The 144,179-nt window shown below is 48.1% G+C and overlaps 1 protein-coding gene and 1 long non-coding RNA gene across 2 annotated transcripts; both read left to right on the top strand.

Moving 5' to 3' along the window:
- Positions 1–38,685: 38,685 nt before the first annotated feature.
- On the top strand, positions 38,686–103,093 carry LOC119965671. Its single transcript, XM_038796436.1, has 5 exons — positions 38,686–38,855; positions 58,070–58,186; positions 59,868–59,928; positions 99,840–102,020; positions 102,971–103,093. Exons 1-5 carry the CDS (start codon positions 38,686–38,688, stop codon positions 103,091–103,093), a joined length of 2,652 nt encoding a protein of 883 aa, XP_038652364.1.
- A 2,714-nt stretch (positions 103,094–105,807) lies between these two features.
- LOC119965630 lies at positions 105,808–131,180 on the top strand. The gene is made up of 3 exons (XR_005460576.1): positions 105,808–106,367; positions 107,787–107,858; positions 130,972–131,180. It is a non-coding gene; the product is annotated as an uncharacterized LOC119965630 (long non-coding RNA).
- Positions 131,181–144,179: the final 12,999 nt, after the last annotated feature.

The raw sequence follows: 144,179 nt of genomic DNA, 5'->3' as shown, positions 1-144,179 counted from the left end.
AAGAAGCCCCTGCGCATGCGCAGTAACACGCCGGCGGTTCTGCGCATGCGCCAACCCGCGGCGAAACTTCGGGAGCGGTTGGCACGGTGCCTAGCCCCCGGAAGTGCGGAAGATTCCGCAACTTCCGGGTGGCCCGATGCCAGAGCGGTTTGCCCCCGGGGAGCCGCTCTTGGTGCCGGCTCCGGGCTGTCCTGCCAGTTGCGGAAGAATCCCGGCCAGGTATCTTTCTAAGAATTACTGGTTAATTCAATTGTGTTGTGACTCCAGGTCAAGAGGGCTGGAATTGATCACGCACTAGCACAGGGTGTCGTAACACCTTGCGATTTGTAATGTTGGTCACTTCACCTGAAATATATGGGTCGGGATTCTCTGGTCTCCGACATTGAAATTGAGTTTGGCGATCTGCTGGAGAAACCTGTGTGCAGTGAAATCAGTTTACTCAATGAGTACGCTGCACGCCATATCGAGGCACGCAGTATCGACGGCCTCAGGATGTTATCTGAGGCACACCCCCTCAGATGCTCCGCCCCCGACCGGCCGAGTTCCCGACGGCGTTGGGTGCGTGCACTATTTTTTGTCGCGATCTCGGCGTGGGGGCTGTGGACTCAGTCTACAGTCGGGGGAGAGCCGATCCACGGGCAGGGGGTGCCTTGGCAGGGGTTGAGGGCACTGTTGGGGGGTGGTCCGAGGGTCGCGAGCCTGGCCAAAGGGGGGGGACACTATTTGGCAGGCCGAGTCTGCTGACGGACGGCGCCATGCTGCACGGTGCAGCCGCTGCAGGCTGCCGCCCTCCACATGCGCGGCCATGGACCCAGCAATTCTCCAGCCATATCGGCAGCTAGAGCCGGGTGCTCCACACTGCCTGCATGCTAGCCCCACACCAAACAGAGGATTGTTGGCCATTTTGCACCAATTATTTGGTCGTAATGTGTCACCATTTCCACGCTGGCATCAGGACATAGCCTGAAAATCAGAGAATCCAGCCCATGTTTTGCTGATATGGCAGACTTCTTATCTGGTCAAGATATCCTGCATTTAAATGGGGTGCATAAACAGGAGCTCTTGAATACTATTAAATTACTTTTATACCAAAAATGTTGAAGAAGGTAAAAGAAGACTGGCAGCAAGCAGAGAACATAAATATATTTATAATGAAACTAGATAGTTGGTTGAAAATGAAGAGGTTGTGAATAAAGAAATTATTTCGTGGAGGAAGTTGCCAGCAGTCTTTGTAGATGAAATGGTCTTTTTCTGTGGCAAAATATTCTGATTTGATGAAAGAGTGTTGTGAAAAAACTTGAATAATAACAGGTATATATTTACATCTGCTCTTTCTGATCAGCCATTGGTAGTTAAGCTCATAATCCAATGACTATCAGTCTTTTTGAGCATCTACATCAGTTAAACAAAGTAGAGAAAAGTATAAATCTCCAGAACATTTCAGAAATGTAATTGATTCTTATATCCCTCAGAAGAAATGCAAGAAATACTTCAGTTTTGTACCTTTGGTCATTAAAAATAGATTTAAAAAGTCTTAAACTATTGGAGGCGACTCCAGCTGCATTGAAAGGAATTATTTCAACAATTCTAAATTTACATGAAGCCGCCACACACTTCTTGCTGATGATGTTATGTGGCCTCAGTAGCTTTATCTAGAGGATGATGAAAGAATGATTTTCTAACTGAACATTTGGCTTTGTTATAGTCCTCTTCCCTTAAGGTCTGCCCGTGATTTATTTAAACCTGAGCCACATGCAATTTCAAAGATATGTTAAAATTTGTGGCTTGCTGAAAGATGCCATTTGAACAAATGTATTTTAAACAGCGTGCCCCAAGGAATCTAACAGTATTCTCCCTCATATTTATGTGCTTCCAGATACTGAGTCAAAATAATGCTTTTCCTGTCTTGATTAAGATCTTTGACAGATGGGCCAGATTATCCTCTCTGCAAACACAAACTACAGACAGCCCAAGCTGAATTTGGCACAAACTGAATCTATCATCTTTGCTTAAATGACAATGTATTCTTTCCAGGGATATAAAAATATTGTCAGAGGTGTTAAAGGAGATTCACACGATTCAAAAGTGCTTGTCAAAGACTGTTGCAGGGTTATAATGATCAATAAAGGTGTGGGTTCCTAAGTGAGATCCAGGACTATGAAACTAGTCATTGCTTCAAAGATGGATGATTTTTTTTAAGCCTTGAGAGACATAGTGCCATTTAGTTTGTAATCTATGAGGGAATGAGATGCTGAAGCTGCCATTTTAAAAAAATATCAAGCACATGCATTCTCTCTCTCTCTCTTGAGAGTTCATAACTGAAAAGCCAACACATTCCACCAGTGCTTAAAATGAAATTTATCTGCATCAGCAGATAAAACCTTAAGCTGTCTTTGATATAAGGTATCCTCTTTAAGGATGCAACACAGGGATCAGACACGATTATGGGCTTTAATTTTAATCAATAAAGCTTGGCACTGATATTCCCAGCGATGGCCCTCATTGCCAGCAACTTGACTAAAGTGTATTTATGCATCCCTCCCAAAGACAAAAGCAGCAAATTCTGATTGAAAAATCCTTGCATTGTCTGCCAGCTGGTGATCAGGCTACTGCCTTCTCGGGTGCACAGATACAGCTATAAAAAGCCAAAGCAGAATACACACTGTATTTTGGTGATGTATCATGGTATGAGTGACTGGTGAGGTTTCAATAAAGGTTAACAAGGTAATATAACAATAATATTTTCAATTTAATTTCTGGATATCAATGATGTTTCCATTTTTCTTGCTTAAAAATTTGGTACACATTTAAATGACTTAAAGATCATCTCTCCAAAAATAACTGTTTGAAATGCTTCATTATACTCTTGACATTTTTTACTAACATTTGAATAGTTGATGAACAATTTATTGGAAGCAAAATGCAGCTTCATAATGCCAATATCCTGGGGTGTGCATGCTCGTGTTGGAAGTATATAGAATAGACAGATTGTGTTGGCATTCAGCTTCTAGCTTGATTTGACCCTAGATCTGCCATTTTGTCACTCATCCCTCGTGTTATTACATTACCTTAATTACATACAGCTGAACATGCATTCAACAACATGAAGAACTCCCACCAGTGCTATTTAAAGGAATCATCAACAACATGCCATATACTTTCTACTGGCTCTGTGATGTGCCATCAATTGCACGAGAGACGAGTTGCTATACAAAAGTTAGGCTTTAATAAACTAGAACTTAGCCCTGTGGTTGTCTACAATAAAATGGACGACCGCCGGGCGTTTGACTATTTATACCTCGGCAAGGAGGCGTGGTTAACTCAGCCTCTCGACCAATCGGTTGAGAGGCACATGACCGACCAGGGCCAATGGTAAGCCGGTGTTCTGCCCCAATGGCAGACAGCTATGCAAATCATATCATCACATTCACCCCTTGCGGAGAAAGAAGCCGGGCAGGGGGGGTGGGGGGGGGGGAGAACTGGTGATATGAGTAGCAGTCGGGAGGACAAAAATTTTCTCTCCTTTCTTTTATCAAATTTGGGGGCTTCCCACTGGCCCAGACAGTAAACAATATTACACAAAGTCCCAACAAAGTCCATGGAGCTGTTGAAATTTAGATCGATTCGATCAGTCTTATCGTGGCCCGTGAGGTTCTGGCAGACCGCCACAGTGGAGGAGGTGACGTCAGGTCGGCCGATGGTGGTGGTTCCGCTGACGTCCTGGAGTCCGGGAGCGATGGTCCTTGAATAGTCTCCGTCACCCGAGCTGGCTGTGGAGATGCCATGGATGGGGAAGGGGGAACCTGAGTGGGGCGCTGGGGGAAAAAAACAGGGGGGGGGGGGTTCTGTGGTGGAGGGGGGGGGGGGGGGAGGCCGCACGCCGGCGGGTGCCAGGTCCCGGAGGGAGACCGTGTCCTGCCGACCGTCGGGGTACTCCACATACGCATACTGCGGGTTAGCGTGGAGTAACTGGACTTGTTCCACCAACGGGTCAGACTTGTGCACCCGCACATGCTTCCGGAGCAAGATGGGTCCGGGGGTGACCAGCCACGTTGGGAGAGGGGATCCGGAGGACGACTTCCTGGGGAAGACAAGAAGACGTTCATGAGGTGTCTGATTTGTTGCGGTACAGAGGAGTGAGCGGATAGAATGTAGGGCATCGGGGATAACCTCTTGCCATCGGGAAATAGGGAGATCTCTGGACCGGAGGGCCAGTAGTATGGTCTTCCAGATGGTACCATTCTCCCGCTCGACCTGTCTGTTACCCCGGGGGTTATAGCTGGTCGTCCTGCTAGAGGCGATGCCCCTATTGAGCAGGAATTGACGCAGCTCGTTGTTCATAAAGGAGGACCCCCGATCGCTGTGTATGTATGTGGGGTAGCCGAACAGGGAGACGATGGAGAGGAGGGCCTTAATGATGGTTGATGTGGTCATGTCGGGGCAGGGAATGGCGAAGGAGAAGCGGGAGAATTCGTCAATAACCGCCAGGAAGTAGATGTTGCGGTTGTTAGAGGGAAGGGGCCCCTTGAAGTCAATGCTGAGACGTTCGAAGGGGCGGGATGCTTTGATCAGGTGTGCGCGCTCGGGGCGGTAGAAGTGCGGTTTGCACTCGGCGCAGATGTGGCAGTCACGGGTTACTGTCCTGACTTCCGCGATGGAGAAAGGCAGGTTGCGGGCCTTTATGAAATGGTAGAGGCGGGTCACCCCTGGATGGCAGAGGTCCGCGTGGAGGGAGCGGAGGCGGTCTATCTGCATGCTGGCGCAGGTACCGCGGGACAGGGCATCAGAAGGCTCATTGAGCTTCCCAGGACGATTCAAGATCTCATAGTTGTACGTGGACAACTTGATCCGCCACCGTAAGATCTTGTCATTCTTGATCTTGCCCCTCTGTGCATTATCAAACATGAAGGCTACTGACCGTTGGTCTGTGAGGAGGGTAAACTTCCTGCCGGCCAAATAGTGCATCCAATGTCGCACAGCTTCGACTATGGCCTGGGCTTCCTTTTCCACAGAGGGGTGGCGGAGTTCGGAAGTCTGGAGGGTTCTGGAGAAGAAGGCCACGGGTCTGCCCGTTTGGTTCAGGGTGGCCGCCAGAGCTACTTCTGATGCGTCGCTCTCGACCTGGAAGGGGAGGGACTCGTCGATGGTGCGCATCGTGGCCTTTGCGATGTCCGCTTTGATGCGGCTAAAGGCCTGGCAGGCCTCTGTCGATGGCGGGAAGGTCATGGTTTGAATGAGGGGACAGGCCTTGTCAGCGTAGTTGGGAACCCATTGGGCGTAGTAAGCGAAGAAACCCAGGCAGCGTTTGAGGGATTTGAGGGTATTGAGGAAAAGGAGTTCCATTAAGGGGCGCATGCGTTTGGGGTCGGGGCCTATCAATCCGTTACGCACTACGTAGCCGAGGATGGCTGGACGGTCGGTGCTAAACACGCACTTATCCTTATTGTATGTGAGGTTAAGGAGTTTTGCGGTTTGGAGGAATTGCTGGAGGTTGGCGTCATGGTCCTGCTGATCGTGGCCGCAGATGGTGACATTATTAAGTTACGGGAAGGTAGCCCGTAATCCGTACTTGTCGGCCATTCGATCCATCTCCCGTTGGAAGACCGAGACCCCATTTGTGACACCAAATGGAACCCTAAGGAAGTGGTAGAGGCGCCCATCTGCCTCAAACGCGGTGTATTTGCGGTCACTCGCGCGGAGGGGAAGCTGGTGGTAAGCGGACTTAAGGTCCACAGTGGAGAAGACCTTGTATTTTGCGATATCGTTTACCATGGCGGAAATACGGGGGAGAGGATACGCGTCCAGTTGTGTAAACCGGTTGATGGTCTGGCTATAGTCGATGACCATCCGGTTTTTCTCCCCAGTCCAGACCACCAGCACTTGGGCTCTCCAGGGTCTGTTGCTGGCCTCGATGACCCCTTCCGTCAGCAGCCTCTGGACCTCGGACATGATGAAGGACTGGTCCTGGGCGCTGTACCGTCTGCTCCGGGTCGCGACGGGATTGCAATCGGGGGTGAGATTAGCAAACAAGGAGGGGGGGTCCACTTTGAGGGACGCGAGGCTGCAGACAGTGAGGTGGGGCATAGGGCCGCCGAATTGGAAGGTCAAGCTCTGCAGGTTGCATTGGAAGTCCAGTCCTAGGAGTGCCGGTGCGCAAAGGTCAGGGAGGACAAGGAGATTATAATTTTAAAAATCCTTCCCTTGGACCGTGAGGTCTGCGATGCAGCACCCGGTGATGTGGACGGAGTGCGAACATGAGGCTAACCCGATTTTGTGTTTTACAGGATGGACAGGGAGCGCGCAGCGTCTTACCGTGGCAGGGTGAACGAAGCTTTCCGTGCTCCCGGAGTCCAGCAGGCAGCCCGTCTCGTGGCCGTTGAGGTAGATGAGCGTCGTCGTTTTGGCGAGCGTGCGTGGACGTGACTGGTCGAGCTGAATGGCCGCGAGCTGTGGAGAAAATCCGGATTCGTCGTCGTCGTCCGAGTAGATGCTGGAAGGACCTTGCGTGCCAGTCCCAGAAGGCGGTGGCCAGGATCCGCACATGGAGTCGGGATCCCAAGATGGCGGCGCACAGGACCTTCACGTGGAGTCGGGGCCCCAAGATGGCGGCGCCCAGGACCTGCACGTGGAGTCGGTGCCCCAAGATGGCGGCGCCCAGGACCCGCACGTGGAGTCGGCGCCCCAAGATGGCGGCGCCCAGGACCTGCATGTGGGGACGGTGCCCCAAGATGGCGGCGCCTGTGGGGCCCTTGTGGTTGCTGGGGGCGGGGCTAGCGGTGCCGGCGGGCCGGCTGCAGCGAGGTGCGCAGGCCAGGCGTGGGGGCGGCGAGCTGGGAGGAGCGCGGTGCGCTGCAGGGGCCCTGGAGGAGAGAGAGAGAGGTGAGCAGGCCAGGCACGGGGGCCCGGGGGCGGGGGGGGGAGAGTTGCACGGCTTCTAGGAGGGGACCGGGAGGGCCCGGAGGAGCGAGAGAGGCGCGCAGGTCGGGCGCCGGGGCCCGGGGGCGGCGGGGGGGGGGGGAAAAGAGTTGCTCGGCTTCTAGGAGGGAACCGGGAGGGCCCGGAGAAGCGAGGGAGGCGCACAGGTCGGGCGCCGGGGCCGAGGGGGGGGGGGGGGGGGGTGGGGGGGGGGGAGTGTTGCGCGGCGGTTAGGAGGGGACCGGGAGGGTCTGGAGAAGCGAGAGAAGCGCGCAGGTCAGGCGCCGGGGCCCGGGGGGGGAGAGAGAGGCCCGGCGACCAGGAGGGGACCGGGAGGAGAGAGAGAGGTGCGCAGGCCGCGCGCGGGGGCCCGGGGGCTGGGTGGAGAGAGTTGCGCGGCGACCAGGAGGGGGGCCCGGGGGCTGGGTGGAGAGAGTTGCGCGGCGACCAGGAGGGGGGCCCGGGGGCTGGGTGGAGAGAGTTGCGCGGCGACCAGGAGGGGGGCCCGGGGGCTGGGTGGAGAGAGTTGCGCGGCGACCAGGAGGGGGCTGGGAGGCCCCGGAGGAGAGAGAGAGGCGCGCAGGCCGGGCGCAGGAGCCCGGGGGCGGGGGGAGAGTGTTGCGCGGCGGCTAGAGGAACTGCAGCGACCGTTTTGGCCTGGCTGACAGTGGAGAAGTGACCCTTCTTCCGCAGCTCTTACAGAGGGCAGAGCGGGCTGGGCAGCGCGGGCGAGGGTGTTTCGCGAACCCGCAAAAGTAGCAGCGGGGCCCCGCGGACATGGCGGGGCGTACCGCGGCACAGGCCTGAGGGAGGTCGGGAGCGGCGGATGGCGGTTGTGAAGCATGCCAGGAGGCCCGGCTGGGGACATAGGCACAGGCGTTTTGATCGGCGACCTCCAGGGAGATGGAGAGAGTCCGTGCCTCAGTTAAGCTGAGGTCGTCTCTCTCCAGCATCTGCTGGCGGATAGCGGGGGACTGCATCCCAGCCACGTAAGCGTCTCTGATCAGTAGTTCCATGTGCTCCGTAGCTGAGACTGCATAGTATAGCGAGGGCCTGGTAATATTGGTTTAGTGACTCACCGGGGAGCTGTTGTCTGGTGGCCAGCAGATGTCATGCGAATACCCTGTTGACTGGTTTAATGAATTGTCCATTCAGCTTTAGTATGGCTGCATCGTAATCATTTTCCCCCTCGATTATCACGTAGGCGTCAATACGCTGGAGTGGAGGACGTGCAGCATCTGTGCCATGGTGGGGGGGCTGGTTGCAGATTCCAGGTATCCTTCGAGGCATGTCAGCCAATGTTGAAAAAGTTCTGCAGAGTTCTGAGTTTGCGGGCTTATGCGGAGGCATTCGGGCTTGATCCGGAACTCCATCTTCAAAAATCTAGTTTATTAAATTGATGTGCCATCAATTGCACGAGAGACGAGTTGCTATACAAAAGTTAGGCTTTAATAAACTAGAACTTAGCCCTGCGGTTGTCTACAATAAAATGGACGACCGCCGGGCGTTTGACTATTTATACCTCGGCAAGGAGGCATGGTTAACTCAGCCTCTCGACCAATCGGTCGAGAGGCACATGACCGACTAGGGCCAATGGTAAGCCGGTGTTCTGTCCCAATGGCAGACAGCTATGCAAATCATATCATCACACTCTGTTTAAGTTTGTGGAATTTCTGGATATTTGAAGCAGCTGCTTACAGTTGAAGTCTGCAGGGAGTAATAGAGATGGGAAAGCATTGTTTGTGACTGAAATGGATTTCAGAACACAACATGATCCCAGTGACAGGGTCTTACAATAATATTTGGACTAAAGCATGAGAAGAACGTAGTGCAGAGACAGCAAAGAAGACAACCTGCTTGCAGAAGCTGAAGAGAATGAGAGAAGGGCTCTAAGCAGGCGTCATAACCAACTGGAGCATTCCAGAAGCACTTCTCTTAATTCCACCTAAGCCTGGCACTGCATGTTCAATGTCTGTGCTCACAGAATTCTACCATCTCTTGGAACTAGACCTACAACCACAGAACAGAGAGAGTTGTTGTGAAGGTGACTGTGGCCCTCAATTTCACAGAATCACAGATTTGTTATTGCGCAGAAGGGAACCATTTGACCCATTGTGGCTGCACTAGCTCTCCAAAGGAGCATCAGGACTTTACCCTGCCAAGATTTCTTCAGAACTGAAACTTTTCAGAATGGAACAGGTGACATATCTACCATTTCTTTGTGCCCCATTGCTGAATCAGAGAGGTGACGGAGTCTCTGTAAGCCAGAAGAAAGGACTTCATTATTTTCTCTCTGAACAGAGAGAATGAAGCAAGTGGAGCACACATGTGCCTTTGCCAGAATAGTGCGCAATATAATAGGCTGCAAATGTGGCTTTACGGATGCTTTATCTTAATGGCGACGTACTACAAACCATTCACTCAATATTGTGTTTGTGTGATCATACTTAGCTAATGCCTGCTTTCATGGCAGCAGACATGAAGTGCTCATCTTGTGTCACACTGGGGTTCCTTCAGTCTTTCAGCCACCACACCAATCTAGAGTATGGCTGCTAAACCTGGCTAGTGACTTGTTTCCACAACCAAGAATGTGTGGCTAGCATGCATATACTGAGTCACACTGCCAAGAGAAACATCATCAAACAAACAATTGGAGTGCAGAAGCAATGGTTCTGCTGCATCAAGAGCCCTGGAGAAACCCTCCAGTAATTGCCAGAGTGTGTATTCAAAGTTATGGTGACATGTTTCATCCTCCATAACTTGTTCTTTACCACCAAAATTCAGTCAGGGCCTCACAAAAAGGAGGAGCTGGAGGAAGGTTACAGACAGCTAATACATTGACATTCAAAATGGGTTGTCCATGAGCCCATCATCGGAATCTGATTCTGAACAATAAAAACCCAGACCTCCATTGTTCAACAATTCCACTCCACCTGTTACATAGAATTTACAGTGCAGAAGGAGGCCATTCGGCCCATCGAGTCTGCACCGGCTCCTGGAACGAGCACCCTACCCAAGGTTAACACCTCCACCCTATCCCCATAACCCAGTAACCCCACCCAACACTAAGGGCAATTTTGGACACTAAGGGCAATTTATCGTGGACAATCCACCCAACCTGCACATCTTTGGACTGTGGGAGGAAACCGGAGTACCCGGAGGAAACCCACGCACACACGGGGAGGATGTGCAGACTCCACACAGACAGTGACCCAAGCCGGAATCGAACCTGGGACCCTGGAGCTGTGATGCGTTTGTGCTATCCACAATGCTCTTTGTACAATGTGTGCAGGAGGGTTTTCTGACACAATATGTTGACAGGCCAACAAGAGGTGAGGCCACTTTGGATTTGGTTTTGGGTAATGAACCAGGCCAGGTGTTAGATCTGGAGGTAGGTGAACACTTTGGAGACAGTGACCACAATTCGGTGACCTTTACGTTAGTGATGGAAAGGGATAAGTATACCCCGCAGGGCAAGAGTTATAGCTGGGGGAAGGGCAATTATGATGCCATTAGACATGACTTAGGATGTGTTGGTTGGAGAAGTAGGCTGCAAGGGTTGGGCACACTGGATATGTGGAGCTTGTTCAAGGAACAGCTATTGCATGTTCTTGATAGGTACGTACCAGTCAGGCAGGGAGGAAGGGGTCGAGCGAGGGAACCGTGGTTTACCAAAGAAGTGGAATCTCTTGTTAAGAGGAAGAAGGAGGCCTATGTGAAGATGAGGCGTGAAGTTTCAGTTGGGGCGCTTGATAGTTACAAGGAAGCGAGGAAGGATCTAAAGAGAGAGCTGAGACGAGCAAGGAGGGGACATGAGAAGTCTTTGGCAGGTAGGATCAAGGAAAACCCAAAAGCTTTCTATAGGTATGTCAGGAATAAAAGAATGACTAAGGTAAGAGTAGGGCCAGTCAAGGACAGTGGTGGGAAGTTGTGTGTGGAGGCTGAGGAGATAAGCGAGATACTAAATGAATACTTTTCGTCAGTATTCACTCAAGAAAAAGATAATATTGTGGAGGAGAATGCTGAGACCCAGGCTATTAGAATAGATGGCATTGAGGTGCGTAGGGAAGAAGTGTTGGCAATTCTGGACAAGGTGAAAATAGATAAGTCCCCGGGGCCGGATGGGATTTATCCTAGGATTCTCTGGGAAGCCAGGGAAGAGATTGCTGAGCCTTTGGCTTTGATTTTTAGGTCATCATTGGCTACAGGAATAGTGCCAGAGGACTGGAGGATAGCAAATGTGGTCCCTTTGTTCAAGAAGGGGAGTAGAGATAACCCCGGTAACTATAGGCCGGTGAGCCTAACGTCTGTGGTGGGTAAAGTCTTGGAGAGGATTATAAAAGATACGATTTATAATCATCTAGATAGGAATAATATGATTAGGGATAGTCAGCATGGTTTTGTGAAGGGTAGGTCATGCCTCACAAACCTTATCGAGTTCTTTGAGAAGGTGACTAAACAGGTAGACGAGGGTAGAGCAGTTGATGTGGTGTATATGGACTTCAGTAAAGCGTTTGATAAGGTTCCCCACGGTCGGCTATTGCAGAAAATACGGAGGCTGGGGATTGAGGGTGATTTAGAGATGTGGATCAGAAATTGGCTAGTTGAAAGAAGACAGAGAGTGGTAGTTGATGGGAAATGTTCAGAATGGAGTTCAGTTACGAGTGGCGTACCACAAGGATCTGTTCTGGGGCCGTTGCTGTTTGTCATTTTTATAAATGACCTAGAGAAGGGCGCAGAAGGATGGGTGAGTAAATTTGCAGACGACACTAAAGTCGGTGGAGTTGTAGACAGTGCGGAAGGATGTTGCAGGTTACAGAGGGACATAGATAAGCTGCAGAGCTGGGCTGAGAGGTGGCAAATGGAGTTTAATGTGGAGAAGTGTGAGGTGATTCACTTTGGAAAGAATAACAGGAATGCGGAATATTTGGCTAATGGTAAAATTCTTGGTAGTGTGGATGAGCAGAGGGATCTCGGTGTCCATGTACATAGATCCCTGAAAGTTGCCACCCAGGTTGATAGGGTTGTGAAGAAGGCCTATGGTGTGTTGGCCTTTATTGGTAGAGGGATTGAGTTCCGGAGCCATGAGGTCATGATGCAGCTGTACCAAACTCTGGTACGGCCGCATTTGGAGTATTGCGTACAGTTCTGGTCGCCTCATTATAGGAAGGACGTGGAAGCTTTGGAACGGGTGCAGAGGAGATTTACCAGGATGTTGCCTGGTATGGAGGGAAAATCTTATGAGGAAAGGCTGATGGACTTGAGGTTGTTTTCGTTAGAGAGAAGAAGGTTAAGAGGTGACTTAATAGAGGCATACAAAATGATCAGAGGGTTAGATAGGGTGGACAGCGAGAGCCTTCTCCCGCGGATGGAGGTGGCTAGCACGAGGGGACATAGCCTTAAATTGAGGGGTAATAGATATAGGACAGAGGTCAGAGGTGGGTTTTTTACGCAAAGAGTGGTGAGGCCGTGGAATGCCCTACCTGCAACAGTAGTGAACTCGCCAACATTGAGGGCATTTAAACATTTATTGGATAAGCATATGGATGATAAGGGCATAGTGTAGGTTAGATGGCCTTTAGTTTTTTTTTTCCATGTCGGTGCAACATCGAGGGCCGAAGGGCCTGTACTGCGCTGTATCGTTCTATGTTCTATGTTCTAATGCTACCGTGCTGCCCTACGGATTATAATAAACTCCTTTTGGCACAATACAGAAATAAAAGGAACCACAAAAGAACCATTCCATAACAATTTTGGACAACAGCACATCCAAGACTCCATACAGTATTCAACTGATCGCCATTATTAATTTCCTTCGTGCTATTCTTGCGAGTGCCACTGCCTGGCTGGTGTTCCTAAATAGTGGCTGCAGAGTGGTTGGTGGAAAATTTCTGACTTTTAGTTGGGGAGACTGTGGATGGCGTTGCAGAGTGTCTGAGAGCAGCTCAGAGACTTGAAGGTTAGTTTCAGATGGCGTCGCCTAGACGTGGGTTACAGCAGTCTGGGCTGACTAGTTGACAGGCAACAACAGGGACACTGATGTAGTGGTAGTGATGGGAAGAAGAAGAAAAACGTCATCCTGAGAAAGAGGATGGAGTTGCTGTCACTATCCCAGGATGGTGCCTCAGTAATCCAGATAATCTGTTGGAGGACAGTTTGCTGTTTGATCGCGAGAGCCTGCAAACCTCTTTGAGTGCTGGTATCTCCACCCAACTTGGTGCATTCTGAAGCTGCATGGCACCATGCTGGGCTTGCCTGGCAATAAGCAGAGATTTCATGACCTCAGTCTGAGATGCCACTATAGTACTCAGACATTGGGTACCTCCTGCCTCTGCTGCAGGTTAACCCACCAGCCTCCTTCTGCACTGCAGGGATTCTATGATTCTTATTATCAAGCAAATGCAAAGCCATTTGACATTGGATACACAAGCACTCTCATGGAGTTGGCCACCACTTACACAGTAGTAAGGATGGACTTCAAGCTTGACCTTGTGCCATGATGGAGTCACACATATTTACACTCCTTGACAATGATGGTATGCATTTGCCAATGCACCAAGAATTCTGTATGCATGGACAATAACCTTTTTTTATACACTGTCTATTAAAGTCTTTTGCAGCAAACTCACATGTGATTATGTCTCCAGAGAGCTGGCATCTAATGTGCTTCTGCCCCTGGTTTGGTTACAGCCCACTTCTGTCTGGTAACTCACCACATCTCTATTTTGGGTTGTATTGTCCTGCCAAAGAGAGGGCTGTGTGTCAGTAAGCGGTGCAAGGTTTGGCTGATTTGCCTGACACAGGCGAATTGCTGGCAGTGTATGCAAGCTGTGAGATGAGAGACAGTGGCTTGTAGAAATTCTAAATATTTGATGGTGAGGTAATGAAATGAATGTGATTGATAGAAGCTTTTGGTAGGTGACTGAATGGGGTATGGTCACTGGAGCAGTGTGTGGCTAGAGGTGCAGTTGGTAGAATAGGACATGAAAATGTATTCACTGACCTTGACCACACATGCAAGTTCATTAAACTTCTTTCAGCACTGTATCCCAGCCCGTGGGCTAGATTGCCAGCATTGAACACAGTGACATAGTAGAATTGTCACTGGACCAGGATTCCAAAAACTCAAGGTAAAGCTTTGGGGAACCGGGTTCGAATCCCACCATGGTAGATGGTGGAATTTGAATTCAATAAAAAAAATCCGTATGTAAAAGTCTAATGATGACCAGGGAGCCATTGTTGATTGTGGCCAAAACTGATATCCTTTGGGGAAGAAAACCTGCTGTCCTTACCTGGTCTGGTCAACATGAGGCACTGTGGGCTATTAACAGCTGCAGAATCTCATAGCTTGGTATATCCCCCACTTTCTCATTACCATCAATCCAGGGTACCAACCCTGGTTCACTGAGGAGTGCAGAAGGGCATGCCAGGAGCAACATCTGGCATACATTAAAATGAGGAGTCAACCTGGTGGAGCTACGACACAGGTCTATTTGCAAACTAAACAGCATAAGCAGCAAGTGACAGAGCTCAGAAAGCCCATAACCAACGGATCAGATCTAAGCTCTGCAGTCCCTACCACATTCACCTGTGAATGATGGTGAACAATGAGGCAACTTACTGGAGGAGGAGGCTCCATAAATATCCCCATGATCAGTGATGGATGAGCCCAGCACATCAGTGCAAATGATAAGGCTGAAGCATTCGCATCAATCGTCAGCTGGAAGTGCCACTTGAATGATCCATCTCAGCCTCACATATCACAGATGTCAGTATTCAGCAAATTCTCTTCACTTCACATGACATCAAGAGACAGCTGAAGACACTGGACTGCAAAGGTCTTAACTCTGACAACATTCTGGCGATAGTACTGAAGACTTGTACTCCAGAACTTAGGGGCAGCACGGTAGCATGGTGGTTAGCGTCAATGCTTCACAGCTCCAGGGTCCCAGGTTGTTGGGTTATGGGTATAGGGTGGATACGTGGGTTTGAGTAGGGTGATCATTGCTCGGCACAACACCGAGGGCTGAAGGGCCTGTTCAGTGCTGTACTGTTCTATGTTGACACGCCCCAAGCGTTCCAGCACAGCTACAACACTGGCACCTACTCAACAATGTGGAAAATGTCCTGCACACAAAAAGCAAGTCAAATCCAACCTGGCCAATTAACCCCCATCAGTTTACCCACAATCATTAAAGTAATTCTTTTTCCCCAGGGTAGAGGGTCAATTACTAGGGGCCATAGGTTTAAGGTGCGAGGGGCAAGGTTTAGAGATGTACGAGGTAAGTGTTTTACACAGAGGGTAGTGGGTGCCTGGAACTCACTGCCGGAGGAGGTGGTGACTGCTGGGGATGATAGTGACATTTATGGGGCATCTTGACAAATACATGAATAGGATGGGAATAGAGGGATACGGACCCAGGAAGTGTAGAAGATTTTAGTTTAGACGGGCATCATGGTCGGCACAGGCTTGGAGGGCCGAAGGGCCTGTTCCTGTACTGTATTTTTCTTTGTTCATGGAGGGGTCATCAACAGTGAAATCAAGCGACACTTGCTTAGAAATAACCTGCTCACTGACGCTTAGTTTGGTTTCACCAGGGCCACTCAGCTCCTAACACCATTGTGGTCCTGGTTCAAACATGGACAAAGAGCTTAATTCTAGAGGTGAGGTGAGAGTGACTGCCCTTGACATTAAGAGAGCATTTGACAACGTGTGGCATCGAGTAACCTAGCAAAGCTGGAGTCAATGAGAATCAGGGGGGGAAATATTCTGCTGATTGGAGCCATTCTTAGCAAAAAGGAAGATGGTTGTAGTTGTTGGAGGTCAGTCATCTCAACTTCAGGACATCACTGCAGGAGTTCCTCAGAGTAGTATCCTAGGCCCAAATATCTTCAGCTACTTCATCAATGTCCTTCCTTCCATCATAAAAAGTCAGTCGTGGGGATGTTCGCTGATGATTGCACAATATTCTTTATGTGAGGGCCACGAAGAATCCAGCACGAGTTTTCAGGATACAAAGAAATAACATTTATTTACAAATTAACATATATATACAACAGCAGCAACAACTTCTCTTGCTGCCAAACCCCTCTCTCCCTGGTTCCAAACTGGCCAGCTCTATTTATGCAGGGAGTCTGCTAATGATTTCTCCGCCCCCCTCATTGGGGAGGCTCATATTCCCATAGGATTGTGGGATTGTCATTAGTCCCCAACCAGTGGTAAGCAGGCAGGTTATAACATCCCTCCCCCCCCCCAAAGTCCAAGGAATCCACTGAAGACCCTGGCGAAGGACGGCGTCGGACTCGTTTTGCCGCAGGCATTTGCACAAGGCGCTGGATCAGGCGGCGTGTAACGAGATGGAGACAGGCGCTTCCGTGATGAACGACGTAACGGATGTTAGTCCACGGCCCGTCGGCCCGAGGATTCCCCCTCTGAGGTGTCTTGTGTCTCCATCTCGGAGTCAGAGTCTGCTGCCTCCGTCATCTCGGTGTATTTATCTCCACGCGGTTCTGTCATGACCTGCGCAGGCTTTGAGTGAGGCACCAGAGGAAGATTGTGAGGAATACTTTCCATTGTGTCTGGTCTCTACGGCTGTAGGAATGAGCTCCTGGGGCGAGCAATCTTTGGCTGGGATAGTCTTCTGGAACGAATATGGTCTACATGTTTGCGCTGGAGACACCCCTGGGCTTGTACCTGGTAAGAGATAGGGCCCGTTTGCCGAAAGATTATGCCAGGGACTCACTGGGCACCACCAGCAAAATTCCGAACGAACACTGGGTCACCGGGAGTAAACTGCCGAATCGGCCGATGCCGAGAAAAACCACGTCCCTGCCGTTCTTCTGTGCGGAGTACTTTTGCGCCAATGTCCGGGAAAACCATGCTAAGGCGGGTGCGAAGTCTCCAGCCCATTAGGAATTCTGCGGGAGCTACCTCAGTCACCGCATGGGGGGTGGTCCTATATGAAAACAAAAACCGAGCCAGTCTCGTGTCCATCGACCCGGAAGACTGCTTCTTAAGGCCTCGTTTGAATTTCTGCACTGCGCGCTCCGCCACCCCATTTGAAGCCGGGTGGTAAGGGGCAGTGCGAATATGGCGTATGCCGCTTGTCTTCATGAACCTTGCAAACTCCTCACTTGTGAACGGAGTGCCGTTGTCCGTGACCAGCACCTCGGGGAGGCCATGCGTACTGAAAGACAAACGCATCTTCTCGATTGTTGCGCAGGGCGTTGTGCCTCCCAGCTTATGCACCTCTAGCCATTTAGATTGGGCGTCGATTAATAGCAGGAACATGGATCCTTGAAAAGGGCCGGCGAAATCCGCATGCAAGCGCGCCCAAGGCCACCCTGGCCATTCCCAGTGATGTAGGGGCGTGGCCGGCGGAAGCTTCTGATGCTCCTGGCAAATGGAGCAGTTTTGGGCCACCTTCTCAATGTCGGCGTCGAGGCCTGGCCACCAGACGTAACTCCGGGCCAACATTTTCATTTTGGTCACACCTGGATGCCCATTGTGCAAGTCGCTCAGTATCAGCTCCTGTCCTTTTTCCGGAACAATCACACGCGTCCCCCACAAAAGGATGCCGTCTTCCACGCTGAATTCGGACGGCTTGGAGGAAAATGCCCGCAACTCGCCTGGGAGCTGTCTATGCTGCCCTCCATACAGGACTATGTGCCGAACCTTTGACAGGACTGGCTCCGTCTGGGTCCACTCACGGATCTGTGATGCCGTGACAGGCAAGGTGTCCATAAAATTTAGGGTTGCAACCACCTCGCCGGGGGTATGTGCGGGAGGCGAAAGCTATCGTGGGACCCAACTTCCCGTAATAATGGGGGTTGACATGGGGCTGGTCGATAAAGGCAATCGGCTCAGTGTGTCGGCATTCCCTATCTGGGTTCCTGGTTTTGTGTTCCAGAGAATACTCGTATGCAGCGAGCAACAAAGCCCAGTGCTGGATCCGTGCGGAAGCAATGGGCGGTATTGGCTTATCCTCTCTGAAAAGTCCCAACAGAGGCTTATGATCAGTCACGGTAGTGAAGTGGCGGCCATATACGTACTGGTAGAAATATTTCACCGCAAAGACCACTGCCAGGCCTTCCTTCTCGATCTGTGCGTACTTTATTTCCGCTGCAGTCAATGTGCGGGAGGCGAAAGCTATCGGCCGCTCAGTCCCGTTCTCCATCTTGTGGGACAGGACGGCCCCAATACCATACGGGGATGCATCACATGTGACGAGCAAAGGCTTTCCAGGATCATAGTGTGTTAGTAACCCAGAAGACGACAATTGTTGTTTTACCCGCCGGAAAGCGGTTTCTTGCGGCTGACCCCAAACCCAGGTGTGATTCTTCTTTAGCAGAAGGTGCAACGGGGCCAGCATACTTGCCAGATTGTGGAGGAACTTCCCGTAATAGTTTACGAGGCCGAGAAAAGAACGAAGATGTGAAGTGTCAGTCGGGGCGGGGGCCTGTTGAATTGCGCGCACCTTCTCTGCAACGGGGTGCAAACCTTTGCGGTCCACCCGATAACCTAGGTAGACTACTTCCTTCGCCTGAAAAACGCACTTTGTGCGACGTAAACGGACTCCAAGCGTCTAAGGACAGCCTCCAAATTTTCTAAATGTTCCTGCTCCGACGTCCCTGTGATCAAAACATCATCTAAGTAAACAGCAACACACGGTAAACCTCTCAAAATGCCCTCCATAACGCGTTGAAAAATAGCGCAGGCAGAGGATACTCCAAAAGGCAAACGTGTATATTCATACAGGCCCCGGTGTGTATTAATCATTACATATGGCCGGGAGGAAGGGTCCAGCTCTAACTGTATGTAGGCGTGACTCATATCTAATTTTGTGAATGAGGGTCCGCCTGCAAGCTTCGCGTAGAGGTCCTCTATGTGAGGCATTGGGTATCGGTCGAGTCGGGAAGCCGTATTCACTGTAAGTTTATAGTTGCCGCACAAGCGAACTGTGGCATCTGGCTTCATTACAGGTACAATTGGTGCTGCCCAGTCAGCGAAACGGATGGCCTGATGATACCCAAAGTCTCCAAATGAGTGAGCTCCCCTTCTACCTTCCCAGAAATAGCGCGGCGTGGCTCCTGGTTCGACTTGGATATGGGCTGCAGCCCCTTTTATTTTCCCCAAACCGGGCTAGAATACATCTGGGTATCGTCCTAGCACCTCAGTCAACCCTCCAGAAACTGTTTGGAGGATGTGCTGCCATTGCAACCGCAAATGGCTCAACTATTCCCGACCCAACAGGCTGGGCCCTTGGCCACGCACCACGATAAGTGGGAAACGCCCCTCCTGGCGTCCATAAACAACAGGGGTCATCGTAGTTCCTGTAATGTCCAATGGTTCCCCCATGTAGGTGGCCAACCTGGCCTGTGTGTCAGTTAATGTAAGGGTCTGTATACCCTGCTTGATGCAGTCGAATGTCCTCTGGGCGATCACGGAGACCGCTGCGCCAGTGTCCAACTCCATCTCAAGCGGGTAATCATTGACCCGTACTGTCACTTTAATGGGGGCCACACGGGGAGCTCCCACACAATGCAGCTGCAGGCAGTCATCCTCCGTCTCCACGTCCTCGGGGATAGTCACCGCAGGTTCATCCAAATGAAAGGTACGGCCTCTCGGCTGGCCCCAGTTTCGGTCGGAACGACGGCGCCTCTGGCGCCCCCAGGACCAGCGTCCGCGACGGGGTCGGCGCCTACAAGTCTGACACGGACATGGCTCCTCATCCATTGGTTCTGGAGAAGGCTCACTTTGGGGAGGAATGTCTGACAGCCACTGGCTTCGATCCGGACGTCGCCTTGCCCAACGTACCGCAGGGGTGCTGGGGGATGCTTTCGGATGGAAGGGGTTGCGCCCCAAGGCATGCACCTCCATTCCCTATAGCTCCTGCACTCCTCGTTCTGCGCTCTCTCGGGACAATACTATTTGAATGGCCTGTTGAAAAGTCAATGTTGGCCCTGCTAACAACTTTCTCTGGGTGGCCGCATTGTTAATACCGCAAACCAAACGGTCGCTTAACATTTCTGACAAGGTCTCACCATATTCACAGTACTCCGCAATCCTGCGTAGCCTGGATAGAAAGTCGGCAAGGGATTCTCCTGGAGTCCTTTCAGGGGTATTAAACCGATAACATTGGACTATCGTGGGTGGGGTTGGTTTAAAATGTTGCCCCACTAAGTTCACAAGTTCATCAAACGATTTGGTGTCTGGCGCAGCTGGGTACGTAAGGCTCCTAATCACCCCAAACGTATGCGGGCCGCAGGCGGTGAGCAATATGACCACCTGGCGCTCGTTTTCGGTGATGTTGTTTGCCCAGAAATAGTAATGCATCGTTTGTGCGTACTGGTTCCAGCTTTCCAGCGCAGCATCAAAAACATCCAAACGTCCGTACAGAGGCATGGTGTAATAGAAAACAACTTCCAACCTGTGTCCAACAAAAATCCAGGGAGGTGGCTTCAGCAGTGTAGACAGCTATTCACTTTAACCCTCGTCGCCAGTTTTGTGAGGGCCACGAAGAATCCAGCACGAGTTTTCAGGATACAAAGAAATAACATTTATTTACAAATTAACATATATATACAACAGCAGCAACAACTTCTCTTGCTGCTAAACTCCTTTCTCTCTGGTTCCAAACTGGCCAGCTCTATTTATGCAGGGAGTCTGCTAATGATTTCTCCGCCCCCCTCATTGGGGAGGCTCATACTCCCACAGGATTGTGGGATTGTCATTAGTCCCCAGCCAATGGTAAGCAGGCAGGTTATAACAATTCTACACAATTCTTGACTTCTCAGATAATGAAGCAGTCCCTTGTCCAAATGCAGCAAGACCTGGACAATATCCCGACTTGGGCTGACAAGTGGATAGTAACATTCATGCCACTCAAATGCCAGGCAATGAAATGAAACGAAAATCGCTTATTGTCACGAGTAGGCTTCAATGAAGTTACTGTGAAAAGCCCCTAGTCACCACATTCCGGCACCTGTCCGGGGAGGCTGGTACAGGAATCAAATTGTACCACCGCGACTGTGTTGTCGCATGTCCTGAAGGCCGCCTTGGAGAACGCTTACCCGGAGATCAGAAGCTGAATGCCCTTGACTGCTGAAGTGTTCCCCGACTGGAAGGGAACATTCCTGCCTGGTGACTGTCGTGCAGGTTGATACAACCTGAAACCAGGATAGAGGCCATATTCTCAACTTGCGCTCAGGGCGCTGCAAAACAGCTGCGTAACACCGCCAAACAGATGATACAATGCCACCTATATGCACACCAAGAACAGGAAGCTTGAGAAACTCGGCATAACCACCAGCAGCAACCAAGCCTCCCCCGGTACCACAGTAGAAAACAATACAGGGAAATCTATTGTCAACTTGTCGGACCCTTCAACCAGACAAAATCAAAGTCCTCAGCAGAGGGCTCAATTTCTGCACCACCACCAAAATGGACCCCATCAGTCTCGCAGCAGACACGGAGGAATTCATCAGGCGAATGAGGCTCCGGGAATTCTTCCACAGACCCCAAGAGGCTGACAGCGAACCCAAGGAGACGACCAGTGAACCGGAACAGCAGACCGAGAGATCTGCGGTGCGGCAACCGAAGAGGAAAGAGTCGAATTGGACCCATCCAGAAGGCCACTGCCCTAGACTCGACATGTATGCTCAAGCCGTCAAGGGTCGTGTCAATGCCAGATTCATCAGTCGCAGTCACAAGACAGCCCCGAACGTCACCCAAGCACAACGCAACGCCATCCGCGCTCTCAAGACCAACCGCAACATCGGCATCAAACCAGCAGACAAAGGAGGGGCCACCGTCAGACTGAACAGAATGGATTACTGCAAAGAAGTATACCGACAACGCAACAAACAGGAACACTACAGACAGTTACCCGCAGATCCAATGAAGGAACACATCCGCCAACTCAACAGACTGATCAAGACCTTGGATCCAGACCTTCAGAGCACCCTACGTGCTCTCATCCCTCGTACTCCCCGCATTGGAGATCTCTACTGCCTCCTGAAAATACACAAGGCCAAAACACCAGGCCGTCCTATCGTTTCAGGCAATGGGACCCTGTGTGAGAACGTCTCTGGCCACATCGAGGGCATCTTGAAACCCACCGTACAAGGTACGCTCAGTTTCTGTCGCGACATGACGGACTTCCTACAGAAACTCAGCACCCATGGACCAGTTGAACCAGGAACATTCCTCGTCACAATGGATGTCTCGGCACTCTACACCAGCATCCCCCATGATGACGGCATTGCTGCAACAGCCTCAGTACTCAACGCCGACAACTGCCAATCTCCAGACGCAATCCTGCAACTCATCCGCTTCATTCTAGATCACAACGACTTCACCTTCGACAACAAATTCTTCATCCAGATGCACGGAGCAGCCATGGGGACCAAATTCGCACCTCACTATGCCAACATCTTCATGCACAAGTTTGAACAAGACTTCCTCACCGCACAGGACCTTCAACCGATGTTATACACCAGATACATCGATGACATTTCTTTCCTTTGGACCCATGGCGAAGAATCACTGAAACAACTACACGATGTCATCAATAGGTTCCATCCCACCATCAGACTCACCATGGACTACTCTCCAAAATCAGTTGCATTCTTGGACACACTCATCTCGATCAAGGACGGTCACCTCAGCACTTCGCTTTACCGCAAGCCCACAGATAACCTCACGATGCTCCACTTCTCCAGCTTCCACCCTAAACACATTAAAGAAGCCATCCCCTGTGGACAAGCTCTCCGTATACACTGGATCTGCTCAGACGAGGAGGAGTGTAACAGACATCTACAGATGCTGAAAGATGCCCTTGTACGAACAGGATATGGCGCTCGACTCATCGATCGACAGTTCCAACGCGCCACAGCAAACGCACCGACCTCCTCAGAAGACAAACACGGGACACAACCGACAGAGTACCCTTCGTCGTCCAGTACTTCCCTGGAGCGGAGAAACTACGACATCTTCTTCACAGCCTTCAACACATCATCGATGAAGATGAACATCTTGCCAAGGCAGCCCCACACCCCCACTACTTGCCTTCAAACAGCCGCGCAACCTCAAACAAACCATTGTTTGCAGCAAACTACCCAGCCTTCAGAACAGCGACCACAACACCATACAACTCTGCCATGGCAATCTCTGCAAGACGTGCCAGATCATCGACATGGATACACCATTACACGTGAGAACACCACCCACCAGGTACACGGTACATACTCGTGCGACTTGGCCAACGTTGTCTACCTCATACGCTGCAGGAAAGGATGTCCCGAAGCGTGGTACATTGGCAAGACCATGCAGATACTGCAACAACGAATGAACGGGCATCGCGCGACAATCACCCGGCAGGAATGTTCCCTTCCAGTCAGGGAACACTTCAGCAGTCAAGGGCATTCAGCCTCTGATCTTCGGGTAAGTGTTCTCCAAGGCGGCCTTCAGGACACGCGACAATGCAGAATTGCCGAGCAGAAACTTATAGCCAAGTTCCGCACGCATGAGTGCGGCCTCAACCGGGATCTTGGATTCATGTCGCACTACATTCACCCCCCACCATCTGGCCTGGGCGTGCAAAATCCTACTAACTGTCCTGGCTTGAGACAATTCACACCACTTTAACCTGGGATTACCCCTATCTCTGGATCTGTAAAGATTTTATTACCCGCAAATGCTTGCAATCCAAGCATTGTCTGGCATCTTTGACTCTGTCTATATATATGTTTCTGGAACATACCTCTCCATTCACCTGAGGAAGGAGCAGTGCTCCGAAAGCTCGTGTTTGAAACAAACCTGTTGGACTTTAACCTGGTGTTGTAAGACTTCTTACTGTGCTCACCCCAGTCCAAATCCGTCATCTCCACATCACAGTTTCTCTGCTGTTTGGCCTTTCACACCTTTTGTTCTCTCTGGGGACTGCCATTAGCACACTTTCCCCAAGGGTTCTGTGGCTATTAGCAACCCTTTTCGCTGGGTTTCTGTGGCTATGACTCATCTTTCATTCTCACTACACAGTATAAATATTTCCCACTTTCTCTGTATTATAGCTTTGGCAAAGGCTCATCTGGACTCGAAACGTCAGCTCTTTTTTCTCCCTACAGATGTGGCCAGACCTGCTGAGATTTTCCCCACCATTTTCTCTATGGTTTCAGATTCCACCATCCGCAGTAATTTTCTTTTATCCAGTGTGACAACAAGGAATGTGCCAACATAAGAGTGCACCAGCAAATTATGTAAGAGTTGGTAGAAATGATTAGAAGACAAAATTATTGGCTCTTTATCTGAATTCATGCAGAATATGTAGCAAGCTGGATGAACTGATAGCTAGGAAGATGTATAAACAGTTTGGATGGAAATAAGAAGAAACAAGGGAAAGAAGTCACTGGTGGGAGTATTTATGTGCCGTCTATGGTGTTCTTCATATTTCTTATACTCAGGATGGATGTCGTAGTGTTCACAAAAACCACACAAGCTAAGTTCAATAAAAAAGCTAACATTTATTACACTACTTAATATGCAGCTCAACCACTTACTCCTACAGCAAGCAATAATCTATTAAACTACAAATTGCACTATACTAATACTTGTCTCTTAAACTGTACTCTACTCTCTCCTACACTCTCTCCCACTCTCTCCTAGAAGCCTAAGAGTCAGTCCTTTTTATAGGTCTGTTCCTAGCTCCATCCAGTGGTCATTTATGATACATAAAGTTATATACTAGAATCATAGAATCATTGAGTTTACAGTGCAGAAGGAAGACATTTGGGCCATCGAGTCGGCACCGGCTCCTGGAAACAGCACCCCACTTAAGCCCAAGCCTCCACCCGCTCCCCGTAATCCAGTAATCCCACCTAACCTTTTTGGATACTAAGGGCAATTTATCGTGGCCAATCCACCTAACCTGCACATCTTTGGAATGTGGGAGGAAACAGGAGCACCTGGAGGAAACCCACGCAGACATGGGGAGAACGTGCAGACTCCACACAGACAGTGACCCAAGTTGGGAATTGAACCTGGGACCCTGGAGCTGTGAAGCAACTGTGCTAATGACTGTGCTGCCCTTACTAGACATTCTACATAATGTCACACCGTCTAACAACAGATACACTGGAGAACAGAGTCTAAATAAAGGCTTAGAAACTCCAAAGTATTGCACGAAGTCCACCTGACCTGCAACCTTTATGTTGAATTTGGTGAGAATAAGCACAGGAGCCTTGCCTTCAGGTGTGATTCAACAGTCTTCCCAGACACTTTAATCAAAATAAATTTTATTCTAAGAATTTAGCTAACATTTATAGAGACACAGCAAGAAATTTTATCAATTACAAACATAAAGACACCACCCAGCTACAGTAATCTATGTATAACACTTAATGAATTCTCCCTAAACTGTTCCAATTTATAAACAAAATCCCATAAACCAAAAGCCCCTTTTCAAGGGCGTGACCCAGCAATCTGCATTCTCACTTGAATAAGACTGGCTTTTCCTGAGATTCTGACCTCATCTCACCAGCAGGTGAGACCCTTCTGGGACACTGTCCATGTGGAGTTTGCACATTCTCCTCGTATTTGCATGGGTTTCGCCCCCACAACCCAAAAGATGTGCAGGGTAGGTAGATTGGCAACATTAATTACACCTTAATTGGAAAAAAATGAACTGGGTACTCTAAATTTATTTTTTTAACCCTTCCGGAAAGCAAACTATATCTAAAGCTACCAACAAGGTGATTTTTACTGGAACAGATATTCAAAATGAAAATAGAGAGAGACAGGCCAACACATTTATTTTCTCTGTCTGTCGTCCACAGCAGTCAAAACTGAAAGCAAAAGTAAAACAAACCTCACAGCGACAGCTCAGCTCCACCCAAAAAATGACATCACTGAAGCCATGTGGTAAAACAAAATCCTTTCTTACAGGGATACTCCCGTGACACAAAGAATAATGGCGGATTGTGAGAAATTTACTGCAATACTCGTGGGCAATTGTAACCTTCATATAGATTGGACAAATCAAATTGACGAAGGTAGCCTTGGGATGGGTTCATATGATGTATTCTGGACACTTTCTTAGGATTATATGTTCTGGAACCAATTAAGTAACTGCCTATTTCATTTCTGATCATGGGGAATGAGGCAAGATTAATTAATGATCTTGTAATAAAGGATCATCTAATGAAAAGTAAGTATAACTTGATCAAATTTCACATTCAGTTTCATGGTGAAAAATGTGGGTCTGAAACTAGTGTCTTCAATTTAAATAAAGGCAATTACAATGGTATGAATAGAGAGTTTGCAACATTGGGCAGGGAAATCGGTTAATCGCAAAATGGTAAAGAAGCAGGAGCAGACATTTAACGGGATACTTCATAACTCTCAAGAAAGAAATGTTCCATTGAGAAGGAAGGATTCTATGAGAAGAATGCACTATCCATGGGAAACTGCAGACTTGTACGAGCGACTGTTGGAGAATTATGCTCCCCTCAAGACGACACAAGGGAAAAATGGGCAGAGGAACTAGGCAGTTGAGGTGGAGGGAGGACTCTGGATCAAAGCACTGCACAGGGCGAATTTCATTTCCACATGCGCAGGCCTGAGCCGAACACAGCTAAAGGTGGTATACAGATGGGCAGCACAGTGGCACAGTGGTTAGCACTGCTGTCTCATGGCGCCGTGGTCCCATGTTTGATCCCAGCTCTGGGACACTGTCCATGTGGGGTTTGCACATTCTCCTCGTATTTGCATGGGTTTCACCCCCACAACCCAAAAGATGTGCAGGGTAGGTAGACTGGCCAAGTTAAATTGCACCTTAATTGGAAAAAAATGAATTGGGTACTCTAAATTTATTTTTTTTAAAAGGTGGTACTCAGAGCACACCTAACCAGAACCCAAATGAGTGGGTTCTTTCTGGAGGTGGTGGACAAATGTGCCAGGGGGACCCAGCCACACCCACATGTTCTGGCCTGCCCCAGACTTGTCGGGTCCTGGACGACCTTCTTTGAGGCAACATTCAGGGTTGTGGAAGTGAGGATGGACCCATGCACAAAAGTGGCGGTCTTCCGAGTTTCAGCTCAGCCAGAACTCTTTATGGGGAGGAGGGCCAACACCCTAGCCTCCCTGATCGCCAGCCGGAGAATCCTGCTCGGCTGGCAATCGGCAGCACCACCCAAAGCTGCAGACCGGCTGTCTGACCTGGTGGAATTTCTCAGGCTGGAGAAAATAAAATTTGCCATCCAGATGCTGGAAGAGGGCTTCCACCGGACGTGGAAACTGTTCACCAACTTGTTCCAAGAGCAGTTGCAGTTAGTAGCCAGCAACGAGTCGGGGTAATGGGGGGGGGGGGGGGGGGGGGGACACAGATCAGCCATGAGACAAAAGGGAAAAAGAAAGAGTGGGGGTGGGGAGGGAAGGCATGTAAGGGGGGAGAATGGAAGAGGGGCTAAAGGCATGCAAAGAAAACGACAAGGGACAAAGCCACAGGGGACTGGTCTGAGCGCAAGCTGATGCCTAAACCAAACTGTAAATAGACACTTGGAAATCGTGCTCTGGCCACACTGGGTATTTTAACATATCTATGACAACTAAAGAGGGGTCACGGCCACAGCGGGAGGGAAGACAATTTTCTGTAAATATATCTACTGAGTTATGTTTGTCTTTCTTATTTTCCTTTTGTTTTTTTTGGTAATAAATAACCCATGGACTGTGAAATATAAGATGTGAAAACCTAATAAAAACACTGAAAAAGAGGGATGAATGCTGATCTTGTCAGTGATGCTCATCATCCCATGAAAAGGTTTTTTGAAAATTAATTCAGGCCCATTGCTGAGCTGAGGAGTGGGAATTGATTTGTAATTGTTGCAGTAACTGTTAGAATTACATTCGGTGTCAGGCTGTAATATTCAATAGTACTCAATAGCCTGCTTTAAAACAGACAAAAACAAACCACAACAGAAAATCTCTCCTCTAAACAATAATTCTCTATGTGTCATATGGGGCGCGATTCTCCGAGCCCCGCGCCGGGCTGGAGAATCGGCGCCACCGCACCACGCCGCCCCGACGCCGGCGCGCGATTCTCCGAGGTACGGAGAATCGGCGCCATTTGCGCCGACGCATTTGCCGCGGCGCCGGTTGTGGGCCGCTGTCCATGGCTGGGCCGCCGATTCTCCAGCCCGGATGGGCCGAGCGGGCGCGGGAACGGCAGAGTCCTGCCGGCGCTGTTCACCCATGGTTGCTGCTGGCGGGAACGCGGGGGGGCGGCCTGTGTGGGGGGGGGGGGGGGGGGGCTCCGTCCCCGGGCGGGGGCCTCCACTGGGATCTGGCCCGCAATTGGGACCAACTGATCAGCGGGCCAGTCCCTCTCCCCCCGGGCCTACTTTGCTGCGCAGCCGGCCCCTGAACCCACACGCCATGTTGTGTAGGGGCCGGCGCGTGGGTTGGCGCGGCGCCCATTTAGCGCCGGGAAGGGAGGCTGGAGCGGCGTGAACCGCTCCAGTGCAGTGCTGGCCCCCTGCGGCAGCCAGAATTGGTTGTCCCCGCACCCATTTCGCGCCGTCGTGAAATGCAACGATGTTCACGATGGCGCGAACACTTAGTCTCTATTTTGGAGAATCGCGCCCATGGTATTCCTCCTGGACATTATAACTCATGCTGAGAGCAGTATCAATCTGGTATCACATGGTTGTGGTTCACATGTTAGGCTAAAAAGGAATATTAGCAGGCCATCCTTCTCCTGGAACAATCATAACTAGCTTGTACCTTTTCTTGGATCAATATTAACACAAGGATAGAATCCCGGCTGTTTTTCAACAAACTGATCCAATAAACCTAAGTTTCCAATGCAAAATTACCTCATTTAAGAATGCGATCAAAATCTTGTATCGAACATCTGACATAGCAATATTAAACTAGAGTTGCAGAAATATTTAATTTTAACATAGGTCCTTAAAAATAGTGGCGAGAAAGTACAGAAGTAATATGAAGTAGAGGCAAGGGAAGCTGATCAATAGAAGTATGATTTATGACTTTATGTGACAGATGACTCCAGTTGATAGGTCAATTTGCTAAAGGTTCTGTAACCACACAAATCTATTCAGAAATCTAGTTTTCTTTGTGAAAGTAAATGAAGCCCTCAAGCCTTACCTGACCCTGAGACCACTCCAGTTTCATGCACAAATTGACCCTCCTTAAAACAAAATGGTTACAAAAATAAATGCAATGCATCCTTGCAATTTTAAGTGGCTTCTGCCAAGTTACTCTGACACATGCTGCGATGTTATTTGTATGGTTACTGTTGCCTGCTGTTACCTCAGCAAGATGTTAGGTCATGTCGAGTTCAAATGAAATCCTTCAACATTTATGGGAAAGCAAGTAAAATCCTTATTCTGCACTCTACTCAATACATCTCTATCTGTGCATACAACACTACATGCCAATGCCTCGCTCAGCCACTTTCTGTGTATTAAAGGGTATCCATAATCTGAATCTATTATAATAATAATCATCGCTTATTGTCACAAGTAGGCATCAATGAAGTTACTGTGAAAAGCCCCTAGTCGCCATGGGGCCTCACGGTAGCATGGTGGTTAGCATCAATGCTTCACAGCTCCAGGGTCCCAGGTTCGATTCCCGGCTGGGTCACTGTCTGTGTGGAGTCTGCACGTCCTCCCCCTGTGTGCGTGGGTTTCCTCCGGGTGCTCCGGTTTCCTCCCACAGTCCAAAGATGTGCGGGTTAGGTGGATTGGCCATGCTAAATTGCCCGTAGTGTAAGGTTAATGGGGGGATTGTTGGGTTACGGGTATACAGGTTACGTGGGTTTAAGTGGGGTGATCATTGCTCGGCACAACATCGAGGGCCGAAGGGCCTGTTCTGTGCTGTACTGTTCTATGCTCTATGTTCTATTCCGGCGCCTGTTCAGAGAGGCTGGTATGGGAATTGAACCGTGCTGCTGGCCTTGTTCTGCATTGCAAGCCAGCTATTTAGCCCGCTATGCTAAACCAGCCCCATATAATCTGAATGTGGAGTCTTCTTTTGTGGGAGCACACGTGCAGAAATCATGGGTACATGCCCCACAATTTAGCAATAAATTTCAAGGATGGAATGTTGTGAACGGTTCCTGTACGATTTTTTAACACGCACTTTTCAACAAACAAAGCGCAATGATGGGATTGTAAAATGAAAAGCCTAGCCCTTCTCTGAATGGACCATATCCTTTTAGTTAAACAACTGCAGTTGGCTGATTTAGTCATTAATTTGGACAAAAGCAAGTTTGCCAAAGCAAAAGTGACCTACCCAGGGCACATTGTGGGACATGGATGAGTGGTACCCAAACTGGCCAAGGTAAGGGCATTACTCGATTCTCCAGGTTCCCAAAACGAAACCGGAATTAGAGGTTCCTAGGAATATATGAGTTCCAGAGAGAATTTGTACCTGACCTAGTACCACAGCAGTACCTTTGACTAAGGTATTGCAGAAACAAGGAATAATGGTATGGTCTGCAGAATGCCAAACAACCTTTGAGAAATTGAGAACCACATTGGTAAGTGAATCAGTGTTGGTCACCCCTGATTTTTCCAAAACTTTTCTAACAGTCACAAATGCTAGTGACCTGGGAGTGGGGGCAGTGTTACGACAGCATGACTCATCAGGAATAGAGAGGCCGGTGGGATACGTTTCAAAGAAACTGAGTCTGTACCAAAGAAAGTACTCTACCAATGAGAAGGAAGCCTTAGCATTGCTCCTAGCCCTTCAAAAGAAGCATATGGACTAAAGGATGATTGTGATTCTCTCCAACAAGAAAAAGTTATCCTGACAGAAAAAAATATTGCAGTGGTTTCAGGAAGAACTCCAATATGTTCAGTAACAGAGTACTCAGCTGGCGAAAAATGTCATTCGACTGGATATTTCTTGCAAAGAGCTGGAAATCAAGGTTGGAATGCTGATGGAGCAATGTTTACCTGAGACAAGTGGACTAAGAGTGAAACTTGCACATACTGAGAATGAGAATCATAAGCCAAGAACAATAGCTTAATTATCAGACACAAACAAGAGATTGGAAGGCAACTGTTGGGAAATAAAGCTGAGATGGAACAAATTTGGAAGCAGATTGAAGACTATGATTGCTGCAGAGAACTTTTTTGATAAAGATGGCAAGGGGTGGCACGGTGACGCAGTGGTCGCACTGCTGCCTCACGGCGCCAAGGATTCGGGTTCGATCCTGCCCCGGGACACTGTTCATGTGGAGTGTACACATTCTCCCTGTGTCTGCATGGGTCTCACCCCCAAAATCCAAAGATGTGCAGGGTAGGTGGATTGGCCATGCAGAATTGCCCCTTAATTGGAAAAATTAAAAAAAAAACAAAGATGGGCCATTTAAAATTGTCAATTCATCTAAGGGTACTTCAGATGAATATAAAGATAAAGGAGATAGAGCTGGAACTGGTGCAGGCTGAGTGAAAAATGCAGGTGGGAGAGGAAGCAGGTGCATTAAATACAGAAGATTGATTGATCCAGAAGCCAAAAGGAAGAGATTGGAAAATGAAACCACCCAGTTGAAAGAGGGTGTGCTGGAGCCAACTAGACAAAGCAGTAATTCAGGCAGAGAAGGAAACTGAGGTTACGTGCCAGAATAAGATTGCTGAAATGGTCATGCTAATAGAAATGCACAAGAACTAATATGGTAACATGGTCGATGGAAAAGATGCTGAATAGAAATGCTAGACAAAGAAGGAACTTTATTACACGACCTAAGTACCATAAACAGAGGATATTGACCATTCCTTCACAGGTGACAGACCGAGTTTGTGAAACCATAATACTGCGTTGTATTGTGATGATGGTACCCGCATACATTGTGGAGTAAGGTGGTGACAGAGAAAAGGATCAATGGAGGATTGGAGAATGACACCACCCACAGAGTAAATATGTAGATCTTGGTCAGCTGAGTGTCTACAACCGGGCCCTGAAAGCAGCCAACCTGTATGGAAGAATCTGTGCAATTTGGAACTGTGCATAGTTAAAGCATAATTGTAGAAGTATTGTGGTAAACTGCAAGCCTCAAGACCTCAACACTGAACAATCGCTACATTGGTTTACAAATATCTAACTTGTGTGTATAATGTTTATTTAGAATGTGGGTTTGAGTAAATCAATTTTGAAGATTGTATAAATAAAGAGAAAGGGATTGGGAAATGGGTAGTAGGTAGGCAGCTATATTTTCTTTCTGTTTTATTAAATTTCATAACGAAAAGCTATTCATGTTTTAAAGGTACAGACCTGGTGACTGTAGTTTATTGGACTCAACCAAAATTCTTGGGCGCAAGTCTCCCAACGGGAGACAAAGTGCCGACGCCGGAGTGAAAACCATGGGGCGCGATTCTCTGCAAAGGCGGAGAGTCGTGAAGGCTGCCACGAAACCGGCCGTGTTTCACGGCAGCCTCCGCGCCCCCTCCCGGGACCCGATTCTGCTCCCCAGTCGGGGCTAGCATCGCGGCCCCGTGAACTCCGGCATCGCGGGCTTAACGAATTTTGCTAAGCCCGCACGCCAATGTTAGCGACGGCTGACGCATATGATGACATCAGCCGCGCATGCGCGGATGACGTCATCCGCGCATATGCGTCAGACCCGCGCATGCGCGGTCCGTAATGCCCCTCAGCCGCCCCGCGGACTTATCCTGCGGGGCGGCGGAGGGAGAAAGAGTGCGCGGGAATCGGACCCGCTGCCCGCGATCGGTGCCCACCGATCGCGGGCCCATGCCACCCTTGGCACGGCTGTGGTACGGCCGTGCCAATCGGTGGCATGGTTGTGCAGAACGGCACTTTGCAGCCGTTTTCACGAACTTGTATAGCAAGTGCATTAAAAATCGTGAAAACGGCCGTAAAGGCCTTGGAAATCGGCCCATCGGCCAGGGGAGAATTGCTGCTCGCCGTAAAAAAACGTCGAGCAGCGATTCGTGTCGAGGGCGGGCATGGGGGGGGGGGGGGAGAATAGCGGGAGGGCGTCGGACCAGCGTCGCCGTAAAAATTTGCGCCGCCAGCTATTCTCCGCCCCGTCGTGAGTGCGGAGAATCGCGCCCAGATTCTCTGTTTCTCTGCTCCTCGCCCCCTATTCTCCCATCCCCAGGGGGCTAGGAGCGGCGCCGCATCAATTTTGCGCGCCAGGCCTTGTCGCCCGCGTCAAAGCGGCGCCGCATAAATGACGCGGCCTGCAGGGCATAAATGCCGTCCTCCCCGCGGGCGCCCCATAAGACATGGAGGATTGATCTTGCGGGGCGGCGGAGGAAAAAGAGTGCGTCCTTTAGAGACGCCAGGCTGCCGATTGGTGGGCACCGATCGCGGGTCAGACCCCTCCTGAGCACCCCCCTGGTGCTAAATCCTCCCTCCTCCCCCCACAGGCTGCACACGCTGTTCACGCCGGCAGCGACCAGGTGTGGTTGGCGCCGGCGTGAACCGATCGGATTGGGCAGGCCGCTCGGCCCATCCGAGCCGGAGAATCGCCGCTCGACCGTTAGAAACGGCGAGCGGCGATTCTCTGAGCGGGCTGTCGCAAAACTCGGCACGCCGTTTTGGGGGCGGGTGGGAGGAGCGCGTGCGGGTGCCAGGGCGGCGTGGCGGGAATCGCCCGGCACTCCCGCGATTCTCCCACCCGGCGTGGGGGTCGGAGTATCGCGCCCCTTGAGTGTTTAAATAAATCTAAATCATTGCTGTTGTGACTCTGAGTCAAATGGGGCCAGAATTAACTGTGCACTAGCCCAGGGTATTGTAACATAGTTTAGGGACTTGTCTGCAATCTTGGGAACAGCAGACAGTGACAATTTGGAGTACAGTATATATTAAAGAGGCACCAAGTTTGTAATGGTGTAACAGGATGGCTCTGGAAGCTGCTAAAGTCTTTCTTCAGATGGAGGACCATTTTTGAAGACCAAAGGGTTAAAACCGCTAGACAGGCATTAATAATGGCTGATGATTATGAGCTGATACATAAAATTAAATCTTTGTTCCGTTACCCCCATAATTTTGGAAAAGACAGGAAGTGGGAGAGTGAAAGGAAGGCAGGAGGCCAAGATAAGGATGGACAGCTAGGAATGCTCTAAGATCTCGTCCTCAGGCCAGGAAGGAAGGTAATGGAGGTGAAGCTCTAAAGCCTAGGCATCATTATCATTGCAATAAAATGGGGCACATTTATTCAGCTTGTTGGAAGTTGCGAGGAAAGCCCATGGGACTTGTTGAGGTTCATTTTGGATTTTGTTTATTGTCCCGTGTACCAAGGTACAGTGAAAAGTATTTTTCTGCGAGCAGCTCAACAGATCAATAAGTACATGAAAATAAAAGAAAATGAAAGAAAATACATAATAGGATAACACAAGGTACACAATGTAACTACATAACACGAGCATAAAGGGGTGTAGTGTTAATGAGGTCAGTCCATAAGAGGGTCGTTTAGGAGTCTGGCAGCATGAGGAGGATTCTGAAAAGGGAATGAAAGTGGAGAATACTACAGGGCAGACTGTAGCTCTAGCGAGAACTAGGAGACCTTAGGTAAACACTGCTGTGGGAGCAGGTGTGGCAAATTAGGTGGATGAGAGACATACAGTATGTTTGTCTTCAGGGAAGACCACCCCATTTTCATCAAATTATGTAGCCAAAGCCATTACTATTTTAAAGGATACAGGTGCTACGCAAACTCTCATACTGGAGAGGAATTTGGTCTTCCCTCTGGAGAGTTGAATGAAGGCTAAGGTTTTAGTGAATGAGTTAAGTGGAGATTATATGTTAGTTTCCTTGTATAAAGTACAATTAGAGTGTGATATATTATCAGGTCCATTAGTTGTCAGGATGGTTAAGGAGGTACCAGTAGACGGAGTAGACTTACTCATAGGGAATGATTTGATAGGAGTGAAGGTTATAGCTTTATCCATGATTACAGAGAGTGTGAGGGAAAATAAGATAGACAGTTACAGGAACAGTTTATCCATATATTATTCCATCATGTGTGGTGAACAGGGCAATGGGTAAACAAAGTTCAGCAGCAGAGAGTGAAGTCACATCACCATTGGATGGCAGAATATTCAAAACTTTGAGGACAAACATTATTCTGAATAAGTGTTTGGTAGGACTTCATTAATTGAGGCCAAGGAGGCAGACCCAGATTTACATAGATTAGCACAGTCATCTCTCACAGAATTTAAAGCTGATGGGATTCCAAAGTGCTATTATATTAAGAATGGAGTGGTGATGAGGAAGTGGAGACACCCTCATGGACCTGCAGATGAGGAATGGACGGATGTTCATCAGAAAGTGGTACTGCCCAAATGTAGAAGGGAAAAACTGCAGGTGGACATGTGGGAATTCAGAAAACTCAGTTATCAGTCAACAAGCATTTCTTCCTGGCCAGGACTGCACGGGGATATTGTGCAATTTTGTGGAACTTGTCATACCTTTTTGTATATACATTTAGTGTACCCAATGCATTTTTTCCAATTAAAGGGCAATTTAATGTGGCCAATCCATCTACTCTGCACATCTTTGGATTGTGAGGGCGAAACCCACGCAAACATGGGGAGAATGTACAAACTCCACACGGACAGTGACCCAGAGCCAGGATCGAATCTGGGACCTCGGCGCCGTGAGGCAGAAATGCTAACCACTGTGCCGCCCCAAACCTGTCATATCAGTCAGGTAATGGATGAAGCACAACATGTTATTAGACCAGCATACCAGTGTTTCAAGAACCATTTTGGCAGGTATTGGTAGATTGTGTAGGATCATTGCCTCAAATGAGGGCAGGGCATCAGTGCATTTGCACGATCATGGATATGACCACCCGATTTCCAGAAGTCATGGCCGGGATTCTCCAATAATGGGGCTATGTCCCCACGCCTGCCAGAAAACGGGCGCAAAATCAATCTGGACTTTTTTCTAAAATGTCCGGAATGATCCTCTGACTTTAAGGGGGCTTGCAGGGCCCCGGTGTGTGGTGCGCAGAACTTGCTGCCGATATGGAGCCCTGCACTTCCGGCCACGGGTCCGTGCATGCGCACGGCGGCCACCTGCGGCGCCTGCCCTGCGACACATGGCGGAGCCACACAGCGGGCAGGCGCCAAAGAAGGTAGGGCCCCACAGATCGCGCGGCCCCGCCGATCGGCCACCCCCGATCGTGGGCCTGGCCATCGTGGAGGACCCCCCCCCCGGAGACTGATTCCCCCACCCCCCACCCCCACCAGGACAGCCACCACAGCCGCGATGCCAAGCTCCTGCTGGGTGGAACCATACGAGAACCACGCCGGCGGGAACTCAGCCGGAGAACATGGAGAATCACCACGGGGGCCTCTTTCAACGGCCCCCGACAGGCGCTACGTCGACTGCGCGCATGCAGCTGGCTACAATTCTCCGGTTGCTGGAGAATCGCGCCAAGGCATCGCAGGTCCGACACCCCATTCTCCGCCCCGGCGCTAGGCGCGATTGTGGCGGGGGGGGGGGGGGGCTCGGAGAATCCTGGCCCACACCTTTAAGAAAATTATGGGGCGGCCTGTGACGCTGTGGTTAGTACTGGGCTGCGACGCTGAGGACCCGGGTTCGAATCCCGGCCCTGGGTCACTGTCCGTTTGGGGTTTACACATTCTCCCCATTTCTGCGTGGGTTTCACCACCTCAACCCAAAGATGTGCAGGTTAGGTGGATGGGCTACGCTAAATTGCCCCTGAATTTATAAAAATATATGATTGGGTACTCTAAATTTAAAAATAAAGAAGAAAAAAAAAGAAAAATTACAGCTCAGGTAGTAGTGGAAAAGCTGACTAAGGGGAACTTTTAATCTAGGCTATAGCCTTTGGATGTACAAGCTGACAAGGTTCTAACTTATGTCTAAAATTTTCCAGGACATAATTCATAGTTTAGCTTTCAAGAAAGTAAAGTCGACCACCTACCACTCACAAACTGAGGGAGCTTTGAAGAGATATAATCAGATTCTCAAAGCTGATCATGGCCTATTGCCATGAATGTCCGCACAACTGGGACAAGGGACTGAATGTTTTACTCTTTGCCACGAGGCAAATACTGGGTTTGCCCATCTGAGTTGGTCTATGGCCATAAAATACAGGGACCATTAAAGGTTTTGAAAGAGAAATCTCTAAAGGAAAAAGATGAATCCTCAGATAAGAAATACGTGTCCACATTTCTGGAAAGTCTCAGAGGAGCTTGTCAGGTAGCCTGAGAGTATTTTCAGGTTTTGGGAGCAAGAATGAAAATGTGGGCAGACAAGCATGCCAACTCTAAAACATCCCAATCTGGAGCTGAGGTACTTGTATTGTTGCCTTTGCAGGGTAAACCTCTGAAAGCAAAATCAATGGCCCCTATAAGGTAGTTAGGAGAGTGAGTAAGGTGACGTACCTAATAGATATTCTAAACCACAGGAAGAAGGACCGATTAGACCACATAAACATGTTGAAAAAATGTCATTGTAGGGAAGAAGATAGGAAGGAACCAGTGTGTCAGGTGATAGAAGTAGTGGAAAAGGGCAGGGATAGTAAGAGTGAGGTAGGGGAAGAGGTTGGCAGTTCATAGAGTGAGCCTCCTGTGGTACAACTAGCAAATACGGTAATATTAAAACAGATACTGAGTTCGCATGTTTAGAAGAGCAGCAATGAAAAATTCTCATAAGGATGCTGCAAAAGCATAAGATGATTTGTAGGGACATATCAGGGTACATTACATAATGTGTAAATGATACAGATGTAGGTGACTCCAATCTGATAAAACAACATCTATATTGACTGAGCCGATAGAAACTAGCTCAGGTAGAAGCAGCAATCCAATACATGTTGGAGAATCATTTAATTGAACCAAGGAAGAGTAGCTGCAGTCCACCGGTTGTGTTAGTACCTCAGCCAGATGGGTCAACCCAGTTCTGTATAGACTACTGGAAAGTCAACGCTGTCACCAAAAACTGATTTGTATCCGATTCGTATTGGATTCTTATCAATACGATAGGCAGTGTGTCGGGTGGATGTGCCTTTAAGAAATGTGTGTTCATCAAATAGCTGCAATGATGTCAGTGTGTGGGTGGAGCCTGGCTGTCTGTCTGTTTTTACTTCGTTTTGAGCTGAAAAGCTGCTTTTTGGCTCTGTTTTTGGTTTCGTTTTCAGAGTTGGAGAGCTGTATTCAAAGCAAGCAGATGTGTAACGATCTCTCTAAAGAACGTCTTCAGCTCACTTGATGATTGCAAAGTAATACCTGTTTCTGCAGAGAATTTAAACCTGCTGTCTTGGTTAAAAAAAGGGTTTAAGTTATGGATTTTGCTGGGAAAGGTATTAAGGGTTACCTATAGAGTATTGCATCTGTGAGGTTCCGTATGTTGGTAGTTGATAAGATGTTTACTGTGTGTTTATAAAATGTCAACTGGGTTCATAGAATAAACATTGTTTTGTTTTAAAAATACTTAAGGTCTTATGCATAACACCTGGAGAGTGGACCCTTGTTCTCCCCATAATCAAAATCTATTGAAAGTCGTGGGTCAGGTGAACTCCATGATATACTTTGGAGTTTTCTAAACCCTGACCCATAACAAGTGTCTTATTCCTTTTGAAAATCAATTTGTTTAACGCACAGAGCTAAAGAGATTATCTGCCTTTCTGACTCCAAGGGGATTGTATCAGTCTAAAGCAATGGCTGTTTGGATTCAAAAATACACCAGCTACATTTAAATGACTCTTACATCAAGGAGTGGCAGGGTGCCCAACTGCGTGGTCTAGTTGGATGACGCGGCAGTTTTCGGTGACATCGAAGGGTAATGTAGGACAATTGGGGGAGTTATTTAAGCTACTGCAGTTGGCCGATTTAGCCATCAATTTGGACAAAAACGAGTTTGCCACAGCAAAGGTGACCATGTTGTGCTCCAATGATGAGTGGTACCCAGAACAGCAAAGGTAAGAACATTCTTAGATGAAATGAAATTCCCAAAACAAAATGGGTGATTAAGGTTCTTAGGCATGTGTGGGTTCTGTAAAAAATTTGTACCCAACATTAGTACCACAGCGGTTGGTCGCCCCTGATTTTTGCATATCCTTTAAAATGGCCACATATACCAGTGACCTGGGGGTGGAGGTAGTGTTAGTACAGGATAGCGAGTCAGGAATAGAGGAGGCCGGAGGAATACTTTTCAAAGAAAAAAGGGGCGGGATTCTGCGTGGGTTGTGCCGAAATTGAGAAAGGCGATTGGGTGGAGAATCGGTCGTGAAGCGAAAATGGTGGTGCGCGCTGGCCGCACGCCAGATTACCATGCTCCAGCTCCTCAACAGTGGCATCACATAATTCTAGTCCTCATGTACAGTAAACGCCGTTTGCATATCATTGGCGGGCCCAATCCGGTATTCTCCGGGGCCACCGCTATGCTCCACTGATGGGAGGAATTACTGATGGCAAGTTTTACTTGTGGCTTAAAAAGTCGTGAAACAGGCGCCGCGGCTGTCCAGGCGGAAAGAGGAGGTAGGACTTGCAAAGGCTGCCAGCCCTTCCAGGCCTGGGAGGGGGGGGTGGGGGGGGGGAGGTGACAGGGGTGACAAGGGTATGGGCGGTGGGGTCAGGGTGATGCCTCACAGGACTGGAGTGTCCAGGTGTAGACCGCCATTGTCGCGGCCTTGCTACGCACTCCACTGACCGTCCATTGTGGCCCCTGGTTGTGCAGAGTGAAACCGGCCACATGGGTGCCCCTACTCCACCATCCCAACACCTCTCGCGACTCATCCGCCCAACCGGTCTCAACCTGCTGACGCGGCAGCAAACGGCCCAGCCCGGGGCAGTGGCCAATGTAGCCCTTGCAGGATAGCGCGCTGGGGGCCGTAAAGTGTACCACTGGCATGTGTAGCACCAGCCACTGGTACACCTGGCAGCAGGCAAAGGCACCATGGAGCCGGGCACCGATGGGGCCAAGGGTGTGGTGGACAGGGTGCCAGGGGAAACAGCCTGGACGTGGGGACAGGTGAGGAGGGATGGGGAAATGCGGGGCCACTGTGTAGCCAGGTGTCGCATGGGGGTATGCACCATGCTAACATGTCTTGCTTTCATTCCGTGCAGGCAATGGACTTTGGAATTCAACCAGGAATGTTTATCTTTATCTTAGTCACCGCAAAACCTAGGGGATGCACTGAGGCTGCTCGAGGGGTCCCTGCAGCAGTGGAGGCTGCTCCAGAGGAATAGGAGGCAGCCGGTGAGGATGGACAGCTGGCCGCCCATCAAGCCAAGGAGAGGGAGATGCAAGGGAGGCGCCACATGAGGCCTCGTCTGTACCGCCAGTACCTGTCATTCGACGACCTGCCAGACTGGGCATGCCATCAATGACTTCTGCTGAGCAGGCAGACAATGAGACACATCTGCCAGATCATGGCACACCTGGCACTGTGGGGTAATTACGGAGGACGCCCGACCTGGTGACGGTCGTCCTGAATCTTTATGAAACGGGGTCCTTCCAGGGGTCGAGTTGGGTCCTGTCCGGGATCTCACAGACCTCGGTGCACAGGTGCATCCATGCTGTCACGGAGGCCCTCTATGCCCAGTCACCACAATATATCAAATTCTCTGTGGACCGAGGCCACAGGGATGCAAGGGCAGCATGGTTCACTGTAATTGCCAAGATGCCCCAGGACCAGTATCAGCATGTCTGAGCATCAGCCCATGATGGGCCGGTCTTCACAAAGCGGGTCCACGCGATAAAAATGAAGTTGATGCGTGACCACGAGCTGCACATCATGCACGTCTGGACAATGTGCATGATGCCTTCATCCTGGCCCACTCGACAGTTCCTGACCTCTTTGTGGCACACACCCGGCTGAGGGGTTGATCAAGGGCGACAGGGGTTAGCTGCTGCGGCCCTGGCTGATGAAGCCTATCTGGAGGCCACAGACCAATGTGAAGATCTGCTACAACAATGCCCATGAAGTGACCAGGGCATGATCGAGCGGGGCTTCGGCATCCTGAAGATGCGATTCAAGTGCCTGGACCAATCTGGAGGCGCCCTCCAGTATAGTGCGAAGAGGGTCTTCCACATCTTGGTGGCTTTCTGCACCCTCCACAACATCGCGCAACAGATGGGGCCCGTGCCGGTAACTCCTGCATGGGAGATGCCAGAACATCACAACACCTCGGACTCCCGTCACCATCCCCCCCCCCCCCCCCCCCCCCCCCCCCGCCCAGTCACCTTGATGGCCACTGGGAACAGGTGTCCTCCGCCATTCCCTCGCAGTGCTAGGTGCTCCACGAAATGACAAATGTGTCACACTGTCCCTCTACTCAGCCAGGATCTTCGACAACATTCCCGGTCTTGTGGTCCTCGAATGGCAGGTGCTGGCGGTACTCACGAGGCCTTATTCGGCGCCTTGCACCTCCTCCTTGGCCTGTTGGGCAGCCAACTCTCCATCCTCACCAGCTGCCTCCTGTTCCTCTGGGCCAGGCTCCATTTCTGCAGGGTCCTTCACGAGCAGCTCCAGCTCGTACAGCCTCAGTGCATCCCCCCAGGGCTGTGCCAACCAGGATGATGGCAACTATACCTGCATGAATTCCGAAGTCCATTGTGTGCAGGGTGTTAAAGTCAGACATGTTAGCTTGGTGCTGCCCCCTCGGGCCTGGCGGAGTACCCCAAACCAGCCCTGCCAGTGACAGGACCGGCGGCCCATGGTCACGCAACTTCATGTCCTACTTCTTTGTCCCTCATCAGCATGGCGCCTATTTCCCAATTTTTAAAACCACAAGTGAAACTCGCCATCAGGAATTCCTCCTGACAGAGGTGGTGCATTGCGGAAGCCCGGAGAATTACGGGTCAGGCCCACTAATGATATGCAAATGCGGAGTAGCATGCATTGATACTGCTGTCGAGGCACTGGAGCATGGCAAATTGACCTGCGTCCGACGTCCGCCACGATTTTGGCTTCACAACTGATTCTCTGCCCAATTGCCAGACCCGATTTCGGCGTCGGCCGATGGAGGATCCCGCTCCGATCTATTGTTTTGAAAGCAGTGAGTGTCTTGCATATCCTTTGCTGTGAACAATTAACTTGAATATCTAAACTTCATCTCTAAAACAAACTATTTTATATATCATCCTAAATACAGTGGAATCCACATTGGTATTCCAATTGAAAGATTGTCAGAGATTCCATCCTTCAGATGAGATATTGGCGATGGTAATAATGGTGAGACTGTTCGTATTTGCTGCCATGACTCCACTGAAACTGACAACAACATCAGGAATTCACACATGTGCAAAATAAATGGAAATCCAGGAGTTGCTGTCAGTGATTCTGTACTCCTCCAGAGGATGCATTGTGTTGGCATCTCACGACTGCAATCAATGGAAATCAATTGAATTGCTGAGAGCATCCATTTTTTCTCCTGTTGATCACCTTATTGAATGAAGTGCAAAAGGGTTTTTAACAGCGTTACTTCATAATTACAGCTAAACACATTCACTTACCCTGAAAAGCTAATTTTATATTTGTAGAATGTCAAATATCTCCACAAAGACATTTTTCTTGTTAGTAATTTTGTGCATCTTTATTGCATCTTTACTACAGCTTCAGTCTTAATCCAATCATAATCATTTGTTTCCCTATCTGAAATTTTCATTTAAAAATGAAGGACATTTGGTGCTGTTAACATCTTGGTTTGCTATGTGAGAATACTTCAATTTGATTGGTTGCCTACCGCTAGCTGTTGCATGCCAAGACTTCCCCTTGACTTAAATTACTATCAGGAAAACCACACCATGGAGCTATCTGGATCTTTGTGGCAGCTTTTTCGACAGGCAGCAGTCAGCATTTGTGCTACATGGCTGACTGTAAAGTCCAGGCTATTAACATAGGAACATAGGAATTAGGAGCAGAAATAGACAGTTCAGCCCTTCAAACCTGCTCCGCCATTCAATCAGATCATGGCTGATCTCTTCCTGGTCTCAAATCCATGGGGGCAATTCTTCCCTACCCGACGGGGCGGGGGGTCCCAGTGTAGCAGAGTGGCACCAACCACTCCGACGTCGGGCATCCCCAAAGGTGCGGAATTCTCCGCACCTTTAGGGGCTAGGCCCGCGCCGGAGTGGCTCCCGCTACGCCAACTGGCACCTACGGCCTTTGGCGCTACGCCGGCCGGCGTCGGGGCTGGCCGAAAGGCCTTAGCCGGCCGGCGTGAGTCCGCACATGCGCCAGAGCGTCAGCGGCTACTGACGTCACCACCGGCGCATGCGCGGTAGGGGGGTCTCTTCCGCCTCCGCCATGGTGGAGGCGGTGGCGGTGGCAGAAGAAAAAGAGTGCCCCCACAGCACTGGCCCGCCCGCCAATCAGTGGGCTCCGATCGCGGGCCAGGCCACCGTGGGGGCACCCCCCGGGGTCCGATCCGCCCGCGCCCTCCCCAGGACCCCGGGGGCCCGCTCGCGCCGCCAATCCCACCGGCACAGAGGTGGTTTAAACAACGTCGGCGGGATTGGCCTGTCAGCGACAGGACTTCGGCACATCACAGGCCGGAGAATCGCCACGGGGGGCCTGCCGATCGGCGCTGGGGGCACGCCGATCGGCGGAGCGTGATTCCCGCTCCTGCTGATTCCCGGGTAGCGGAGTATTCCGGCCACGGCGGGGGCGGGATTTACGCCGGCCCCGGGCGATTCCCCAACCCTGCGGGGGGTCGGCGAATTCCGCCTCATATTCCCATCTGTCCCCCATATTCTTTTCACCCTTTTTTAAAAAAAATCAGAAATATATTTATCTCCCTCTTGGAACCATTTAATGACTCCGATTCCACCACACTTTGGGGCAACAAGTCGACAAATTCACCATCCACTGCGAGAAGTAGTTTCTCCTCATCTCAATTCTAAATCTACCACCTCTGAACCTATATTCATGACCTCTCGTTCTAAATTGCCCCACAAGAGGGAACATTTGATCGACGTTTAATTTATCAATCCCAAGGAGAGGGACATGATGGATGTTGAGGCTAGGGATGGATGTTTAAATACTCTAGGTCAAGTCGTCATAAGGAAGGGGGATGTTTTGGGTATTCTAAAAGACATTAAGGTGGACAAGTCCTCAGGATGGGATCTATTCCAGGTTACTGAGGGAAGCGAGGGACGAAATAGCTGGTGCCTTAATAGATATCTTTGCAGCATCATTGAGCACGGGTAAGGTCCCGGAGGACTGGAGAATTGCTAATGTTGTCCCTTTGTTTAAGAAGGGTAGCAGGGATAATCAAGGGAATTATAGACCTGTGAGCTTGATGTCAGTGGTAGGCAAACTGTTGGAGAAGATACTGAGGGATAGGATCTATTCACATTTGGAAGAAAATAGACTTATCAGTGATAGGCAGCATGGTTTTGCGCAGGGAAGGTCATGTCTTACAAACCTAATAGAATTCTTTGAGGAAAAGACAAAGTTAATTGATGAGAGAAGGGCTGTAGATGTTATATACATGGACTTCATTAAGGTGTTTGATAAAGTTTCCCACGGCAGGTTGATGGAAAAAGTGAAGTCGTATGGGGTTCAGGGTGTACTAGCTAGATAGACAAAGAACTGGCTGGGCAACAGGAGACAGAGAGTAGTGGTGGAAGGGAGTGTCTCAAAATGGAGAAAGGTGACTAGTGGTGTTCCACAGGGTTCTGTGCTCGGACCACTGTTGTTGGTGATATACATAAATGATCTGGATGAAGGTATAGGTGGTCTGATTAGCAAGTTTGCAGATGATACTAAGATTGGTGGAGTTGCAGATAGCGAGGAGGACTGTCAGAGAATACAGCAAAATATAGATAGATTGTAGAGTTGGGCAGAGAAATGGCAGATGGAGTTCAATCCAGGCAAATGCGAGGTAATTTAGAAGATCTAATTCAAGAAATGAAAAGTGAAATGAAAATCGCTTGTCACGAATAGGCTTCAATGAAGTTACTGTGAAAAGCCCCTAGTCGCCACATTCCGATGCCTGTCCGGGGAGGCTGGTACAGGCTGGAGCGGACTATATTGTCAATGGAAGAGTCCTGGTGGAAATTGATGTACAGAGAGATCTAGGAGTTCAGGTCCATTGTACCCTGAAGGTGGCAATGCAGGTTGATAGAGTGGTCAAGAAGGCATACAGCATGCTTGCCTTCATCGGACGGGTATTGAGTACAGGAGTCGGCAGGTCATGTTACAGTTGTATAGGACTTTGGTTAGGCCACATTTGGAATACTGCTTGCAATTCTGGTTGCCACATTACCAGAAGGATGTGGATGCTTTAGAGAGGATGCAGAGGAGGTTCACCAGGATGTTGCTTGGTATGGACGGTGCTAGCTATGAAGAAAGGTTAAGTAGATTAGGATTGTTTTCGTTGGAAAGACGGAGGTTGAGGGGGACCTGATTGAGGTCTACAAAATCATGAGAGGTATGGACAGGGTGGATAGCAACAAACTTTTTCCAAGAGTGGGGGTGTCAATTACAAGGGGTCACGATTTCAAGGTGAAAGGGGTAAAGTTTAAGGGAGATATGCGTGGAAATTTTTTTACGCAGAGGGTGGTGGGTGCCTGGAACGCTTTGCCAGCGGAGGTGGTAGAGGCGGGCACGATAACATCATTTAGGTAGCATCTAGACAGATAGAGGAATGGGCGGGGAACAGGGGAAGTAGATCCTGGGAAAATAGGCGACAGGTTTAGATAAAGGGTCTGGATCGGCGCAGGCTGGGAGGGCCGAAGGTCCTGTTCCTGTGCTATAATTTTCTTTGTTCTTTGTTCTTTTAATATTTTATACACTCCGATCAGATCCCCTCTCATCCTTCTAAACTACAGCGGGTGTAAACCCAAGCTGTTTAATCTCTCCTCATTCAACAACCCTTTCAGCCTGGGAATCAAACTGGTGAACCTCCTCTGAACTGCCCAAACAGGCATCCCACAATTAACATCACAAAAAATGTAGATTAACTGCCAATTCATTTCAACAATGTTTGTACTTTGTTGCTGGATGCTGAATTATTGTCATGTTTGCCTACTTAACAAAAGTCACCATTCTTCAAAGTAAATAATTTGATGCCAAAGATTTTGAAATGGAATGAGAGACATAATAAAATGCTTCAGAAGTTCAAACTCTTTCTCTTTTATGTGTTGCCTTCTCCACATAATAATCTGATGATACAGTATCCATGAATCCCCATTAAAATACCCAACTAATGAAGCTGTGATTGTTTCAAAAATCGGCGCAATCATGTTAACCATATCTAGATTCCAGTATTGGGCATCAATAAGTTACAATCCTAATAACATGAGGAAAAGGAATCCCCAAACAACATCAACAAAAGAAACTAAAAGACAAGATTTCACTTTTTATAAATTTTGATGTAACTGTCAAACCCAAAATCAACATAAAAATTAACAGACAGCATTATTAACAGACAGATGGTATTTCAATACAAATATTGGAGTTCACTCTAAATAGTCAATACAACAAAGAAAACTCTCACAATTGTCTCAGTATCACAAATGTGGCAGTTAGAATTTCTTCTAAATCCTGCTTCCACTCTGAGTGCTCTCATTTTTACTACTTACTAGTCTGGTGGTAATTGATTTTACCAGCAGTATTTTTCAATCTGAGTTGCCCTGATATAGAACATAGAACATAGAACAATACAGCGCAGTACAGGCCCTTCGCCCCTCGATGTTGCACCATCCTGTGAAACCCCTCTAAAGTCCCTCTACACTATTCCCTTATCGTCCATATGCCTATCCAATGACCATTTGAATGCGTTTAGTGTTGGCGAGTCCACTACTGTTGCAGGCAGGGCATTCCACAGCCTTACTACTCTCTGAGTAAAGAACCTACCCCTGACATCTGTCCTATATCTATCTCCTCTCAATTTAAAGCTATGTCCCCTCGTGCTGGACATCACCATCCGAGGAAAAAGGCTCTCAATGTCCACCCTATCTAAACCTCTGATCATCTTGTATGCCTCAATTAAGTCACCTCTTAACATTATTCTAACGAAAACAGCCTCAAGTCCTTCAGCCTTTCCTCATAAGATCTTCCCTCCATACCAGGCAACATCCTTGTAAACCTCCTCTGTACCCTTTCCAATGCTTCCACATCCTTCCTATAATGTGGTGACCAGAACTGCACGCAATACTCCAAATGCGGCCGCACCAGAGTTTTGTACAGCTGCAACATGGCTCCTCAACTCAATTCCTCTACAAATAAAAGCTAACACACCGTACGCCTTCTTAACAACCTTCTCAACCTGAGTGGCAACTTTCAGGGATCTATGGACATGGACACCGAGATCTCTCTGCTCATCCACACTACCAAGAATCTTACCATTAGCCCAGTACTCTGTCTTCTTGTTATTCCTTCCAAAATGAATCACCTCACACTTTTCTGCATTAAACTCCATTTGCCACCTCTCAGCCCAGCTCTGCAGCTTATCTATGTCCCTCTGTAACTTGTAACATCCTTCTGCACTGTCCACAACTCCACTGACTTTAGTGTCATCTGCAAATTTACTCACCCATCCTTCTACGCCCTCCTACAGGTCATTTATAAAAATGACAAACAGCAGCGGCCCCAAAACAGATCCTTGTGGTACACCACTAGTAACTGGACACCAGTCAGAACATTTCCCATCAACCACCACCCTTTGTCTTCTATCAGCTAGCCAATTTCTGATCCAAACTGCTAAATCACCCTGAATCCCATGCCTCTGTATTTTCTGCAATAGCCTACCGTGGGGAACCTTATCAAACGCTTTACTAAAATCCATATACACCACATCAACTGCTTTACCCTCATCCACCTGTTTGGTCACCTTCTCGAAGAACTCAATGAGGTTTGTGAGGTACGACCTACCCTTCACAAAACCATGTTGACTATTGTGGTGGTATGATTAACATAGCTGCCTGCCATTGGTGTAGAACACCGGCTTACCATTGGCCCTGGTCGGTTATATGCCTCTCGAGCAATTGGTTGAGACCAGTCATGTGACGGCTCCCCGATTGGTCGAGAGGCTGAGTTAACCCCGCCTCCAGGGCGGGTTATAAATACCCAGTACTCCCGGCGGTCATCCATTTACTGTAGTCGACCGCAGGGCTAACATCTAGCTGATTAAAGCCATACTTTTGTACAGCAACTCGTCTCGCGTTCAATTGATGGTACGTCAATTTAATCAGCTAGAATTTTGAAGGTGGAGCTCCGGATCAAACCCGAATGCCTCCGCATCAGCCCGCAAATTTAGAACGCATCGGAAATCTTCAAACATTGGCTGGCGTGTTTCGATGGTTACCTGGCGTCCGCAAGCAGCACCCCCACCATGGCACAGAAGCTTCATATTCTCCATTCCAGCGTGGGAATGGCGGCCTACGCGATGATAGGGGAGGAAAAAAGATTACGATGCGGCCATGCTTGAGTTGAATGGACAGTTTCTTAAACCGGTAAACAGAGTATTCGCCCGACATCTGCTGGCTACCAGACAACAGCTCCCCGGTGAGTCATTAGACGATTTTTACCAGGCCCTCGCTGTCCTGGGGAGGAATTGCACCTGCCTCCAAGTTTCAGCCATGGAGCACATGGAACTGCTGATCGGAGATGCTTACGTGGCTGGGATGCAGTCTGCCGCTATCTGCCAGCGGATGCTGGAAAAAGACGACCTCAGCCTAACTGAGGCACGGACTCTCTCCACCTCCCTGGAGGTCGCCGATTTAAACGCCCGCGCCTATGTCCTCAGCCGCGCTGCAGCACCCTGGGCCTACTGGCACGCTTCCCCACCGTCATCCGCCGCTCCCGACCCCCCTCAGGCCTGTGCCGCGGGATGCCCCAACAGGTCCGTGGGGCCCCGCTGCTATTTCTGTGGGTTCGCTAAACACCCTCACCCACGCTGCCCGGCCCGCTCCGCCCTCTGTAAGAGCTGCGGGAAGAAGGGCCTTTTCTCGTCGGTCTGCCAAGCCAAATCGGTTGCTGCTGTACCGCGCAGTGACCGTGGATCCCCCACAACGGCCACGAGACGGGCTGCCTGCTGGACTCCGGGAGCACGGAAAGCTTCGTTCACCCTGCCATGGTAAGACGCTGCACGCTCCCTGTCCATCCTATAAAACACAAAATCAGGTTAGCCTCAGTTTCACACTCCATCCACATCACCGGGTGCTGCATCGCGGACCTCAAGATCCAAGGGAAGGTTTTTTAAAATTATAAACTCCTTGTCCTCCCTGACTTTTGCGCACCGGCACTCCTAGGACTGGACTTCCAGTGCAACCTGCAGAGCTTGACCTTCCAATTCGGCGGCCCTATGCCCCCCTCACTGTCTGCAGCCTCGCGTCCCTCAAAGTGGACCCCCCCTCCTTGTTTGCTAATCTCATACCGATTGCAAACCCGTCGCGACCTGGAGCAGACGGTACAGCGCCCAGAACCGGACATTCATCAGGTCCGAGGTCCAGAGGTTGCTGAAGGAAGGGGTCATCAAGGCCAGCAACAGTCCCTGGCGAGCCCAAGTGCTGGTGGTCCGGACTGGGGAGAAAAACCGGAAGGTCATCGACTATAGTCAGACCATCGCGACTGGACACGTATCCTCTCCCCCGTATTTCCGCCATGGTAAACGAGATCGCGAAATACAAAGTCTTCTCCACTGTGGACCTCAAGTCCACCTATCACCAGCCCCCCATCCGCGCGAGTGACCGCAAGTACACCGCATTTGAGGCAGATGGGTGCCTCTACCACTTCCTCAGGGTTCCATTCGGTGTCACAAATGGGGTCTCGGTCTTCCAACGGGAGATGGACCAAATGTTCGACAAGTACTGATTACGGGCTACCTTCCCGTATCTCGATAACGTCACCATCTGCGGCCACGACCAGCAGGACCATGACACCAACCTCCGAAAATTTCTCCAAACCGCAAAACTCCTTAACCTCACTTACAATAAGGATGTGCGTGTTTAGCACTGACCGTCTAGCCATCCTCGGCTACGTAGTGCGTAACGGAGTGATAGGCCCCGACCCCGAACGCATGCGCCCCCTGATGGAACTCCCTCTCCCCAATCCCCTCAAATCCCTCAAACGCTGCCTGGGTTTCTTCGCTTACTATGCCCAATTACGCCGACATGGCCCATCCCCTCATTCAATCCACGACCTTCCCACTGTCGTCGGAGGCCTGCCAGGCCTTTAGCCGCATCAAAGCGGACATCGCAAAGGCCACGATGCGCTCCATTCACCACAGACCCCCCCCTGTTCTTTTTACCCCAGTGCCCCACCCAGGCCACCCCTCCCCCATCCATGGCGTTTCCACCACCAGCCCGGGTTACGGAGACAGTTCAAGGACCATCGCTCCCAGATGCCAGGACCTCAACGGAACCACCACCATCGGCTAAACCAGCGTCACCAACTCCACTGCGGCGGTCTGCCAGGACGTCACAGGCAACGAAAAAGCTGATCGAGTCTATTTAACTTTCAACAACACCATGGACCTTGTATGGACAGTATGTACTGTTGTTAAATATCTGGGCCAGTGGAAAGCCAAGGATACATTTTTTTCCTTCTCTCGCTACTACTCATACCACCAGTTCTGCCCCCCAGCTCTCGTTGACTACCCCCCCCCCCCCCCCCCCCCGCCGGGCTTCTTTCTCCGCAAGGGGTGAATGTGGTGATATGATTAACATAGCTGCCTGCCATTGGTGCAGAACACCGGCTTACCATTGGCCCTGGTCAGTCATATGTCTCTCGACCGATTGGTTGAGACCAGTCATGTGACGGCTCCCCGATTGTTCGAGACGCTGAGTTAACCCCGCCTCCAGGGCGGGTTATAAATACCCAGTACTCCCGGCGGTCGTCCATTTACTGTAGTCGACCGCAGGGCTAACATCTAGCTGATTAAAGCCATACTTTTGTACAGCAACTCGTCTCACGTTCAATTGATGGTACATCAACTATCTCTAATCAAGTTATTCCTTTCCAGATGATTATACATCCTATCTCTTATAAACCTTTCCAAGACTTTTCCCACAACAGAAGTTCGCGCATGCGCGGAATGGCCAGCGTGATCTTGTGCATGCGCGGACCGGCCGGAGTATTTCCATGCTGACGCAGACCGGCCGGCGTATTTCCGCACATGTGCGGGGCTTCACTTCTCCTCGCTGGCCTCCGGGCAATGTGGCGGAGCCGGCACGGAAGAAAGAAGGCCCCCACGGAAATGTTCCGCCTGCAGGATCGGTAGGCCCCGATCGCGGGCCAGGCCCCCCCTGGGGTCGGATCTCCCCCCCCCCCCCCCCCTCCCCCCCCCCCGGCCCCCAAGGATCACCCCAGCACACTTACCTGACAGGTCCCGCTGTGCGTGAGGTGAGTAATTCACACAGGCGAGAGAATCGCGGGGGGGGGGGGGGGCGCTATTAACGGCCCCCGACTAGCATGGCGGGAATCTCGTCGCCACCCAACAAACTGCGCTGGAGAATAGGGCAGCCGGTGTCGGGGCTGCGGGGCAGGATTCATGCCTTCCTCCGGGGATTCTCCGTTCTCCGACCCGACTGGGTGGGGGGGGGGGGGGGGGGGGGGGGGAATCCCCGTCCCTTTATGCTGCAGCTACAGTACATTGTTTTTCCTGTTATTTCTATCTATACTGTTTACTTAATCAATTAGTTAAAGTCATTGTTCAATTGATTATTTTAGTTCTATAGATTAGTTAATCTACTTCATTAATTTAATTCAAGGAATAGTAAGTCACAGACACTTAGCTCTGAGTTTGACACACCACACTAACATAAAAGACAAGAATAAAACTGCAATAGTTATCAAACATGGAACTGTTGTATTGTGGCCGCACTCCTTGATGCTGCAGGTTTACTCGTGGGTCTGGTTTTCTCTCCCAACAATCTGGTTGCAGACACGATCGCAGAGGACGATCCTACCCATAGTCTTTTAGAAGATTTAATTATTTTGTAACAATATATATAAATATCAGCATGTTAATTTTTAACATTTATTATACCATGATCTTATTTGATCTCTACACCTTCCCAGAGAAATGATTTCACTGAGTTTGAAGAATTTTGTCTCATGCCATGAAGATGACCTTTTGAAAACAGAGCTCTGCAAGCAATATCAATTTTATCTATAGATCCATCCATCTATCTAACTATCTAACCAGCTAATATACTCTAAAACAAGACTAAAATTATAGGAAACCAAAATTATTGATATGATTTACCAGAGCGCGTATAAAAAACAGCTGTCACATCAACTCACAACAGTCAGAATCCAGCTGACTTTGTTCAAGCAGGTTAACATCAAACTCACTGTGAGATGACCACGTGAGCAATACAGGGTCCATCTCTGGATAGCAATTCGATATCTATTCTCAGCACTATCTCCCTTTGGACCCTTGGCATTCGGGTTGGCCAGCTGCTAAAGCTCAAGCTGTGAGTTAATCTCCAAAATCTCTGAATCTGTCAGGCAGGCCTGCTCATGCTTTGAAAGTAGATGAGATATTCTTCCTTGCTAAAGGTACACCTTTGCTTTTACAGGATGGCTTTATTATCGATAAGAAGACAACCACTTAAGGGGAATCTTTCGTTAAATGTGAGAGTAAAGAAATAAATCCAAGTGACAGCCTCAGGCTGATTAGTACAGTGAATCAGCCTAATTATATACTTCTGTATTATAGGGCATGAGGGGACTATCAAAGAATTCCACTGAGTATACCAACATGTTAATGCTTGACAATAGCTGGCGTATGCATTCATCACAAATTGAACAATACACCAGTATGCTGAGAACAAAAGGCTATTGAAACGCACGTGCAATAAATATATGTATTAAAGCAACAGAAATTGACAAAAAAACAATACTCCTTTTGATTTCTAAGTTATTTTTAATTTCTCCCCCTTTCAAAAGTCTTCTCGTGCCAAACATCTTTCTCTAACAAAAGGACAAACCGGAGATTTGCTCCCAAGTCTCTGCCAATGCACTACTCAATTACAGGCTGATAAAAGTTCATCAGGATTCATCAATGGACTAAGATTCCAATTTTTTCCCTCTCCTCACAGTTGTGTCACTTCAGTTTTTCTCTCTTCTAATCAGCTTCAGAATAGCTGATAATGGGAAGTGGTTGCGTGAATGAAAATATGATTTATTTGCCATTTTCTGCTTGATTCTGCCATAGTAAGGAATAAAACCCAGAGGAAAGTCCAAGAAGACACATTTCATTTGTTTTCTGAGCAAAAATTATATTTTAATGTTAATTATTCCTCTCCACAGCTTTCAATATCTTTGTAGCGCACACTGTTAAAGTCGATAGTTTACGTTGAAGAATTGCACTAGAACATGTTCTAATGGATTGATTGGTCTCCTGTGTTGCAATTTTATAATTCTATGCTTTACTTTACAATGTTACAAAAAATGTCCTCAACTATTAGTGATTTTGGTTAATACTTGCAGGAAACCTATTCCCAGAATTTATTCTACTTCTTGGTATATTTACAGTCCCGTTTGGTATTTTGACCACATATCATTATTCAACATCAGTAAAGAATAAATTATATTGTTCCCAGACACAGCACAGTGAAGTGGGTGACCAAGAATTCCAATCACAGCCCCAGGACGGAAAGCCGTTGAAAAGAAAAGAGGGAAAATTTAAGTTTTAGTCACTCTGAACCATTATGTTAATTTGTGTAGGACTGTCGTCATATATAGGCTGATCAGCTAAGGCACACAGGTTTCTTCCCCAAAGTTATGAATAGATGCCACAACCCTCTGGGCTAGTGCGTGGTCAATTCCCGCCCCCACTGGACCCAGAGTTGCAACACAAGGGAAATTAGATGTTACTTTAAAATACCGGAGGACCTTGGCTGAGCCCAATAAACCGCAGTCTTGGGGTCTGTAAACTTTAAACACAAATAACCTTTTATGATTTAACAGTAATATAATTAAACTGGAAAAAATGTAACTGACTACCTAACACCCCGTTTCCAATTCACACACATAAAAATAGGATGGTGGAGAAGGAAGAAAATAAAAAGGGATAGAGAATCTCAGATGCACTATGATGGTTTCTAGTTAAAATCTTTCAGAAGTTCAAGCTTTCGCTTCAATGCTTCTTTCTTCTAGGTTTGAGGTAGTTTTCCCTGGCAAGATCATCTACTTTCTCTGTAGATGCAAAGACATTTCAAATATACAGTGAAATTGTGCCAGGCACTTACTGGTTTTATAATAATAAAGCAGTTCTTTACTTCAGCAGCAAGAGAGCCAACTAGTCTGTTTTCTCCTCTCCAAAGTACAAAGCCTGGAACACAGTCCTGACAAACAGGCTGCTTCAGCTTGAGTCCACTGCTTAAAGGCATATACTGATTATGGGACACAGACCAAAAATAATAAAATAAAATAAATGGAGAAGGGAAATCAAAAGGAAGGACTATAACATAAACTAGTTGAGTTTTTACACGAACCAGACAGTTTCATGGTCACTTTCATGGAAACCAATGGCTGAATGTTACACTCCACTGCTGGTGGGTTTTGGAGGTAGGCCTGTAAAATTCCTTGGATGGCCCTCCCACCCAATCTTTTCACAATTTTACAGAGGTTGACGGTAGGGCATTCCACCTCCCCTTGCCACAATTGAAATAAAATGAAAATCGCTTATTTTCACAAGTAGGCTTCAAATGAAGTTACTGTGAAAAGCCCCTAGTCGTCACATTCCTGCGCCTGTTCGGAGAGGCTGGTCCGGGAATTGAACCATGCTGCTGGCCTGCCTTGGTCTGCTTTCAAAGCCAGTGATTTAGCCCTGTGCTAAACCAGCCCAGGTCCTTAAGAGAGCAATTAAAGACCACTTAATGGCCATTTTCCTCCGTGCTTTAATTCGCGACGAGTAGGGGGACTGCAGGAGCAGGGGCTAACCTGCTCAGGCATCAGGCAAGAAGAGGGAGTGAGAAGAGGACTACTTCACAGGCCACATCAGGCACCCCTCCCTACTGGCCTCTCCACTAAGACCCTCACCCTACTCTCCCCACATCTCTCAGGCCCCCCCTTGGCTCCCCGGCATGAGACCGCCACATTTACATAGTCCTGGAATCTGGCGCTTCGAATTTGTAGTTCCAGTCCTGGCCACTGCAGTACATGTGCTGGGACTATGGTGCTGCCAGCCAACTTGATTGACCAGCACATCTCTGGTCTTCTGATTTTCTCCCAAGAGAGTGGGCGGTACGGTAACACAGCAGTTAACAATGTTGCTTCACAGCACCAGGGACCTGGGTTCGATTCCCGGATTCGATCACTGTCTGTGCGAAGTCTGCACATTCTACCCATGTCGCGTGGGTTTTGTCCGGGTGCTCCAGTTTCCTCCCACACATCCTGAAAGACGTACTTGTGAGGCGAATTGGACGTTCTGAATTCTCCCTGAGTGCACCCGTAGTGAGCATCTTAGTGGCCATAGTGTGGTGACTGGGAGATTTTCACAGTAACATAATTGCAGTGTTAATGTCAGCCTACTTGTGGCACTAATAAAGATTCTTCTTCTTCTTCTTCTTCTTCTTCTTCTTCTTATTATTATTATTATTATATGTCTGTGTCTAGGGGTCACAATTTCAAGGTGGTCAGCAAGAGAGCTAAGAATGAGATGAAGAGAAACTTCTTTACTCAGAGTTGTTGGGGTTTAGAATGCGCTGCCTGGGAGAGTGGTGGAGCTGGATTCCATTGGAGGTTTCAAAAGAGAGTCGAATATTTTGTTTGGAAGTGCTGAATTTAGAGGGCTACAGAGATCAGGCTGGGGAATTGGACTAGCTAGGTAGCTCTTTTGGGAGCCGGTGCAGATCCAATGGGCCGAATGGCTTTATTCCGTGCTGCAATTAACAAACAAACTAACAAACCTAATAATTCTGAGTTGGATTTACGCATGAAAGAGAAAACTAGAAGTTACTGTTTGGGATAGTTTAATGCAATTACTGGTAAAAAAAACTTTACCTGATGTGTGAACCCACTTAAAATATAAGGTTAATACTTCTAATAAATTGTAACTGAAGCAATTGCAGATGTGCATGTTATGTTTCTATACAAACCCTACACAGTGTAATTATTAAACTACAATTTTTAAAACATCAATCTATCTGAAATTTCCCTGGGGATTTTCTCAATCGTCCAATGTAAGCTCAGCAGAAACTATAGAAACAGTACAGCTGATCATTTACACCATTTCTCCGAGGTTTCCGCTGATCTGCCATTGAAGCTGAGAGCTGGGAACCCCACTTGAAAATTCCATTGGGTCAGAAAATTATTTAATGGACTCAGCTACAATTTTAGATGATTGCATGACACTTTCTGGACACAAGACAAATGTGCCTTATACTGTAATCTGAGAGAGCAATGTGTGCAGCTGGTCAGCTAATAATCATGGTCATCACTTTCACTGATTAATCGATTCACTCGTTTGATGATAGGATGATCTGATTATCCTATGAGGAAAACGTGAACAGAATTGCCCTTAATTATTCTGGAGTTTAGAAAATGTAAGGTACTCTAATTGAAATATTTTTAAAGGGATTGAAATTGACAGATATTCAGAGACAGTTTATTCTCACAGTTGCATTTAGAACCATGGCCCAGACTCGGGATAAGGGGAAGGTCATTTCGGACTAAGAGAAGGAGAAATTTCTTCTACTCAAGGATTGTGAATCTTTGAAATTCTCTACCCAGGGGAGTGAGTCATTGAATACCATCAAGACTGAGATCAGTAGACTTTTGAACATGAAGAGAATAAAGGGATATGTGGGTAGGGCAGGAATTGGAGTTAAGGCAGAAAATTAGCCATGGTGTTATTGAATAGTGGCAAAGCAGGCTCAAGGGGCCATGAGGCACAGTCCCGTTCCTTTTTCTTATGTTCTTATGCTCACTGACAGAATATAATCTCTCTTTTATTCTGGTACCATTGATCGGAAACTGAACTGGATTAGCTATATAAATACTGTGGCTACAAGAGCAAGTCAGAGACTGGACATTCTTTGACAAGTTATTCAGTTTCCAACTCTAATAAATCCTACCCACCATCTACAAGGCACAAGTCAGGAGTGTGAATAAATACTCTCCAGTTGCCTGGATAAGTGCAGCTCTAAAATCACTCAAGAGGCTCAACACCATCCAGGACAAAGCAGCCCGCTTGATTGGCATGCCATCAACAAACTTTCATTCCCTCCACCACCAATGCACAGATGCAACCGTGTGTACTATCTACAACAGGGGTGGGCAAACTATGGCCCGCGGGCCGCATGCGGCCCGCCAAAGGTCTTTATGCGGCCCACCAAGATCAAGTCATTAGAAAAAAATAAAATAATTTTTATTAAATATTTTATTTATTTTTTTAATTTTAAGGTTAATGGGGGGGCTGTTGGGTTACTGGTATAGAGTGGATACGTTGACTTGAGTAGGGTGATCATTGCTCGGCACAACATGTGTTTCATGTGAAGTTTCTACTTTAAAATATTAATTAATAAAAATTAATTGCTTTTTTTTCTTTAAAATCCTTTTATTTTGGCTATTTTAAATATTAGTTATTTTACTTAATATACTATGCGGCCCTTTAAAATTGTGAATTTCTGAATGTGGCCCTTGCACGGAAAAGTTTGCCCACCCCTGATCTACAAGATGCACTGCAGCAACTCACCAAGGTTCCTTAGGCAGACCCTCCAAGCCCATGACATCGACAACCGAGAAGAACAAGGGCAGCATAAGCATGAAAACACCACCACCTGCAAGTTTCCCCCCAAAGCCCCACACCATCCTGATTTTGAACTATATCACTGTTCCTTCATCACTGCCATCAGGGTCAAAATCCTGAAACCTCCTTCCTAAAGGCACTGTGGTTGTACCTTCACCACATGGACTGCAGTGGTTCAATAAGTTGGCTCACCACCACATTCTCAAGGGCAATTAGGGATGGGCAAGAAATGCTGGTCTTGCCAGTCATGTCCACGCCCTATGAAACAGACATTTTAAAAAATGAGCGGTGTCATTCTATCATCTCGCCCTCTTCAAGGTTCACTTCTCTCTAGAAGAGTATATTTGACAGAGAACAACAGACAAAGCAAGGGTATACTTGCAGGGCACCACCTGCATCTTAAGAAGCCCAATGGCCTGCTTGATATTGATCCTTGTGAGAAGATAGCTATATTCATTGCACGTCTCTGCCTCCACTTCAGGATCACTTCAAGGGATGAGCAGCCATCTCTTCAAAGGATATCTGGTGTTCGCTTTAATCAAGAGGTTTACTATGGTACAAAATCTCTGACATTTTCATATAGTTCCTTCGTTGTCAGGTATAGCTCTCTTAACTGGTTGAACAAGCACAGAACACTTCATCTGCTAACTAACAGCAACTGTGTGCCAATGAATGAATATCTCTTTTTAGCCACATATCCTTATTGAACAGACAGATTCAAGAAGGTGGCTCACCACCCTGCTGTAGAGCTGTCTCCTATTTGGGCCATTCCAGATCCAGAATAGATTCCATGCCTTTCCATCAAATTGCCGACTGTAGCCACCTGGGTGGCCACTGCCCAACACAAAATGGAAGATTGCAAGGAATGCAGGGAAAATGGACATGTTGGAAAGCAAGCAGCTTGCAAGGCGATTGTGTATTGGGACGACTGCAGAAACCGGTTTTGACTGCTGCAGAGACCAGACAGCACTGTGAAAGAAAACCCGTTAACGTACTAATGAGGTAATACCGGGCGAATCCTAGATATAATGGACACAGGTAAAGCACAAATCGATACATTCTATGGAAGGCCAGACCCAGTGGCGCCAGAGAAGCCCAAAACAATAGGTCCCAAGAACCGCCCCAGCAACCAAGGAACTGCCCTATGATTGGGGGGGTTCAAACATATCGATTGGGAAGAGACTCAATCGATTCCAAGCAGGTAAGGGAGTCTGCCCAAAGGGGCGCGGACCCCCTGGGACCTATAAAAGAAAGGTCCCACACATGGTTCAGTCTCCTGTCTCCGGGCTCCTGTCTTCTACTCCAGCCGTCGAGCAGCAGCCACCAACAAGTAAGTGCCTAACGACGACCGCTACCAGAAATAGGCACTCCTGACACCCTTGGCAATTGATAACAATCCGAAGTCTGCAGACCAGAGCAGAGCAAGAGGCCTTGTTCCCTGACCTCGCAGTTCCTTCGAGATAAGTATTAGTTGTTTAGCGGTAGGAGTAAGTTTAATCCTTTAGCGTGTGCATGGGTAGTTATTATAATTGTATTATAATAAACTCTAGTTGTTTGGACTTACTAATTGGTGTACGGTTTTATTGCTTTGAACTTCACCTTGAAGCTTGTGGCGGTGTCTGAACGGCACCTGGCGACTCCAGAGCTTAGAACGAGAAACAGAGCCAAAGTGAGTGTTGAGCACACTCACCCAGAACGAGCAACAAGACGAGCCCTTAACAAGTTCTTTTTTAATTAATTTACGGGATGTGGCCGTCGCTGGTTAGGCCAGCAATTATTGCCTATCCCTAATTGCCCTTCAGAAGGTGGTGGTGAGTTGCCTTCTTGAACTGCTGCAGTCCTTGAGCATAGGTACACCCACTGTGTGTTAGGGAGGGAGATCCAGGATGTTGCCCCAGTGACAGTGAAGTAGCGGCGATATATTTCCAAGTCAGTGTGGTGAGTGACATGAAGGGGAACCTCCAGGTGGTGGGGTTCCTAGGTATCTGCTGCTCTTGTCCTTCTAGATGGTAGTGGTCGTGGGTTTGGAAGGTGTTGTGTCAGGAACCTTGGTGAGTTGCTGCAGTCCTCTCAGGGGATCTCCCGCCCGACTGTGTACCACTGTGCCGCCACCTGTGCTGGTTCTGTCCTGCTGGTGAGACAGAACGTACCCAGGTTTGGTGATGGTGGTGTCTGGGACATTGTCTGTAAGGTATGATTCTGTGAGTACGACTAGGTCAGGCTATTGCTTACAAGTTGACAACAAACTCAATGTTTAATTGTGCTTTGCTCTAAATTAGATGGCTGCTGGGCCACACCTTTCTCCCTTCTCAGCATCTGGAAGCTAATAAAATGATCAATGTAGGAAAATAGTGCTCCTGCTGCTTTCCTTCCTGCATCAATTTAGCCACCAAAATATTGCCCATTATTTTAAGTTATTCATTTAACAATATGGTGTTTCCAGGAAAATGTTTTTACATACAAGTCCATAATTCCCAAGTTTAAATCAGCCTTAAATTCATAAGTATCTATCACAGAGGGAGACTTCATAGTTCTTGGCCAGGTTGCTGGAGGAAGCACTCTGCAGTTACAGAACACTCAGTGTCAGGGGAAGGGAAACAAGCTGGGTGGACCAGCCTTACCAGACAGAAGAGCATGTCTAATCCATCAGTTACAGAACTATGTAAATGTTGGCCACAGAACGTCCATGACACAAATCATCCTGCCTGACCTGCAAAAATGAGGAAGCACGCAAGTATAAAACTATCCGAGTTGTACATATCCAAAGGGAAAATGAGAACATATTAATGTATATTTTTAAAATGTCAACTTAATATTAGAGATGAAACAATCCACTGTGGCAATGTTACATATGTTGGAAAGTGGTTCCTTGTACCCCGTGGGGTATCTGCTATAGCCTTCAGCGCCAGCCGTTAGCACAGCTGGGTAGCCTACTGTTCAGAAGGAGTGGGAGCCAATGCCACTGATTGCAGCTGTCGCTACTTCTCTGCACCCTACTGATCTGACTGATCCCTTGTTATTATAAGTCTCAAAGTTGTCAGTCAAACCAAATTTGAATTTAAAGGATGCAACAATGAATCACAGTTCAGACATTCATTTCTGTTCATGGATCTTACAGTTTTTGAGAAAGGCATTTAAAAAAATTAAACAGTATTTATATATTATACAAAACTGCAATTTTAATTTGTTTGGTTTCTGTCTTACATTTGTGGTTTTCTTTTGTTTTATTGGTATTTTCAACCCTGATTTTATGATCAATTTTGATGAAACATTAATGCATCTTTTATTTTTGAATATTGACAAATGTGAGTCTGTGTGAAAGAATACAAAATGTGATTAGCCCTTCGAGCAATCATACGGCCTCGCCGCACCCGACTCGGTGCCTCAACAAGGCCATTAAATTTTGTGAGTGGCCTTTTGTGAGGTTTATCATGCTCAGGATGACTTGCGAGATCTAACAAAATCTCACGAGAAGTTGTGATCTGGATGTCACCCTCACTGGTGGGATCCAGATTTACATATTTAAACAAGTAGTTAACTTCACTTAAATATGTCTGCACCGGAGTATCCAATGGTCCGGGATCAAATACCCGCGTTTGGCAGACCTCGCTATTGTGCCGTTTAGCAATGGTTTCTACAAACATGGACCAGGCATAATGGAACTTGGGTGGATCTCCCAGGTGATCAGAGGCCCCCCCAAGGTACGGTAGTACAATGGCACCCCATTACCACACAGGGACCTTGGCATTGCCAGCCTGGCACATTGGCACTGCTAGCCGGGGAACCCTGGTAATGCCACCCTGATAGTTCCACCCTGGCACTGTGAGGCTGATAGTGCCAAGGTTCCTGGGTGCCAGATTGCCCATGCCGGGGATTGGGCAGTGAGTGCTTTGACCTTATGAGGTAGGGCGAGGTGGACTCAAGGACACCCTAATCGCTAAGATGGGGCATTGGGGGGTCCGGAAGCCATGGTGGGTGGTGGAGAGATTGGGGCAGCATTTAAAAATGGTGCCCTGATCTCTTGCTGTCCTGACGAGTGGAGCATGAAATGAGGTAAGTGTGGCTTCGGTGGGGCGTTTACCGAAGAGGCTCACAAAAAAAAATCTTCCTGTTTGATAGCAGGTCATTCTTGGCACTGCAGGCTCCGCGAAACACCAATTATTCGTTCCCAAAATGGGACTCTGTTTTTTGTTTTGTTAAATCGCAACCAATATTTTACATATAACTCAAACTTGTTCTTCTGTTCTTACCATATAATATTGTTATTGGTTTATGTGTCAACAATTAATGCCTAGTGTCCAACATTAATGCGATGCATCACCAACCTGCGTGAACTCCAAAAGCTGTACATACAAATAGCAAAATGATCGCAGTATGCTGAGTGCAATTGTCATATCTTCAAAAGTTAGTACCTTGTTGGCACTCGCACTTAAGAGCAACTTTCTTTTTCTATTTGACCCTACAAATCACATTTAGATTTGGAATGAGTGTATTCAATAGTGTTATGCTATTAATACTTATTGCTGAGTAAGGCTAATGTATGACTCCTGTATTCCATTTCTGACCACAGTAGCTGTATGGCTATAGATTAATGAAAGGTCTCAGAGGCAAGATATTTTGTAATTCCTCAAAAAAGGTGTAACTGGCACCACCCATCAGCCTGCATTTTTATTTAGCAAACGACACAGGATAATAGTTAATTGCAGACTCTCACTTATATTTAATCTGCACTTGACCAGAAAGATTAATTCCAAAATAAAATAATTTAATCAGCTCACCGTCAGTGCCCATTGAGAATTATTAATGCTGCCTGATGTTTTATGTGTAGATGTTTGGTGAGGGTAGGGTGACCTTTACTTGTGCAGTCCCTGCAGTCAGCTAACCTGTTAACACTCAATGTACCAATATCATAAAGAATGGAGGGCAAAAGTTAGAGAACAACAACTGTTTTGAAAATAGAATCAAGACACCATTGCAACATTTTGTGGGCACAGAACAGAAGTAAAATATTCCAATATTGAGAGATAATGTTTTATACCTGAAAATAGCTAGAAAGATATCCAACACTATATTGGCGGCACGGTAGCACAGTGGTTAGCACTGTTGCTTCACAGAGCCAGAGACCCAGGTTCGATTCCTGGCTTAGGTCACTGTCTGTGTGCAGTCTGCACATTGTCCCTGTGTCTGTGTGGGTTTCCTCCGGGTGCTCCGGTTTCCTCCCACAAGTCTCAAAAGATGTACTTGTTAGACAAATTGGACATTATGAATACCCCCTCTGTGTACCCGAACAGGCGCCGGAGTGTGGTGACTAGGGGCTTTTCACAGTAACTTCATTGCAGTGTTAATGTAGGCCTACTTGTGACAATATAGATTATTATTATTGACTCAGGCAATAGATAGGCATCTTTGGTTGTCACCTCAAACAGACAATCAGCTACTTCTTAATAAAGGTCTTAACCTGTTTCATGACCCCAATCTGAAATTTTGAATGCACTCAAATTCCCTAGTTCTTGTACACTCAAATTCCCCAGTTCTTGTGCAAATGCTGCCTGTCAGAAAGTTTTGGAAATTTAATATAGTAATGGGGATACAGGGGGAGCAGGAATGCTCCAGTGTAGAGGGACTTTAGAAGGGTTTCACAGGACGGTGCAACATCGTGGGCCGAAGGGCCTGTACTGCGCTGTAATGTTCTATGTTCTATGTTCTATTTAGCTCCCCTTCCTGCTGGGCACTGTCAGCCTGTGCTTGACTGTCCCTCCTTCCGTTCTCCTCCACCCCATCTGATGTACTCGAGGGTCACTGTCAATGTCAGAGCCAGTTCTAATTGATGTACTCTAAACCGAAAAGCTGCTTCAGGATGTCTGATTAGCACACACAGCTAATTGAGGTTATGGCGATGGTGCCCAAGGCTCAATTTCCAATGAGCCGTGGATCTGCAACTTTTGGTACACACTTTGATACCCAGCAAATTAGTGCCTGAAAATGGGCTTGGACAAATTTCTCCCCTCACTGTTTATTTTCTTAATATATCAAACTAAGTATTAAACTCAATTGTATTATCCAATCATCTACCAAAATAAGACCAACTGATCATATTTATTGACAACAGTATTAGTTCTGCTCATACATAACTTTGTTTTCTTTATTTCTTTTCAAAAGTAATTTTTTGTTATACGATGATCAGAATATTGCAAACCGTGTGGAAGAGCCTTATTTATTCAGTTCGCCAGATAGACTTGCAACACTTCTGAGGTAGATGGTCCTTTCCCTGGGGAAATTAAACGCAGATTTATATATTATTGATGACTGCTCTTTTCCTTACACGTGTTCATTTAATTGTGTTAATATAGTCATTATTGTCAAATAATTAGAGGATCCGGGTTTGTGTAGATTACCAAAATGTCGAGTCAAATTAAATGAAGCTTTGTACAACCATTCAATATTGTAGTTTGTGAGAGTTGAACATGAAATATCATCTTTTAGGCTTTAATCACATTTTGCAGTTTGACTCAGAATCACATGCATCACACAGCCAACATCATTACAGCCTGGCCGACAGGAATAATGTACAGTAAGAAGTCTTATAACACCAGGTTAAAGTCCAACATGTTTGTTTCAAACACTAGCTTTCGGAGCACTGCTCCTGAGGAAGGAGAAGTGCTCCGAAAGCTAGTGTTTGAAACAAACATGTTGGACTTTAACCTGGTGTTGTAAGACTTCTTACTGTGATCACCCCAGTCCAACGCCGGCATCTCCACAAAATTACAGGAATAATGTAATTTATTGACACTCCAATCTTACATCTTTCAGGAAGCAGGATAGACATACTGACATCTGCATTCCATGAAAATTAACAAGACACGCAGGTTGGCATTTCTTGAGAAATATCCATGACCATTTCAATTGAACATCTGCAGGTTCGGAGACTGACATTTTTGGCATCATGGTGACAATTTGGAAAATCAGAACGTGTCCACCTATATCCATGCAAATTAAACAAAGGAGGAGCTACCATTTGTGTAACACATTGCATCAGCTTTGTGCATCCCAAAGTGCTTTAGACAAATGGAATGCTCAGGGGAGGCAGTGACGTAGTGGCATTGTCGCTGGACTAGTAATCCAGATATCCAGTATCATGCTTTGGGGACCTGGGTTCGAATCCCGTCATGGCAAATGGTGAAATTTGAATTCAACAAAAATCTGGAATTAAAAGTCAAAAGTTGTAAAATTCCATCTGGTTCACTAATACCCTCTGATCCTTACCTGGTCTGGACCCAGATGACATCCAGACCCACAGAAATGTGGCTGACTGTTAATTGCCCTCACCAGTGATGCCCACATACCATGGACAAATAAAATAAATCTATTTAGCTTATTTGTGCTAACAGCACATTAATGAAGAACAAGGTGATCGCTTTGACATAATTAAGAGATCATGGAAAAGTTTCTCAGTGTGGTAGCGAGCAGTGCCCCCTCTGTGTCCCCACAGGAGACGTTGGCCCACAACAGATGGCAGAGCCCAGATGAGTGGCAGGGTGCCAAATATCAGAGTCCTCACCCACTACGAGGAATGGGCCCTGGAGATCGCGGGGGTGACCGAGGACAGATTTGTCATTGACGTAGATGTTGGCATATGGCGCAGAGATAAGGTTCCACCAGCCCCCACCCAGGTGATCTGTCACACGCGAGTTGCTGATGCCACAAAGCATGACTCAAACCTCCCACTGACCACAAGTCCATTGTCCCGCAGGATCGTCATCCGACAGCTCCAACCCCTGCCTCCCATGAGAACACCTTGGGAGGGAAGCTCTGAAGAGACCACTGTTTTCTCAGCAGTCCTGTCATCCCCACCCTCTACCAGCACAGAGACACACTTCGGTGGGCGACAATAGTGGACAGGCTTCTGGGGCACATTCTGGTGAGCACCACACAGCTGCCGATACATATCAGCTGGAGGCAGGAATGCCCAGGCGAGATCTGCTGGATCCCAAGACTCAGCTGGATCCTAGTCAGATGTTGAGCCTCTAGACCTGGTTTACCCGGAGCTGATGCAGTCGATAGGGAGTGACCGTGACATTCAGAAGGAGATGCCAGTGACACTCCAGCAGCTCCATTGCTAACTGGAGGAGCCCCAGAGGCTACGGGCATAGGAGATGGTGCCAGCAATATGTGGCACAAAGGCCAACACTGCTGGGACGGTGACTACAGTGGGAAGCCTGGTGCACAATGTCGACAGCATGAGTGGAGGTGACGGCCATGGCTGAGCGCCTCAACAGCATGTCCCAGTCATTGGGGGATGTGTCCCAGTCCAAGGTGGACCTTGATGAGGCGCTGCGGAGCATGTTCCAGACTCGGGTGGGCATAGCCGTGGTGCTGCGGAGCATGTCCCAGTCTCGGACGAGCATCGCCGAGGGTGTCGACACTGTGCTGCAGACAATGGGGAATCCCCAGGGCTGGCGGAGCCAGAGGAAACAGGGGCAGCCAGGGCTCCATCCACCACGCACTCCATCCCAAGGTATACACCTGGGCCCTGTGGACACCGGCCGGGAGGAGGGGATGCATGATGCCAACCCAGAGTCACCCTAAGGAGTGGCATTGGCAACCACCAGCTCCCACCAGACCCCACCTCCCCCCGACAATGACACAGGCATACCACATGCAGATGATGGGTGTAAGGGTGCGCTCAGTGGACAGGCAGGAGTCAGGCTATGACATAGATTGATGATCAAAAGAGCTCTGCTCTCAGCGGGTTATCATCACCCTCCCCTGCCCTGGACAGTAACCCACTGACAGCGCCGACACAGTCCAATCACCCTGGAGTGATGTTACACAGACAATGGAAGTGTGGAATTGGGTGGGGGGAGGGGGAAGGGAGAGGGAGGGGGAGGGGTAAAGCTGAGGGATGAGGGGATGGCAAGGGGAGGGAGGGAGGAGGGAAGGGGGAGAATGATGGATGAGGCCAAGCCGTATGGGAAGCAGGCGAGGATGAGGGCCTCCCTGGCCTTCAGGATTTCCGGACCCTCTCCTCTGCCACCTATCCTCCATCCTCCAGCTGGTCCTGCGGATCCTCCCCGAACTTGTCCTCCAGCCCCTCCTGGTCCGACGCCTACTCATTCTCCTCCTCTTCGGAGGTGGCCACATGTTCGTCTCCCTCCATGTCCTGCACATTACCCCGCTGCTGTGACAGGTTGCGCAGGGCACAGTAGACACCGGAACCGCATTTTGAGGAATCTGATGCACCGCTCAATGACAGCCCGGGTTGCCACATGGGCCTTGGTGTATTGGGTCTCTGCATCGATCTCCAGCCTCCATACTGGCGTCATTTGCCAGGTCTTCAGAGGGTACTCCTTAGCCCCCAAGAACCAACTGGCCATCCTGGGGTGGTCCTTGAAGAGGCCGGGAATGACTGACTGCCCCAGGATGGAGTTGTCGTGCACACACCCCGGGAACATGTGCATGATCTTCACATGGTGGTCGCATATGGGCTGGACCTACAGGGAGAGGAACCACTTCCTGTTGATGTAGGTGTTCTTTGATAGCCCAGTGAGCACAAGGTAGCATGTGTGCCATCCACTACTCCCTGGCCCTGGGGCATCCAGGCATTGGCAGAGAATCCTGATGCCCAGGCATCCTGTTGAACCTGGTCTTTGTCAAAATTTATATAGTACGCTGCATGGGAAAACAGGATATCCGTGACCTCATGGATGTACTTGCGGGCTGTAGTTTGTGAGATGCCACACAAGTCCCTGCTTGAACTTTGGAATGATCCTGAGGCATAGAAGTTCAGGGCTGCGGTGACCTGTGGCGGCCACCGGGAGCAGGTATCCTCTTGCTCCACATTGTGCCAAGTCCACAAGAACATAGTTCAGGTGCCGCCTCATCGCATTGTTGAGTTGGAGCCTCCTGTGGCACACACTGTCCATCATCTCTTCGAATGACTGGTGACGGCCCAAGGTGCACAGGGTCCCCTCCCTGGCCTGCTAGGCGGCCAGGTCAAGAAAGGGTTGAAGGCACTGGATACTGCAAAGGTTATGGGCCCTGACAATATTCCAGCAACAGCACTGAAGACTTGTACTCCAGAACTTGCTGCACCGCTAGCCAAGCTGTTCCAGTACAGCTACAGCACTGCCATCTATCCAGCAATGTGGAAAATTAACATCCTGATAGAAACTGAACTGGACAAGCCATATTAATACTGTGACTTGGCACTCTACAGTGAGTAACTCACCACCTGACCCCCCCCCCCCCCCCCCCCCCCCACAAAGCCTGTTCACCATCTACAAGGCACAAGTCGGAGTGTAATGGAATACTCTCCACTTGCCTGGATGAGTGCAGCTCCAACAACACTCAAGAAGCTCAACACCATCCAGGACAAAACAGCCCAATTGATTGCTCCCCCTTCTACAAATATTCAAACCCTCCACCACCGATGAAAAGTGGCAGCCATGTGCACCAGCTACAAGATGCATTGCAGTAACTCAGCAAGTTTCCTTAGATAGCACTTTCCAAACCCACCATCACCACCATCACCATCTAGAAGGACAAGAGCAGTAGATACCTGGGAACCCCACCACCTGGAGTTTCCCCCCATGTCACTCACCACACTGACTTGGAAATATATCACCGTTTCCTTCACTGTCACTAGGGCAACATCTGGGAACTCCCCCCCTAACATGATAGTAGGTGTACCTACACCTCCAGGGCTGCAGCAGTTCAAAAAGGCAACTCACCACCACATTCTGAAGGGTAACTAGGGATGGGCAATAAATGCTGGCCTAACCAGCGACGGCCACAAATTAATTTTTTTTTAAAAGGCGTGAAGTGCTCAGTTAACTACAATTGCTTATTCCCAATTAGCAATAGCCTTCAGCCACGCAGCCAGAGGTCAGTAAGAGTTATGTGTTGTTGGCAGAGCAGATAGGCAGTGGCTGGGGTCGACCCTGGAAATGAAACACATGATCCATGGGGTGGCATGGTGGACTCACGGGTGCTGAGACACACATTTCTCCCTCACCCCCCCCACACCACTCCCCTCACCACGACCACCAACAATGGCGGGCCACCCCGACCAAGACCGACCCCCCCAGAGGCTCCCCCACCCGCTCCACTGTCCACCTGGGGGCAGAAACCCCAGTGCCACGGACTCATTGCCATGAGCGAAGGTGGCTACCAACCTCCTTAGATCCCCACAGCAGCTCTTCCGCCAGCTTCACATTTTTAAAAAGGTATGCTAATTTGCGCCCATTGCTGGGAGGCGGCACTGAAATAAATGACTTGTTGTGTTACAGAAATATCCATCTAGCCACTGTACAGATGTCTGTGTGGTAAGCAGAGGAATTTAAAAATCATTCTTGCCTACTGCCTCCCACATTTCTCCCTCGATACCTTGCCCCCTCTTTTTCTGTCACTTTCTGTGCCAAGTTAAATGATTTCAATCTTCATTTAAACTCCCCTTGCCCTCTCTCCTCGGAATTCACACCCCACGTGTCCTCATTAAACCTTTCCCTCAATGTAAAATCTTAATTATATTTTTAGCCAAACTTTCCAAATTGGCATCTCCTGTGGCCTCTCTACTCACATGGTTTTGATCATCTACAAGGTAATTTCCAACCATTTGCTTGTATCCCTCACCACCCAGGTACTCATTACTCCCTTCGAACACCATGCCCTTCTGCATCTGCTCTAGAAAACACGTGCAAAGTTATTTATAACTGCATTTTTAAATTTATAACCACCAAGATTTAATCTTTCATTAACTGAAATATTCCTGCAGCCGTTAATTTGCTCCCCAACCCCACTCATTCCATTAACTCAGTTGTAAACAGCACAGTTTTCCCAGCAGAAACCTTGAGCTCTTACTTAATTTACAGGCTTTCATTGAAAGTTTCAGTACATCCAGGGCTTTTTTTGCCTCTGCTACTATGGCCTGGATTCCACCCTGACATTCTGGAAATCCCAAGTCCCATCCCCAAACATGGCAAATCCCACTTTTGCAGGAATGGGAATGGTGCCAGGCCAGGGTTTGGGTTTGTATGGTTTACAGGGTCAACTGACCGTTGAAATCATCAGCTGCCTCTACTGAAGTGGCATTTTGGTAGGCCAGGAGCATGAAACACAAAAAGTGTGCATATTAGACCAGATAAGAGAAGATCTGAATTTTGTAGATTTGTTTGAGTAACCAGGATAACCCCTTTGGAGAGATCAGGTACTCCTTTGGCTCTGCTCCAGTCACACGTTAGATGGAGGTCAGGTGATCTTTGGAATTGTTAAAAGTAGGCATAATTATGCATGAAAAGTAACTCATTACTGTCAAGCATGTTCGAACTGTTAACAGACCTATCAAGATCAACTGTCAAGATCCTGAAAGGCTTTAACAGGATGGATGTGGAGTGAATGTTTCCTCTTGTGGGAGAGTCTAGAACTAGTCACCACAGTTTAAAAATAAGGGATCACCCATTTAAGATGGAGGTGAGCTAAAAAAAATTATCTCAGGAGGCAGTCCTTTGGAACTCTTTTTAAAAAAATTTAGAGCCCCCAATTGATTTGTTTTTTCCAATTAAGGGGCAATTTAGTGGATCCAATTGACTTAACTTGCACATATTTGGGTTGTGGGGGTGAAACCCACGCAGACACGGGGAGACTGTGCAAACTCCACCCACACAGTGGCCCGGGGCCGGGATTCGAACCCAGGTCCTCAGCACCGTAGGCAGCAGTGCTAACCACTGCATCAACGTGCCACCCCCTTTGGAACTGTCTAACCGAAAAAGAGGTAGAAGGAGAGTCTTCGAATATTTTTAAGGCCCAGGTGGATAGATTATTGATGACCAAGGAGTGATAGGTTATCAGGTGTTGCCAGAATGCAGATTTTATCAGTCATGATCTGATTAAATGAAGGAGCAGGCTCAAAAGGCTGAATAGCCTATTTCTGCTCCTTGTTCATATATTCGTAAGACTGTCAAGAGGACCTGTCTAGACTGTTAAAGGGAGCTACCAAGCTGGTAAGGCATTTAAAAGACCAGTCTTTAAATATTTGGGGGAAAACTAGCTGGAGTGTTCAAAAAATTGCTTGTTATCGTTATAGGGCACAGGCTTTAGAGAGGGTGCAGAAGAGATTTACCAGGATGTTGCCGGGTATGGAGGGCATTAGCTATGATGAGAGGTTGAATCAACTCAGTTTGTTCTCACTGGAACGATGGAGGTTGAGAAGTGATCAGATAGAGGTCTACAAAATTATGAGGGGCATAGACAGAGTGGATAGTCAGAGACTTTTTCCCAGGGTAGAGGGGTCCATTACTAGGGGGCATAGGTTTAAGGTGTGAGGGGCAAGGTTTAGAGGAGATGTATGAGGCAAGTTGTTTTACACAAAGTGTAGTGGGTGCCTGGAACTCACTGCCGGAGGTGGTGGTGGAAGCAGGGACGATAGTGACGTTTAAGGTGCATCTTGATAAATACATGAATAGGTTGGGAATAGAGGGATACGGAGCCTGGAAGTGTAGAAAATTTTAGTTTAGACGGGCAGCATGGTCGGCACAAGATTAGAGGGCTGAAGGGCCGGTCCCTGTGTTGTACTTTTCTTTGTTCTTTGTTGGCATGGAGGGTTTAGTGGTTATTGGTTGGTTGGTTACAGGAGCATAGTCTAACATGGGGTATAGAGCATTATGGGAGTGAGTACAGAGCATAGAGGGTGAAGATGGGACATGGGGAATGTGGAGAAGGTTTGGGAGGGGTGGGGGGAGAGATGAGAGCTGGAGAGATGTGTTTATTTTAATGTGTTTGTTAAATTTATGACAGTGTACCGATGCATAAGGCAGACCTTCTAGTCAGCCTGGCTCTACACATAGCAGCCTCCTCATTTGATCCACTTCCCCATCCCATCCCCGTCCCCACCAACTCCGGAACTAAAATCCCAAATTCCGGGTCTGTTTTTTTCTGGGTCAGGTTCACAGAACAGGGAAATATCCCGACTCTATGCTCCCGACCTGGGAGTAAAAATGCAGGCCTATGTTCCTCCACTCAGCTGGAAGTATGGTGAGCAATTGCTCGGCAGGCATTTTAACAGATTTGTTGGGTATTATGATTTGTCAATTTGAACTTAACCTCTGCTAGCTGCTGCTGATTTACAGTTGCAAGACAGAGAGCTTTGGTACTGTAGTATGAGCGAGCTTTCAATTCTTAGAAACATGCAATAATGGACATGTTTTGAGATTCAAGCTCTCCCTTTTCATGTATAAACAATAATCAGGCCCTGAGATTCAAACCCAGTTCCTTTAATGCATAAGTTCTATGTTCTATATCTCAGAAGATTAAATACAAATTAAAGTTAGCTATTGATCTCATAGTGCATTTTGGATATCAGTCCACTGAAAAAATGTAACTTTGAAATACAGTTTTCAAGATTTATAACACTGTCAGGACAATATTTAAAACTAGCATGAGGGATGTGTAAAAAATAAGGGCTAAAAAGTCGCCTGTTTCCGTTTTGGGTCATGAGTGCTCTAATTCACAACCTGCCCAAACCATTCCCATTGAGGTAGGCATCATGCAAACATGGTGCTCCCACCTTATTTAGTTGACTGTGGCATTGGTCGGAGCACGTCTGTGCTGCTGGCTCCCTGAGTGCTCAGCAGGTGGCTAAACAGTGTGTCCTGAGGTACAATCAGTTTGTTCCTCTTAAAAGCAGTCTGTTTCTCTGAAAGGGGAGTTGTACTCAGTGGAAGTGAACTGCTGAAGGTTGTCTGTTTGGCACTGGCTGCATGTCGGAGTTTAACAAATGGAGCACCAGAGAGTGCTCCTTGGTTCTTGAATGCAGAGCTGGATGCCTTGCTGGTGGAGAAGGACAAGGGAAGCGAGATCTTATTTCCATGCTAAGAGGTGGGGGGGGGGGGGGAGGTGCAATCCCTAAAGAGAAAACCACTGAAGTGAATGGGAACAAATGACAAGGAAGATCAATGGCTGGAGTCTGACATCTTGGCACTGACAGTCATGCCGCAAGAGGTTCCCTAAACTCATGCAGGTGGTCAAGCTCAGTGAATGAGTCTTTAAAGAACCTGCCCTAGTGACTGCACCATCAATCACTCACTTTTCAATACACCACACCACCAACCCTCACCCGTCAGTAACCCTCACACTTAGGAGCGCGACCTAACATCCAATTACTCCACCTCGCTCTCAGACACGTTTCAATGATGCTAGCCTCACACCAGCAACCGTTATGCTTGCTACAGCTGAATAGCTAAAGGAAATATCACCCAATCACAGTGCAAACTAATCAATTACATTTTTACCCCTCTCTTACAGGACAAGGTGGTCCATAAATCAGGCAGCACTGTAGCATAATGGTTAGCACTGTGGCTTCACAGCGCCAGGGTACCTGGTTCGATTCCCTGCTGGGACACTGTCTGTGCAGAGTCTGCATGTTCTCCCAGTGTCTGTGTGGGTTTCCTCCGGGTGCTCCGGTTTTCTCCCACAGTCCAAAGACGTGCAGGTTAGGTGCATTGGCCATCCTAAATTGCCCTTAGTGTCCAAAAAGGTTAGGAGGGGTTATTGGGTTCGGTGGATAGGGTGGATGTAAGGGCTTAAGTGGGTCGGTGCAGACCCGATGGGCCGAATGGCCTCCTTCTGCACAGTATGTTCTATATAAACGACTGGAGCAGGGCAGGGCCAGTGGACAGAATAGACGTTTATATCTTCTGAGCCCTGTGGAGAAGATGGTTCTCCACATTATAGGGGTGGCTGTGCTAAAGCCTCGGTCATCACGGAGAACATTGAGGATGATAGTATGTTCTTGTCTTTATGCTCCTTCTGAATTCCCACCTTAACATCACCCCACTATTTGGAATGATGAGCATGTTGCTGATGGTGTGAACATGGACATCTTGCTTTCCAACTCACCTCTAAATGACTGGATTTCAGGCAGCCTCCTGTTACTGTCGAGGAGCATTGAGTATTACAGCTTCAAATATGGAGAGAGCATCACACAGAGTCTCCCCATTCCAGAGCCTCTGCTCCATCTCCCTGATGTGTTGCAGACCCAGAGGCACTGAAGTTACAGATCCCATATCTGCTGCAGTATGTGTGTGGACAAGCCACCAGATCCTCAGCCCATTCTATGAGAATACAGCAACACTCAAAATGGGGCCTTCAACTTGGCAAATGTTTACAAGCCCCCAGCACCAGCTGTTCTTCCTGTCCTCTCACACTCAATCGTCTCCACCAGAGATTTCAACAGCCACCACATAAACTGGACCACCACATAGAGCCGGCCCCTGGTTACAAAGCAACAGTTCAGTCATTCTCTACACTTGTTTGCTTTATTGCTGTAAACTCTCAAAGTACAATGCAGACACAGTTTGAAATGAAACCAAAACCCCCACGACAGTTTCTAACAAGAGATTTAAAACTTTCTTACACAGAAACACTGAATGAAGCTCACTTAAATTTATACCATGGGTGGGATTCTCCGATCCTGCGCCGGGTCGAAGAATCGCCGGCGGGAGGCGCAAATCCTGCGACACCGGACTGCTGATTCTCCAGCGACCGGAGAATCGGCGGCAATGGCGCCGGCGCCATGGTGCCGGTCAGGGGATGCTAAACGCAGCCCTCCCCGGCAATTCTCCGCGCTTGACGGGCCGAAGGCCCGCCAAGTTCGGCCAAGTCCCGCCGCTGTCATTTGCGTGTGGTTCTACCCGGCAGGATCTCGGCGTCTGGCTGCAGAGGCCGTCCTGGTGGGGGGAGGGGGAACTGACTCCCGTGGGGCCTCCACGGTTGCCAGGACCGTGATCGGGGGCTACCGATCAGTGGGCGGGCTAATTCCGGGGGGGGGGGCTATGTTGCTTCATGCCAGGCCCCTGTAGGGCTCCGCCATCTTGCATGGGGGCCTGTGCGGAGATGGCAACCCAAGCGCATGCGCGGACCAGCGCCGCCCGTGCCGGGGCGCAAATCAGCTGCTGGAGCTGCGTTTCCTGCGTTTACGACGGCGTCAACACTTAGCCCCATTATCGGAGAATCCTGCCCCATATTTGTAATTTCCAACAAACAAACATAGATTACTTAAAACTACCGCTCTTTCCTAACAAAAGGAGGGATAATGGAACAAGAAAACTCCTGGAGAAGGGTTCCATCAGCCCAATCGTATTGTTACACAAGCACATTAACAAACCACATGCTGCTTGCTTCCCTTCACGGCAGCCTATATGGCTAAGACCACTGTGTCAAGGAATAACAGCAGAGGTGTCATGTGAGAGTACCTTTAATAAATGGATGTTTAAGCAATGTACCTTTAAGAAATGGAGCAGCTCATATTACTGAAGTGATGCCAAAGGGTGGGGGTGGCTGAGTTGAGCTCACTTCTGCTTTTAGTTTCAGTTTGAGTGAGAAGCTGAAATGCGCCTGGCTGGTTTGCTGAGAGCTGCATGAAGAAAAAGAGCTTGGGTGTGTCTGTGTTTGCAGTGAGCTGGATTCTGCTGTGATCTCTGCCATGAAAGACTATCTCTGAATCATTTGGGTGATTTAAACTCATAATAGTAACGTCTTTAACCTGATATGTTTCTGTTTAAAGGTGTTAAGTCTTTTGGAGGTTTGAAGGAACATTTTGAGGGATTATTTAGTGTTGTATTATTTTCAAGGTTAAGTTGAATTCATGGAATAAACATTGGTTTGTGTTTAAAAACCCACGTGTCCATAATTGTAATACCACACCTGGGGACCAAGCAGTGTGCTTCAAAAGCAACAATCCATTAAAGGGAGAGGTTGGTTGAACTCCATGATACATTTTGGGGTTCTGAAAACGCAGCTCCCATAACAGAGGCCCTGTGGCAGTAGGAATAGAACTGACACACAACCATTAAAAACCATTTCCTCATCACAGATCCCACAGCCCACCCACCCGGCTTCAATCTGCCACTCCAACATTGGGTACTCCTCAACCGTTTCCGCACTGGCTGAGGCCTTTGTGCAAAATATCGGCACAAATGGAGCCTGACAGGGAACCCGGACTGCAGCTGTGTTGCCCCCAATCAAGGACTCACAATATTGAAGATTTCCCCCTTACAAAATTCAGCAGAGGTATCAGGGAGCTCTATTTAGCCAGCACTATTGCCTGGCTTGCTGATTACTCCACATGATAAAAATAAAACACTCCCTACCAATTACAGCAACTCACCACAAAACAATCAAAAAGTCTCCCCGATATGTTCACACACTTTGCAATTGCAGAGACTATTTAAATCATCAAGACTACAAGTTGGATGGATGACCCTTTAAATAACATAGTAGAGGTTCCCTCTCCCAGCTGATAGCACGTTTTTTGGTGAGTTATGAGTAAACGCATCCTCTGAATCTATGTTTCCAGTTTGGAATTTGTGAGTCAAATGAGATGAAATGGTTGGTTGGCATCACAATCTGTTCAGTTGGGAAGTTTCCAGTACACAACATGCACAGCGTGCCTACATGGGTACACTTCCCAGTATGGGATGCCATCTGGGCTGCAGCCAGATGCGGCGGTAGGTGCTGCATTTTCTACTCGGGTGGCTGGTTCTCATAGCTCAGGCGCTGAGAAGTACAAATCCAAACTTTTTGTCTCAGGTCTTTATCGCATGTTAAGGAGAGACATTTTTAAATCGTAAAAAGGTAATAGAACACAAAAAATCCGTAGAAGCATTCTATTCTCAAAAATGTAATGCATCTTAAATTCTAGTGAACTAAATGCAAGCAAAAACTGTAACAACAGCAATAATAATAAGAGTATTTTATTCAAGAAATGTTTGCAGCATAAAGGCTTAATTGCAGTGCAACTTGCATCGAAAAATTCATTAAATTCTTATGTAAACTAAGGGCAGAATTCTCTCATCCGGGCCAAAGTCCGGAGGCAAGGGCGGGAATGGGGATCATTTCCCACTGTGAGGCAGGCAAGAAACCACCCCATATTTTACGGCCTGACCTAATTAACTATGCACCTGGCTGTTTAACACCTTATTCTGTGACGTGGTTGACATGATGGTGCATATCCCACCATCATATCTGAGTATCTGGGTATTGAAAAGGTGCCCAACATTACTGATCCACTGTTTAAGGAAGAAAATGGGCATCCTGAAAAAGATTGATGTCGAGGAACATTCTGAGGCTGTAAGATAGACATCCTTTATGACACTGAATCTGGATGACCCTCCTGATAGATGCTCTCCCCTCCCACTGTGGTGTTCTGGTGTCCAGGGTTGTTGGCAGCCTCCAATTTGAACTCTGGATGCAGCCCCTTGCACAAATGTGGCCCTCGCCTTACAGTTGCACAACATTCTGTTCTTTATTCACACTGGGTAGATTAGATGTCCCACCCAACAATAGCTTCCGTCTTCAAAGTTCTTGACTACAGTTACCATCACCAAGGCCTATTTTTATGAGCCCTCTCCCCCCCTTAGGTCACAACAGTCCTGACGGTGTAGCTTTCCAGAGTTCCTTTTCAACAGACTATCCAATAACATTTTGGTTCACAGTATTGCTTAGTTCTGGGAAAAACCCCACCATTAGCATCCCAAAACTAGTCATACATCTTTCATGGTTTTATATTGTTTCAGCCAGCTAACACATTGCCTCCAAAGTCTTCTAACTTATTTGCTCCTAAACAGAGGAATAAGCCTCTTCCAGAGAGTTCAAAAATTCTCTCAAGAATTCAGCATGTGTCTCGAACAGTCTCGAACGGTCTGCTTTCTCTTTGTGTTTGCCTTTGTGTGTTCATCGCTTTTGTCCTCTGCTTGTAGATTTATTTTGTTTCTGGAGCTCTCCCTTGTGTTCGTCAGCCACAGGGATTATTTCTTAACTTCCTTCATGTTGATACTGCTTCCTGGTTAAGGGTTGCCAGGTCAAATGAGCCAGTATTTCTTAGTATCCAAAAAAATTACAATTAATCCATTTACAATTAATGCAAACTCTTAAAAGTCCCTTTTAAACATCCTTAGAAGCAACTACAGTGCCACAGACATGTAAAACAAATTACAAATTTTCCTCACTGTATTGTTTCTGGATCAATGGAAATCACAAATGATATAAAAATTGCCAATAAACTATTCCGACATTACATGCATTGAAGTATATATAGGTTTCTTCATTTAACTGCATCATCAAGGACCTGAACCATATAAGGAATATGGCTCCATCAATACCTTTCAGTTATACATCTTGAGGAGATGAATTTAGCCGAACATCTGAGTTGCCTTGATTGTTTCAGGCATAGACTGGGTAACCAGTACTGAAATTTGGTAGATTGCACAAAGAATATTCCAAACTTAGTATGAATATTAATACTTCTTATTTGTAATTTCAAACTTTGTTGACATGAATGGCATTGTTGTTTGACTGGTGCTCAGGGTCAACACACATTTCTGTATTCTTTCGATCAAAGCTGTTTGCACATGTCTCAGACAAGGGTGCACACAGGCACAGCATATTCAAACAAGGCTCAGATGTAGCCAGTATTGGCCAAGGCTTTAATGAGGTCAGGAGCTGAGTGGCCATGAGCAGGTTATTGCTGAGTAAGTGCCGCTTGATAGCACTATTGATGACTCCTCCCATCACTTTGCTGATGATGGAGTGTGGACTGATAGGGTGGTAATTGGCTGGGTTGCAGTTGTCCTGTTTATTGTGTACAGGACACATCTTGGCAATTTTCCCCATTGCGGGGTAGATGACAGGACAAATCCAACCCAGCCAATTACCGCCCTACAGTCCACACTCCAGCATCAGCAAAGTGATGGGCGGAGTCATCAACAGTGCTATCAAGTGGCACTTACTCAGCAATAACCTGCTCACGGACGCTCAGTTTGAGTTCTGCCAGGGTCAGTCAGCTTCTGACCTCATTACAGCCTTGGTTCAAACATGGACAGAGGAGTTGAATGCCAGAGGTGAGGTGAGAATAACTGCCCTTGACATGAAGGCAGCATTTGACCGAGTATGGCATCAAGGAGACACAGCTAAACTGGAGTCAATGGGAATCAGGGAGAAAACTCTCCACTGGTTGGATTCATACCTGGCACAAAGGAAGATAGGGTGGTTGGAGGTCAATCATCTCAACTTCAGGACATCACTGCAGGAGTTCCGCAGGGTAGTGTTCTAGGCCCAACCATCTTCAGCTGCTTCATCAATGACCTCCCGTCCATCACAAGTTCAGAAGTGCGGATGTTTGCGTATGACTGCATAATGTTCAGCACCATTCGCGACTCCTCTGATAATGAAGCAGTCACTGTCCAAATGCAGACCTGGACAATATCCAGGCTTGGGCTGACAAGTGACAAGTTACATTTGAGCCATGCAAGTGCCATACAATGACCATTTCCTAAAAGAAAGGATCTAACCACCGCCCAGGACATTGAATGACGTTACCATTGCTGAATCCCCCACAATCAACATCCTGGGGGGTTACCATTGTCCAGAAACTGAACTGGAATAGCCACATTAATACTGTGGCTATCAGGGCAGGTCAAAGGCTAGGAATCCTACAGCGAGTAACTCCCCACCTGACCCCCCCTAAAGCCTGTCTACCATCTGCAAGGCATTAGTCAGGAGTGTAAAGGAATACTCTCCACTTGCCTGGATGAGTGCAGCTCCAACAGCACTTGAGAAGCTCAACACCATCCAGGACAAAGCAGCCCACTTGATTGCTACCCCTTCCACAAACATTCAAACCCTCCACCACCGATGAACAGTGGCAGCCATGTGTACCATCTACAAGATGCACTGCAGGAACTCACCAAGGTTCCTTAGACAGCACCTTCCAAACCTACAACCACTATCATCTAGAAGGACAAGAGCAGCAGTTACCTGGACACTCCACCACCTGGAGGTTCCCCTCCAAGTAACTCACCACCCTGACTTGTTAATGTATCGCCATTTCTTCACTGTCACGGGAGCAACATCCCGGAACTCCATCCCTAATAGCACAGTGGGTGTACCTACACGTCAAGGACTGTGGTTCAGGAAGGCAATTCACCACCACCTTCTGAAAGGCAACTAGGGATGGGCAATAAATGCTGGCCTAACCAGATCTTTGTGTCATCTGCAAACTTAGCAACAGTGCCTTCAGCACCTTCTTCCAGATCATTAATATATATTGTGAAAAGTTGTGGTCCCAGCACAGATCCCTGAGGCACACCACTAGTCACCGGCTGCCATCCTGAAAAAGACCCCTTTATTCCCACTTTTTGCCTTCTACCAGTCGGCCAATCCTTCATCCAGGATCTTACCATGAACACCACGAGCTCTTAACTTATTTCACAGTCTCCTACGTGGCACCTTGTCAAAGGCCTTCTGGAAATCTAAATAAATCACGTCCACTGGTTCTCCTTTGTCTAGCTTGCTTGTTACCTCCTCAAAGAACTCTAACAGATTTGTCAGTTACGACCCTCCTTTGACAAAGCCGTGCTGACCTCAGTCCTATTTTACCATGTACTTCCAAGTGCTTCGCAATCTCATCTTTAATAACAGACTCTAAAATCTTACCGAAGTCAGTTAGCCTGACCGAAGTCAGGCTAACCGGCCTATAATTTCCCGTCCTCTGCCTCCCTCCCTTCTCAAACAGTGGTGTTACATTAGCCACTTTCCAGTCCTCTGGGAACCTTCCTGCTTCCAGTGATTCCTGAAAGATTATCCCTAATGCCTCCACAATTTACTCAGCTATCTCATTTAGGACCCTGGGATGTAGTCCATCCAGTCCAGGTGACTTATCCACCTTCAGACCCTTCAGTTTCTCCAGAACATTCTCCTTAGTAATGGTCACTGCACTCACCTCTGCCCCCTGGTTCTCCTGGAGCTCGGGCATCCCACTGGTGCCTTCCACCATGAAGACTGATGCAAAGTAACTACTCAGTTCGTCTGTCATTTCTTTGTTTCCTATTATTACTTCTCCAGCCACATTTTCTAGTCGTCCAATGTCTATTTTTGCCTCTCTCTTACCTTTTATACATTGAAAAAATCTCTTCTTATCTTCCTTTATATTATCAGCTAGCTTGCACTTAAACTTCATCTTCTCCCCCCTTATTGCTTTTTTAGTTGTCCTCTGCTCGCTTTTAAAGGCTTCCCAATCCTTTGGTTTCCCACTAATCCTCGCCACTTTGTATGCTTTTTCTTTTGCCTTTATGCTGTCCTTGACATCCCTCGTCAGCCATGGATGCCTCGTCCTCCCCTTAGCATGTTTCCTCCTCCTTGGGATAAATTTCTGCTTTGCCTCCCTAATAACCCCCAAAAACTCCCACCATTACTGTTCCACTGTCTTCACTGCTAGGCTTTGAAAAGCAGAAATGCGGATGACTAATAATGGCTTTCCCCACAATGCTGCCAGCTAGGTGGGGATTACAGGGTGCAGACTTGTGACCCAAACCAGCCCACACTCTTAAAAGGCACTGCTGAAAACTGGAATCCAAGTTGGGAATCCTGGAATTGAAACTCTCCGGTCAGTTGTAAAGGGTTCCCAGGTCATCCCAACTCATAGGAAATCCAGTCAGTTGCTGTTCAGTAATTTAGTGCAAATAGCCTGGTAACTGTATCCCATAAATTTTTTTTTTTTTTTTTTTTTAAATTTAGAATATCCAATTATTTTTTCCAATTAAGGGGCAATTTAACGTGGCCAATCCACCTAACCTGCACATCTTTTGGGTTGTGGGGGTGAAACCCACGCAGACACGGGGAGAATGTGCAAACTCCACACGGACAGTGACCCAGAGCCGGGATTCGAACCTGGGACCTCAGCGCCGTAGGCAGCAATGCTGACCACTGTGCCACCGTGCCGCCCAACTGTATCCCATAAATAACAATGAGAGAAATTACCAGTTGTTGCTTGGGTTTATGGGGTGAGTGTGATGATATGCATGAGGCAGGTTTGTATATAATATTATGCACAACTAGGTTGCATTGTAAACACATCACGTGACCCTGTGACCTGGGAGTTGGGAGTTGATCGTGCTGGGAGATACATGTTTTTGCAGTAGTTCCACAATAGTTGTTTAGTGTTAGTTGTTTATTATTTTATTTACCCTAGTTATCTTACCATGCATTTGTTCTTTAATAAATTATTTATACTACATGTTCTGTAGTTGATCATTCACTTAGGCCAGTCTACAAAACTTCACAGTGAGCTAATTGTTGTCTATAAAATGGTAAAATTTACATTTGACAGAGGAGAAATGAAAAAAAAGCTATTTCCTTTGATGGGTTGATCAAGAACAAGCAGGCGCAAACTAAAATTAGAACTAAGCCATTCAGGAGAGAAATCAGAAAACACTTTTCAACATAACTTACTGTAAATGTGGAATTCGCTACCCAAAAGGTTGTGGATTTATAGCCAGACTGCTGTAAAGTCATGATAACAAATAAATCGGTTATGGAGTCTGTTAATTTATGTGGTGCTTGTGGTAACACTATATCTTCCAAATCAAAAAATTGTAGGTTTAAATCCTATCCTTAAAATAAAAGTATCCAATTCAGACGGATACTGCAATACATATACTGAGGGAGTGGAGTACTGGTAGATGCAATGGGCCAGATGTTTTCAAGGAGATAGGTATGGATGCAGGATTTTTCCCAAACTCACAATCCATGTCCTGGAGATGCCCAGCTGCCTGTTTTTCATGTCAGGAGACAGTAATAGTTATGGCTAGATAGAAAGGCTGACAGGTTATTGGGACATGGTTATGGTTATTAGGCTCTGGAGCCCTCACCCCTCACCATTACACCCCCACCCTGGCCCCTCTGTACCACTCCATTTTTTCCACACCCCACAGGTATCCTCTATAACCCACTCACCAGCACACTCATCCCCGTTCCCTTCCCCATCGCTGTCCCAGTAGAGCCGGCAAGGTTGGGAAGGCTGCATGCAAGCTTGCTACCTGCATCCTTATCCCACACTGGCAAGAATTGCTGGAAACAGAAATGGGGACAAGAAAACAGAATCAGGTCCTGACTGCCATTTTTAAAAACCTTTCTCCTCCATTCTGTTGGGGAGAGAGGCATGAAATCTTACCCAATATCTTCTTCTGGCTCTGAAGCCGGTCCCAGTCTATCCATTCAGGTGGTTACTAAAGATCCCCGAGACGATTTGAGGAAGTGCAGAAAAGGTCACCTGGCCAACATTTATCATTCAATCAACATCATAAAAGCAGCAGGCAGCTGGTGGCCAATGTAAGAAGGCTGTTAAACGTGATCATGATGCCCCCGGAGAATAGGGAGGTGGAGGTAGCGGTCGCGATGGACGTGGAGAAAGCTTTCGACTGGGTTGCGTGGGATTATTTATGGGAGGTTCTGCAGCGGTTCGACTTTGTGGGAGGGCTTTATTGACCGGGTTAGGTTGCTGTACTAGGCTCCTGTGGCAAGTGTACGGACAAACAGGACGACTTCGGACTTTTTTAGACTGCACCAGGGAACAAGACAGGGATGCCCCCTCTCCCCACTACTACTTGTGCTGGCTATAGAGTCGCTGGCAATTGCTCTGAGGGCCTCAAAGGGCTGGAAGGGGCTGGTCCAGGGCGGGTGGGGGGGAGGGGGGAGCGGGAGCACCGAGTCTCGCTATATGCAAACGACCTGCTTTTTTACACGTCAGATCCAATGGAGGGGATGGATGAAATTACGAGAATTTTCGGGGAATTCGGCTGGTTTTCGGGGTATGAGCTTAATATGGGGAAGAGCGAGATGTTTGTGGTCCAGGCAAGGGGTCAGGAGTGGCAACTGGGGGAACTGCCGATCAGAGTGGTAGGGGACAGTTTCAGATACCTAGGTATTCAAGTGGCGAGAGATTGAACTTGGCCCGGTTGGTGGAGCAGACGAAGGAGGATTTCCGGAGATGGGATGCTCACCCATTGTCTCCGGCGGGCAGAGTTAAATGGTAAAAATGACGGTCCTCCCGAGATTCCTATTTGTTTTCCATTGTCTCCCCATCTTCATTCCGCAGTCCTTTTTTAAGCGGGTTAATAAAGTTATTGTGGGCTTTGTGTGGGGGGGCAAGTCCCCACGAGTGAAGAGGGCAATGCTCGAGTGGAGTCGGGGGGGGGGGGGGGGGGGGGGGGTCGGTGGGCTGGCGCTGCCAAATTTCAGCAATTATTACTGGGCGGCTAATATAGCCATGGTTAGGTAGTGGCCGGTGTGGGGGTTAGCCGAGGTGTGGGGGTGGGGCGGTGGGGTGGGGGGAGGGGGTGGGGGGGTGGGGCGGTGGGGTGGGGGGAGGGGGTGGGGGGTGGGGCGGTGGGGTGGGGGGAGGGGGTGGAGGGGTGGGGGTAGGGGGGGAGCTGTCATGGGTACGTATGGTGGCGGCTTCTTGCAAGTGTACAAGTCTGGGGGTGCTGGTAACGGCGCCTCTGCCGTTGTGGTACTCCACCAGTCCAGTGATGGTGGCGGCCCTGATAGTCTGGGCGCAGTGGAGGAGACATGTGGGAGCAGAGGGGGCATCAGTCTGGTCCCCAATCTGTGATAATCACCGGTTTTCCCCAGGATGGATGGACGGGGGGTTCTGAATTTGGTGGAGATTGAGAGGATGGGGAACTTGTTTATAGAGGGGGGCTTTCCGAGTATGCGGGCGCTGGAGGAGAGGTTTACACTTGCGGGGGGGGAAACGAATTTCAATATGTGCAGGTGCTGGACTTTCTGCGGAGGCAGTACCAACCTTCCCACTCCTGCCGCTAAGGGGAATTTAGGATAGGGTGGTTTCTAGAGGATGGATAGGAGAGGGGAGCGTTTCGGACATATATAAAGGAGCTTATGGGATCGGAGGAGATGCAGACCGAGGAACTGAAGCAAAAGTGGGAGGAGGAGCTGGGAGGAGAGATAGAGGAGGGCCTCTGGGCGGATGTGTTGAGTAGGATTAATGCAGCCACAACATGTGCCAGGTTCAGCCTGATACAATTTAAGGTCGTGCAGCGAGCTCACATGACAGTGGCCCGGATGAGCAGATTCTTTGGGGTGGAGGACAGGTGTGCATAATGTGCGGGGGGGGGGGGGGGGGGGGGGGAGGGGGGGGGGCAGCGAACCATGTCCACATGTTCTGGGCATGTCCAAAGCTGAGGGGATTTTGGCAGGGGTTTGCCAACGCCATGTCAAAGGTATTAAATACAAGGGTGGCATTGAGTCCAGATGTGGCGATTTTTGGGGTGTCGCAGGATCCAGGAGGAGAAAGAGGCAGATGTTCTGGCCTTTGCTTCCCTGGTAGCCTGGAGGTGGATATTACTAGCATGGAGGGACTCAAAGCCCCTGAAATCGGAGACCTGGCTATCTGACATGGCTGGTTTTCTCTGCCTGGAAAAAATTCAGTTCGCCATGAGAGGGTCATTGTTTGGGTTCGCCCGGAGGGCGGGGGGGGAGTAGGTTAGCGTAGAGTAAGGGGTTAAGTAATGGTGGGACCTGTGGGAGAGGGAGGCGGTATTTGCACTATGTTAATATTTTTATGTACAACAAAGAAAAACTTCAATAAAATGTTTATTTTTTTTTAAATCACAAAAGCGACTGTCTGGTCATTTATCTCAAAAGTTGCTTATGGGGCCTTGCTCTGCCCGATTACTATGTTTATCTACATTATAACAGTGACTATGGGTGTGATCTACTGGCTGTGTCCCGTCGGAATCGGAGCAGGATGCAGCCAGGACATCGCGGGAGAGGCTTCGACCAGAATTCCTGACAGCCGTGAACCCTCACAAGATCTAACCAGATCTCGTGAGACGTCGCGATCGGGCTCCCACCCACCATGGGCGGGATTCAGTCTAACAGAGTGAAGTCGGCTTCGAAGCTGAATTACCTCTGCCTTCGCCGGATCAAACGGTCACCCGGCATCTCCCAGCCTCACTGAGGAGACCCCAACTGGTCCCCATTCAGTACTGATCCTCACAAATAGGGACCTGGTGCAACAGTACCTGGGAGTGGGGGGCTCCCCAGGTTATCGGAGGTGCCCGATTGCTCAGCCTCTGGCCAGGTTGACACCCTGGCACTGCTGGTGCCATCCAGTCACCTTGGAACTGCAAGCCTGGCACCCTGTCAATGCCACCTGGGCACCCTGGCAGTGCCAACTGGGTGCCAGCCTGGCACTTCCAGGGTGCCTATGTCGCACTTGCAGGCTGGTAGGGGCACTGCCAGGGTTCCAGGCTGGCAGTGCCAAGGTGCCAAACTGGCATTGTGCCCACAGCAGGAATCAAGCCCAGGGGTGTCCTGCCCATATGTGGTGTGGTGCGGGGTACCCGAGGACCCCCTAGCAGGTGATTTAGGGCATTGGGGTGTCCAGGGATTGCATCGTGGAGATCGTGAGATCGGGGCAGCATTTAATAATGGACGAATGGATCTCGTTGTAGTGATCTGTACATCTGTACATACATCTGCACATACACCAGGGACTACAGACAGATGTAACAGCCACAGCATCACTAGAGGGCAGCATCAGAGATGGGTATAAAGGGTCCAGCCCAAGGGAGGGTCCGCCTCTTTCAGATGCACAGGGCTAGTGAGCAGCAGCAGACAGAGACAGCTCAGCATAGGAAGTTTACCTTAGCTTCACTGGTCATACCTCTTGACTAGTTAAGCTCTGGAAACAGAACAAACCCACTGAATAAAGTATTTGTGTTAACTGGAAGTCTACAATCTTTATTCAAACTTAGAGAATAACATACTCATCAGTGCAGGAAATGCAGCTAAGTGCGGCCTAGGTGAGGCTTTCCCACAGGAGCACGAAAACAAGACAGAGTGCCGTTAGATAGCGGGATCGTTCCCGGAGCTTGACACTGCTAATCTGGCCTAGAATGGCACTTTGTTTTATTTTGGTTAGATCACACCCTATTTTTTCAAAATATTTGCTGCGAAGCACTATGGGACATTATGGTTATATAAATGCTAGTTCTTTTTAATTGATTACTTGGATAAGAAAGAGTTGTCATTGCAATCACTTGCCTCACAGAAACACTGTGGTATCAACTTGGCTACCTCTTACATCAGTCTCCTCCGTTTTTGTTCTTCCACTCACTTCCAATCCATCATTATGTTAGCCTACTTTGGGGCAGCATGTGGCGCAGTGGTTAGCACTGGGACTGCGGCGCTAAGGACCCAGGTTCGAATCCCGGCCTTGGGTGACTGTGCAAACTCCACACGGACATTCTCCCAATGTCTGCGTGTGTTTCACCCCACAATCCAAAGATGTGCAGGTTAGGTGGATTGGCCACGTTAAATTGCCCCTTAATGGGGAAAAAGAAATAATTGGGTACTCTAAATTTATTTTTAAAATGTTTGCCTACTTCTACCTCTGGCATTTTACTTGCCGACATTCTTACCCCTTGCTGTTTCCACCGAGACCTTCATCTCAGGAATGAATGCCACTATTGACCTGTTTGTCCCCAGCTCCATCATATCCCAACTCTGAAGGCATGATCAATCTCAAACAAACTTGCAACCATCACTCTTTTTCTCGCTGAGCTACAAGGTTTCACTGTTTAACCAGTGTACAGATTTTGAAAATCATTATCCTCATCTTCAAATCCCGTTTTTCTACCATATCTGTGCAATTTTTTCTAGTCCTCTGTCTTTGTGCAAACTCACTATTTTCAGTTTACTATTTACCCCCTTCCTTTCATTGCAGTCTCCACTCTGGAATTCTCTTCAAAGGTTTTCACTGCACTGTCCGTACCTTTAAAAGCCTTTACAGACGTTTGTCTGTCTCCCTAACTTCCACTTCCTGCTCAATAACAACTGTCCCCCGTGTAATGTTTGTTACACAAAATATATAGAAATGAACTGCTTGTATGAAGTGCTTATTGATAACATGGGAGCAATGCAAGGAACATTCAGTTCATGCAGAGGAAATGCAGTTAATGTCACAATATACACTTAAATGCCATTAATAAGCATTAATTGCAATATTCTACTTATTAATGTTGCTTGCCATGCAATCCTCTCAAATAAGATATAATAGTCATAAATTGTACTGAAAGGCTTTAGATTCTTGAAGAGCTCCCTCTGTACTTGTCCCCACCAAATTATACGGTGATAATGCAATTTTGCAGGTAGAATTATGTTGATGCTTTGTTCTGTCGCTCACTAATTTGATCTTTGTTTCTAGGACAGATGCATCAATTAATTTCTGCTGACTTCAGATGGCAGCAAAGTTCAAGGTGCACTTTGGAAAATGATTGTCATATGGCCTGAGGGGGAATAGCACAATCTAGAGGGAGATAGAATTTTATTCGACTTTGTCCTGGGAGATTCCCGCAGACAGAAGAGGCTGAGTAGACAATTCAACGTACACTGCAATTTCTGACACTGTAATTTACATATCATTAAGAATTCACTGCAGACCTAAAACATAATTTACTTAATGTAATGTATGATAATTAATTCTAATGATGTTGAAATGAGCCCCACTTTCTTGGACCATTTCAATCTCACAACTGTAGTTGGAGATTGAAATAATTGACATTTCCAGTGCTTATTCTGCTGTATCAGTAAAGTAGTCACAGTGGCTCATCTTTAAACGTTGTAACAAATTCCTTATAAAGAGGAAAAGGTCACAATTAATGAATTCCTGTATTTCAAAAAGAAAAGGCTAACTAACATCATTTCCTTTTCCATTTGATAATACAGAGGATGAGATTACTGAATATAACCCAATAACAATGAAACAACTCTGATCTATTTCTGCATGTTGAATTTATTTAAATACACCATATTGAAACTCCTTAAACAATTCCGAAGTACATCAAAAGCATCCCGAATTGTTTAATGAATAGATAATCCTTTTATTTTCTATTTTTGAAATGACAGCATGGAACAAAAGCCGTCAAAATCTATTTGTACAAATTGAGATTGCATATAAATGTTACTCAATGTAGGAATCAATAGAGAGAGAAGCAGCAGTTTAACAAAATTTGTTTTTCAGTCAGCATTAAGGGTAGTCACACATCTTTTGAAGACGCTTAAATACTTCCTGTGACGGGAATAAATCGCTTCAAGAGGTGATTGACATTCACTTTATAGGTGGAACAGCCTTCGTCGGTTGGCTTGCATAGGCTGATTTTAATATTATAAAAGGTGCTATATATAGTACCCAATGAATCCAGCAGGCATTGTGAGGCAGTTTGAGCACCTCAGACAATTTGACAATTGTGACATATCCACAATGAGTTTGAAAACAATGACATTTTACAGTGATATCAATTGGTTTTGAACAAAGAACTGATAGATAAATTATATTTTCCCATCGCCAAAAATGAACAAAACCAATCACTTGAATAAGTTCAACATTCTTATTAAACCTATGATAATTATACTATTCTGCTGCAGTTTAAAAATACAGCTTTGGTAATGGTAACAGATTACTGACTAGGCTTATTGAAGTAAACATATTGCAGCTTCTGTATTCTGCTAAAAAAAGATATAATGCGGGTTCTCCGTCAGTGTGATCATTCGCTTCACCGGCAGCGTGCCCAGGCCTGCGGGTTTCCCATAATGGAAATCCCCGTGCTGGATTCTTTGTTTTTGGGGCTATGTCTCCACGCCGTTGTTAAATCTGTGGCCTTTCACACCCAGCATGGGGCTAGAAGGGAGCCGTCTGGAAGCTTGCAGCTTTTGCTGCAGATACAGGCCACCGCACGTCCGGGTCAGAGGCTGCGGGTGTGCACGGCAGCGGCCTCCAGCGGCTGCAGTGTGCTCCATGGCGCTCTCAGAAGTTACATCCGTGCTGCTAGTCTGTCTTGCTACCAGCTCCTGTTCCTGTGAAGTGTGTCCTGACTTCCTGTTTGTGTGTATTTATATCTCTCCTATGCTCCCTCTAGTGCTTGCTCAGTCGTATTGCATCTACACAGATATACAATCACTACATCCCCCCTTTTTTCTTTACATATTTTCTGTACATTGTTAAAGAAAATTGTACAAAACAGTTAGATTACTTATGATATGTGTACCTATACAAGTGATGATGATATTGGATATTTTACAAAGCCAATTAGTATTTATGAGTCAAATCTTAATAAAAACATTTATGAGTCCAAACTTGATGAATTTGTTCGTTGAGTTTTTTCTTTTTCGTTGTTGACGTGGTGATATTGATATTGCAACTCTGTTGTGAATGTTGTCGGTGTTCTTGTTTTTATTTAGTAATCAATAAGTCATCCCGAGGTGTTTGAATGGTCGAACCACTGATGTTGACTGACATGGACATTTTTCTGTGCTTGTGGTATCGATTTAGTGTGTCACCTGCCTTGAAATCTGGTGTGCTTGCTTGTTCTGGAGCAGATGTGAATTTGTGAGATTCGTTGTCATGCCATGGCATGTTTGTAGTCTTGTCATTGTTTTGCAGTGTGCTGTGGCATTGTCCTTCATGTGCAGAGTTGTACCATTTTGTACTGGTCGTTGTTTCATTGTTGTTGTTTCTGTCGTTTCTGTCTTTGTTTTTTTCATAGTCGTTGTTGTTTTTGTCATTTCTGTCTTTGTTGTTTTCGTTGTCGTTCTTGTTGCTTCTGTTTTTGCTGTTTTTGTCGTTGTTCGTGTCGTGCTTGTTGTTGTCTTTGTTATGCTTCTTGTTGTTTTTGTTGTTCTTCTTGTAATTTTTGTTGTTGTGCTTGTAGTTTTTGTTGTTGCTGTAGTTGTTCTTGTTTCTGCATTGCTTCTTGCGATTTTTGTTGTCCTTATTGCGCTTCATGTTGCTTTTGTTCTTGCTGTTGTTGTTCTTGTTTCTGCTGTGCTTCTTGTGGTTTTTGTTTTTCTTGTTGTGCTCAATGAGTGTCCCGTGTGGATAATTTGAGTCATTGTCACAGTTATTGGTGCGAGTGTCCTTTGTGGTATCTGTTACATTGAACGTTTCATTTAGAGAATTGTGAGAATGATCTTATGTTGCACTGATGTTGGTACATCAGTCATTTGTGGTGGATGTGATTCCTCTTCTTTGCTTCCTTTGAATTCCTCTTCTGGAATCATTTGTGGTGGATTTGATTCCTCTTCTTTGCTTTCTTGGTGCTCCTCTTCTGGAGTCAAAACCTTCACGATTTCATTCTCTTGTGGGTCTTGGTGCTCCTCTTCTGGAGTCAAAATCTTCACGATTTCTATTGACGTGGTCTCTCTGGACACTCGGTGCTCCTCTTCTGGAGTCAAAATCTTCACGGTTTCTATTGACGTGGTCTCTCTGGACTCTTGGTGCTCCTCTTCTGGAGTCAAAATCTTCAAGATTTCAATTGATGTGGTCTCTCTGGATTCATGAGTAGCCCTACTATGTGCTTCTGTACAGACGAGCTGAGATCTGTCAGTCTCGCTGTGATCCTGCACCTCCTGTATGTCGAGTGTGATCACATTGTCACTGTTTTCGCATGCAGTGGGTAGACTTATGTTGTCTTCTTCTTGATTATGTGAGCTTGGTAGACTTTCATAGTCTGCTTGTGGTTGCTCAGATATGGTGGGTTGACCTTTATGGTCTTGTTCATGCATGGTGTTCGCTATGGAGTGTTTGCTTGCTTCCATTTTGGAGTCTTTCAATGAGATGTCTGTGGAGGCTTGCGTCACTCTCTTTGTGGAGTCTTTCATCGCTCTCTCTGTGGAGTTTTTCTGTGATCTCTGTGTGGCGTCGTCTTCGCCTTGGGTATTGCTGTCATCCAATGTATTAACGATCTGCCATGGCACCATAGTGTTGGATTCATCTACCACGAGTAGATTAGTGTTGAGCTTTGCGACCGTGCTGCTGATGCTGTGATCAGCATATCCGAATAACTCAACCAATTCAGTCCTGTCTGAGTAGTATTGTTCGAAAAGCAAATCATCTCTTTTTGTTTTGAATTTGGCATTGTTTTCTTCATCTTTTTTTGTTTTGGAATTGTTATTGTTCTCTTCACTTTGGGTGGTGCAGACTGCTTGTTCCAGGGTGTTGTGAGAGTTATCTTGAACTGCAGGTGTACTTTCAGGCATTGTTCTGTCTTTTGAGGTAAGAAAATTGGGTTTTACAGCTTTTTTCTTGTTTTCAATTTTCGGGCATTTCCCTTTTAAGTGGGCTTGGTCAGAGTCCTCTGACATCATAATGCTTGTGACGTCATGCGTAGGAATTGATTGCGCATGCACAAATTGATCTTCCTTTACTGTGTGGTTTTTTGTCCACTGCGCATGCGCGGAACGATCCATGACCAAAACATTTTTTTACTGCGCATGCACGGCTTGCGCATGTGCAGAATGCAAAATGGCTGATTTTAACTGCACATGCACGGCTTCTGTTTCCTGCACATGCGTAGACGCAGATTTTTGTCTTTTGTTCCCCGGAGACTGTAAAATGTGCTCAGATGCCATTTTACAGTGGATTTCAGTGTTTTTTCTTTGTAAAAAGTTCAAGTTACTTTTTCTTTTCGATCTGGACTTTGCACTCGAGATTTATGGACTGATCCCTTTCTGTTCTGATAGTGATTGTTTGAGTCTTGCATCACTCAGTCCCTGTGCAGTTTGGTCTCTGAGCATACATTACTGTTCAAATTTTTTTTGTATTACTTCTAATTTGGTTCTGTCTTCACCTTTAAAGTATTTAAAGCCATTATATATTTCTCTAGCTTCATGTCCTGCAATGAGCAGTGCTATTTTCATTTCTTCTGAGGCTGCTTTTAAATCATTAGCTATGATATATATATTGAACATTTGTTTAAATATTTTCCATTTGTTACTTAAATTACCGGTTGTGTTCAGCTGAGGTGGGGTTCCAATCAATATCATCGAATTAGCGAAGTCTTCCCACGTCGAATGTCTGGTAGGAGTTTTCCTTGCCATTTTGGTCTTTCTGTGTCTGCAGCTTGTGTAATCTTATAGTAATCGTTCTGAAGCCACTTCTGGTACCATATGTTGTTCCTTGTGTCTTAATAAAGCCCGTAGTCTTAAAGTTGAAGTAGATGCTTTATTGTGAGTTTTTTCTCTCTTCAGTGCTTAACTTAAAGTTACATCCGTGCTGCTAGTCTGTCTTGCTACCAGCTCCCGTTCCTGTGAAGTGTGTCCTGACTTCCTGTTTGTGTGTATTTATATCTCTCCTGTGCTCCCTCTAGTGCTTGCTCAGTTGTATTGCATCTACACAGATATACAATCACCACAGTATTCACATAGAAAAGGCGAAAAACTAACTGAACTTGAACCTGAAGAAAGGTATGACGAACAGAAGATAAGATGGCTTAACATCTCATAATATATCAGAACAACATCAACTTGCAATAGTATAGTATCTTTAACATAGTAAAATGCCCCAAGATTTGTTTTTACTCAAAAATGTAGCGTACCCAGTTCCTTTTTTCCAATTAAGAGGCAATTTAGCGTGGCCAATTCACCTACCTTGCACATCTTGCGGGTTGTGGGGATGAGACCCATGCAGACAAACAAAGAACAAAGAAAAGTACAGCACAGGAACAGGCCCTTCAGCCCGCCAAGCCTGCGCCGACCATGCTGCCGGTCTAAACGAAAATCTCCAACACTTCCGGGGTCCGTATCCCTCTATTCCCATCCTATTAATGTATTAAACAATGGGAGAATGTGCAAACCTCACACAGACAGTGAAATGGGGCCGGAATCGAACTCAGGTCCTCGGCGCAGTGAGGCAGCAGTGCTAAAATGCCCCAAGATGCTTCACAGGAGCAAACATCAGACAATCTCCCTGGAATTACTGACAACAGGTTTCTTTAATCCAGAATTTTAGTACCCATAGGGCCACTTCCTTAGCTTGTTATAGGTTATTGCTTTACTGTAATGGTGGCACTGTTCAGCTGTTTCTCTTTTCCAAGGTTTACTTTAAGATCCGCCCACAAAGCAATGATTTAGGAATGAAAATGGGGTGCCTGCTTCAAATGTACAATTCTTTTTAACAGACTCTTTTTCGCAACCAGGGGCTGTTATTGGAAGAACTTCTTTCTCTCAGCCCAGCCTACAATGTCCAACATTCCTGGCTCTACACACTCCAGAGTCTGATTTTAAACCATGTTCCTGCACAAGCTCGATGTGATATGATTGATCTGTAACTTTAAGGGTGCTTACCTTAAACTGCTGTCAATCATTGTTACCTCAATAGGATTACAGATACATGATATCACATTGAGCTGTTATCGGACTGGAAGTCAATGTAAGCCCAAGAGCTCAGGGGTGAAGCGTGATGGGACCTAGTGCATGAGGATATTATTGTAGTATGCATTTAAGTAAGTACGTCTATAACCTGATGAGGTGATCATCATATAGGATATGATGTCATCTGACACATGACACGTTAGGTGATCTCAAGAGAGACATTCAGGGCAATCCTCTGGGGAGCCGAGTTTGAATCCCATCATGGCAGATAGTCAAATTTGAAATCAATAAAAATCAGAAATTAAAGTCGAATGACCATTAAATTATTGTCAATTGTGAAAACCCATCTGGTTCCAACATGTGAATTCAGACTCACAAAAATGTGGCTGATCCTTAAATGCCCTCAGAAATGGCCTATCAAACCAATTTTTTTTTAAATCGAAAAGTGTGAAACTGGACAGACCACCCGGCATCGACTGAGGTACCAGAAACATAGCTATATTCATGGAATCACAGCTTACAGATAATGTCCAAAACACTAACGCCACTGTCCAGTGGGACAGGACATACCCAGCAGAGGTGGCAGCACAGTCATCTACAGTTGGAAGGGAATTTCCCTGGGAGTCCTGAACAATGACTCTGAATTCTATGAAGTCTCACGCATTAGGTCAAACATCGGCATGGAAACCTTCTGCTGATTACCAAAGACTGTGCCCCCCCCCGCCCCCCCCCAACTATGCTGATGAATCATTACTCCTCCATGTTAAGCAAAACTTGGAGAAAGGACTGAGGAACTCTGCTTTCCTGGAAAGGGTGCTGAATGTATCCTGCTAGGGGACTTCAATGCCCATCACCAAGAGTAGCTCGTTAGCACCAGAACAGACTAAACTGGCCAGGGCCTAAATGGACTGGATCTGCAGCAGATGGTGAGGGAACCAATAAGATGAAAAAACATACTTGACCTCATCCTCACCAACCTGCCTGCTGCAGATGCATCTGGCCACTACAGTATCGATATAAGTGATCACCGAGCAGTCCTTGTGGAGGCAAAGTCCCATCTTCAAATTGAGATACTGCCCATGGCGTTGTGTCACAACCATCATGCTAAATAGGATAGACTTCGAACAGATCTAGCAACTCAAGAGTGGGCAATCATGTGGCTCTGTGGGCCATCAGCAACAAGATGATACTGAACCACAATTTGTAACCTCATGGTCCTGCATATCCCCACTCTACCATTACTATCATATAGCCATAGTGGAAGAGGGTATGCCAGGATCAGCACGAGACACACTGAATAATGAGGTGTCAACCTGGTGAAGTTACAGCATAGGACTACTTGTGTGCCAAACAGCATAAGCAGCAAGTGACAGTAATCCCACAACCAACGGATCAGATCTAAGCTCTGCAGCCTTGCCACATCCAATGTGAATGGTGGTGGATATTTAAACAACTCACTGGAGAAGGAGGCTCCAGAAATTTCCCCATCCTCAATGATGGAGGAGCCCAGCACATCTGTAGCAAAAATGTGCAAGTCTGAAGCACTTGCCAAAAATACCCAGTGGATCATCCATTTCAGTCTCCTCTGAAGGTCCCCAGCATCACAGATGTCAACCATCAGTCAATTCGATTCACTCCACATGATATCAAGAAATGGCAGAAGGCACTGGATACAGCAAAGGCTATGGGCTCTGGCAATATTTCAGCAATAGTCCTAAAGACCTGTGCTCCAGAACTTGCCGCGCCCCTGGCCAAGCTGTTCCAGTATAGCTACAAACACTGGCATCTACCCAGCAATGTGGAAAATTGGCCAGGTATGTCCTGTACACAAAAAGCAGGACAAATCCAACCCAGCCAATTACTGCGCCATCAGTATACTCTCGATCTGCAGAACAGTGGTGGATGGAGTAATCAACAGTGCGATCAATCGGCATTTTCACAGCAATAACATGCTCACAAAAGTTCAGGTTGGGTTCTGCTTGGACCACTGACCTCCCGACCTCAATGTAGCCTTGGTTCAATCATTGACAAAAAAGCTGAACTCCAGATGTGACATAAGAGTGACTGCCCTTGACATCAAGACAGTGGGTTGGATTCTCTGTCGCCCATCATCTGTAGCAGAGTTCCTGATGCAGCGAAGAATCCAGCATCGGGGAAAAAGCAGGATCGCCGCCCATTTCCAATGTTTTGGTCCCCGCTAGCATCAGGACTGAGGTTTGCATCTTATTTAGGAGTCGGGCACCATATTCTCCAGGTCGTGGTGATTCTCTGGTCTGTAGTGATCTGCATATCTGTATGTATACAATGGGTTAATGTAAAGACACTACAACTAAGCAATAACTAGAGGGCAGCACTTGAGATGTATAAATAGATGGAAGCAAGGGTCGCTCTCTTCACAGGAACAGTAGCTAGTGACCAGACACAGACAGATAGCTCAGCACAGGCGTAAATAATCATAAGTACTTCTTAGTTAATCTTGTTCATGTCACATCTAGTTTAAGCATTGAAGAGAGAAAAAACGCACAATTCATCAACATGACTCAATAAAGCATTTGCTCCAATTAGAAGACGCCGAGTGTTATTCAACATCGAGTTAAGGATCATTCTGGAAGAAACAAGTGAGTAACTGATATTGCACAAGGCAATGCATTACTATCAAAAATAATAATATAATATGGTCCTCTGGGCTGGGAATCATGTGGGTAAGAATAGGTGCTGACAAGCGTATACCTGACGTGGTGGACAAAGGGGGAATTTTAGCACAGGCCCTCAGATGTCAGTGAGTTGGACTTTGCAAGGTCAACTGGGCTATTTGTCATTGTCAGTTCCGGCACCTAGATCAATTTAATTCCTTCTGGCAGTATAGTGGATTCATATGACTGAGTGGCTTGCTCGGCCATTTCAGAGGGCATTTAAGAGGGCAGCACGGTAGCATTGTGGATAGCACAATCGCTTCACAGCTCCAGGGTCCCAGGTTCGATTCCGGCTTGGGTCACTGACTGTGCGGAGTCTGCACATCCTCCCCGTCTGTGCGTGGGTTTCCTCCGGGTGCTCCGGTTTCCTCCCACAGTCACAAAGATGTGCAGGTTAGGTGGATTGGCCATGATAAATTGCCCTTAGTGTCCAAAATTGCCCTTAGTGTTGGGTGGGGTTACTGGGTTATGGGGGTAGGGTGGAGGTGTTGGCCTTGGGTAGGGTGCTCTTTACAAGAGCCGGTGCAGACTCGATGGGCCGAATAGCCTCCTTCTGCACTGTAAATTCTATGAAACTATATTCCTCTGGATTTGGAGTCACATGTAGGCAGGCCAGGTAAGGATGGCTTATTTTCTTCCCCTAAATTGGGGGTCGCGACCCGCGGGTGGATGCTGGAAGGGTCGCGGAGCCAGCCATTGCGGTGTTCCCAGTTGCGGGAATTCACCCACAACAGCCGCAGCAGCTGGCTTTTAACAATGCCGGTTGTGAGCGGATTTTAAAATGGTGGCCACAACCAGATAATAAAACGCGGGTGCACTGTACATGCGTGCCCGCCCATCATTGTGCATGCTTCCCGGGAGTGTTGGGACCTGAACCCGGGGTCAAAGTGCGATCGTGGAATGCCAGTGCTGACTGCGTGGTGATCACCGATGATGAACAAGGCTATGACCTCAATTTGTTTTGCATCCCTAAAAATTACTCAAATCATCTGGAGACAGTTTATATTCCTCGTGGTTTAATCATGGACAGAACTGAACGTTTGGCAAGGGATATAATGAAAGCCATGGGGGGGGCAGTGTGATGATATGATCTGCATACTCGTCTGCCATTGGGCCAGAACGTCGGCTTACCATTGGCCCTGGTCGGTCATGTGCCTCTCGACCGATTGGCCGAGAGGCTGAGTTAACCACGCCTCTACCAACGAGGTATAAATGCTCAGAAGCCTGACGATCGTTCTTTTCCACTGTAGACGATCGCCAGGCTGTGTTCTAGTTAATTAAAGCCTGACATTGGTAAATCACTCGCCTCGCGTGCAATCGATGGTGCATCAATTTAATTAACTACAACTTTGAAGATGGAGTTCCGCATCAAGCCCGAATGCCTCCGCATCAGCCCGCAAACTCTGAACTCTACAGAACTTTTCAAACTCTGGCTGACTTGCCTCGAAGGGTTCCTGGCATCTACAACCACCCCCCCCACCGGGGCACAGAAGCTGCACGTCCTCCACTCCAGCGTGGGTATTGCCGCTTACTCAATAATCGAAGACGAAACAGATTATGATGAAGCTATACGGAAGCTAAAAGGACAATTCCTCAAACCGATCAACAGGGTATTCGCTCGACATCTGCTGGCCACCAGAAAGCAGGTCCCCGGTGAGTCTCTAGACCAATACGCCCGGGCCCTCTGTGCCCTGGGGAGAGGTTGCGCCTGTGAAGCGGTGTCCGCTACAGAGCACATGGAGCTACTCGTCAGAGACGCTTACGTGGCTGGGATGCTGTCCCCCGTGATCCGCCAGCGGATGCTGGAAAGAGACGAACTCAGTTTAACGGAGACACTGACTCTCTCCGCCTCCCTGGAGGTCGCAGATCAAAGCGCGCGCACCTATGACCCTGGCCAGGCCGCCTCCTGGCACGCTTCCCACCAGCTACCCACCGCTCCCGGCCTCCCTCAGGCTTGTGCCGCGGGGCGCCCCGATAAATCCGCGGGGCCCCGCTGCTACTTTTGTGGGTACGCTAAGCACCCTCGCTCGCGCTGCCCAGCCCGCTCCGCCCTCTGTAAGAGCTGCGGGAAGAAGGGCCACTACTCCACGGTCTGCCAGGCCAAAACGCTGGCTGCAGCGCTTCTGGAAGCTGCACAGCACTCTCCCCCCCTCCCCCAGGCCTCTGCAAACGGCCTGTGTGTCTCTCTCTCTCCCCCAGGGCCCCTCCAGCTGCTCCCGACTCGCGCCCCGCCGGCCGACATGCGCACCTCCCCGGCCCCTCCAGGCCTCTGCCTGCCCGCCGCGCACGTTTCTCCCCCCCGCCCCCGGGCCCCGGCGCCCGACCGGCTCGCCTCTCCGGGCCTCCCTGGTCCCTGCCTGCCCGCAGCGGCCCTGCTTCCCTCGCTCCCGGACCCCGGCTCCCCCCACCCCCGGGCCCCGGCACCCGACCGGCTCGCCTCTCCGGGCCCCCCGGTCCCTGCCTGCCCGCAGCGCGACTCGGCTCCCCCCCGCCCCCCCGCGCCCGGCCCGCGCGCCTTACCTCCGCCCACAGCTGATGCACCTAGCCGGCGTCCTGGAGCCGGCTTCCGCATCCCCACAGCTGATGCACCTAGCCGGCGTCCTGGAGCCGGCTTCCGCATCCCCACAGCTGATGCACCTAGCCGGCGTCCTGGAGCCGGCTTCCGCATCCCCACAGCTGATGCACCTAGCCGGCGTCCTGGAGCCGGCTTCCGCATCCCCGCAGCTGATGCACCTAGCCGGCGTCCTGGAGCCGGCTTGTGCATCCCCGCAGCTGATGCCGGTCACTCACCTCTTGGAGCCGGCCTGCGCGCCTCTCCGTTCACAGCGCCGGCAACGCTAGCTCCGCCTCCAGCGGCCACGAGGGCTTCCTGGGCGCCGTCATCTTGGGGTGCCGAACCCACGTGCGGGTCCTGGGCGCCGCCATCTTGGGGCCCCGACCCCACGTGCGGGTCCTGGGCGCCGCCATCTTGGGGAACAGACCTCACCTGGGGATCCTGGCCACCGGCTTCCACATCTGCCACGCAAGGTCCCTCCAGCATGGAATCGGACAGCAACGACGGATTTTCTTCACGGCTCGCGGCCGTTCACCCCACATATGGATCCTGGCCACCGACTTCCACATCTGCCACGCAAGGTCCCTCCAGCATGGAATCGGACAGCGACGACGGATTTTCTCCACGGCTCGCGGCCGTTCAACTCGACCAGTCTCATCCACGCACGCTCGCCAAAACGACTACGCTGATACACCTCAACGGCCACAAGACGGACTGCCTGCTGGACTCCGGGAGCACGGAAAGCTTCGTTCACCCTGACACGGTAAGACGCTGCGCGCTCCCTGTCCATCCCGTAACACGCAAAATCGGTTTAGCCTCAGGTTCGCACTCCGTCCACATCACCGGGTGCTGCATCGCGGACCTCACGGTCCAAGGGAAGGTTTTTAAAAATTATAAATTCCTTGTCCTCCCTGACCTTTGCGCACCGGCACTCCTAGGACTGGACTTCCAGTGCAACCTGCAGAGCTTGACTTTTCAATTCGGCGGCCCTATACCCCCCCCTCACTGTCTGCAGCCTTGCGTCCCTCAAAGTGGACCCTCCCTCCCTGTTTGCTAACCTCACCCCCGATTGCAAACCCGTCGCCACACGGAGCAGACGGTACAGCGCCCAGGACCGATCCTTCATCAGGTCCGAGGTCCAGAGGTTGCTGACGGAAGGGGTCATCGAGGCCAGCAACAGTCCCTGGCGAGCCCAAGTGCTGGTGGTCCGGACGGGGGAGAAAAACCGGATGGTCATCGATTATAGCCAAACCATCAATCGGTTTACGCAACTGGACGCGTATCCTCTCCCCCGTATCTCTACCATGGTAAACGAGATCGCGACATACAAGGTCTTCTCCACTGTGGACCTTAAGTCCGCTTACCACCAGCTCCCCATCCGCGCGAGTGACCGACTGTACACCGCGTTCGAGGCTGACGGGCGCCTCTACCACTTCCTTAGGGTTCCATTCGGTGTCACGAATGGGGTCTCGGTCTTCCAACGGGAGATGGACCGAATGGTCGACAAGTACGGATTACAGGCTACCTTCCCGTACCTTGATAATGTCACCATCTGCGGCCACGACCAGCAGGACCATGACGCCAACCTCCAGAAATTCCTCCAAACCGCAAAACTCCTTAACCTCACGTACAATAAGGATAAATGCGTGTTTAGCACCGACCGCCTAGCCATCCTCGGCTACGTAGTGCGTAACGGAGTGATAGGCCCTGACCCCGAACGCATGCGCCCCCTGATGGAACTCCCTCTCCCCAATACCCCCAAATCCCTCAAACGCTGCCTAGGGTTTTTCGCATACTACGCCCAATGGGTTCCCAACTACGCGGACAAGGCCCGTCCCCTCATGCAAACCACGACCTTCCCGCCGTCGACGGAGGCCTGCCAGGCCTTTAGCCGCATCAAAGCGGACATCGCAAAGGCCACGATGCGTGCCATCGACGAGGCCCTCCCCTTCCAGGTCGAGAGCGACGCTTCAGAAGTAGCTCTGGCGGCCACCCTGAACCAAGCGGGCAGACCCGTGGCCTTCTTCTCCAGAACTCTCCAGGCTTCCGAACTCCGCCACCCATCTGTGGAAAAGGAAGCCCAGGCCATAGTCGAAGCCGTGCGACATTGGAGGCACTATTTGGCCGGCAGGAGGTTTACCCTCCTCACAGACCAACGGTCAGTAGCCTTCATGTTTGATAATGCACAAAGGGGCAAGATCAAAAATGACAAGATTTTACGGTGGCGGATCGAGTTGTCCACGTACAACTATGATATCTTGTATCGTCCTGGGAAGCTCAATGAGCCTCCTGATGCCCTGTCCCGCGGTACCTGCGCCAGCGCGCAGATAGACCGCCTCCGCTCCCTCCACGCAGACCTCTGCCATCCAGGGGTGACCCGCCTACACCACTTCATTAAGGCCCGCAACCTGCCCTACTCCATCGAGGAAGTCAGGTCAGTAACCCGTGACTGCCACATCTGCGCCGAGTGCAAACCGCACTTCTACCGCCCCGAGCGCGCACACCTGATCAAAGCATCCCGCCCCTTCGAACGTCTTAGCATTGACTTCAAGGGGCCCCTTCCCTCTAACAACCGCAACATTTACTTCCTGGCGGCTATCGACGAACACTCCCGCTTCCCCTTCGCCATTCCCTGTCCCGACATGACCACATCGACCGTCATTAAGGCCCTACTCTCCATCTTCTCACTGTTCGGCTACCCCGCGTACATTCACAGCGATCGGGGGTCCTCATTTATGAGCGACGAGCTGCGTCAATTCCTGCTCGACAGGGGCATCGCCTCTAGCAGGACGACCAGCTATAACCCCCGGGGTAACGGACAGGTCGAGCGGGAGAATGGCACCATCTGGAAGACCATACTACTAGCCCTCCGGTCTAGAAATCTCCCTATTTCCCGATGGCAAGAGGTGCTCCCCGATGCACTGCACTCTATCCGCTCACTCCTCTGTACTGCAACAAATCAGACGCCTCATGAGCGTCTTCTTGTTTTCCCCAGAAAGTCGTCCTCCGGATCCCTTCTCCCGACGTGGCTGGTCACCCCCGGACCCATCTTGCTCCGGAAGCATGTGCGGGTGCACAAGTCCGATCCGTTGGTGGAGCATGTCCAGTTACTCCACGCCAACCCGCAGTATGCGTATGTGGAGTACCCCGACGGTCGGCAGGACACGGTCTCCCTCCGGGACCTGGCACCCGCCGGCGTGCAGCCCCCCCCACCACAGACCCCCCCTCCCCTTTTTCACCCCAGCACCCCACTCAGCTTCCCCATCCCTCATCCATGGCGTCTCCGCGGCCAGCTCAGGTGACGGAGACTACTCGAAGTCTATCGCTCCCGGACTCCAGGACATCAGCAGGACCATCAGCCGATCCGACGACACCTCCTCCACTACGGCGCTCGGCCAGGACGTCAAGGACCACCAAACGACTGATCGAATCCTTTTGTAAATATTGTTATGTCTGGGCCAGTGGCAAGCCCCCAAATTCGACAAGGGTACGGAGAGAAAATTATTCTCCCGACGGCTACTCATATCATCAGTTCTTCCCCCCCCCCCCCCCCCCCGGGTCTCGTTCACACCCCCCCCCCCCCCGCCTTCCTTCTCCGTAACGGGTGAATGTGATGATATGATCTGCATACTCGTCTGCCATTGGGCCAGAACGTCGGCTTACCATTGGCCCTGGTCGGTCATGTGCCTCTCGACCGATTGGCCGAGAGGCTGAGTTAACCACGCCTCTACCAACGAGGTATAAATGCTCAGAAGCCTGACGATCGTTCTTTTCCACTGTAGACGATCGCCAGGCTGTGTTCTAGTTAATTAAAGCCTGACATTGGTAAATCACTCGCCTCGCGTGCAATCGATGGTGCATCAGGCAGCACGGTGGCCTAGTGGTTAGCACAACCGCCTCACGGCGCTGAGGTTCCAGGTTCGATCCCGGCTCTGGGTCACTGTCTGTGTGGAGTTTGTACATTCTCCCCGTGTCTGCTGGGTTTCGCCCCCACAACCCAAAAATGTGCAGAGTAGGTGGATTGGCCACGCTAAATTGCCCCTTAATTGGAAAAAATAATTGGGTAATCTAAATTTATAAAAAAAAAATGAAAGCCATGGGAAATCATCACATTGTCGCCCTCTGTGTACTGAAGGGTGGCTGTAAGGCTTTTGCTGACATTTTAGACTACATTACAGCATTGAATCAAAACAGTGACCAGTCAATCCCAATGACGGTGGACTTCATCGGCTTCAAGAGTTACTGTAATGATCAGTGAACAGGGGAGCTACTCAGAGTTTACGTACCAAGGTATGAAATCCACGCTTTCCTCCTTGAGAAATTGTCCTCTCTGGCTAATTAGTTTGCTAATGAAATTTGGATGCTAACTATGCAGACATCTTTTCAATTCAAAATGAACTGAACCTCAAATTTCAAGGGAAGGATAATGATTGCTTTCGGCATTGTGAAGAAATCGCAGCTTTCCAAAACTCATTGAAAGTTTGGCAATTGCGAGTGCATAGACCATAAGACAGAGAAGCAGAATTAGGCCACTCAGCCCATCGAGTCTGCTCCGCTATTCAATCATTGCGGATATTTTTCTCATCCCCATTCTCCTGCCTTCTCCCCAGAGCCCCTGATCCCCTTGTTGATCAAAAAACTATCTGAGTCTGCACGTCCTCCCTGTGTGTGCGTGGGTTTCCTCCGGGTGCTCCGGTTTCCTCCCACAGTCCAAAGATGTGCGGGTTAGGTGGATTGGCCATGCTAAATTGCCCGTAGTGTATGGTTAATGGGGGGATTGTTGGGTTACGGGTATACGGGTTACGTGGGTTTAAAGTAGGGTGATCATTGTTCGGCACAACATCGAGGGCCGAAGGGCCTGTTCTGTGCTGTACTGTTCTATGTTCTATCTCTTTCTTAAAGACACTCAGTGATTTGGCCTCCACAGTCTTCTGCAGCAAAGATTTACACAGATTTACCACCCTCTGGCTGAAGAAATTCCTCCTCATCTCTGTTTTAACGCATTGTCCCTTTAGTCTGAGATTGTCTTCCCTGGTTCTAACTTTTCCCACAAGTGGAAAAATCCTCTCTACATCCACTTTATCCAGGCCTCTATCCTGTAAGTTTCAATAAGATCCCAACCGCATCCTTCTAAATTCCAACAAGTACAGGCCCAGAGTCCTCAACTGTTCTTCATACAACAAGCCGTTCATTCGAGGGATCATTCTTGTGAATCCCCTCTGATCCTTTCCAAGGACAGCACATCTTTCCTTAGGTACGTCGGCCCAAAACTGCTCACAATACTCCAAATGGGGTCTGACCAGAGTCTTGTACAGCCTCAGAAGTACATCACTGGTCTTGTATTCTGGCTCTCTTGACATGATTGTTAACATTGCATTTGCCTTCTTAACTGCCGCCTGAACCTGCATGTTAACCTTAAGAGAATCGTGAACAAGGACTCCCAAATCCCTTTGTGCTTCTGGTTTCCTAAGCATTTCCCTATTTAGAAAATAATCTATGCCTAAATTCCTCCTTTCAAAGTGCATAAACTCGCACTTTTCCACATTGTGTTTCATCTGCCACTTCATTGCCCACTCTCCTAGCCTGTTCAAATCCTTCTGCAGCCCCCTTGCTTCTTTAATATTACCTGCCCCTCGACAGATCTTTGTATCATCTGCAAACTTAGCAACAGTGTCTTCATGTTCCTTCTTCCAGATCATTAATGTATCATGTGAAAAGTTGTGGTCCCAGCACATACCCCTGAGGCACACCACCAGTCACCTGCTGCCATCCTGAAAAAGACCCCTTTATCCCTATTCTCTGCTTTCTGCCAGTCAGCCAACTCTCTATCCATGCCAGGATCTTACCCTTAACACGATGGGCTCTTAATCTATTTAACAGTCTCCTATGCGGCACCTTGTCAAAGGCCTCCTGGAAATCTAAATAGATCACTTCCACTGGTTCTCCTTTATCTAACTTCCTTGTTACCTCCTCAAAGAACTCTAACAGATTTGTCAGACATGACCTCCCTTTGACAAAGCCGTGCTGACTCAGTCCTATTTTATCATGCACTTCCAAGTATTCCGCGATCTCATCTTTAATAATGGACTCTCAAATCTTACCAATGACCGAAGTCAGGCTAACCGGCCTATAATTTCCCGTCTTCTGCCTCCCTCCCTTCTTAAACAGTGGTGTTACATTAGCCACTTTCCAGTCCTCTCGGATCTTTCCTGCCTCCAGTGATTCCTGAAAGATCATCACTAATGCCTCCACAATCTCCTCAGCTATCATTTTTAGAACACTGGGGTGTAGTCCATCCGGTGCATGTGACCAATCCACTTTCAGATCTTTCAGTTTCCCCAGAACCTTCTCCTTAGTACTGCACTCACCTCTGCCCCCTGGTTCTCCTGGAGCTCTGGCATCCCACTGGAGTCTTCCACCGTAAAGACTGATGCAAAGTAACTATTCAGTCGTCTGTCATTACTTTGTTTCCTATTATTACTTCTCCAGCCATGTTTTCCAGTGGTCCAATGTCAATTTTTGCCTCTTTTCTCTTTTATATATTGAACAAAACTCTTCCTATCTTCTTTTATGTTATTAGCTAGCTTGCACTCATATTTCATCTTCTCTTCCCTTATTGCTTTTTTTGTCCTCAGCTCGCTTTTAAAGGCTTCCCAATCCTCTGGCTTTTCACTAATCCTTGCCACTTTGTATGCTTTTTTTTTTTGCTTATACGCTGTCCTTGACTTCCCTCATCAACCATGGATGCCTTATCCTCCCCTTAGCATGTTTCCTCCTCCTTGGATTGAATTTCTGCTGTGCCTCCTGAATAACCCCCATAAACTCCTGCCATTGCTGTTCCACTGTCTTCCCTGCTAGGCTCCTTTTCCAATCAATTCTGGCCAGCTCCTCCCTCATGTCCTTATTTAATTGTAATACCGTTACATCTGATTCCAGCTTCTCCCTATCAAACTACAGGGTAAATTCTATGATATTGTGGTCACTGCTCCCCAAGGGTTTCTTCATCTTAAGATCTCTAATCAAGTCTGCCTCATTACACATCACCAAGTCCAGAATTGCCTGTTCCCCCGTGGGCTCTACCACAAGCCGGTACAAAACAAATCTCTTATACATTCCACAAATTTATTTTCTGATGTTGCTACATTACTACATATTCCCCACATTGCTACGACACATCAAAGAAAACAGTTTTTTTTAAGGAAACTGTCAATGGACTGACAAGCCTGACTCCAAATGAAGCTGACTGAACTTCTACGCCTTAGCTTTGACAGCACATTAAAAACACAGCAAAAGTCAATGAAATGTTAGCATTCTGGAGTTTCGTCTCCGAGGAGTAAAACAAGCATTTTGTTGCTTTTGTCCTTCACAATGACCGACATGTGCGAGGTTGGATTTTTCGCCCTCACAAAGATGAAGACGCCACAAAGGAACCGGCTGAATCCTGCACCCGACGTATGCATAGCACTCTCTTCCTGTGAACCTGATTGGAGTGAGATCATGAAGACCAAGCAGGTTCACCTCTCGCATCAAAGGTAAGAGAAAATGGTGATTCATGAATGTCGTCCGGCGTGGGTCACAAAAGGTCGATCGGCGTGGGTCACGAAGGTCGGGCAGCATGGGTCCCAAAGGTCAGTCGGTTGGCAAAAATGGGTCCCCAGAAAAAAATGTTTGAAAAACACTGCCATAAAGGACATGGGATTTTACAAAAATCAACAGTGGTTCCATGATTAGATTAGTTTTGAATTATAAATGTAATTAATTGAATTCAAATTACACCATCTGTCATGGTGTGATTTGAACCCGGTGTCCCCAGATCATTAGCCTGGACCCTAGGTTATTAATCCAGTAACATTACTACCTTGCCACCACTTTTCCATTTTCCCACATTGTACTCCACCTGTTACATTCTTTCCCTCCACTTAATCGATCTATTTTCCTTTCCAAACTCTTTGCATCCTCCTCACAGCTTACTTTTCCATCTAACTTTGTACCATCAGAAAACCTGGATCCATTACACCTCATCTAACCCATTGATATAGATTGTTGGGCAGTTTGATTTTGATAGCTTCATCAAGGTGTGCAATTTTCTTCCTGTGAATGACTTACAGAGCACCAATCTTGTCTGTTACCTCACAGGAGGCATGCTGTACTGTTGTCAACTGTGGGGTTCAGCTCTATTGTGAAATGGGAAACCCTATTTATACATGCCTCATGCAAAACACTTGCAACACCAGGAATCCAAAAGGGGCTGCATATGCTATGAACACTTTATAACTTATTGACATAGCTTCCTGTCTCCAAACTAATTTGACCTCTTCTTTTCCAAGCAACTGTTCATTTTCCTCCAAAATTCAAACTTTCTAAAGTTAAAAAACATATGTGGTTACATTCCTTTAAATTTTGGCTTCCCCACACCAACACACCATTATTTAGTGGCAAGTGCAAAGCACATGGACTTGGATCTTGCGAAGAATAATTAATGTTGGATAACCTTTGAAAATCTCAAGGTTAGCCCAAAATCATATTGATGATAACCAAATTCAAAGATAAATTATCCAGCTGTTTAGGGCTTTTCTCAGAAAATGTACCCGATAAATAATTTTTTGCTCTTTTTAGATAAATGTTAGTTTGTTGACCAATGAAAATCCAGCAAAAGATTAAATAAACCTTTGATTTTGTCAATATAATTTCAGTTAATTATTTTACACAAAAAGATAATTCATTTAAATGATCTATGAATGTAATGAGTATGAATTTATTTTCATAAAAACTGTTGTAAGGAACTACCAAATGCAAATAAACATAAACCAAAGAGATGGAAAGAAATATATTTGAGTCAGCTCGTCTACAAAGCAATGGCGACCATACTTCAAAGCAATTAATTGCCTTTAATATTTTGAGGATATGAAAAGCGTTATACAAATGAATGTAACTTTTGTTTGTGATGACAGGCGAAGATGCCAGAGATAGTCAAGATGCTGGAAACCTTCAGCAGGCCAGGCAGCATTTGTGGAGAGAGGAATGTGAGTTAACATTTTTGGTTGATCGACCTGATGTTTATCTACTTTACAGCCTCAGCAAATGTTGTCTGACGTGAGCAATTTTAGCATTTTCTACTATCAGTTCAAATTTCCAACAGCTACAGTATCTTGTTTTTTTAAACTTTTCTTTTCATCTTTGTTCCTTTAAAAATTACCCTTGTGGCGGCATGATGGCGCAGTGGTAGCACTGCTGCCAATGGCGCTGAGGATCCAGGTTCGATCCCAGCCCTAGACCACTGTCTACGTGGCGTTTGCACATTCCCCCCCCCCCGTGTTTGCGTGGGTTTCACCCCACAACCCAAAGATGTGCAGGTTAGGTGGGTTGGCCACACTATATTTCCCTTTAATTGAAAACAAATTGGGTACTCTAAATTTATTTTTAAAAGATATAACACCTTGGACTTCATAGAATCCCTACAGTGCAGAAGGAGGCCATTCGACCCATTGAGACTGCACCAACCCTCTGAAAGAGCACTCCATCTTGGCACACTCCCCTGCCCTATCCTCATAACCCCACCAAAACAGCACGGGCGAGATTCTCCGCTCTCACGCTGGTTCGAAGAATAGCGGGCCGCGCATATTTTCACGCCGACGCCGGTCCGACGCCCTCCCGCTATTCTCCGAACCCCGCACAAACTACACGTCGGCATTCCCGGCAAAGGCCTCGAAAGACCCCCCGACACGACCAGAATCCCGACTTATTGGCCCCCCGCTATTCTCCGGCCCGGATGGGCCGAAGTCCCGACGTCCTCACGCCATGTTTTCACGCCGGCCAACACACCTGCTTTTGAAGTTCATCAACCAGTCGTGCTGGCTGACGAGAGCTTCGAGGAGGTGAGCGCACCGCTCAGCGCACCGCTCAGCGCACTGCTGGAGTCTGGCCACAACGGGGAAGGCATCCCCGACAACGGGAGGGGGTCCAGAGCGGGTGGGGAGTGGGGGAGACAGAGGGGGGAGTGGGGGAGACAGAGGGGGGAGTGGGGGAGACGGAGGGGGGAGTGGGGGTGACTGAGGGGGGAGTGGGGGAGACTGAGAGGGGAGTGGGGGAGATGGAGGGGGAGTGGGGGAGACTGAGGGGGTGTGGGGGAGACTGAGGGGGGAGTGGGGGAGACTGAGGGGGGAGTGGGGGATACGGGGGGGAGTGGGAGTGGGGGGGGGGTAGGGAGAGAGTGAGCGAGTGACTCATCCAACCCCGGTTACAAAATGTCTGCCACCATGCCATGGCGTGCCGGTCACGAGGACATGGCCGCTGTTTGCCTTGTGGCTTACGGCCACAGGCCACTGACGCACCGGTGAAGAGGACGTAGTTAACTGCCCGTTGGATGCAGAAAGTGACGAGGGGTTATGCTGCCCGCGTGTCAGCAGCGCGACCAGGCCACCGGGACACACAGGTATCCCGTGACAGGCGGCTGCCGAGGTGTCGACTAACCTCCGTCTAACATGTCCCGTTTCTCTGCCCCCTACCACCCTTCTGTAGGTTAGCACAATGTCTGCGAACAGAACGGCTATGTTCTGCGCAGTGGTTGGGGCCGCTGCACTGCATTTGGAGATGCAGCAGCATCCACAGTCACAACCCGCAGTGGATGCAGGGCCAGCTGCAGCAGCAGAGGGAAGGGCCGAGGAGTTGCCAGTCGTCGAGCAGCATGGGGAAGAGGAGGAGGAGGGGGAGGAGGAGAGAGTGAGGGTGCAGCGATGGCGCCAGAGGCGACGACCAAGGCCGAGGGTATACCGTGTCCGGATCTCTTTCCTAACAATGACGGACATCACCTGCAGGAGGAGACTCCGGCTGAGTAGGTGGACGGTGATACATATCTGCCACCTCATGGCGCACCTCGCCCCACGTGGAACGGGGGGAGGACACGCGATCCCGGTTGCCATCAAGGTGACGGTCGCTCTTAACTTCTATGCGACCGGCTCCTTCCAGTCTCCGAGCGGGGACCTCTCCGGGATCTCCCAGTCATCAGTCCACAGGTGCATCTGGGATGTGACCGAAGCCGTCTATGCCATCTCGGACCGCTACATCACCTTTCCCGAGGACCAAGCAAGTCAAGACTCACGAGCTCATGGATTTGCCAGCGTGGCCGGGATACCGATGGTGCAGGGGGCAATCGATTGTGTTCACGTCCCCATGCGCCCGCCTGCAGGGGACAGGGAGGTGTTCACAAACAGGAGGGGGACATACTCCATGAATATCCAGGTGGTATGCGACCCCCACATGACGTTCATGTCTGTATAGTCTGCACATTCTCCCCTTGGCTGCGCGGGTTTCTTCCAGAAGCTCTGGTTTCCTGCCACAAGTCATTGGCCAACAAACTATCATTTATCTAATTCTCCATCAGTGTACTCGAACACTCGAATGTGACGACTTGAGGATTTCCACAGTAACTTAATTGCAGTGTCAATGTCAGACTCCTTGTGACACTAATAAAGATTATTTTTATGAGCGCTATTGGACAAGATTTAATGGCCATGTTGTGTTTAAGCGAGAGCATAATGAGGCTGTTAAATCGCAGGAGAGGCCAGAATCTGGAACCGTGCCGGGTGCCGATCTGATTGTGATCGGGCCGGCCTGCTCCCATTGTCAAAAATCAGGATCTCGCTTTTGCTTGGCTAGAAACCAATAATCACCACTTAAGCCCAATCTCCCTACAATTAACGGGAGCGACCCCCTATCTAATGGACGCCCATGACCTAATGGCCTCAAAGCAAGTGGTCACGACATGAAGCTGGTGGCAGGGCTGCTGCGGGGACTTGATGAGGTGAGTAGCCATCTTTGCTGTAAGGTAAAGAGCCCGAGGCATTGGGCTTTCTGCCCCGGTGCTCGGAGGAGGTGAGGGAGCTCCCGGGAGGGGTCAAGCTTGGTGAGGGTGATCACCATCGGTAGGGGGGGTGGGAGGCAGTGGGAGGGTTGCAGAGCAGGCGGGCTGGCCGCCCATGGTCTGGGCTAGGCTTGGGAGGGCAGATGGGTGTCTCAGCGCCCGAGGGTTTGCCATGGCAACCACTGGACCGTATGGTCCTGTTCCGTGGGCAACTCCAACCCTCGCTCCCCTGTCCCACTAACTACCCAAAACTCCCACTGACCGCGGAGGTCTCTGGCCACATGGCTGGAGTCTACAGACAATTGGGAATTGACGATCGTAGTTAAATGAGCACTTCACACATCGCAAGTGGATCCCCATGGGTAGGCATAGAATTAACAGTGAGAAGGAGGCCATACGGCCCATCGGGTCTGCACCGGCCCTTGGAAAAGGCACCCTCCACAAGCCCACACTTCCACCCTCCTGTAACCCAGTAACCCTACCCAGCGTTTATTAACACTAAGGGGCAATTTAGCATGGCCAATCCACCTAACCTGCACATCTTTGGACTGTAGGAGGAAATCGGAGCACCCGGAGCACCACAGACACAGCGGCCAGCATCTGAACACCCTAGGGCAAGTACCGGTAATATCTCCACAATCAGTGTGTGGGGGAAGTGCACAGGGACGGGACCAGCACCCGATCCAGGTAACATTAGATGTGCGGGTGTCTGGGGTACAGGGTGTGGGATCTGGTGAGCAAAGACCACTCTTGTGGCCGGGGGTGCATGGGCTGGGCGTGTCAGATTGGGAGGTTGGGGAGGAGCAATGGAGGGGCTGGAGGGTCCCAGAGTGGAAGACACCATTGGCTGTCAGTCTCACATCCTCGCCCAATTCCTTACAGATATTACACGGGGTGGATGATATTTTGATCCCTGCAGAACTTGCACTGGTGGTGCTGCTGGCAGGCCTGGTGACCAGGAGATGCTGGAGAAGGTGGTGGTGGCAGCAGCGTCGACAAAGGCTCAAGGATGGTGCCCATGTGCAGCTCACTCGCCCCACACCCTTAGGACACCGGCCACCCATTAGGCCAAGCAGGGACCCAGAGGGGGAGGCTGGTGAAGGCCCAAAGTATACAGGCGTCGCTGGTTTTTCGAACGTTTGATGGACAGTGTGTGCCACAGCATGCTCCGCCTCAACAAGGGGACAGTGCAGCACCTGTGTCATGTCCTTGCGGACTTGGTAGCACATGGAGGAGGAGAATACCCGCTCCCGGTGGTGGTCAAGGTCACTGCAGCCTGAACTTTTATGCCTCAGGAGAATTCAGGGCTTGAGCGGGTACTTGGTGTGGCATCTCACAAGCGACTACCCAGAAGTGTATCCGTGAGGTCATGGATGCCTTGTCTGACATGGGGAGAATGTGCAAATTCCACACAGACAATCACTGAAGGTCGGAATCGGACCCGGGTCCCTGGTGCTGTGAGGCAACGGTGCCACCGTACCGCAAAATCATTCTTCTGTGCTGAATTGTTCGATCAAACCTGTTTAATGGGTGGGAAAATGTGTAGAAAACTTGCAATTGTTCTCACATAGACCTTGGAGCTCCATGACAATTAATTCAGTCACTAAACAAGGGAAATGGTCTGGTCATCCCTACTTAGATCCACTACCTCAAGATGACTGAGGGGGATTGTGAATTCCCTGTCCAAGGGCCTAAATGAAACTGTGAAAATAGCTTGTTACAAGAGTAAGGTTTATAAAATTATATTATGTTTTGAAATGAAAATCGTTTATTGTCACGAGTAGGCTTCAATGAAGTTACAGTGAAAAGCCCCTTGTCGCCACATTCCGGCGCCTGTCCGGGGAGACTGGTACGGGAATTGAACCGCGCTACTAGCCTGCTTGGTCTGCTATAAAAGCCAGCGATTTAGCCTAGTGAGGTCAACCAGCTGTTTTGGAACAGGCGGTCTTTAATTTAGGATGAAATGAATGGGGTCATGTGGTCTGTTCTGAACGCTGTCCAACAACAGGCCTAGCTAAAGGGAAGCCCAGATTGTTTTGCTGGAAAAAACATGCAATATGTTCACTCTTGGAAAAAGCAGCTGTGTTTACAGTGAGTAGTTGGATGCTAGTCTCCAGCATCCCACGAAAATATTTGGAATAGAAGCATAGAAAATAGCAACAGGAGGAGACCATTCGGTCCTTTGAGCCTTCTCCAGAATTCACTATGATCTTGGCTGACAATCCAACTCAATAGCCTAATTCCACTTTCCCTCCATATCCTTTGAACCCCTTTGCCCCAAGTGTCATATCTAACTGTTGTTTTGCTCTCAACTACTTCCTGTGGCAACCAATTCCACAAGCTCACCACTCTCTAGGTAAAGACACTTCTCCTCATCTCTATCGTATTAAATCTATTCCGTCTCCTCAGGCTGTGACCCCTGGTTCTGGACTCCCCACTATCATGAACATCCTTCTTGCATCTACCCTGTCCAGTCCTGTTAAAGTTTTATAGGTTTTTATGAGATCTCCCCTCGTTCTATGAACTCCAGCGAAACAATTCTGACCGACTCATTCTCTCCTCAAACATCAGTCCGGCTATCCGAGTGATCAGTCTGGTAAATCTTCGCTGCACTCCCTCTAGATCAAGAACATTCTTCCTCAGATAAGGAGACTGTTATAACCTGCCTGCTTACCATTGGCTGGGGACTAATGACACTCCCACAATCCTGTGGGAATATGAGCTTCCCCAAAGAGGGGGCGGAGAAATCATTAGCAGGCTCGCTGCATAAATAGAGCTGGCCAGTTTGGAACCAGAGACAGGAGTTTGGCAGCAAGAGAAGTTGTGGCTGCTGTTGTATATATATGTTAATTTGTAAATAAATGTTATTTCTTAGTATCCTGAAAACTCGTGCTGGATTCTTCGTGGCCCTCACAAAACTGGCGACGAGGGTTAAAGTGAATAGTTGTCTACACTGCTGAAGCCACCTCCCTGTATTTTTGTTGGACACAGGTAGGAAGTTGTTTTCTATTACACCATGCCTCTCTATGGACATTTGGATGTTTTTGATGCTGCGCTGGAAAGCTGGAACCAATACGCACAAAGGATTAGTTACTATTTCCGGGCAAACAACATCACCGAAAATGAGCGCCAGGTGGTCATATTGCTCACCGCCTGCGGCCCGCATACGTTTGGGGTGATTAGGAGCCTTACGTACCCAGCTGCGCCAGACATTAAAACGTTTGCTGAACTTGTGAACTTAGTGGGGCAACATTTTGACCCAACCCCATCCACGATAGTCCAACGTTACTGGTTTAATACCGCTGAGAGGACCCCAGGAGAATCCCTTGCCGACTTTCTATCCAGGCTACGCAGGATTGCGGAGTACTGTGACTATGGTAAGACCTTGTCAGAAATGTTACGCGACCGTTTGGTTTGCGGTATTAACAATGCGGCCACCCAGAGAATGTTGTTAGCCGAGCCAACATTGAGTTTTCAACAGGCCATTCAAATAGTATTGTCCCGAGAGAGCGCAGAACGAGGAGTGCAGGAGCTACAGGGAATGGAGGTGCATGCCTTGGGGTGCAACCCCTTCAATCCGAAAGCATCCCCCCCGCACCCCTGCGGTACGTTGGTCAAGGCGACGTCCAGATCGACTCCAGTGGCTGTCAGACATTCCTCCCTGAAGGGAGCCTTCTCCAGAACCAATGGATGAGGAGCAATGTCCGTGTCAGACTTGTAGGTGCCGACCACGTCGCGGACGCCGGTCCTGAGGGCGCCAGAGGCGCCGTCGTTCCGACCAAAACTGGGGCCAGCCGAGAGGCCGTACCTTTCATTTGGATGAACCTGCAGCGACTATCCCCGAGGACGTGGAGACGGAGGATGACTGCCTGCAGCTGCATTGTGTGGGAGCTCCCCGTGTGGCCCCCATTAAAGTGACAGTATGGGTCAATGGTCACCTGCATGAGATGGAGTTGGACACTGGCGCAGCGGTTTCCGTGATCGCCCAGAGGACATTCGACCGCATCAAGCAGGGTATACAGACCCTTACATTAACCGACACACAGGCCAGGTTGGCCACCTATACGGGGGAACCATTGGACATTGCAGGAACTACGATGACCCCTGTTGTTTATGGATGCCAGGAGGGGCGTTTCCCACTTATCGTGGTGCACGGCCATGGGCCCAGCCTGTTGGGTCGGGACTGGTTGCACCATTTGCGGCTGCAGTGGCAGCACATCCTCCAAACAGTTTCTGGAGGGTTGACTGAGGTGCTAGGACAATACCCAGATGTATTCCAGCCCGGTTTGGGGAAAATAAAAGGGGCTGTAGCCCGTATCCAAGTCGAACCAGGAGCCATGCCGCGCTATTTCCGTGCGCCCCGGTGCCTTACGCCTTGCTCGTGAAGGTAGAAGGGGAGCTCACTCGTTTGGAAACTTTGGGTATCATCAGGCCCATCCGTTTCGCTGACTGGGCAGCACCAATTGTACCTGTAATGAAGCCAGATGCCACAGTTCGCTTGTGCGGCGACTATAAACTTACAGTGAATACGGCTTCCCGACTCGACCGATACTCAATGCCTCACATAGAGGATCTCTACGCGAAGCTTGCAGGCGGACTCTCGTTCACAAAATTAGATATGAGTCACGCCTACCTACAGTTGGAGCTGGACCTTGCCTCCCGGCCATACATAACGATTAATACACACCGGGGCCTGTATGAATGTCCACATTTGCCTTTTGGAGTATCCTCTGCCTGCGCTATTTTTCAACGCGTTATGGAGGGCATTTTGAGAGGTTTACCGCGTGTTGCTGTTTACTTAGATGACGTTTTGATCACAGGGACGTCGGAGCAGGAACATTTAGAAAATTTGGAGGCTGTCCTTAGACGCTTTTCGGAGGCTCGAGTCCGTTTACGTTGCACAAAGTGCGTTTTTCAGGCGAAGGAAGTAGTCTACCTGGGTTATCGGGTGGACCGCGAAGGTTTGCACCCCATTGCAGAGAAGGTGCGCGTGATTCAACAGGCCCCCGCCCCGACTGACACTTTGCGTCTTCGTTCGTTTTTCGGCCTCGTAAACTATTACGGAATGTTCCTCCCCAATCTGGCAACTACGCTGGCCCCGTTGCACCTTCTGCTAATGAAGAATCACTCCTGGGTTTGGGGTCAGGTGCAAGAAACCGCTTTCCAGTGGGTAAAACAACAATTTTCGTCTTCTGGTTACTAACCCACTATGATCCTGGAAAGCCTTTGCTCGTCACATGTGATGCATCCCCGTATGGTATTGGGGCTGTCCTGTCCCACAAGATGGAAAACGTGGCCGAAAGCTTTTGCCTCCCGCACATTGACTGCAGCGGAAAAAAAGTACGCGCAGATCGAGAAGGAGGGCCTGGCAGTGGTCTTTGCGGTGAAACGTTTCCACCAGTACGTATGTGGCCGACACTTCACTATCCTGACTGATCATAAGCCTCTGCTGGGACTTTTCAGAGAGGATAAGCCAATACCGCCCATTGCTTCTGCACACGGATCCAGCGCTGGGCTTTGTTGCTCGCTGCATACGAGTATTCTCTGGAACACAAACCAGGAACCCAGATAGGGAATGCCGACGCACTGAGCCGATTGCCTTTATCGACCGGCCCCATGTCAACCCCCACGACCGGTGAGGTGGTTGCAACCCTAAATTTTATGGACACCTTGCCTGTCACGGCATCACAGATCCGTGAGTGGACCCAGACGGAGCCAGTCCTGTCAAAGGTTCGGCATATAGTCCTGTATGGAGGGCAGCATAGACAGCTCCCAGGCGAGTTGCGGGCATTTTCCTCCAAGCTTTCTGAATTCAGCGTGGAAGACGGCATCCTTTTGTGGGGGACGCGTGTGATTGTCCCGGAAAGAGGACAGGAGCTGATACTGAGGGACTTGCACAATGGGCATCCAGGTGTGACCAAAATGAAAATGTTGGCCTGGAGTTACGTCTGGTGGTCAGGCCTCGACACCGACATTGAGAAGGTGGCCCAAAACTGCTCCATTTGCCAGGAGCAACAGAACCTTCCGCCGGCCGCGCCCCTACATCACTGGGAATGGCCAGGGCGACCTTGGGCGCACTTGCACGTGGATTTTGCCGGCCCTTTTCAAGGATCCATGTTCCTGCTATTAATCGACGCCCAGTCTAAATGGCTAGAGGTGCATAAGATGGGAGGCACAACGTCCTGCACAACAATCGAGTAGATGCGTTTGTCTTTCAGTACGCATGGCCTCCCCGAGGTGCTGGTCACGGACAATGGCACTCCGTTCACAAGTGAGGAGTTTGCAAGGTTCATGAAGATGAACGGCATACACCATATCCGCACTGCCCCTTACCACCCGGCTTCAAATGGGTTGGCGGAGCGCACACTGCAGACATTCAAACGAGGCCTAAAGAAGCAGTCTTCCGGGTCGATGGACACGAGACTGGCTCGGTTTTTGTTTTCATATAGGACCACCCCCCATGCGGTGACTGGGGTAGCTCCCGCAGAACTCCTAATGGGCCGGAGACTTCGCACCCGCCTTAGCATGGTTTTCCCGGACATTGGCGCAAAAGTATGCCGCACACAAGAAGGGCAGGGACATGGTTTTTCTCGGCATCGGCCGATTCGGCAGTTTACGCCCAGTGACCCAGTGTTCGTTCGGAATTTTGCTGGTGGTGCCCAGTGGGTCCCTGGCGTAATCTTTCGCCAAACGGGCCCTATCTCTTACCAGGTACGAGCTCAGGGGCGTCTCCAGCGCAAACATGTAGACCATGTTCGGTCCAGAAGACTATCCCTGCCAAAGATTGCCCGCCCCAGCAGCTCATTCCTACAGCCGCAGAGACCAGACACAATGGAAAGTATTCCTCACAATCTTCCTCTGGTGCCTCACTCAAAGCCTGCGCTTGTCGTGACAGAACCGCATGGAGATAAAGACACCGAGATGACGGAGGCAGCAGACTCTGACTCCGAGATGGAGACACAAGACACCTCAGAGGGGAAATCCTCGGGCTGACGGGCTGTGGATGTACAACCGTTACGTCGTTCATCACGGAAGCGCCGGTCTCCATCTCGTTACACGCCGCCTGATCCAGCGCCTTGTGCAAATGGTGTCCGGCCTGCGGCAAAACGAGTCCGACACCCTCCTTCGCCAGGGTCTTTGGTGGATTCCTTGGAGATTGGGGGGGGGGAGGGATGTTATAACCTGCCTGCTTACCATTGGCTGGGGACTAATGACATTCCCACAATCCTGTGGGAGTATGAGCTTCCCCAATGAGGGGGGCGGAGAAATCATTAGCAGTCTCCCTGCATAAATCGAGCTGGCCAGTTTGGAACCAGAGAGAGGAGTTTGGCAGCAAGAGAAGCTGTTGCTGCTGTTGTGTGTATATATATGTTAATTTGTAAATGAATGTTATTTCTTTGTATCCTGAAAACTCGTGCTGGATTCTTTGTGGCCCTCACAAAAGAGACCAAAACTGCACACATTATTCCATGTGTGGCGTCACCAAGGCCCAGTCTGATTGCAGCAAGACATCCCTGCTCTTCTACTCGAATCCTCTCACAGTGAAGACCAACATATCATTTGCCTTCTTAACTGTCCGCTGCAGCTGTAGGCTTTCCTTCAGACCTTGGTGTACAAGGAGTCCATGTATCGTTGCACATTCCCCTCTCCTAATTTATGGCCATTTAGATAATAATCTGGCTTCTTGTTTTTGCTACCAAAGTGGATAACCTCACATGTATCTAAATTATACTGCATCTGTCATTCATTTGCCCACTCACTCAACTTGTCCAAATCACATTGAAGAACCTCTGGATCCTCCTCAAAGATTACCTTCCCACCCAACTTTGTGTCATCTGCGAATTTGGAGATCTTACATTTAGTTCTCTCATCTAAATCATTAATATATATATATATATATATATATATATATAGTGAATAGCTAGTAACCCAGTACAAATTCCTACGGTACTCTACTAGTTACTGCCTGCCATTTGGAAAAATACATGTTTATTCCTACTCTGTTTCCTGTCTGCCAGCCAGTTTTCTATCAATCATAATACACTACTGCTAATCCCATTCATTTTAATTTTACACACTAATTTCTTATGTGGGACTTTGTCGAAAGCCTTCTGAAAGTCCAAATAAATGACATCTACTGGCTCCCCCTCACCAACTCTACTAGTTACCTAATCGAAAAATTCCAGTAGGTTGGTCAAGCACGATTTCCCTTTCATAAATCCATGCCGACTCTGTCCGATCCTGCCATTGTTTTCCAAGTGCTTTGCTTTAAAATATTTGTAAATGTATTCTAGGATTTTCCCCAGTACTAGATCATGCTTACTGGTCTATAATTCCAAAATAAGTAATATAAAGTGGTAGAAAGTTGCATATAGGCATCCTGGATGAGTGTGATGCAAGCGCCATTGGACACAGGATTAACACTGCTGCTTCACTGCACCAGGGACCCTGGTTCGATTCTGTCCTTGGGTGACTGTCTATGTAGTTTGCACGTTTTCCCAGTGGCTGCATGAGGTTTCTTACAGGTGCTCCAGTTTCCTCCCACATAGGTGGGTTGGCCATGATAAACTGCCCCTTAGTGTTCAAGGATATGCAGGTTGGATGGGGTTATGGGGATAGGGCAGGGAGAGGGCCTAGGTTGGGTGCTCTTTTGGAGGGTCAGTGCAAACTCAATGAGGCAAATGGCCTCCTTCTGCACTATAGGGATCCTATGGAATAGGGTGAGGGGTGCATTTTGTAACGTCATAGCATTGCGTTATTAATGGAAACTGAAATTAAAAAGAAAGGATGCACTTGTTCACTCACTTGTTTCTTATTCGCTCAGGTGACGTGTATGGCCATGGTGGAGAAAAGATCTGTTGCCATATTGTCAGGAATATCAAAAGTGCAAGAAAAATATTATATTAAATATGTGGCGAAATTAAAAATGGCATATAAAAACATGAATACCATGTGGTCAACATAAATACAGCCAAAGGACCTAAATTTTGCCAGACATTATTACCATAAATTCATCAGGATAAAGAAGCTGAGACAGCATTAGAGCATACCAAATCTGGGAAACATGAACTCAAGTAAGAAAAAATGGGCAGGGTTCTCCGGTCCCCAGCTGGGTCTTTCTCAGTCACGGCTGTTCGCTGGTGGCAGGATTCTATCCTTCCACCGCTTGTCAATGGCATTTCCCATTGAAACCACCCCATGCCACCATGAAACCCTCTGGCAGGGGTGCACTGCCAGCGGGCAAACTGAATCCCGATGACTGAAGAATTCCGGCCATTATCACACAATACAAATAAATTAATGTGAATCCTGAACTCAACGACACATAATAAAATCTTTCAAATCACATGTGTGGAATTGTTTACTGTGCTTTAAGGAAATAAATTATTTATTAATTCCCTGGGAGATTATTTCTGAGTATTCATTGCCAGTGGCAGCTTCACTTCTCAGTTGTGCATATGGGTTAGTCATGGGAAAGCTATTAAGTAGATTCTATCTGTGACATCTTTTTGCAATCATTATTGTGAAGGTCTGCTGTTTATGCATGGCTCCAAATCAATTTTAACAGAAAGCGTTTCTTTCACCTGTCTACACTGATGGATCTTCCACAAAGTTACAATCAAAACCTATCATTGTCTTACCACCCATGACCTTATTGTGGATAATTGTAATGACATCCTGGCTTTGACAGAAACTCAATTCATGGAAGGTGATACTTCTCTTACTGTAGCTTTCCCAACTGGACATACTGACCTCATCCACATCACCATGGCAAATACTGGCCCTTATCACGCATACTTTTTCCCCTTTCAAGAACCATACCAAATTTCACCCCTCACCTTTCTCAAATTCTATACCATCCCCCAAGCTCCATGTGATGAATGGTTACTGTGTTACTGCACCCTTATCATCATGTAAGGTGATGTACCCTTTAAGACCGGGCTTGGAACCCTGGGGGATTCCGCCTCCAGCTCAGCCCACCAGGGAGTCGTATATAAGGGGTCACTTTGTCGGCGGCACCCAGTGAGCACCCGTCTCGGCATCAGGCTAGTTCTCAGCTTATTAAAGCCTTCTTTAGTGTTCTACTCTCTTGCGTCGTTATTGAGGGTACTACAATTTAATAAGCTGAGCTACGTTAGGATGGACGCAGGTCTCAAGCCAGAGAAGCTCAACCTGGAAGCACGGACATCAGAGGCAAAATAAATTTTTAAGTACTGGCTCCGCTGCTTCGAGGCCTACCTGGACTCCTCGGAGACCCCCATCCTAGGGCCACGCAAGCTGCGCCTACTCCACGCCCGGGTGAGTCACAGAATCTCCGCCACGATCGAGAAGGCGACTACTTATGACGAGGCAGTCGCGATCCTACGCAGGCGGTTCATCAAACCCATAAACGAGGTACATGCCCAGCATCTGCTCTCAATCTGCCGGCACCGCTCAGGGGAAACGCTAGATAAATTCATAGGAAAGCTCACCGCGCTCAGTAGGATCTGCAATCATCAGGATGTGACGGGGGAAGTCCATGTGAACCTGCACATCATGACGCTTTCGTGTCCCGCAGCCATTCGACCTACATCCGGCAGCGACTTCTCGAAAATAGAGCAAAAGACTTCCAGGTAACGCTCGCCACCTCGCTGGAAGTAGCCCGCCACAATCTAGGCACGTACCTCACGGACCCTGCGATCCCTCCTCGGACTTCCCCAGACTCGGCCACGCTACGGCCCTGCGCCGTGCGGCGATCCGCCCAGACCAGGGGCACACTGTGCTATTTCTGTGGGCAGGGCCAGCACCCACGTCCACGCTGCCCAGCCCGCTCCGCCATCTGCAGCGACTGCGGGAAGAAGGGGCTTTTCACGAGGGTCTGCCTGGCCAGGCTCAAGGCCCAGAAACAAAAAGATCATCAGGCCCGAAGATCAGGCTCACAGGCCCGCAGGCCTCGCAATGCGGCTGCGCACTGGCCGGACATGCCCCCTTCTGACGCGTCATCTGCCTCGTGCGAATCAAGGGGGTGGCCATCTTGGTGGCGGCCATCTTCTCGACCCGACACGTGCGACCGACGGTAGCGGCCATTTTGTGAATCCGACACGGCTGAGGACTCTGACTACCCACAACAGGGAGTGATCACCCTCGACTAAACGTGGATAAAGCACTGGCAGAATTCCATGATGCAGGTCCAGATCAACAGGTGCAACACTCCCTGTCTCTTTGACTCCGGGAGCAGGGAGAGCTTCATCCACTCAGAAACGGTAAGACGCTGCTCCTTGCGCACCCATCCCGCGTCCCAAACCACAGCCCTCGCCTCCGGGTCCCATTCGGTCCAAATCAAAGGGTATTGTATTGCGGACCTCTCGATCCAGGGCGCCGAATACGCTCATTTCAAACTCTATATCCTCCCTCACCTCTGCGCCCCCCTGCTGCTCGGGCTGGATTTCCAATGTAGCCACCGAAGCCCGACACTGAAGTTCTGCGGACCCTTGCCCACCCTCACAGTATGCAGCCTTGCGACACTGAAAGTCACACCCCCCCTCTCTATTTGTGAACCTCACTCCCGACTGTAAGCCCGTCGCCTCCAGGAGCCGGCGGTACAGTGCCCAAGACATGACTTTTATCAAGTCAGAGGTCCAGTGTTTACTGGGAGAGGGGGTTATCGAGGCTAGCAACAGCCCCCGGAGAGGACAAGTGGTGGTAGTACGGTCCGGGAAAAAGAAACGGATGGTCGTGGACTATAGCCAGACCATAAACCGCTTCACGCAGCTCGATGCATACCGCCTTCCTCGTGTAGCAGAGTTGGTCAATCGGATCGCTCAATACCGGGTATTTTCCACTGTCGATCTCAAATCCGTATACCACCAGCTCCCTATCCGACCAAAAGACTGCCCCTGTACTGCCTTCGAAGCAGCCGGCCAGCTCTTCCACTTCCTCAGGGTCCCCTTCGTCATCACAAATGGGGTCTCCGTGTTCCAGAGGGCGATGAACCAAATGGTGGACCAGTACGGCTTGCGGGCTACATACCTGTACTTGGACAATGTCACCATCTGCGGCCATGATCAGCAGGACTATGATGCGAACCTTGAAAAGTTCCTCCAGACCGCCTGAGCCCACAACCTGACCTATAACAAGGAAAAATGCGTTTTCCACACGACTCAACTCGCCATCCTCGGCTACATCATGGAAAACGGGGTCATAGGTCCCGACCCCGACCGCATGCGCCCCCTTGAGGAACCTCCCCTCTCCCGTAGCCTCAAGGCCCTCAAACGGTGCTTGGGGCTTTTCTCCTATTATGCCCAATGGGTCCCCAAATATGCGGACAAAGCCTGCCGATTCATAAAGACCACGACCTTTTCCCTGACGGCAGAGGCCCAGTCGGCCTTCAGCCATATCAAGGCCGACATCATCAAGACCGCTATGCACGCGGTGGATGAAACCATCCCTTTCCAGGTAGAGAGCGATGCGTCAGACATCACCCTGGCTGCTACCCTCAACCAGGCAGGCAGCCCTGTAGCTTTCATCTCCCGGACCTTCACTGCCTCCGAGATTCGGCACTCTGCAGTCGAAAAGGAGGCACAAGACATTGTGGAGGCCGTGCGGCACTGGAGGCACCACCTAGCCGGTAGGAGGTTCACCCTCGTTACTGACCAACGGTCGGTAACCTTCATGTTTGATAACACACAACTAGGCAAAATTAAGAATGATAAAATCTTGAGGTGGAGGATCGAACTCTCCACTTATACGTACGATATCAAGTATCGTCCAGGGGAGCTCAACAAGCCCCCAGATGCCCTGTCCCACGACATGTGCGCCAACGCGCAGGAGGATCGCCTGCGGGCTATCCACAATGACCTCTGTCACCCGGGGGTTACCCGGCTCGCCCACTTTATCAAGTCCCGCAACCTACCTTACTTTACCAAGGAGGTCAAGGCCATGACCAGGATTTGCCAGATCTGCGCGGAGTGCAAACCGCACTTCTACTGGCCAGACAAGGCTCGCCTCGTAAAGGCCTCGGGGCCCTTTGAGCGACTAAGCGTGGACTTCAAAGGTCCCCTCCTGTCCACCAACCGCAATACCTACTTCCTAACCGTCATCAACAAGTTCCCCCGCTTCCCATTCGCCGTCCCCTGTCCCGACATGACCACGGCCACCATGATAAAGGCACAGCATCTTCACCCTGTTTCGTTTCCCCGCTTATATCCACAGGGACCAGGGGACATCATTCATGAGCGATGAGCTGCGTCAGTATCTGCTCAGCAAGGGCATCGCCTCAAGCAGAACGACCGGTTATAACCCACGGCGAAACGGGCAGGTGGAGAGGGAGAAAATGACAGTTTGGAAGGCTGTCCTTCTGGCCCTACGGTCGAGAGGTCTCCCAACCACCCGCTGGCAGGAGACCTAACCGATGCCCTACACTCCATTAGGTCGCTCCTCTGCACGGCCACGAATGAGACCCCTCACAACCGCTTGTTTTTCTTCCCTAGGAAGTCCATCTCTGGGCTCTCACTTCCACCTTGGCTGACGACTCCGGGACCTGTTCTTCTCCGGAGGCACATGAGGAGCCATAAAACGGACCCCCTGGTCGAGAGAGTCCCACTACTACATGCGAACCCCTGATACGCCTACGTCGAGCACTCTGACGGCAGGCAAGACACGGTTTCCCTCCGGGATCTGGCACCCGCTGGTTCCCCCACTACTGATGCCCCCCCCTCTCATGGTTTCCCTGCAGGACCTGGCACCCACTGATGCCCACCCCCGGTCCCCCTCTCCGTCGGTGGACACCGACCGCGTGCTCCTCCACATTCCCCGCCGGCGCCGGCACCACTATCCCCAGCCCCAGCTATCCCCCTACGCCCCGACCCCCTACCCCGACCTGGACCAAAGCTCCGACCACCGTGCTCCCGGACGTACCCTCATCTAAGACGTCCGTGTCTGGCGCACCACCGCCCGAGCTGAGAAGGTCGACGAGGACGATCAGGCTGCCGAAACGAATAGACTTGTGATTACACTTCACCCCCGCCGGACTTTGCATGTTTTTTAAACAGGGGTGAATGTGATGAATGGTTACTGTGTTACTGTACCCTCATAATCATGTAAGGTGATGTCCCCTTTAAGACCGGGCTTGGAACCCTGGGGACTCCGCCTCCAGCTCCGCCGACCAGGGAGTTGTATATAAGGGGCCGCTCTGTAGGCGGCACCCAGTGAGCACCCGTCTCGCCATCAGGCTAGTTCTCAGCTTATTAAAGCCTTCTTTAGTGTTCTACTCTCTTGCATCATTATTGAGGGTACTACACTCCACTTCCAAGTTTCTCACAGATTTATCCTAACTCCTTTACTTCCCTAGCCTCTGCATTGAGCAATCCCTCATACTTCGTATACTCTTGGACTTTACTAGGTTTTCTACTGTTTTTGGTCCCAGGAATTTCTGGACGAGTGCCTTTCAACACAGACAAAAGGAACATACCATCAACTGCAGTTGAGAACTGTTGTTGTTGATGACATTCACTGCCCACCCAGAAAACTCTAGAATGGAACTGACTAGGTAAATAATGTTTAACTGAGATGTTTGATTTAAATCTGAAGTAATATTACAATATTTCCTTAGAACATGGAAGTTGACTGGGTACAGTGAATGAAGCACGTTGCTGAATGCAGTGGATGATTGATCAACCCCTGAGCTCTTTGCAGCTGAACTATGATGCTTCAGGAACTCCCTTAAGTGTCCGGAAGGGTAGATTGCAAGATTGTACAAGTAGCATCAGGTTTCACAGTGGCTTATTACATCTGGAGTGAGATCCTGCAGAGGGTCCTTTGGGTAGCTAGTTCTGAAGTTCCTAAGACTCGGTAGATGTAAGTAAGCTCAAGGTTTTAGAAAAACACAATGTGTGGGATTCTCAGATCTTGAGGCTAAGTGTTGATGCCGTCGTAAACGCCATTGCATTTCATGAAGGCGTCAACATGCCCCCAGGAGCAGCGATTCTGACCCCTACAGGGGGCCAGCACGGCACCCACGCCACTCCAGCTGCCGATACCAGCATCAAATGGGCGCTGCGTGTCTGCACATACGCAGTGCGACTGCCGCAATTGCGCACATGCGCGGTGGCTCCCTTCTCCGCGCCGGTCCCGATGCAACATGGCGAAGGATCCAGGGGCCGGTGCAGAGCAAAAGAGGCTCCCAGCCCGAGAGGCCGGCCCGCCAATCGATAGGCCCCGATCACGGGCCAGGACACAGCGGAGGCCCGCCCCCGGAGTTGGATCCCTCCTACCCCCGCACAAGCCCGCCCCCGGATGGATGCACGCAGAGGTCCCACCGGGTAAGAGCACACGTGGACGGCGGCGGCGGGACCCGGATTTTGTATGCGGCCGTTCAGCCTATCCCGGGCGGAGAATCGTTGGGGTGGGGGGGGTGGGCCCCTGGGCCTCTGACCTGCGCCGTGCCAACCGCGACAGTGCCAATGGCACCGATTCTCCGTGCTCCAGAGAAGCAGCGGACTGGCGTCAGGGCAGTGTCGCGCCCAGCCCGGCGATTCTCCAGCCCAGCAAATGCGGAGAGTCGTGAAGGCTGCCGTGAAACTGGCCGCCTCTGCGCCCCACCCGGGACCCGATTCTGCTCCCCGGTAGGGGCTAGCAGCGGGGCCCCGTGAACCTCGGCATCGCAGGCTTAGCAAACTTCACTAAGCCCGTGCGCCAAGGGTAACGGCGGCTGACACAAACAATGACGTCAGCCGCGCATGCGCGGATTGGACGGCTCCAATCCGCGCATGCGCAGATGACGTCATCACGCATATGCGTGAAACCCGCGCATGCGCGGGCCGTTATGCCCCTCAGCCGCCCCGCGGACTGATCCAGCGGGGCGGTGGAGGAACAAAGAGTGTGCGGGGTTCGGACCCGCTGCCCGCGATCGGTGGGCACCGATCGCAGGCCAATGCCACCCTTGGCACGGCCGTGGTGCAGCCGTGCCAATCGATGGCATGGTTCTCCAGAACGGCACTTTGCGGCTGTTTTCACGAACGGTGAGAGCAGGTGTGTTGGAGTTCGTGAAAACGGCCGTAAAGGCTTGGGAAATCAGCCCATCAGCTAGGGGAGAATCGCTGCTCGCCGTAAAAAACGGCGAGCAGCGATTTGTGTCGTGGGGCGGCCGTGGGGGGGGGGGAGAATAGCGGGAGGTCGGGAAAAATGTCGGGAAGGCCCTCCCGCTATTCTCCGACCCGTCGTGGGGGGCGGAGAATCGCGCCCGCGTGAGTCTTGCAAATTAAAGAGGGAATGATGACATTAATTATGTTACTTAGCTTCCTGAGACCTTTGAATTGCTCTGCTGTTATTCTTGCAGAAATAAAAAGGTAATTATCGTAGCTCTCTTCCTTCAATGAAATCAATAGAAGTTGCCAATTTTCCACATTTAAGAAGGTTTTCATCCAACGTCGACTCAAAGGCAATGGCACTGGTGACCTGGATATTGACTTGATAATGTTTCTACTCTGAAATAACACCAAAAAGTAGGTCTGAGCTTTTGGTGGCTTTGGGTGGTATTTTCTGGCGCTGACTGCTGCAGGGATTGTCCGGACCCGCTGAAAGTCAATGGGATTTTGGCTGGGCCATTGAAAATCCCACGGTGGGTCCTGCCAGGACGGGACCGGAAAATCATTTCAGAATACAAACAACATATGTATCGCAAAGAAAGATACCAGCATTAAAATTGTGTTGTTTTGACTGAAACTAAACATTCATAAAACACCACAGCATCAGTTTCACCCACTGAAGAACATTCATCACCTCTTTTACAGTTCAAACTAAAACTGGTTTCAGACAACCTCATTTGATGGTCGATATGCATTCACTTTTGTTATTCTTAAATCAGGATTTCAATAAACCTTACAGTTCAAATGAAATGCAAAATCAAGATAACAAAGATGGAATGCAGCATGAGCAAGCTTTGCGATTTGAAGTGTTCTTTTATAATGACTGTGAAAGGTGAAGATGCTTAATAAAAATTACAAATCAAAGTTAATTTCATATATTAAAAAAAAGGGAACCACCAATGTGTTCAACTCCCAATGTAAACCTGTAGACTGTTCTGCTTCAATGGAGTTCTGTATCCATTAAGAGCAAGTAAGTACTTTATTGGTACACCTTCAAAAAAGTAAATCCCTTTATTGCTCATTAACTGCACCACTTCTTCTGATTTACTATTCTCCTCGCGATGTTGATTTGCCACTGGATGATTGAGAAGCACAATGGTCTGAACAACGATGGTTGTTCACAAAAACACACATGCAGGAAAATTTGAGGCATTGTTCTTTCAATTACTTTTTCATTCACTTTGTATTTGCAAACACAGTAGTGTATAAAATGACTTTCTACAGTTTTACATTTTTGGAAGTGATAGAGCAATCTGAGCCTTATGTATTTTAAATTATGTATTTCATTTTCCCATGAGATTTGATCTGCTGCTTAATGAAATGATTTATTTTTATCACCTTTTATCCAAATGCTTTTTTTGTCTCTTCCCTGTCACAAGTAAAGTATAGATGATAAAAGCCTCTCCCAGCACATGATTTAGAAAGACCTTCCGTTGCTCCAAATTAGCATGCAACTATTTCTTGTAACTTTTCAGAGTTTTTGCTTCCAGCAGCCTGGACACCTACCACTTATGTCACATGAATGATAGTTGCCACTGTCAGTCCAAGCCTGGATATTGTCCAGGTCTTGTTGCATTTGGGCATGGACTGCTTCAATATCTGTGGAGTCGTGAATGTGCAGTCATCATTGAACATTCCAACTTCTGACATTATGATGGACGGAAGGTAATTGTTGAATCAGTTGAAGATGGTTGGGCCTAGGACACCACCCTAAGAATGTCTGCAGTGATGTCCTGAAACTGAGATTATTAATATCCAATCACCCACAACCATCTTCCTTTGTGCCCCCGCCCCCCCCCCCCCCCCCCCCCCCCCACCCTCCAAACCCCATTGACTCAGTTTTGCTTGGACTCCTTGATTCTATGCTTGGTCAAATGTTGTTTGATGGCAAGAGCAGTCACTCCCATCTCACCTCTGGAACTCGGCTATTTTGTCCCTGTTTGAACAAAGGCTGTAATAAGGACAGAAGCTGAGTGATTCTTTGTCCTGTTTCTTGTGTACAGGACAAATATCAATGGCGCCTACCGATTCATCCTCCGATTGCACTTCGGAAAATCAGACCACAAGACGGTGCCTCTTCCCCTGGCATACAAGCAGAAACTTAAGTGTGAGAATGCTGTTAAGAAGGTCAGGCAATGCTGGTCCAAGGCAATGAAAGAGCTCCTACATGACTGCTTGGAGTTAGTGGACTGGTCCATATTCAAGAACTCAGCGGCCAACCTAAACAAGTATGCCACCATCATCAGACTTCATCAGTAATTGTGCAGACGACTGCATCCCAAAGAAGGTAGAATGTACGTTTACCAACTGAAAATCATGGTTTAATCAGGAGATTCACTCCCTACTGAAGGCCACGCCTGAGGGGTTCAAGACAGGCAACCCTGACCTATGCAAGAAATCAAGATATGACCTTCGCAAAACCATCAGGGACGCCAAGGGACAATACCAGACTAAGCTAGAGTCACAGACTAACGGTATGGACTCTTGTCAGTTGTGGCAAGACTTAAACAGCATAATGGGCTACACACCAAAGCTGAGTAGAATCTTCAGCACTATCAAAAACCCCTCCCACCCAAGTTATTCACTCTTCCAACCTCTTTTTCATTGGACAGGAGTTTGAGAACGTGCACTAACAGCTTCTTCCCCGCTGTTACCAGACTCCTGAATTATCCTCTTATGGACTGAATTGATCTCTCCATGCAACTTCCTGACTGAGTAACACTACGTGCTGTATGCTTCACCCGATGTCTATGTCTATGTATTTATATTGTGTATTTATCATATGTCCTACATTTTCATGTATGGAATGATCCGTCTGGACTGTATGCAGAACAATACTTTTCACTGTAACTCGGTATTTGTAACAATAAATCCAAATCCAAAATACCTGGGCAATTTTCCACAATGCTGGGTAGATGCCAGTGTTGTAGCTGTGCTGGAACAGATAGACTAGGTGTGGCAAGTTCTGGAATACAAGACCTCAGTACTGTTGCTGGAATATTGTCAGAGCCTATAATCTTTGCAGTATTTAGTGCCTTCAGCCATTTCTTGCCATCACGTGGAGTCATATTGAATTGGTTGAACAGTGACATCTGTGATGCTGGGGACCTCCAGGTCAGGCTGAGATGGATCATCCACTGCTGGCAGATGATTGTGCAATATTTAGTACTGTTTATGACTCCTCGGGTATTACATTTGTCTGTGTTCACATGCAGCAAGGCCTGGACAATATTTATCCTTGGCAAAGAACAAACATGACACATCTCCAACAAAATAGAATCGAACCATCTCTCCTTTTCATTCAGTTGTTTACCATTGCTCAATCCCTCACCATTAACATTTTGAGAGCTTACCATTGACCAAAAACTTAACTGGGTTAAATATCTAAATATTGTAGCAGGAAAAGGTCAGAATCTGGGAATTCTTTAGCGAGTGACTCACATATATATATCCTGACTTCTCAAAGCCTGTCCACCATCTTAAAGCACAACTCAGGAGTGTGATGGAATATGCACTCGGTGCTTGATCAATAAAATGAAAAAAGCGGGCGGCACGGTGGCACAGTGGTTAGCATTGCTGCCTACGGCGCTGAGGACCCGGGTTTGAATCCCGGCCCTGGGTCACTGTCCGCGTGGAGTTTGCACATTCTCCCCGTGCCTGCGTGGGTTTCACCCCCACAACCCAAAGATGTGCAGATCAGGTGAATTGGCCACGCTAAATTGCCCCTTAATTGGAAAAATAATAATTGGGTACTCTAAAATTAAAAAAACTAAATTAAAAAAAATTTTTTTTTAAATTTAAAATGAAAAAAGCTGCTGACAGAAATGTATCCCACATTTCCAATGCAAATATTCTGGAGATTAAGTAGGCAAGAACAAGATGCCATTCACAACCAGTTACAAGGATTTTTGAGCCAATCGTCTTACATCTTGTCTGTGGTAAGGAAGCCTGACCCACTTGCGACAATAGCACAAGTGGACCACAGGCTTTGAAATATTAAACAATCCGGCGTTACACAAGTTAATCAGATATCGTTCCAAATCTTAATGTTTGAGTTAAAACCTTCTGTGCTAAACATGAACTGAAATGTAAAGAGTGGCATGTTGTTTAGAGGACTCGGAATCGTATTTGAATCTATTTTTCTGCCTTTAGGTCTATTCGCTATCACAGATGCAATCAAAAGCCTCCTACTCTGCTGTAAAATCCAGTGGTTCCAATGTCCACTGGAGTTTGAGGTAAAGACAAGGCAGAGTATATTTTATCGTGCATCAACAGAGCCCAGGTGGAGATGGTTGACAGCTTCAAATTCCTAGTTGTGCACATCATCAACAATCTGTCCTGGCCCACCCACATCGACGCCACGACCAACAAAGCACAACAGCACCTAGACTTTCTCAAATTCGGCATGTCCACATTGACTCTTACCAACTTTTACAAGTGCACCATAGAAAGCATCCTATCTGGCTGTCTCACAGTCTGGCATGGCAACTGCTCTGCCCAAGATGTAAGAAACTACAGAGTCGTGAACACAGCCCAGTCCATCACAGGAAACCTGCCTCCCATTCATTGGCTCTGTCTACACCTCCCGCTGCCTGGGGAAAGCTGGCAGCGTAATCAATGGCCCCCTCCCACCCGGCTCATTCATTCTTCCAACTTCTTCCACGAGCAGGACACTTGCACTAACAGATTCAAAAGCAGCTTTTTCCCCGCTGTTAGTAGACTCCTAAACGACCCTCTTATGGACTGATCTCATCGCTTCACACATCCTCTCTACAGAGTAGACTGTACTCCTGTATGCTTCACCCGATGCCTGTGTCTATGTATTTACATTGTGTATTTCATGTTTGCCCTATTATGTATTTTCTTTTCATGTATGGAATAATCTGTCCGAGCTGTACGCAGAACAATACATTTCACTGTTCCTCGATACATGTGACAATAAACACATCCATTCCAAATCCAAAATACATGTTCACTAATTAAATGAAATGAAAATGGCTGATATGCAGGAGCAAATGTAATGAATAAAAAATTTACATTGGTTCTCTATTATGCAATTTTAAAAATCACCTATATTATTAACAGGATAAGAGCCATCTTCAGTTGTCAATTTATTTTTTAAACAACTTCTTCTCGAATTCTCTGCCCAAAGGCAGGTCAGATGCATAGCAACAAGACCTTCACCATAGGTAGAGCAAGGAAACTGGTCCCGAATCCACCCCAGTGGAACAGAGATTGAATCCTGCAATTTGACCCACACCGGCTGCCCAGCCAACCGGCTCAAAAGGAAACCAACATTTCAACAACATACATGCTCCAGCCTGAATCTAGGATACTGATGATAGAGGCTCCAATTCCTTTCCAACACATGGCTGATCAGGAATCTCTCCCACTCTTACGGCCTGCCATTGGCACCTGTTGGAAGGAAGGATTTAAAAGTTGATGCTCAACCTGTTCGGCCACATTATGAATGAGCCTTCTTTGGCTATCGAGAATTGGAGTGGGACATGAACTTACCATAATTTCTGGCTACATCAAAAGACTTCCACATTTACACAGTAACATTTAATTTGAAAAGTGTAAGGTATTCCTGCACATTGCTTGTGCTGTTCTGAAATAGTTTCTTCAGAATATATCTACAATGATAGTTTTTCTTATAGTTATTTCACCACTTTTTTTACTAAAATCAGAAAACAGACGAAACTCTAACCCTCACTATTTTCCCAAGCTTACAACACTGTTGGCTAAATGTCAAATTCTATATTTGGGGTGGGGAAGTAAAGAAGCACAATATTCCTTCACCTCTGGTTTTAGTATTCTTGCACAGGTAAAATGAAAACATTATATGAATGTCTAATTGGATTATATGCTGATGTATTTTTCAACTATTCTAGTTATGGCAGTTTGTACTTTTTAATATTCATATACAGGATGTGGGCGCCACTGGTTAGGCCAACATTTATTGCCCATCCCTAGTTGGTGGTAGTGAGTTGAGTTCTTGAACCGCTGCAGTCCTTCAGGTGTAGGTGCACCACTGTGCTGTTAGGGAGGGAGTTCAAGGTTTTTTTACCCAGCGACAGTGAAGGGATGGCGATATATTTCTAAGTCATGGTGGTGAATGACTTGAAGGGGAACCTCCAGGTTGTGGGGTTCCCAGGTATCTGCTGCTCTTGTCCTTCTAGATGGTAGTGGTTGTGGGTTTGGAAGGTGCTGTCTAAGGAACCGTGTTAAGTTACAGCAGTGCATCTTGTAAATGGTACACGTGGCTACCACTGTTTGTCGGTGGTGGAGGGTTAGAATATTTGTGGAAGGGGGAGCAATCAAACGGACTGCTTTGTCCTGGATGATGTCGAGCTTCTTGAGTGTTGTTGGAGCTGCCCTCATCCATCAAAGTGGAGACTATTCCATCACACTCCTGACTTTTGCCTTGTAGATGGTGAACAGGCTTTGGTGGGGGGGGGGGGGGAAGGGGGGTTCAGGAGGTGAGTTATTCGCCATTGGATTCCTTGTCTTTGACCTGGCTAGGTAGTCACAGTATTAATATGGATAGTCCTGTTCAGTTTCTGATCAATGGTAACCCCCAGGATGATAATTGTGGGGGATTCAGCGAATCTCAGATGGAGGAGTATTTTTTAACCTCAGTTGTTTTCGTGGCAGCTTCAGTGGTCAGCAATGTTATTTAATAATGTATCTCGTGTAAATGATCTTTTATAATGTAGTGAGAGAATGACAAGTCAAGCGGTTGCAGTGAACGTGGGCCAGTAATCCAATATGCAACTTGCAAATCAAATCTCACCCAAAAGTTCATCCATATAATCTTAGAATTTATCATAAATTGTACCTGTTTGATGCCATGTCCAGTCACAATAAGGCTGAGACTTCTATTCATATGCCATGCTAGAGGACGGGCTTGTGCTGATATTGTTCTGAGAAGTGCACTTGGACACCCTGAGTAAGATTTCCTTCCTCATCTGGGAAAAGGGACTGTACATTCCCATGGTTCCAAAATTGAGAGTGACCCTTCAGTATATGAGCATGAACCCATGCCCTACCATTGTATGACGAAGAATGATTCAGATACTATTGCTGCCCCCTAATATTTCTAATTTAATTTTCTTACATTAAAAACAGGGTTGTAAGATGGATATTGTTCCAGTACATAGAACGATAAACGGATCTTTCCAATTCACTTTATCTGATAAAATAGAATGGACTCAAGGCTGAGATACTGGAAGAAATGTTGGACATGATATGATTACATTTAAAAACCCAATATTAGACAGGACTTACAAACCAATCCAAGAACATGGCCTTCATTGTAGCAGGACTAAGTTCCTGTATAATTATTTAATTTACTGAAAAATTAATTTTAATCAGAAAGTTCTTATCAATTTAAAACAGTTTGAACTTTAAATATCCTATGGATTAAAAGCTTGCAGCAGATCTGTGAAGGCACCAGAACATATTACATTGATGGAAAATTAGTTTCACCACAGACATTGCAAGGGTGATGTCAAAATAGTTTACTATTAGATTTGCTATTGGGCATTTGATGCTCCGTTTGGAATATAAAATCTACTTGTTCACAGAGGTGAATAAAGAGCATAGCTCTGGGAGTAGAATGGATAAAGGAAATGCTTACATATGCAGATCTCTATGATAAAAAGCATAATACAAAAATGCACTCATATTTAAAACAGATGGGAAAAAGAAGTTAAAGCTTTGATAATGGAGCATACCAGTCAAAAATAAAATGGTCCGTGGAGGATCTGGCTGCACAAGATAACTGTTTTTATGACTGCCTGTCATACTCAACATCATTAAATCATTTAAATTCCACCTTTAAAATATGGAACAGAGATATTTGTTGCAAGAATGTGAATTAAATTTTATACAGGAATAAGTGGTGGAATTTTCTGAAAAAAATTACCAAGTGTCATTTTCGGCTTGGGCGATTCCCATCGGCGTTGGCAGCGCAATCTGGAGCACAATTTTCAGGCTCTCAGAAGATTTTTTATCCTCACGTGAAAAACACTGTGCCTGAGGCGGGAATCGTTTGATTCGCCCACCCCAGGGGTCATCTGAGTACTTCAATGAAGAGGGCACTGAATTTCAATGACTCCACTGCACATTGAAATTGAAAATTGCTTATTGTCACAAGTAGCCTTCAAATGAAGTTACTGTGAAAAGCCCCTAGTCACCACATTCCAGCGCCTGTTTGGGGAGGCTGTTACAGGAATTGAACTGTGCTGCTGGCCTGCCTTGGTCTGCTTTCAAAGCCAGCAATTTAGCCCTGTGCTAAATAGCCCCTGAAATTAAATGAAAAGAAAATCGCTTATTGTCACAAGTAGGTTTCAACACATGCTCTCATTCAAACCAGGAGGAGGGAAGCTGGGAAACCAGGACCCCAATGAGGCCCTCACCTGTATGCTGGATTCCATGGAGGAGAGGAAGGCAGGAGGACCTCCAGCAAGATGGTGAATCTCGTTTGGGAGGCAGCACTGGTCAGTGCCCACAGCCTGACCAAGACGACAGGTGAGCACTGCAGAAAAACAAATTAATGACCTACTCTGATCAGCCAGTGTGAGTGCCCCATGTCTCTTCTCTGCACTCCACCCTTCTGTCACCCCTGGAATGTCCCCTCAATTTGGCATGTCATGACCTCTCAAGAACATAGAACATAGAACAGTACAGCACAGAACAGGCCCTTCAGCCCTCGATGTTGTGCTGAGCAATGATCACCCTACTCAAACCCACGTATCCACCCTATACCCGTAACCCAACAACCCCCCCATTTCCTTACTTTTAGGACACTACGGGCAATTTAGCATGGCCAATCCACCTAACCCGCACATCTTTGGACTGTGGGAGGAAACCCCAGGACCCAACCTCCCACCAGTATCCTCAAACCACCACCCCCACTCCCCGGCACTCCTCATCAGAATCCTTCACTGCATATGTGCAGTACGCACACTTGCCGGGTGTCATCAACCTCTGACCCACCAAGCATCCAGCTCACCAGCTCACTTCATGCCCATTTGTGTTCCTGCAGGAGAAGCTCGCCCACAAATACCGTGAGCGAGAGAAGGCGGGCAGGGAATGCCTGAGCTGAGGATCCTGACTCCGTACAAGGAGAGAGCCATGGAGTTTGCAGGGGAAGAGCAGACATGAGCCTGCATTGAGAGAAAGGTGGGCCTTCAAGAGAAAAATGAGGAATCACTGCACCTTTATCCAGATGACCAGTCTTCAGTGAGTTATGTGTAGTCCAAACCCTTGATCAGGCCATGTACTAAAGCCAGGTCCCTTGCCTTCCAGGACCATCAATCGAAGAGCCTGGCTCTTCTACCAGCAGTGACCCACAGCCCACCCTCAACACAATCTCGGAGATCTCAGAGAATGACACAGATGAAGCATCAACAGCTATCACCTGCACCATCCACCATCACAGAGACATACACCTCAGTGGGCAAACCTAGCAGGCAGGTTTCTGGGTCACTATCTGGTGAACATCACACAGGTTTAGATACACATCAGGTTGAGGCAGGAGCATCCCACGGGTTAGACAGGGTTCAGCTGTGCCCTAGGCAGGTGCTGTGCCTCTGGACACATTCATCCTTCAGCTGCTGGTGGTGCAAAGGCAGAGTCGGGAATACCAGGAGGGATTGTCAGCGGCACTCCTGTGACTGCAAGGTTGAATGGAAGAGTCCAAAAGTTTTCTGTCATAGGATCATAGAATTTTCTGTGCAGAAGGAGGCCATTTGGCCCATCAAGTCTGCACCGGCCCTTAGAAAGAGCATCCTACCTAAGCCCAGAACTCCATCCTATCCCCGTAACCCAGAAACCCCACCTAACCTTTTTTTTGGTCACTAAGGGCAATTTAACATGGCCAATCCACCTAACCTGCACATTTTAGGACTGTGGGAGGAAACCGGAGCACCCGGAGGAAACCCACACAGACACAGGGAGAACGTGCAGACTCCACACAGACAGTGAGCCAAGCCGGGAATCAAACCTGGGATCCTGGAGCTGTGAAGCAACTGTGCTAACCACTGTGCTACCGTGCCTCCCTCCACTGTGCTACCATGTCGCAGGAGATGGTGCCGGCAATGCTTGGCAATCAGGCCAACACTACAAGGGTGGTGTCCGCAGTGGACAGCCTGGAATAAGAGGTCAGATCCTTGTTAGGAGGACTTTGAAACATGGGTCAATCTCCGAAGACCATGGCTGTATGGTGCAGACAACGATGGTACTCCAGGATTGGCAGCAGCAAATAACATTGAAGCTTTCGGAACTCACACCAGCTGCCCCTCCATCTTATGGAGTAACCCAGGGGCCCAAGTACACCTGGAAGTAGGAGGATTCACTGGAGCACATCCCGGGGCCTTCCACCCAGGAGACCTCGGGAGTGACCAGCTAATCTGAATACCCCCTTCCTGAGACTGGCGTAACTTAGGCACAGGGGAGCAGAACAGGGGGACGCAGCAAACCAGTGCCACCCGGAAGTAGGCCGGGGCCTCCTCCATCAGGTATCCGCCAAAGGCTTCTCAGCCAACAGGCCGTGGAACACAGCAGGCCGCCTTCACTTCTGATGTGCATCCTGGGAACACACCCAAACAGGGAGGGTTTGCAAGTGTAAAGAATTGTTGGGGCACAGCATGGACACAGGTGAAGTTAGGTACAGGTAGTTGAGGGTCACTATCACTTGTTAAATCTGCACGTCATTGAATTAAATATTGTTGTTCTTCACCACTTCAACACCTGACATTCTTTAACCCTCCTCCTACTGGAGTAGTGCTTCTCCCCATCGGAACGCAGTTCTTTTCATTGGCCCCCAATGTCCACCAGACACTTAGGTCCACTCAGTGCAAATGTTTCCTTCGCAGTGATAGGACTCAGGCATAATTCAGTGAAGGAAAGACACAATAAATATTTGATCAGTGGCCAATTTTCACCAAATTGACTATTTGACTTTTTTGCTGTATGAGTTCCATATTAACAACATGGAATTAAGTTGAATGTAAAAGTATTGCAATATTGAGCATTGTTTTTCCAAAATAGACCCACACCCAGTGAAAAAATTATGAGCAGCAGGTAATCAAGAACCTGATCTTGCAGCAGTGAGCTTTGCTGTCAATCTTTAACTCAGCCACAGCATTAACATCCCATTTCAAGTTTCCCAACCAGAGTGTGGGCATGATAAGTGCACATACTTTGTCCAAGGAAGGATGTCTAGTTTTAGGGACTTTGCTAGGAGTCACAATGGCCACATCCATTTCGGCTTCAGCAACCACATGAATTGAGAGGACACTTGGGAAGGCTGCCCTTGGGGGTCTCGAACTTGCCCCTGGAGGTCCTGATGTGGCATCTGAGGAACCATTAGAGCAGAGGCACACAGTGGCCAATATGTGTTCATAGGTGACATAAAGGTAACTCTGTAAGCACTGGAGCGTGTGTGGGGAGTTACCCAATGGGAGCATAGCTGGGGGTGTCCAAGCAGCTGTGACTTTAATTCTTGGGGGTGAAAGGGCAGCACTGTGGCCTAGTGGTTAGCACAACTGCCTCACGGCACTGAGGTCCCAGGTTCGATCCCGGCTCTGGGTCACTGTCCGTGTGGAGTTTGCATGTTCTCCCCGTGTCTACGTGGGTTTCACCCCCACAACCCAGAAATATGCAGAGTAGGTGTATTGGCCACACTAAATTACCCCTTAATTGGAAAAAATAATTGGGTAATCTAAATTTTTTAAAATAAATAAATAAATAAATTCTTGGGGGTGTAAGATGAAAGTAAGACTGAGATAATTGGATTTGGGAGGAGTAGAAATAATGAGCAGCCTCTCACACAGCAGTGCTGGATGAGGAGCTAGGAGGAAACAAAGGCATTTCTCTTCATGAAGGATATACCAACCATGAACTTGTTGCCTAAGGATGGGCTTATCAAGACAGATGGTAACATAATTGTGTGCCCTGGTGGGCAGGGCATCTCCAACAGAACCTTTTGCATCAGCGCATGCTGCCAGTGCGTGTTAAAGTGACCAAGGCAATTAATTTATTTGCCTCCTAGTTTTTCCAAAGGGCAGTAGCTGACCCCATTGGCAGTCAGCTACCTCTCACAGCATACAGGAGGTGACTGATAGATTATTGATTTATTGATTCATTGATTTATTGATGTTTTTGGTACTGATTGAGTGCATAGCTAAACAGTGAAATTATTTAAAATGCTGTGACTGTGAAAATACAGTCATTGTTTCAGATAATGAATTAACTATTGAACTTTAGGGTGAAGTCTGCAGAAATTCAGACATTGGCCGGGATTCTCCCCTACCAAGTGGGGCGGGGGGTCCTGGCATGTCGGAGTGGCGTGAACCACTCCGGCGTCAGGCCACCCCAAAGGTGCGGAATTCTCCGTACCTTTAGGGGCCAAGCCCTCACATTGAGGGGCGAGGCCCGCGCCGGAGTGGTTTCCACTCCACCGACTGGCGTGAACGGCCTTTGGTGCCATGACAGCCAGGGCCGAAAGGACTTCGCCGGCTGGCATAAGTCCGCGCATGCGCTGGAGTGTCAGCGGCTGCCGACGTCATACCGGCGCATGCGCAGGGGAGGCGGTCTCTTCCACCTCCGCCATGGTGAAGGCCATGGCGGAGGCGGTAGAAAAAGAGTGGTTCCATGGCACAGGCCCGCCCGCTGAATGTTGGGCCCTGATCGAGGGCCAGGCCACCGTGGGGGCACCCCCCGGGGTCAGATCCCCCCCCACCCAGGACCGCGGAGCCCGCCCGCGCCACCAATCCCGCCGATCAGGTCGGTGGTTTAATACACGCCAGCGGGAAAGGCCTGTCAGCGGCGGGATTTCAGCCCATTGCGAGCCAGAGAATCGGCGTGGGGGGCCCGCTGACTGGCGCGCCACGATTCCCGCACCCGCCGAGTCTCGGGGGCGGAGAATTCGGGTCACAGCGGGGGCGGGATTGACGCTGGCCCCGGGCGATTCTCCGACCCCCCCGGAATAGACCATTGTATTCCAGTGCATTTAGTTTTAAGAATGCATCAAATAATTAGTTACAGCAAGGTTGATGGCCAGCGGTAGCGTGAGAAAGCTATTCTCATGAGGAGAGTACATAGACGCTAAAATATTCCTGACAGATACAGTCAATCATAAGTAATGGCCAATATTTGATTAATAAATCTCTATGTAACAGACATATATTTGAACAATTCAGAGGTCTCAGCTGAGAATTAGAAACCAGTGAGAATAAATGAGGAATTGGACCATAGATCAGAATTCATTAAAAGTAAGACTTTGTGGTCAAGGACTCATTCCTGAATTCCGGTCTTCGTGAACCATCTCTCCGTTTATTTGTGTTTAAAGTGATTTCTTTATGCTTTTATGTTTAATACTTTTTTTGCCATGTGTTTGACCCTTGTATGTATTGTTTGCTTTGATTTAGTTCTTATTCAAGTGTATTCAAGTGTATTCAAGTGAATAATTAGCAATAAAGTTGTATTTTTGACACCTCCAATGAACCGGACTATCGACTCTCATTAGAAGGTAAAATAAGAGATCTTACAGTGACGATGCCCTGGTTTAAGAAGGCATCAGATTACATTGAGTTCAAGACCAATGGGGCCACACAGGCACAGGGACAAGTGGAATTTCCCGACACAAATGGAGTCTTTCAGGTGCAAGAACTTGTCAATTGCATCCATTTGGCCATCAAGGCACCACAGAACAGCTATGGACCAATATTAACATGAAGGAATTCCACTCTCTCACTGCTCAATTGGTATGTGGCTACCAAAAGTGTTTCCTCCAGGTCTGTGCACAGTATCTGGGCAGTAGCTTGACTCTTTCATCCTTACGCAATCACTGTTCGTGCCAGCACTCAGACTATATGGATGGCTCAAACGGGACAGGGGTACACGTTAAAGTGATGGCTGCTGACACCTAGACACAGATATGCTACAACTATAGCCATATCAGCACAAGAGCCACCATTGAGCAGATCATTGAACTTCAAGATGTGATTCCGGGTCTTGAATTGTTGACAAATGCTGTGCTCCTCATGACACGGTCCTCCAGAAAAGAGGTGTTAACCAAAATAAGTGGGATACTTCCAAGGAGTAGGAGCGTGAGCCAGCCTGAGGACATTGATGGGGTGACACACAGTAAAAAGCTCATGAGTATTTTAAAAAATTTGTTCAGGGGATCTCAGCATCGGCAGCTAGGGCAGCAATTATTGCCCATCCCCAATGGCCCTTGAAGTGAGTGGCTTGCTAGGCCATTTCTGAGGGTATTTAAGAGTCAACCACATTGCTGAGGGTCTGGAGCCACATGTAGGCCAGACCAGTACATTAGTGAACCAGATAGGTTTTTACAATGATCAACAATGGTTGCATGGTCATCATTAGACATGTAATTCATCATTTGACATTTAATTGCAGATTTATATTTATCAAATTTAAATTTCACCATCTGCCATGGTGGGATTCAAACCTAGTTTCCTGAGCATTACCCTGGGTTTCTGGATTACTAGACAAGTGACAATACCACGACGCTACCACCACAACCTCACCATTTAGATGCATACAGGCCTACCACTGAACCTGTGTCACTCTTAGGGGAATGGATGAACCAGGCTCCAGCTTGCAGAGCTTTCTGTAGAGCTCGTGACCCATGCAGTGTCTGATGGCCAATGTCTCAGCTTCTAGTACAGCGCAGGCAGATGCCACCTGATTTTGAATGCTATTGTGGGAGGTCATGAGCTCCATGCCTTTTGCATTTCAAGCCCAGCTTGGTGCTATACAAGCTCAGATGGTTACTTTTGTGACATGTTGCAATCTGTTGCCATGTTGAGTATCTCAGTGTAGACCTTAAGGCATCTGTCCCTAAGCCATACAAGGTAAAATATTAAGGGCTCAGGTCGAACTAAAGTATCTGAAGTTTATTATTAGCAACAACTATACACAGCTGTGCACAGACCTGATCTGGCTGGATTCTATTAGTTACATAGGTTGATAACTTGACTTAATGCTGGATCATTAGATATACACAGTCTTGCTAATACAGGGCTCCAGGCAGTAGTGAGCATCTGCAATAGCGAGCACAGGCAATAGTGAGCAATTAACATAGAGGTATGGGCACGATTTAATGGAAAAGTGTGGTAGTGAGCAGGAACTGCTGCGAGCTTCCCAACGTTTGGCCCGGCGAGGCCGTCACCACTATAAAATGTGAACTGGATCGCTTGATGAAGCCCCAGGTGTTTCACGCCACAAATGGCTGTGTCACCAGCTGGATGGCTGAATCCCGGGACCGAGCTTACCAGCCCCCTGCTAACAAGGGAGAGCAGCACTTAAACTGTTCCTGCACAGGTCAACCCCACACAACTCGCAGCCATGGCACCGAGGAGACCAGCCCCACGATTTGGGGATGCTGACCTGCCGAGACTGTTGGACGCAGCAGCGGTCAGATGAGATGCTCTGTTCCCTGAGGGTCTGGAGGGTCAGCCAATGCCACCTGGAGGAAGTGATAGCGGCCGTCAGCTCAGGGAGCCTCACCAGGAGGACTGGCACCCACTGCCGTAATAAGGTCAATGACCTCCACCAGGCCGCATGCATAGGTTGGCACAGGCCCTCAGACTCCCCCCCCCACCAATAAGCACGGGCCTGGCACCACCCCCACCCAGCACCATTCCGTACGCTGTCCACCCACATGCAGCAGTGCCACCCCTGCCACCCCCCAAGCTCATAAACTACTCTATATTACTTCTCCATCAGAGGCATCTGTTATATTTACATTTCATGTAAACTGCATATTTTCTGGAGTTGTGAAAGTTTCAAAAGTGATGCAACTGTGTTGAAAGTAACACACATTTGGTACACTACAAAGATAAAAGAAAAAATATTGCATTTCTATCATGTTATTCATATTTTAATGATGTTTGAAAACGCCTAACATCAACTAAAAGTTTTTGAGTGTAGTAAATATTATTATTCCAGAAAATATAGCAACTAATTTGTGACTAGCAAATATCCCACAATTAACAATGTCATAAGCAATGGGGTAACCTCTGCGAGTAGCATTAGTTGAGCAATAAATGTGGACCAGGTCAGCAAGAGAACTCTTCAAATAATGTCAAGGGATCTTTTACATCTAACTGAACATGTAGATGCATCTAAGTTTAACATCTCATTCAGAAAACTGCAGAAAATTCAGCATGCAAAAAAAAACTCCCCTTGTATTATGAACTTTGGAATATGCTTCAAACATCTAGCTTGTAAAATGCAATACTGTGATTAAAATTTCAATCATTATAAGGTACAAAATCAATGATGGAGTTTCTGCTGGTTTTAGGCCTGATCATTAAAATTTAGTTGACTGTGTTGCAGTGCCAAATGTTAACCGATTCCTATCATTGTCATTGTTGTGTTATTATTGGCAACACAACAAGATGTAAACACTGCAACGGGACCCATTATCTAACTGATGTCCAAGGTTGATGTCATCCAGCCGCACAGAACAAATTACCTTCAATGCATGCTATCACAATGAATGGATTGTGATAGAATTACTACTTCCAAAGAATCAGCCAATTTTGAGTTGATATTCTAAAGTATATTGATATGTGTTTCTGTTTTTGTGCCTCAGTCACCAGACATACATATTGAAAAACTGAACACTACTATGCACAATTCCCCAAGCATTTCAAATAAATGGTTGGATGCATGAAGTTTGAAGCTAACTACTCTTGCATTAAAAGAAAACTGACATCAAAAACATTACCAGTCAGAACATGTACTCAAACTCAAATATCCTGCAGGGGAAAATGCATCATCTATTCATTTTCGTTTATTTTTAAAAGATATTTATTGATGAGTATGTAAAAGATGGGAATGTGTAAACGGCTGATTTCATTTAAATGCTTGTTGGTTTTTGTCCACACAAAACAATGCAAATGTTATAAATATAATGAACCAAATATGAAATCAAGAAAAGGTAATCTTTTCTTCAGCAAAGGATGTGAACCATGAAAGGAGGGATATGGTAAGAATCATTGAACACGCCAAGAAATTACACTGTAGAAATACTGAACATGTTGGCACAACATAACTCTGTCTAATATGTCAATGCAAGAAATAGATTGATACCATCAATAATAAAAAACTAGCATCCAGACAGCTTCATTTTAAGCTTATGCATTTAGCCATTTTGATTATTTATACAGAGAAAGGTGCAGTTAGTGAATTGCATCTGTTAATATTGAGAATATTCCGATGTACTCCGACCATAGCTCCAGTGGGTGCAGGCTGGTAGCATTGGAATTTACAGCTCAAAGCCGGATGTGCTAGTCCTTCATTTTATGAGAGGAAAA

This window comes from Scyliorhinus canicula, chromosome 5, assembly GCF_902713615.1.
Source record: "Scyliorhinus canicula chromosome 5, sScyCan1.1, whole genome shotgun sequence".
Lineage (NCBI taxonomy): Eukaryota > Metazoa > Chordata > Chondrichthyes > Carcharhiniformes > Scyliorhinidae > Scyliorhinus > Scyliorhinus canicula.
Note: the sequence above shows the minus strand (reverse complement) of the source record. Positions and strands in the feature narration are given on the sequence as shown.

What these genes read in the sequence shown, in the direction of transcription:
- LOC119965671 (XM_038796436.1), top strand. Translation starts at nt 38,686, where the DNA reads ATGACGCGGCAGTTTTCGGTGACATCGAAGGGTAATGTAGGACAATTG. An exon ending in TGGTACCCAGAACAGCAAAG is followed by an intron (nt 38,856 to 58,069) that starts GTAAGAACATTC and finishes CCTCCACTTCAG; the next exon opens with GATCACTTCAAGGGATGAGC. An exon ending in TATAGTTCCTTCGTTGTCAG is followed by an intron (nt 58,187 to 59,867) that starts GTATAGCTCTCT and finishes GCTCTAAATTAG; the next exon opens with ATGGCTGCTGGGCCACACCT.